The sequence below is a fragment of the Microtus pennsylvanicus genome, chromosome 1 (genome assembly GCF_037038515.1).
Source record: "Microtus pennsylvanicus isolate mMicPen1 chromosome 1, mMicPen1.hap1, whole genome shotgun sequence".
NCBI lineage: Eukaryota > Metazoa > Chordata > Mammalia > Rodentia > Cricetidae > Microtus > Microtus pennsylvanicus.
Window position 1 is genome coordinate 190,582,560 of NC_134579.1, and position 144,179 is coordinate 190,726,738.

General features: G+C 43.7%; 1 protein-coding gene across 4 annotated transcripts; it reads right to left on the reverse strand.

The window, feature by feature from the left end:
- Positions 1-217: 217 nt before the first annotated feature.
- Positions 218-115,085, reverse strand: Sgk1 (serum/glucocorticoid regulated kinase 1). 4 transcript variants are annotated; one of them, XM_075947785.1, is made up of 14 exons: positions 114,408-115,085; positions 70,369-70,581; positions 28,959-29,034; positions 4,995-5,070; positions 4,507-4,582; positions 4,145-4,249; positions 3,957-4,040; positions 3,722-3,853; positions 3,450-3,562; positions 3,046-3,169; positions 2,564-2,659; positions 1,935-2,090; positions 1,740-1,829; positions 218-1,396 (listed from the first exon to the last, which is right to left on the reverse strand). In XM_075947785.1, exons 1-14 carry the CDS (start codon positions 114,474-114,476, stop codon positions 1,229-1,231), a joined length of 1,578 nt encoding a protein of 525 aa, XP_075803900.1. In that variant the 5' UTR covers positions 114,477-115,085; the 3' UTR covers positions 218-1,228. The 4 variants fall into 4 exon arrangements, with proteins under 4 accessions (XP_075803900.1, XP_075803924.1, XP_075803909.1 ...); XM_075947809.1 differs by lacking the exons at positions 28,959-29,034; positions 70,369-70,581; positions 114,408-115,085 and adding an exon at positions 7,588-7,707; XM_075947794.1 differs by lacking the exons at positions 28,959-29,034; positions 70,369-70,581; positions 114,408-115,085 and adding an exon at positions 5,866-6,791.
- Positions 115,086-144,179: the final 29,094 nt, after the last annotated feature.

Genomic DNA, 144,179 nt, shown 5'->3' on the forward strand with positions numbered 1-144,179 from the left:
CCTTACCCTCCTTCACTAAGAAGCTGATGCTTTTGGAAGCAAACTGTCTTGCTCTTTTTTTTTTTTTTTTTTGCTTGTCAAGTGCTAGAGACTGGGGTGTGTTACTACCCTGATCCAAGTATTTTCAAATCTTCAAATCGACCCATTATTTGTCCCCCTTCTACCAAGCCCAGCTTATCAAAATATACAAAGCAACAAGTGACCCAATTTATGCAAATATTTTTCAAGATTTTATTGCAAACCAAAATTGGTTTATTGCACACAAAAAAAAGTTGTGTGGCAGGGAGGAATTGTACATATTATAACCATGTTAATTACAGTACATTAAGATGAGGGTTTACAAATAAGTCTGTAAGTTTAAATATACTAGTGTTATAACCCAATGTACAGACTTTCTTTACACCATACATACAATAATCAGGAATGCAAAAAAAACCATAAATAATGCCCATTTTACAGGTGACATTTTAAAGAATGAAAACACCAACGCTGGGCTTTGACTGACAACTGGGGCATTGGTCCATAAAAACCCTTTCTAAAAATAGAAATGTCTGTGGCAGCAATGCTTGCGTTGAAGCATCTGGGCGCTCACATCGTTGCAAGACCGTTTCAATAGATTTTAGTTATTAACTATATCGTACGAAAACAGTCTACACATAAATTTATCTTCCAAATATGGAAGAAACAAACAATGTCCCACGTTGTAGTGTCCTGCAAGTGTCACATTGATGCTAACGACAAACCGTCCGATCAGGCATAGCACACTCACACCACCGTTTTCACACAGAAAATCCACGAGGTTTTAAAAAACAACAACAACAACTGAACACTCTGCGATAGGAAAAGCTTTGGAGCTAACAAGATCTCAAGAAAAGGCACATTGCAGAATATTCGTAATCACAGCTCAGACAGACCTGCGGGAGATCCCTCTCAGACCTGCAACTTCCTTCGGACGAGACCAAGGTGTCTGTCTAAGGCGGCACTCTAATGCTCCCTTGGAGCTAGCACCACGTCGGAAGGAAGGATAAAAATGAAGACCTCACAAGCTCACTGAGAGGAGGGTGTGCTCTTCAAAAAGCTTCCATCAAGCAGTGTGCGAGGGGAGTGCCTAGCTTCCAGGTGTGCAAATTCTCTTTTAAGATGTTCGTTCTGTCAGCTGGCAACTCCAAAGGCTTAACTAAAACACTTGGAAAACACGCAGGAAGTCCTTCCCAACCATCCCGAGTGTTCAGAGGAAAGAGTCCATGGGAGGTGCGTAGGAGAAGCCAAGGAAGGCTTCTGCAGCTTCCTTGACGCTGGCCGTGATGAGAATGCTGTCGGGGGACCTGCCGATGGAGTTGGGGACTGGCTCTTCAGTAAACTCGGGATCAAAGTGCCGAAGGTCACTGGGTCCACTCTGTCACAGGAAGGAGAAAGAAACATGCTCAGCATCAAAAAGAACACACGGGGCAAAGGATGGGGAATCCCAAATCCTATAATCCTCCACGTTAAGTATCACATGACCTAGGCTGGCCACAAACGTGACCCTGCTTCAGTCTTTTGAGATAAAGGCATTACAGGTATGTGTCACCAGGCTGGATAATGTCCTTAATTAATAAATGTATACATATTTAGTGATCTTTTCTGGGATTAAAACAAAACAAAAAACCCTCCCCCGCCCCGGGACAATGAGTCTACTGATACTATGCTCTTTACTTCTGGGTCTCACAAATCTTAGATCAAAAAAAATAGATACTCACTACGTTTGGGTTAAATGGGGGTGTAATCTTCTTATTAATGAGATCATCCCAGTTAATTAGGGAGAAGAAAATATGATTCTTAATCTCCAGCTGTTGGAAAGAAACAGAGATTCATTTAGATGGCAGGACTCAATAAAGGGCATGAGGTCAGTGTCCCTCTCCAAGGTCCCATGACTGCAGGACAGCAATACTTACAAAGTCTTCCTTGGCACCCAGCCTCTTTGTCCGGTCCTTCTGCAGGAGGCCTTCCAGGAGGTGCCTTGCTGAGTTGGTAATATTTGGTTTCAACTGGAGAGGCTTGTTCAGAATGTTATCATACATCTCAGCTGTATTCCGGCTATAAAATGGAGGCTGGAAAAAGAAGGGAATTCCTTCAGATTCAACTGAAGTTTTGTCTAACAGATATCATGAGAATGCCAGACTTAGTGTATGAAGCTGGACCCTGAGATTATCCCTTCCCTGGGTGTTGAAATGTCCATAATTTTTTTTTTGGTGTCTATTTTACAACCCCAATTGGAGCGTGTGTTTGAAGGGGCACGGGCTGCTTGCTACTGCACAGGTTAGGTGTGGTCCTCTGTAGTAAACTGTGTAGAAGAAAACCACTAGAGATTTGGGGATGTTGCTCAGTGCCTGCCCTAAGATTCAAACAAGACTACCGAAGAGAATCCAGAAGACATGGTTTATAGAATGGACTTAAAAAATAGCCAACGTCTCCTTTATTAGCTTTTGATAAGATTACGGATAAGGACAAGCCATGGCAGCTAAACCTGAACTCAAGTAAACCCACACAGGTTGTCATGGGGATGATTCGGCGTGTTACTCACCAGGCCATAGAGCATCTCATACAAGACAGCCCCGAGGCACCACCAGTCCACTGTCCTGTCGTACGGCTGCTTGTGGAGCACCTCTGGTGCGAGATACTGGAAAGACAAAGCAGGAAGAGGTTAGGTGGCCCTCCAAACCAGCCAGTCCTGGCAGCAAGCAGACCCCGGAAAAGGCTTTCTGGTTAAAACCTCTATACTCTTTGAGGTTACCTGCCCCCCCCCCCCCCCGTGCATATACTGGTGTATTTAGGGACCAACTTAAGACCTAGTGGTACTAGGAGGATCTCTTAGGACACGGATCTTACATAGAAGGCCTTGGAGATCCTCAGGCTAAAACGATAAATGTATTTTGCTTGTACTGAATTGTACTAAGGAAATGCTTAGGAATTTACTCTTTTCATATTTAAAAGCATTACTGCGCATGTCTGTCTTGGAAAGGGGAGGCAGACGAGGCACCGAGGCACCGAGTCAAGAGCACCTACCTCAGGCGTGCCACAGAAGGTGGAAGTTGTGCCGTTGTGTTCAATGTTCTCCTTGCAGAGCCCAAAGTCAGTAAGGACAATGTGTCCCTGTGAGTCCAGGAGAATATTCTCTGGTTTTAGGTCTCTGTGGGAACACGAAAGTGGTTGCATAGGTTAATTTCACATCCTGACAAATCCTCTGGAAAGACTGCTAAGGGTATTAGGATTTAATCCGTTGCTGCTCCACAGCCAATCAGAGAAAGGAGTTTGCTCTGCAGGTCTGGATTAGACACCACCCTCTTGGTTGGCTCACAGGCCGGGGAAGTTTTACAAGTGGCCAAACTGCACAGAATCGCATATTTTAGGACTCCAAAGGCTCAGCCAGGCCTCCCTATTGCCCAGCAAGGTAGCTTTGCCTCGCTTACCTATAAACGATGTTCAGGGAGTGCAGATAGCCCAAGGCACTTGCTATTTCAGCAGCGTAGAAGCGAGCTCGTGGTTCTAGGAAGCAGCGTTCCCTCTGGAGATGATAGAACAGCTGCAAGAGACAGGACAAGGAAGCTTTAATAATTGATAAGTTTGAGGAAATACTAATTCTGGTAATTGCCCATCCCTAAGTATCTTAAACCTCATCTCAAACCAAAAGTAAGCAAGCTAAGCAGAGAAACCCCACAAGGGGTCATCTCCCTCAGCTCACCTCTCCACCATTGATGTAGTCCAGGACAAAGTAGAGTTTGTCAGCAGTCTGGAAAGAGAAGTGGAGGCCCACCAGGAAGGGGTGTTTCACGTTCTTCAGTAGGACATTCCGCTCTGACATAATATGCTTCTCCTACGAAAAAGACGAGATTCAGAGGCCAATTCAGATATCAGCTTGGCACCAAACCACAGGGTAAATAAAGGGTATTCACTAGGCCGTCGGGTGCCACTCGTACCTCCTTCTTTTTCAGGATCGCTTTCTTCTGTAAAACTTTGACTGCATAGAAGGCTTCTTCTGCCTTGTGTCTCGCTAGAAGAACCTGAAATGCCAATCAAACCGTCAGTTCTTTATCCATCCTTGTCCAGGGAGAATGTGAAAATACACGAAAGAACGTAACTTTAAAGTTCTCAGGTTTGAACTTACCTTCCCAAAACTGCCCTTTCCGATCACTTTCAGGAAATGAAAGTCAGAGGGTTTAGCGTGAGGATTGGAGGACGGACCAAGGTTGATTTGTTGAGAAGGACTTGGCTAGAAAACAAAGAAAAATCACCCTTTAATATCCGTGAGTACATAAGCTGCGCACACAGCCTACTGCTAACAGGTAAGTTTACGAAATATGCCTTTCAAAACATTCCAATGACTCAATACTTAAACACTCATGACACTTTGTTATGTTGTGAAGACATTCCTACCCTCATAATAATTTTTACAAATGTTGTCTTAACTGACCACTACAGAAATACTGATTCAATTACAGTTTTCCTCGGCAGACAGAAGAGACTTACCGGAGGGGAGGGATTGGCGTTCATAAGCTCGGGCTCCTGAGGTTGGGAGATTTTCAAAATGGACTGAACTTCGGGGCTGTGGAGAGATTTAAGAGTAAATCTCTTAAATTGCCACCAGAGGGCACACCGACATAAGCTCAACCGTTCAGTATTTAAACCGAAAACATCCAAATGAATTCCTTACAAAAACGTAGGTAAAAGAAAATAACCCGGCTAAATATACAATTTAAGGTTTGCTCATCGAGAAAGGACGTGGGTTTGATAAACACGCAAGAGAATTAATCTTGCATCTCCAAGGGAAGCTCGACCCATAAACTAATATTAATGTTTAAAATGTTTCAAGTAAGCCAAAAACCCCAAAGAGATCTCTACCCCGGAGAAAAGACTTCGACTTCTCCCGATGAACAAAGTGGTTAAGAATTAATAAGTCTTGCCCGCTGGTAAATTTAAACGATCTTTTTTATTTTCTTCAATTACCCCAAACTTACTGTTTGCATGCATAGGAGTTGTTGGCGATCTTCTGAATAAAATCGTTCAGGCCCATCCTTCTCTGTTTCATGAAAGCTGTGAATTAAAAAGAAGGGGGGAAAAAAAGGTTTAGGCGGCTCCGTAACGTCCAACGCCACACGCTAATCTGATCCTGAACCTTCAAAACCCTCCAACATTTCCACGCCGTCTCCTACACAAGTCCGGTGCTCTTCCAGCACTCACCGATGAGAATCGCTACCATTCCCCTCATCTTGGAGTAGGTGAGGGTGCCTCGAGCAGCCTCGGTTTTCACAGTCATCGCCCCAAGAGTCAAGACACAACACGGAGCGGTGAGACCGGCTCAGCCAACCGTGCGCTCGGAGCTGCGGCCGCCTTTATATACCCTGCGCCGCCGCGGGGGCGGGGCCGGAGGAACAATGAGGAAGCGGCGCTCTGGGCCCCTCCCATCACTAGGCTCCGCCCCCGGCCGCCGCTCAGGCTGCTGACCGAGACCCGGGCGGATGCGGGTGGCTGGCCGCCTGATCCTGGGTGGGCTGTGCTGGCCGCCCTGGCAGGGGTGAGGGTTCCACCGGCTGTGCGAGCAGGACCCCGGCGTAGGGCGGCACTCGGCCTCCCTCCGCCCGGGCAGACGGAGGGGATTGGAGGGGTGGGGAGTCCCGGTGATTTTCCATTTCCTCTCGAGTACTCTCGAGCGGAGCACCACTGTGCACGCCTCGGCACCGACCTCTCCCTCTCCTCGGTCTCCCGATCCGGTGCCCTACTCGCACCCGCCGGTTTCTGTCCGGCGCCTTCCTCCCGTCTCCATCCGACCTCCACCCAACAATACCCCTCCATAGCTGAGTTCCCCGCGGGCCGGACGGCAGTGCTTACCCAGTCCGCTCAGCAAGACCGACTCGCTCCTTTTCTGCGCCTCCGCCCGCTTTTTGTGGCGGGGCCGGAGCAGCGACTCGAGCCGAGCCCGAGCTAGCGCACCCTGCATCTCCCCCATGGCCGCGGACTGAGGGGCGCTCAGCGGGCGACAGCGACCGGCGAACACTGACGTTTCCTTGAAGGAGCCGCCGTGACTCAGGCCGGCAAGATTTCCTGCCCCAGTCCCAAAACAAACAAATGTCCCTTGTGCATGGCCGAGTCGCTTCCGAAAACGCCTTTTTTGTGCTTTTGGCCAAAACCAAGCAAGGCTGAAAAATCCCAGAACTTGGAAGAGGAGGAAGGAAGGAAGGAAAGAGCGGGGGGAGGGGGGTCAGGAATGTGTAGGGGAGGGGGCGGAAATAAGTCTCTGCACTACAAGAAAAAAGTACAATCTTCATTTCACTTTTTTTCAACTAATCTCCGAGAACATTCTGTCCGTTCTGCATATAATTTTTGTGCCTTGCAAATTTTAATCCTAGCCATGCCAAGAACACGTGAGGAGGTGGCAAGTTAGGGGGAGCAGGGGCTTCGCTCCGGGGGCCAACCTGGAGTGACCCTTGGGGCGTCGATTCCCCTGCCGGGGGGACCTGCTCCTCTTTCAAGAAAACTGCAAAATCGCGTTGCATTGCCTTAAACTCCGTTATTTCGCATCTTTCTTACCCTCCGAGTTACCTCACGGCGGATCCATGGAGTCTTAATTCTATAACCTTGCTTTTTCTTGCAAGTTCATACATAATTGAAACCCCTTAACTCTTTAAAGATTATTAAGAGGTTTGTCTCGGAAAGCAGAGAACAGAAAGAAGCTGCAGGAGGTAGCCTGAACTGGCCGAAGGAGTGATGTACCTTGCAGTAACCCTGCCGCTGGGGGATGCCTGGCGCTGTAGCCTGACCGCCAACGCGGGGACAGGCGCCAGCGCTGGCTAGGAAGCCAGGAGCACCGGGTCTGGGCCAGGGGCGGGAAGGCGGCTGGCTGCAAGTAAGCAAGACTCTCAGAGCCAGTACCTGGCGCTGGCTGGTGCTGTCTGCGGCCACTGCCCTGCCATGACCCCTTGCTGAGACGAGCCTAGCATTTTAGAGCTGACACACTCCAAAATACCAGTTGTCAAAGCCAGAAAAAGCATGAGAAGCTCCTTTCCCTCCGTCTTGGGCAGGAGTTTGTTTTACAACCACAGCCACCTCACACGCCCTAATGCTTGCTAGATTTGCTCACTTCAGACAGCCAGAGACCCTGAGAAGGGGGCGCCCATCCTCTCTCTGCAGACAAGATTTTGCTTAGCAGACGTCCTTCAAAACGTACCTAGGGTGCCTGAAATTGGCACTCCAGCCTAAAACAAGGTGCAGGCGGTTCCAAATCCCAGCAACTAGCCCTAGCTGCTTTGTCCGTGCTCGAATATTATTGCCAGTGAGTGCCTCTACAAACCACGTGGCACCGGTCATTTATTTAGCCTAGTCCCGCCGTACCCCCCCCCTCCCCCCCGGCCCCAGCCTGGTTCCTTCCCCTCCAAAAAAACAGCATTTGGTCTGAAATATCGTTCTCAGCAATGATTGCTTTTTTGTTTTAAAATCTGAAATCAAGATGTGTTCCCTCAGAGATCCTCCCTAGAAAATCACCCAACATTCAGCGCTTCCCCACGCTTCTCCCAGGTATCATCGCATCCAAACTGCGCTACTCAAACCACGAACCTTTCCAGGGGGATCTGAAAGCCTCCTCTTTCATTCTTCACAAAGCTGGGGAAGTGAAGCCGGGGATTACTATGTGGACTTGGCCTCCAGGCTGTGCCCCTCTGAGGAGGCTGGAAGTCGCAGATGACAAGGGAGAAACCAGCCAGAGGCTGCGGTGGCAGTTCTGTTCTGAGCCCTGCTTTATATCTAAAGGGAATTTACATACAGGAAGGGAGCAAGCTGCAAAGTTCAAAACACTGGGCTATTTATCCTGCCGTTGCAACATCATCCAGAAAATTACAGTCATCAGCGTCCTAGGCTTGTTTCACCAGCAAGACACACAAGAAATGTAACTTAACTGATTATCACCACACATCAGTCCAGAAAAAAAATTCAAAACACATGCACAGGGTTTGTTCTCTCAGGGAAGCTCTCTGGCATGCATTCCAGAAGGAACATGGAATTCAAGTTAGAGGCCTCCAAGTGAAATAACGAGAAGACACAACCATATATTTGTGGTTGGAACAGAAAAGGACCTATTTGGATGTGTCTCTTTCTCTCCCTGCCCGGAATGGTCAGCGATTGGAGACGGATGGTCTGCTAACCTTATCATTTAACAAAAAGGGAATCAAGTTGTTGAGACTGGCTTTCCTTCCAACCGGATACCTGAAGGGTGGAGCAGGCGCCCCCAGTTCTGTCCCAGCAACCTACTAGGACTTCCGAACAGGAAGGTGACACACGGCAGCGGAGGGAGGAGGGAGGTTGCTGGGCTGTGTGATGCTTCTGTTAACCATGCACAGACTCGAGGCTGTCCTGTGGCAACTATTCAACCACTTGATCTATTCTTCCTTCCTTGGTTCAGATAGTCCACCTACCAGGAGGTTATCCGGCCCGGTCTGGCCCAGTTCCTCCCTGTGGGCGAAGTAGCCAGACTTGCCTGACACACTCCGCTGATGAATACCACCTAGAGGGCGCTAGAGTTCTCTGGGAGAACTCTAGAAGGTCAGATTGCTTCACTTGCCCTGGCGTTTTGTTCTGTCCAGAGAACATTGCCCTGCAAACCTCCCGCAGCCAGAAAGGACAGAGCTTTGCTGTGAGTGAGAATGGCTAGCTAACTGATCTCCACTCCCCAAGCAAGGGGTCTCACAAGTATGCCTCGGCGTGGGTAAAACGACAACCAACACCCTCGTTGAAATGGTTTGTCAAGACGTAAACGTAAACGGAAGCAAAACCCTTTCCAGTGAGCGTGTCTGTTACTACTATAGAAAATTGCTCTTTGTTTCTGTTGCTGTTGAAAAATGGACTCTGCAAACACGGAGACATGACAGTTTGAAATAACTTACTGTTTAATTCAAAGCCTCACAAATGTCAACTTTTCCATCTGTGAGGGGGAATGGTTTGAAGTGCGTTGTCTAAGAACTCAGCTACAGGGCACTCCTTCCTCTGTTAGTCTTGACTACCTAGATATTTCATTGATAACAAGACAATACCATTTTGTGTTACTCAGGATGCTACAGATTCCAGAAGAGACTTGTGCACAGTTCAGGCTCCCCCAGCCACCCCCCCTTTTTTTAACCCGTTGACTGATGTATGTAGCAATGTTTCCTTGGGGCATCCTCAAAACTCACAGAAACACCGGAAACCACGATTCCTACTATAGTGAGCAAGTGAAGAGATACATTTTTGTGGGAGGCGGTCACCAAGAGCATGTCTTTTCATGAAAACAGTAATCCCCCAAGGGAAAATGATGACACATGAGTTGATTCATGACAGCTATTATGGACAAGTGGTGGCTAAGCATCTATTTATGGAGCAGTTTCTATCATAATTATTATCATCCATATTTGTAGCTGTCAAAAGTGATATGCATAAAGATGAGAGTGATATGGTAGAAGACTAAGAAGTATACATTATCCGTAACAATATAGTTAAGAGTTATTAAAACCCACATTACCCCATGCTTTATTATGAAGCTCCCACCACTGCCCCTCCCTCCCTGAATGATAGCACCAATGTTCTATACACATTCTTTCCAGAAAGAGAAGGTGTTGATGTTAATTAGGAAAGACAATGGAAGAAGCCAGTGGGCACTCTTGGAAGAATGAAAATCTAGGAAACAGCAAGCAGATAGGTTTGTGACAGGCAGAAACTACAGCCTCATTCCATCTTGGGAATGTTGCCAGGGACTGATGTCACACCATACAATGAACAACAAATAAAAAGTTTTTTTAAAAAAAAATCAAAAACCACTGTACCAGCCAGAACACACGCTAGAACCCTACATATTTGTCAGCGTTATGTTTAATTTTTTGGTAGCCCTGGCTGTCCTGGAACTAGCTCTGTAGACCAGGCTGGCCTCAAACTCACAAACATCCTCTTGCCTCTGTCTCCCACATGCTGGGATTAAAGGTGTACACCACTGCCCCGCTGTTTAACTCTTAAGATATCTGGAAAAAGATGTTTGAGGAAGTTCCTATATGATCATAAAAAATGATACAATGGTCCGACTTGAAAAGGAAATTGGGGAACTCTTTAAACTGAAATGCTATGTATGTGTGACCTAACACCAAGAGAACTGTGGTCTCACTAAAGGCCTTATGTATTACTGACATAGCTTTATGGCTAGGCATTTACATTTCAAAAGGCCATTTATCATTTCAGACAAACTAAGTTAAATGAACTGGAGTGTGTGGAGCCCATACTCTCTGCCTCCTCTGGCTTCACTTGCTCCAGGGTGACTGCCCTTGTTCAGGTTCACATCCTCGCAAAGCCTGGTCTTGGGCACCAGGCAGAGCCAGTCCTTGAAACATGCACATGTAAGTTGGAACCAATATAGAGATGGTAATAGGGTTTCTTTTTTCACCTCTCAATTTACAAAGAACCCACGGAAAAGAACACCCCTGGATATCTGACAGACACATCTGCCAAACCAAAGTGAAACCTAAAAGTTTTAATTGGCTCAACATGAGTCTCTCCTCAAATCTTTTCCAACCTGACCCTGTAATTGTTCTAGCAAGAAGCTAGAGCAGTTGAGGCCACCCCTAAGGACAGCATCCTACAAACCCTGCCCACAGATAGAAGAACAAAATAAAGAAATAAAGAAGTTAACATGATATTAGTACTGGAGAAAGCCCTAGCAGGAACCGTTAGAGTATTGGCTGATGTCTTTTCGCGTACACTAACTTCCTTTTCATCTCAACCCTCCACAGTTTTTGTCACTTGCCCAAGCTCAGGAGTGACAGTGAATGCCCACGAGAGTACTTGATCACAGACTGGGCTCTGCATGAGGCCTGCTGTCTGCAAGAATTTACATAAAGTGCTCTCCACACCTTAATCCCGTCATCTGTAGCCTGGGGCTGCTAACAGCTCCATCCCATCAACTGAAACATAATAAAATACAAAGAGTTTTGCACGTGGCTCTTTCAAGGGGGACTTTCAAAAGGAAAATATGCCTATGTTGGCTATACACACCCTCTATACACATTACAGCGTCATATACAAGGCCTCACACAATCAAAATCCAAATAATAAGCCGGGCGGTGGTGGCGCATGCCTTTAATCCCAGCACTCGGGAGGCAGAGGCAGGCAGATCTCTGTGAGGTCGAGACCAGACTGGTCTACAAGAGCTAGTTCCAGGACTGGCTCCAAAACCACAAAGAAACCCTGTCTCGAAAAAAAACAAAAAAAAAAAAAATCCAAATAATACATGGGTGTACTGTGGTTAAACCATTTGCACAGTATGAGCCCCTTCATCTGGGCCCCAGATAGGCCTGGGTGGCAGAAATGCCATGATAACAGGCTGAAAGGAAGATTCTCCAAATTTTGTTCTCCAGTTTCCCCTTTCCCCATTGTCCCACCCACACAATGCTCCCAAAGATGTCATATCAAGGAACTGAATACCATGGTAACCGAGTAAATACAAATTTACCAAGTGTTTGAAGTAAAGGTTGCTCTTGACAGTCGAGATGCAGAGTAAGTGAAACATGAACCATAGGAGGTTTTAATCGGTCCATTGTTGGAATTGAAGTTATCGGTGTTGGAGTAGAATGAACGCCTGCAGGGACCTGTTGATGGGGGGGGATGGGTCCTGGAAGGTCAAGGAAGGCCTGCACATTCCCGATGTTTTCTAGGTCATCCTGGCTGCCCCTGGTCTCACATCTTTCCTCTGTCGGATCTTGGAGGAGCACATCTTTAGCGGCACCCAGTTCATAAGACTGAGGGGTGTGCCATTATTGTGCACGAGGAAGTCATACAGCTGTCGTTTAAGTGGAATAGCACTTATTCAAAAGTTCAGGAGAATTTCCAGACCAAGCTACTTTTTCTAAGGTCTAGCCATGCTCTCATGTCACTGAAATATAACCTGGGACAGGGTCTCATTGTAGCCAATACTGGCCTTGAACTTAGGGTTAGCTAAGGATAACTCTGAATTCCTGATTGTTGTGCTTGTACCTCCTAAATTCCGAGATTATAAGCACGTATCATCATGTCTGGTGCTGGGGACTGACCAAACACAAGTGTTCTGGAGTCCTGACATCTGAAGATGAGAGAGGAAGGATGTACACAGGGTCGGGGATAGAAAAGACAATCATCTTTTCTCTTTTTCTCTTTTTTGTTTTATTCAGGCAGGTAGACACACTCTCCACCCAATCCACCCACTCATATGCCACCTCTGAAAACCCTCTCACAGATACACCCCAATTCTTTACACACCGCTTAATTCAGTGACAGTGATACCTACCATCAGAAATCAATCTGTTGTCAATCTAAAACCTACACCGAACTCTTTAAATCATGCTTAACTTCCAAGTTATAGACAATAACAAGGTAATGGCTGTACCTCATGAGATACACCCATCCTGTGTACAATCAAAAAAATTGTAATAATCCCTTCTCCAAAAGAGATAACCTTTGCTCTTCCTGACAGTCCATGTCTTAAATGAAACACTAAGTCAGTATAGCTTAGATGTATAAAAAGAGAATAAGGAGGAATGGAAACATTTGATCAACATACCTGCCATATAGTCACACAATGGTAGTCTTCATAAAGTGAAGATTACTGTTGGCAGCGACAGCTCTTTCTGTATAGCTAGTGCTTGCAACTGCTTTCGATACAGTGTTCTCTAATCTGCCTTTCCTCAGTAAACTTTAAACTGTGTTCATTGTTTTATTTTGTGAACCAGGAGGGTAAGATAACCTTCATCGCAGAAGGGGTCTGAGCACTTCATATTGCCTCCCGGACTGGGGTCTTGTAATTTCCCATTGACGATCATCTGGGAATAGGACACTGAGAGGCTCCTGGAAGGTGCTCCTGTACTTCAGATGCACGCTTTCTTGCTCTGCTGGAGCACCCTTCCACGTTCCCCTCTGTGGGCCAGATCAGTCACCCCCTTCAGTACGGTAGCCCCCTTCTTACCCTGCTGACTTGAGACATGAGGGGTCCAAATTGGCTACCCAGCTGTTTGAACTCCTAGGTCAATGGAATTTTCATTTTGTCTCCTGGTGGAAACATTTTCCCTCTGGAACTAAAGAGATCCAGGCACCGGAAGTTACAGAAAGAGGAAGTATTTTTGCTAGTGAGGCAGTAGAGGGATAGTGAGCTGGGCTATTTCCATTTTCAACCCTTCTTTCCTGGGGCTGCTGACCATGAACCCTAGCTATGGGAGAAACAGTGCCACACACAGGGTGTCTATCCAGAACACTCACAGTATCTGGCTTACTGTTCCAGTGCTGTGAGCAGACACCATGGCCAAGACCCTGAGCATCAGGTGTGGCACTGAGGCAGAAGCTGAGAGCTTTCCATTCTGACCTGCAGGCAGCAGGTGGAGAGAGAGAAAGATTGAGAGAAGGGGTGGAAAGAAAGGAGAGAGAAGAGAATGTGTGTGTATGTAGCATGAGTTCTAGTAGGTCTTAAAAATAAAAGCCCGGAGACAGAGTCAGATATTGGGGAAAATGCTAACAGATCAGAGAGATGAAGGAGCCAAACCACAGCCACCTTAGCTACTCAACTTCCCAGCTGAAAAGGGACTGAGCTCCTGTCTCTTCCTGCCTTATCACTTCCTCTCCCTGCCCAGCCATATCACTTCCTATCCATCCGTACAGACCTCCAGACCTCAATGGTTAGCTAGTGGCTAGCTCCACCCTCTGATCTTCAGGCAAACTTTATTTGTACAAACAAGATAACACCACAAGAGAGAGAGAGAGAATGAACTTGGGCCTGGTGTGGGTGTTTGAAGCCCACTGCCAGTGACATACCTTCTTCAAACAGTTCCTAACTAGGGACCAAGCCTTCAAACATAAGAGCCTATGGTTTTCAGTTCGCATGTGCATGCAGATGAGCTTTCTAAAGCTTTCACCACTGAGAATATGTCTCTTTACCACTGTCCTTTAGGCTATAGTGCTGTCGGCAATATATCCATATCTGTGGTTATATATGCACACATGAAGGTATTAGTAACATGATGAAGTTGCCCACAACACAAGGCTTCACATCACAAATATGAAATTGCAATATAGTCCCGGTTTCACACGAGGCAATTAAAAACAAGATATTTTATCCTGAGGCTTGGACATCTTTCTTAGCATATGATAGGCATATGCTGTAGTTCAGTGTTTTCAGAACTTTTCCTAGTGGGCTTTGATATTGGGTTTGCTGTTTCCTCCCATCCTTTGTAGCCAAATATTGGCAACACTCTTCACAAACCTAGGCAAGACGGGCACTACAATTTACCAAGCAAGAGTTCAAAAAGAAGAAAAAAAGAAAAGAATTGCTTTGACGTTCTAATGAAACTGTCTACCCGTCCAGTCAAGATGCTTGAAAACATCAGTGACAGTACAAAGGCACATCCTCTCGCACCAGCCTCATGCCCCACACAGCATTGCCATGGTATAGAAAAGTGAAGACTAAAGTTCGCAGGATGCCAGGACACAGTGCTGCTAGCCCCAAGACCAGAAAGCTCTGAAAAGCTGCCGCTTCTTCATCCTTTCTAGGAAATGTTCACCAGTACTTCCAGAATTGGCTGTAGTCGCAGAAGGCACATCAGACTGCCCGTTTCTCAGTTTTGTTTTTCAAAGTTTTGAAACCCATCCTTAACTCTAAGGATTACCAATAAGCCTTGCTCACCTTGCCTCCGAGTGGGTTCAACGGGGAATTTAGGGGAATACACATGTTTACATTTTTCTCGCAATTTGAAGCATGCAAAGAGTAGGATCGTCTTGTCAATCATTTTCTCCCATCTTCATATGCCTTGCACCGAGGGATGCTCAGTAAATACTGGAGGTGTCATGACTAAATCTCTCCTGAGCACACCTCAATTTCTTCTACTTATCTATAGTTCTCAGTTTTAAAATTCCAAGACCAATTTCGATGGGAATTATTCAGTATAGAAGAAGAGTTCATGGGGGTAAATTGTTGTTATCATCTTTACATCAGCATAAGGTTTATTATAATCACCAGAATCTCCGTGGTGAACCTTCATAGCCTAACTTCCTAAGAGCACATCGTCATAACATAAGCGGTTTAAATATCTTGGGTTTTATTTTGCTTGATTCGGCTTTTTAAGATAGGTTGTCAGCACTTGGGAGGCAGAGGCAGGCAGATCCCTGAGTTCAAGGCCAGCCTGGTCTATGAAGTTCCAGGACAGCCAGAACTGGTACACAGAGAAACCCTCAAAAAAAAAAAAAAAACAGGCAGCATAGGCTGAGGTCGCCTTGAGGGCCTCCCATTTCTACAGGCACCACCCAACCACCCAATTCCTGAAAGATAAGCTTAATAACTGAAGCGCAAAACGTGACAAACACAGTTTTTAAGTAACTCCTACTTGACACTCCCCTCCCTCCTTCCTCCATCTCCCACCTCCTATTCTTGGAGATCACAGGTTTCCTGAAGTTGGAAAGGAACCTTATAAATTCCTCTGGACAGTTATTTCTTTGCATCTTTTTTAAAAACAGCATTATAAAATTATAATTAATGTTACAAATGGCCACAGCAGCCTTCTGACAACATAATACTAACGGTATAATGATTTTTAAACCTCCATATTTTTCTTAGAGAAAAATACGATATGCAACAACACTTATTATAATCAGTTCTCTTTTTGTAAGACATGCCTTTATTCCCAGCACTCTGGAGGCAGAGGCAAGAGGATCTCTGTGAGTTTGAGGCTAGTCTGGTCTACGGAGTTCCAGGACAGGTTCCAAACCCCGTCTCGAAAAACCAAAACAACAAAAGATCATTGTTCAATCCCAGAAAACAGGAAGCAGAGGCAGGTGGATCTGGGCCAGCCAAGATAACTTAGTGAGACCCTGTCTCAACTTCTCCCTTCGAAATTCATTGTGTATGTTAATATATTAATTGTATGCAGTCTTGTGTTTCCCCAATCCCTCCTACTGAATGCAACTCTTGTCTTTTTCTCCTTTTTTTTTGTCTCTTTAAACTGTCTGAGAAGAGTGTTTTTCTGTTGTTGTTGTTGTTTTTTGTGGCTTGTATTGAGATTTCCTGTTTTAAGCTTGTTTTGGTTCATTCTCTCAGTCAAGCCTTTTAGGATTACAGGTGTGTACCTCCCCACCTGCTGTCCTGACTCCAAAGCTGCCTCACTCTGCTGGAAGTAAGCTCTTTCTTTAGAAAGCGGTCCTTTCTGATCTCCACAGGCTGCTTCCGTCTCTTTTGTCTCACAGAGAGCCTAGGTGAAGGCCTGTTGCTGGACTCTCACAGAACACTGCAGCTCCTATCAATAATGCAGCAACTTCCCCTGCATGCATTGCCTGCTTTAGCACAGGACGTGCGAGAGGTGAATGCGGCTGATAGCTAGCGCGCTGCATGCTTCTGTTTTCCTGTTGTACATTTCTAAGCTACTAAACGCAGGAAAGTTGGGGGGGGGGGGTTATTTTAACAACAACACCAGTCTCAATTTTCATGGTATTTATAGAATCAGAGACAGATCATATTCGTGTCCAAAGGCCCTTCAGAAAGGAGGGGTTCTCTATAATAATAGTTGCTTGTAGAGGTCTTGTCTAATTTTTCTCCTTTATAAGATTTATTTTTAGTGTGTGAGTGTTTTGCCTGCATGTATGCCTGTAAACCATGTCCATGCCTGGGGCCCAAGGAAGCCAGGTGTCAAATCTCCTAGAACTGGAGTTACAGATGGTTGTGAGCCACCATGTGGGTGCTGGACCTCAATCCCAAATCGTCCAGAAGAGCAGTCAGTTCCCCTAACCACTGAGCCATCTTTTCCAGCCCCCGCTTGTCTGATTTCCCATGGAGTCACCTTCATTCCCAAAGCCTGCCTCTGCTGTAGTCAGCTAGCACCAAAAGCTCTTTCTTAGGCGAGGCGCTAATATCCTTATTTAGGTGTTAGGAGTCGCTCTTCTGCAGGATCTAAAGCCAGGGGCTTCACGGATGCTAAGAACGTATTGAAGTAGAAATGATGTGGTCCCTGCCATAGATTCTGCAGTAGTTTCGCCCATGTTAGCATTTGTTGAATGGCATTTTAACAACCACCAGACGCTATGCAGAACACTCTTTATGTAACTCCTCGCCCAGTCCCCATGACTGTGAAAAACTATTTACTGTTCTCACATCTCCGATTTCTTAAGAGCGGCCACGTCAGAAGGTATCACACTGATGAAACATGGAATGACAGAGTGAGAAGGGAAATCTAGGTGCTTCTGATGTTCAAGGCCCAGTTCTGAACCAGTCAATACTTACAACACACCACAAGTGCAAAACCAATTGGGAAAATAATAGTCAGGTTTGGTGGTGATGCTGGCGGTGTAGGTCTGTAATCCTGGTCCTCATGATGGGACGGGAGGGGTAAGGCAGAGGGACAGGACAGCCCAGGAATGCTAGTGAGACCCTGACTCAACAGAAGGTAAGGAAGCACAAAGCCGTTGAACACATCTAACCTAGGGAACATCCTTGCTGAGTCCATGCTACTTTAAACAGACTCAACATCACCTTGTGCACAGTGAAGCATCATGGTAGCAACTTATAGCCCATTAAATCCCTGCTCGTGAAGACAGAGTACAAAGCAGCATTTCTCCTGCATGTGCTTTTGCTTTTAAGAGTTCCCTCTGTCCTGTTTTAAAGCAGTGACCAAGACATTAGAGGGTTTTATTTGTTGGTTCGTTTGGGTTTTTTTTAGTGGAGTAAAAAAAAAAACTGTTCAATTTAGCCTTTATAAATCAGAGTCTATACCTGGCAGTGGTGGCACATGCCTTTAATCTCAGCAGAGGCAGGCAGATCTCTGTGAGTTCGAGGTCAGCCTGGTCTACAAGAACTAGTTCCAGGACAGCCAGGACTTGTTATATAGAGAAGCTCTGTCTCAATACCCACCCCCCACCCCCATTGAAAAACAGAGACCCTCTGTAATCTGCACCCTTAGCTGACCAAAAGACAGTGTGTAGATAACTATTACTATTTCCCAATCTGTCTGATCTCTCAGGCTGAAAATATGGTTGCCGATTTCTTTTCAGAACTTCGCAGTGATGAGCTTAAAGGGACACCATAGGTTTCATCGTGCATTTTGGTCTTCTGTCCCCAGTTCCTTGGGTTGACCGACTGGCAAGCGTGCGGCTCAGTTTGAGTTGTTTCTTCCCCAAACACCTGTGTGCTCATTCAAGCTACTATGGCCGCACTGGCATTGTTGAAGCAGTCACGGAGAGCAACCAGGCTTTCCTCACAGTTAACGCCTGCTTTGCTAACCTCAAGGGATGATTGGAAACATGGATGAGATTAGGTGTGTGAACAGTTAGAGAACTCGAGTAGGTTACATAATTCGATGCCACAAGGACAATACAACCTAGCTGTGAGGACAAAATGTTCCTCAAAGAAACAAGACCCTCAGCGGTGGAAAGAACTGACGGCCATGCTTCCTCCTCTTCCTCTTCTCCTTCTCCTCCTTCCACTCCTTTTCCTCCTCCTCCTCCTCCTCCTCCTCCTCCTTCTCCTCCTTCCACTCCTTTTCCTCCTCCTCCTCCTCCTTCTTTTTCTTTTTCTTCGTCTTCTTTTCTTTTTAGACAAGGTGTCTCTACAGTCCTGGCTGTCCTGGTACTCACTTTGTAGACCAGGCTGGCCTCAAACTCAGAGATCTATCTGCTCTGCCTCCTGAGTGCTAGAATTAAAGGTGTGAGTCACCACGCCTGACCCCGAATCTCTTTTCTAGTTAGCTTGGTCATTTTGTTTCTTCGAGACCTGGTTTCTCTCACTATGTAGCTCAGAGTGGTCTTGAACCTTTTCCTTTGCCCCCCAAGTACTGAATTTAAAGGCATGCCCACCATTCCTGGTCCTGAGTCTCCTTCAATTCTAAAAGCTGACAGATTTTGTAATCTTTTGCTTGAGTCAACCCTTTGGGGGTCACATATCAGATATCCTGCATATCAAATACTTACATAATTCCTAACAATAGAAAAATCACAGTTATACCTAAAAATTACATATAAAATTACAGTAGCAATGAAGTAATTTTATGGTTGGGCGTCACTACATGAAGAACTATATACCAAAGGGCCACAGCATTAGGAAGGCTGAGAAGCACTGCTCTTGAGTAACAGAATTTATAAGATGAATCAGTCTATATATAGAGAAAGGAAATTTACTAGAATGACTTACAGGCTGTATGTCCAGCTAATCCAACAATGGCTGGCTGTGTGAATGGAAAGTTCAGGAATCCCGTAGTTGCTCGACTCGCCCATGAGTCTGGATGTCTCAGTTGGTCTTCAGTATACACTAGAATCCAGAAGAAGTAGGCTCTAGTGCCAGTGAAAGAATGGACTTGCTGGTTGGGCATGGACCAAGAGAGCAAGCTTCCTTCTGTTTTAGGCTTTCAGCAGGGGGTGGCTCAATTTAAGGACTTCCCATTCAAGGTCTGGATTAAGGTGTATCTTTCTCCAGCTCAAATAATCTTGATTAAAGGTATGTCTTCCTGCCTCAAGATTTGGATTAGAATTGATGTTCCTACCTCAAATTTTGCAAAAATTTCTGGGATTAAAGGTGCATCCTTCCACTTTTAGCTTTGAGTTCTAGATGTAGTCAAGCTGACAACAAAGAATATCCATCTCACACAATTTCCTGACATAATTTTAGCAGTGAGAAAACTTCTTTTAAGACTATGAAAAAAGAAAAAACCTGGGTGGTGGTGGTGCATGCCTGTAATCCCAGCACTTGGGAGGTGAGGCTGGCGGACCTCTGTGAGCTTGAAGCCAGCCTGGTCTACAGAGTGAGTTCCAGGATGGCCAAGGATATGCAGAGAAACTCTGTCTCTAAAAACCAAGAGTCTATGAAAAAGAAGTATTATACTAGCACATCAGAGACAGGAACACAGGCAAAAGGCAGAAGCAGGAAGACCTTCACAAGTTCAGGACAGCCTGGTTTACACAGTGAGTCCCAGGTCAGTCAAATACAGGGTCATTGACATAGCCAGACCCTGTTTCAAGCAGATTTCTAGAGAGACAGAAAAGACTGAAAATCAAAGCTCTTAGGTATGAGATGAGTAATTTGAATAAAATAGGTGCGGGGGGGATAGAGAAGGTCACTGATTTATAATTGTTCAACGTGTACATTTAAAAAAGTAATTCAGTGGTTTTTTTATTAAATTTAATTTGTTTTACATGTGTGTACGGGCACATGGGCATGTCACAGTGTTACTGCGGAGCTCAGAAGACATCTTGAGGAGCTTCATTTTATCCTTCCACCATGAGGGTCCAGGGCCTGGACCTCAGATTGGTGACAGGTACCTTTGATCCACTGAGCCACCTCATAAGTCACGATTAGAAAAGTTTATTATTATTTTTTTTATGTGATTGTGCTAAAGTTGTGTCAAGAATAGACATGACACTTTCTAAAACTTTTAATGTTTTCCTGGTCAGTGATATATGGGAAGATACTTCCTCATGATGATCTAATGTAGCTGACATAACTGTTCCCTTAAGCTGTAAAGTTTGGGAGGCTGTGTTTGCTAAATGCTTCCTGGCTCTGTGTGTTCAATTTGCCGTGAGTTCATTGGGAGGGCTATAACTTCATTGTAAATAGAAGATCATCTGTGCGGGGTGAAAATATTTTCAGAGACTTTTGGGAACTAGAAAAGTCAGCCATTTTAAAAATACTATTAGCTTCTCTTCTACTCAGACAGCAGAAAGAACAAGTCATTTTCTTCGGGACAAAGAGAAAGACACATTTCTGAGCTCCCAGAGGCAGGAACAGATTTTCGCTCCATTTGAAAAGCCACAGAAGGCTGAGCCCTTAGTTTACTCAACCTGAGGGAACGTGAGGGGGCTCCTCTGTGATGAGCTAAATTGGGTCTGTAGTCACACATGCATTTGGCAGGGGGACAGGCAGGAGGCTGGGGAGCTGACAAACTTTAATGCCAAGCTTAGCTCAGATGCTGCGTGAGCATGATGCTCGGCGCCTTCCAGCACAGGAGTCTGAAAGGCCAATCACCATTCCCTGGAATGAATAACCCACCCTCAGCCTGGAACTCTCTAAACTGCCGTGGCCGCCACTGAAACAGAGCAAAATTCTTTCTTGTGTTCCCAGTCCTGCCTTTCAAATTCCACTGGTTTCTCCCCCTCCCTGCCCCCAACACGTTTTTTTGATAGTGTCTCACAGAGCACAGGCGGGTCTCAAACCACAGTAGAGGTTAGGATAGCTTTGATCTTATTGCCTTCACTTCCCCAGTGCTACAAAAATCAGGGATGCACTACAACATCTAGCCCAGAATCCATCACTTTCTGTTAAGGATTCTATAGATGAAAGAAAACTGTGTTCCTGAATTTCTGCGGTAGCAGAGACTAAACAAATGAATGCAAGACAAAGCTTATAAAGAGTAACGCGGAAGAGGCTGGTCCAGCCCGAAGAAAACCCTAAATTCTGAGTTTACAGCCTCACCTTGTCAATGACTCGCTTCACAGCTTAAAGATTAAAAGCAGTTAAAAGCCAAGACAAGAACTAAAGTGAGCTATTTTATCTAAATGAGCAGGCGATGTCTAGCGTTATCTCCAGCTTCAGGACTTTGGGGCCAGTGTGTGTGTATTTCCAGGAAGCTTATCAATCTTGTGTCTGGGGCCCTAGATAATAAGGTCCAATAAATGATGATGCTTTAAATGTCAGGGAAAACAAAAACCACTAAAGGTCCAGTAAGACACAAAATAGTAAAAGTATTAATAAAACAAAACATTCTGTTCTTTTAACCCACAGCAAATGCAAATGTGTAAAAAAATGTCCTATAAAAACAGAATTCTTTCTGCAGAGAGAGCTAACACACACTGCCCACTAACAACATGTTACACCAATAACTTGGTTGCATTATCTCCTTAAACTCCCACGGAGCTCATGATCTATTATTACGGTTCCATTTTTGCTGGTGGAAGAAATGAAATCACCCAGGGGTTGGGGGGTGCGGTGGGGTGGAATAAATCATTTGCAGGAAGCCACACAGGCAAAGTTCCCAGCACCTGTGGCAGACTCAGGAGGCCTTGTTCTCAAGTTCACCACACCAAGCCCAGCAAGCTGTACAGAACTGGGAGCTTCCTGCTCCTCCAGGCATGACCCATGGAAAGAGCCATGACTCGGGAAAGAGAGTGCCTATGGCCACCGGTTTTTAGGTGGAGGTGTTATCTAAACATGGTCGTTCATGCCTAAAACTCCAGCACTTGGAAGGCTGAGGCAGGAAGATTGCCAATAGTTTGGGTCAATCTAAGACCTTGCTTGGGTCACAGTAAAACCGTGTACACCAGACACACACACACGCACACATGCACACATGCACACATACACACACCACACCACACACACATGCACACACGCACACACTCATAGATGCAGGCAATGGATGTTGGGCTCTATTTTGAAAAGTTTGAATATAGAAATAGACAGTGTAGGAGGCAGCATATGTATGGTCAAATGATCCTCCGGACTCCCGATGGGTTTTCTTCAATACAGCCTTCAAAATGGGACACATACCACCTTAGATTTTGGTGAAAGCTAATTATACATGCATTTGTCCAACACATGATTAATTGTGCCTGTGCCCTATGCAAAGGACTTTTAGGAGCGGAGTGTCCTGGGAATTACTCTAAGGGGCAGTGGGAGATGACTAAGGCCTTGGTTATTCTAGCTTAAGAGGTCCGTTTTTCCTCTTCTCTCTTTTCAAGATGATGCTATGTTTTATTGTACTTGTCTTGTGAAAAACTGGGTTTACAAGGAACCTTCCATTTTTCCGGGTAAAAAATTTTGATTGTGACTCATTGGGTTAATCAATCAAGAATATCAGCAGCTATTGTTATAGTAAGGTCACTGGTGGTCAAATTTCAACTTCTGAAAAGCCAAATAGTATGAATCAGTGTTGTTAGCGGAACTGATTGCACGACCGAGCCGCTCCACCTTCTCTGACAGGGTGTTGACAGGTCTCCAGTGTGTGGCGCTTGTACAGGAAGTCACATCTGCTGTGAACTCCAGAGTATCACAGCCAAGTTCTACTTGGAAATCAGTGCTCCACACTGCTACCCCCTACCTTCCTGTAGGTTTTACATCCTCCCCACCCCATCTTCCACAATGTTCCCTGTACTCTGAAGGGGATGGTAGAATTATAGCTGGGCATCCAGCTATAACTTTGACCTGTTAGGAGTTTTCACAGTCTCTGCTAGCCACTGCCAGATAAAGACTCTCTGGTCAGAGCTGGTAGTGGTCACATTCTATGGGCACAAGCGTAAATACTTAGAAGGCAACTAGGTGGGCACATCATGTCCATTTAGAAGAAAAAGAAAAAGACCTGTAGAAACTTTCTCAAATGCCCTCACCAACCACAGGCTTTTGACTGGGTCTACAGCACCAGAGGTGAATTTCCTCTTAGGGATCCGGCACCAAACCCAAATCAGAGAGTGGTTGGTTACCCCCAAACCAAACCTGAAGCATTGCACCAGTAGGCTCACCTTGAACAAGGGGTCCACAGCTGAGTAAGACTTAATGAGACAACTCTGCCTCAGCAGCCTGCATAGCACCTTCTGGAATTCTGAGGGCTGGCCCGCAGGGAGGAAACTTCCAGTCCAGTTCCAGCTTGAACTTTCTCTGTCCTGTGACCAAGGCATGTGGCACTCTCATCAATAGGGTCTTACCATCTAGTTCTGGTGGGCAAATAACATCGTGGACAGTTGCCTGTGTTATTGTGGGCTCTGCATGGTCCTCCATGACTAGCAGCTCCTCAGAGGGAGGCAACCCATAGCCGGCGCTGAGACAGGGACTGAGATTTTCATTTAATAATGAATGATGTTTTATCTACCCATAGTAACTCAATTCACTCTTTTGTAAAAGTTTATCATTTGGTTAGCTTAGCAAGCATATTTCTTTATGGCTTTTTCACATTTTGTGACTGTGGTTGACCCTCTTCATCCCTCCTCATTCCCATCTCACTCCACTTCCCCATGAAACCTTTTCCACCCAAGTATCCCCCCCTCCACTTTCACATCACTTTTATTCTACAACACACACACACACACACAACCACACAAATGCACACACATACATACATACACACCACCACACATATAAGCACACATATATAATCACATTCAGACACAAACAGAAATGCACAGAAAATTTGACTTGACTTCTGGGCAGGGGATGTCTTTAGTTATGATTTTGGGTCTTTATTTCAAAGAAATCTAGTTGTTCCTAATAGTGTATATCTATGATTCCATAGATTGAAAAACTAAAACAGGAGAATTGCTTGGATGTTTGAATCTAGCCTGGATTGCACAGCACAACTCTGTTTCAAAACAAGCCAGGCCTTGGTAGCACACACCTTTCGTTCCAGCATAGGCAGGTGGATCTCTGTGAGGTTAAGGCTAGCCTAGTCTACAGAGTGAGTTCCAGGACAGCCGGACAACCAGGGATAAGCAGAGAAACCCAGTTTTAGAAAAAAAGGAAGGAGGAGAAGAAGAGGAGGATAATGAAGAAGAAGAAGAAGAAGAAGAAGAAGAAGAAGAAGAAGAAGAAGAAGAAGAAGAAGAAGAAGAAGAAGAGAAAGAGAGAAAAAGAAAAAGGTAAACAAACAACAAATGAACCAACAAAACTAAATCTAGACGTTTTGACAAACATGGGTTGAGTAGCATCTTGTGATTAGCAGATGTGAAAAAATCCGGGAAGAGCATCTAGGAGCCGTTCTTCACCTCATCAGCCACGGCTCTTAGCTGAAGAGCTCTACCAGTACTGCCCAGGACAGCGCTAGGAAGAGCACACCGTGAAAGTGCGAGGATGCTCGTTCTGCATGGAATTCCCAACTTAAAGACTATTTCAGCCCAACAACTTCAAACAAAGGTGTACCAAAAAACAAACAGCTCAGGTTTCAGTCTAAAACGATAGCAGGAAGGAGCTTATATTTGTGTGGCCTGCTTGCTTATGTCTATGTGAATGCAGGGAGTGCATGAGGGACTCTCACCCCAGCAAGAAGGGTGACCTTAAAAAGAGGCTGTTTCACTTTCTTCCTTTGTTTTTGGCTTCTCTCCTTCTCCCCTGACTCCTTCCTCTCTTCCTTTCTTCCTTCTTTCTTTCTTCCTGGGATGGTTTGGTCTTACCATGTAGTCAGGCTGGTCTCAAACTTGTAGAGATTGATACTCCTGCCTGTTGGAACCTGCATGACTCCTTCCCCACACCCCATGTTAAAGAAGACTTACAAATCATAAATGTGAAAACAAGACTTTATTGTAAGTTTTGCGTCTCTGTCAACATCTGCACATGGCAGATGAGCATGCCTCTTTTCTTAACGCAAAGGACTCTGGGCGTGGAAATCTTCCTACCAGATTCTCAGAAATTCCTCGTTCTTTGTTGTTTCAGAACAGGACTTCTCTATGTATCCCTGGCTGTCCGGGAACTTGTTCTGTAGACCAAGTTGCCTCGGACACAGAGATCTGCCTACCTCTGCCTCCCAAGAGCTGGAATTAAAGATGTGCACCACCATGCCCTGCAAGAAACAACTTTTAACTAGAATATTTAATGCCCTAGATCTGAGTCTACTTAAAAACCTATATTGCTGGGACGTGGTAGCTCATGCCTTTAATCCCAACACTGGGGAGGTAGAAAGGCAAGCAGATCTCTGTGTTTGAGGCCAGACTGGTCTACAGAGTGAGTTCCAGGACACCCAAGGATACACAGGGGAAACGCTGTCTTGATAAACAAACAAGCAAGATATAACCTACTTAGGCATATTATCCTTGTGATGGCTTATCAACTTGACTACTTCAGGAATGAGCTACAATCCAGAAATGGACGGCAAGCCTGTGAGATAATTTTCGCTTGATGTCCAGTAGATGGATCTACTTCTTCTCTGGACCTTTGAGGTAGGAAGACAGATGCCTTTCATTGGGATCTTGAGGCAAGAAGACACATGCCTTTAATCTGGGCCACGTCTTCTGCTGGGAGCCTTTAGAAGGAAAAAGGAAGCTTTTGTTCTTTGCCTGCCTGCTCTGGCCTTGCTAACAAGTCCATTCCTTGATTGGCATTGGAGCCTGCTTCTTGAGGATTCCAGCAACCACTGAAGACCAGCTGAGGCACCCAGCCTTGTGGACTGAGCAACTTCTCAATTCTTGGACTTCCCATTCATAGCTACGCGTTGTTGGATTAGTTGGGCCATATCCTGTAAGTCATTCTCATCTTTCTATATATAGGGAGAGATTCATTCTATAAGTTCTGTTTCTCTAGAGAACCCTGACTAATATAGTACTCAAATTGGAAAAAAAAATCTAATTAATCTAACTAAAAGAAAGTAGGTGGATAAATAAATGTCACTAGGGATAGGGCTCTGTGTAAGAACACTTGACTAATATACAAAAATTCCTAAATTCAGTCCCTAGTACTGAGAGGGAGGGAGGAAGGGAGAGAAAGGGAGAAAGAGAGAGAGAGAGACAGAGACAGAGAGAGACAGAGACGGGGGGAGGGAGAGAGAGAAAAGAAAATAGAAAGAGATAAAAGTCAATCATGGTATCTCATATCTGTAATCTCAGCATCCTGGAAGCAAAGGCAGGGGGATTTCTACCAACTGGAAGCTGGACTTTATATGGAGTTCAAAGCTGGCCTGGGCTACAGAGTATTTTTATTCTCTCCCTTTTCTTTCCTTCCTTCTTCCTTTCTTTTTTCCTTTCTTTCTTTCTCTATCTATCTCTCAAAATAAATAAATAATCACAAAAATCATAAAAATACATGTGCCTACAGACAGATAGAGGGATTCCTGGGGCTTGCTGGTTACGCAGCCTAGCTTACTCAATGAACTCTAGGCCACAGAGAGATTTTATCTGAAGAAAAGTTGGTTATGTCTGAAAAATGACCCTGAATTTGTCCTCTGACCTCTGAAAACACCAAACACAGAGGCGGGTGGACACACATAAACACAGACGCCTGTACACACAACTTACATGTGCGCATAAATGTGTGTGTGTAGCAAAACTGACTAAATGAAACATTCATTGGACAATTCCACCACCATACATGAAGACTTCAATGCTCCTGTCTCAGTACATACATGAATAAGTACATAAAAAGACACAATCCCGCTAGACATGGCTCCTAGTTGTTAGGAAGGAGGTGCAACAGGGACCCCATAGTCACATACAAGTTTTCAAAGTTAGTAGATATTATAGGCTTCTATTTTTATTTCTCTAAAGTTAATTTTTGCGACAGAATTTTACCCCGTAGACCTCAGGCTGGGCTCTAACTCACAATCCCTCTGCCTCAGCCATACTTTGCATTCGGAGTTCTTATGCTTTAATTTCTCTGCCTCCTAAAAGTGCCCAAGGTCTTCGTGCCTGTCCCAGATTAAGTCCCCTCTCCTTCCATTCCCTTCCCGTCACATCGGGTCATTCACGCTAAGGCTTCCTTCTGCTTTGTTCCTTCGCGCTAGGAGCTGGCGATCTCAGCGGTCTCCGCCAGCAGATGGCTTGTTTATTGCTTTTTTGTTCAGCTAATGGACTGAAATGATGACATAAATAGGCCATGGCACCTTCATGTTTTCTCATCTTTCCTCAAAAGACGCACGTGATACAAAACAGAAAAAAAAAACGATAGATAAAATTGGTTTAGATTGTCAACTTGGTCTTTCAAAGAGAAGAAACCCATCGAGAGAGCTTTTTCACCCCCACCCCCACCCCAAGTCCCTCGCTGCAGCTCATAGACACAGTCTTTGACTGTTTTAGGAAGAAAAGATTAAAGCACGCAGTTAGCCCCGCTACTCCTCAAAGGACAGCTGGCTCTCTCCAGGAAGCGGAGCGTAGGAGCTGGCGCTGGGCTCTGCCCTGCTCCCAGCCTTTGACTGTTCCCACCTTGGGTTGTGGATGGTATCAGACAACCATGCTCGTCTGTTGCCTCCTTTCCAGTATCCTGGGGTTCGATGGCCCCTCCTACTTCACAGGCCTGCTGCAGGCACTAAATTAAATGCTCGTGAACACACTTCATAAATGTGTGAGGCGTAACATAAATATTAAGGATCAGCATGGGTTTTCTGTTTCATTAGACCCTACTTAATTAGAAAAGGAGAGAGCCTTTCCGCTCTCTCAGCTGTTTTAGCCCCGCCCCCTTTCCTTTCTAGCATCTATCTACCCAGTGCGGTTCAGCCTATGGCTCACAGAAAAAAGTCTTTCTGCTCCTTGAACACACTTTACCCTCTGTCTGATTTCTTTTCAGTCCTACACCTGAACCTAGGCCTGATACATGCTAGTTAAGGCCTTTACCATAGAGCTTCAATCCGGGGCCAAATCCAAGGTCTCTTTTGTTTTGCTTAGTTTCTGTTCTATTGGTGGTGGGGGGGAGAAAAGCTAGGCCTTCTGCAGGCTAGGTCCTCGCTCTACCTTTGAGTTCTGTGCCCTGCTGATCTTGTATAAGCTGAGGCATAGTGGCTCATCAAACAGAGCCATGCTCATCTTATTCTTACAGAATTCAGATCATTGAATTATAACAGGCACAGTCATGGCCTGTTATGCCACAATAAATTTGATAATAAAGGATTTAATTTTGGCTCTTTGAATACCTTTTCCTTCCTATATATCCCAAGTTGGCCTTGATCCTCCTGACTCAGCCTCCTGAGTAGTGAGATTAGAAACATTAGCCATCATGTCTACTAAGAAATCTGAGGTAATGTACTTGCCTGTGTCACTCCACCGTCCTCCCCATCACTCTAGGAAACAGACCCATGCTTCAGTTCCCCAGCACGGGGATATATTTTGCAATCCACAAAGCTATACCAGATGGTGTATGTACCTCAGACACCAAAGTAGAGGAACATAATGAAAGGATGCTTATGAGAATAAAATTGATAGCCAACTGTATTTATATGAGAGGCTAGGCACAACCATGCAATTAAACAATACAGAATGCACCTAGCACATCCCGGGATCTGGGTACATGGAGCTAATAATACCTGATTCATCATTAGTCCAGAAGGCTCTTGGATCCGGCTTCGTCAGGATGTTGGTGTGACTGCATGATTCTTTCACCTTGAAAACATGAGAGGAAAAGAACTGATGTGAAAATCCAGTCACCACGTCACTGGTCCCAGGCATATTGTCTGTAGTGGGGATTCCAGAGTTAAGGCTTGTACATGCAAGCGTACTGTGTCCTTACTGGGGTGTTTCGGACTCTGCCGATTGTAGCACCGAAGTACCATATATGGGAAGCCCTTTAGTCCTATGTGAATTGGGATTGTTGGTCACCAGGCCTGGGGTAGTTTTGCCATCAGGCGGATAGCTGGATAAGCACCTGGGGCCGGAGCTGAACTTTCCCTCTCCCTCTGTCAGTACTACGTACAATGCACAGATGATACAGTGCAAAGGACCATAATGATGTCTTGACGGCTGGTTTAGAGCTGCACATAGGAGAAATTATCATTTGAGTAAATACTGCCTGTGAAAATGCATATTAATGAAGAGAACTTCAAAAGGAGTTCTTCTAACCTGGCATGGTGGCACATACCTTTCATGGAAGCATTTAGGAGACAGAGGTAGGAGGATCTCTGTGACTTTAAGAGCAGCCTGGTCTATACACGTATGTAATACTTGCTATTTAATTGAGAGACTCTAGCAAAGATTTGACTAATATAGTCTTAAGTTTTTCAAATTCTCATTTGTGGAGACAAAGACTCATGATATAGCCCAGGCTTGCCTCACCATTGCAGTCATCCTCCTGCCTCTGGCCTACATTGTTTATAATATCATCGAAAGAGTAACACTGATACATTTGGGGAAGCCACTTCATACCATCATGATGCGAAGATTTCAAATGTGCTTTAGTTCAAGAAATATATCTTAAGGGCAAAATGGACTTTCGATTTCTACAAATTTTGTAGTGCGATCACCTCATTACTGTGAAAAGTCTTTATCCTCATGAAGCACTCAGTGGGTAAATTATTTCCAATGTAGTCATAAAGTTCTCAGCAGCGTCTCTAAGGATACCGTTCACTTCTTCTGAATTTCTCGCTCTCAGAAACTTTCCTGGGGGCAGCAATAGGGGTCCATAGGTAGAAGCCCTGGCTGTACGACATGATCCCACAGTGAGAAGGAGAGCTGATTCCTGGAAGCTGCCCTCTGATCTCTAAACACATGCTGTGGCATGTGCACACACACTCACACACATCATCATCATCATAAACAAAAAAACTTAAAAACAGAAAACGTCCGTGACGGAGGAAATGGTGTGTTAATTTATAATGGAGACTGTTCCTTCCTCAAGGAACCGCTGTAAAGAACACACGGGAATCAGGGTGTGGAGGTCTTGGTGCGTTGATATTCATCATTCAGTGCTATTCCCAACAGTCAAGATGACAGAACAAACCCAGCGTCTATGAATGGGTGACTGGATAAAGTCCACGCAGTGTAGACTTACAATGGAATATTATTTGGCCTTTGAAAAGAAGGAAATCCTGTCACATGCAACAACACGAACGAGCCCTTGGGGCTTTATGCTAAGTGAAACAGGACTCAGAAGGGCCAACTGTTCATAATCCCGCTTCTACGAAGGGAACATATTAATAGTTGAATGCCCAGAAGCAGGGAGTAGGATGCTGGTTTCTGGGGCGACTGGGAAATGAGGCATTGTGAAGCTTCGGGCATTTCAAGGTGGCTAGGCTGTGGAAAACTTCTGTGCCATACTATGCCCATAGTTAATATAGCTGTGTTATTGTACACACTACACCTAAATATTGTGAAGAAGACAAAGCTCCGGTTATGTGCTTTGTTGTTATTGTTTGTTTGTTTGTTTGTTGAGACAGAGTATCTCTGTAGCTTTGGTGCCTATCCAGGAAGTAGCTCTGGTAGACCAGGCTGGCCTCGAACTCACAGAGATCTGCCTGCCTTTGCCTTCCAACTGCTGGGATTAAAATTGTGTGCCAAATATATCAGGCAGGTATGAAAACTATTTGATACCTAAGTATGTAATTATTCTAAATAAAGGAATAGAAATTCTGGGTAAAGCGGACAATGAGGATTACGGAGAACTCAAGAACAATGGCAGTGGGTTTTTGATCCTACTGGCTTTGTGGGAGCCTAGGCAGTTTGGATGCTCACCTTACTAGACCTGGATGGAGGTGGGTGGTCCTTGGACTTCCCACTGGGCAGGGAACCCTGATAGCTCTGTTGGCTGACAAGGGAGGGGAACTTGATTGGGGGAGGGGAAGGGAAATGGGAGGAGGTGGCAGGGAAGAGACAGAAATCTTTAATAAATAAATAAACAGAAAAAAAAAACAAAAGAAAAAGAAAAAAAAGAAATTCTGGGTAATTGTAACAAGGGTTTTCACGGGTATGAAACATGATCTTAGATGTGAAAATGTCATTAAAATGTAAGCAGAATGCAGAGTGTAGCTCAGAGGTCCAGTGCTTCATTAAAATGCTGTCTGAGACTTTGAGATCAAGCTTCAACACTGGGGGTTTGGGAGAACAATTTCAAGGGGGAAAAAAGGAAAGAAAAGAAGCACAGACTAGAACCTTCCCATGCCTACATTTTGAGCAGCATCATAAACCACCCTTCGTATAGAGCGAACAGTTCCTTATGGGAGGTTTCCGATCCCATTAGAAAGCTCTTTACAGGATAAATTCTGATCTGGATCTTTGAATCTTTGGCCACTGGTTCCAGTTTGCTTTGTTTGTGAGAGGGTCTTGCTACTTTGCTCAGGCTGGCCTTGAACTACTGCCTCCACCTCTTTAAAGCACCGGGATTACAGGTCCACACTACCCATACCAGAGTCTTGACTTACACAGCTCTCTCTACCTCTCTCTCTCCTGTGTAGCAAACACCTCGAATATTTGAAAATGGTTATTCTGTCTCTTGGCAGCCTATCTTTTCCAGGTTGATAAGCCCTCATCGTTCCCATAGTTCCCACTAAACGAAGTTAACTCTCTTTACTAAGGTCCCTGTCCTAGAAGACACCTTGTCTGCAATGTGAACTAGTACTTGAGAGCTCTTGGGCTCGTGCCAAGTTGTCACTGAAATGAGTTGATTAGTTGACAGCTCCCACGTAGGTCCACCCGCATTCTAGCCTTCTGTGACTAATTAAAATATTCTGACACACGTATTAACTTAGCAACTGCGAAGAATAGTCTGTGATTATTGCCACGTTTTACATTTTCTAATTACAAAAGGTTTCCCCATTGCTTTCAAAGCGAGGTGGTGGTGCCTGCATTTAATGCCAGCCCTTGGAAGGCAGAGGCAGGTGGAGCCCTGTGTTCAAGGCCAGCCTGGTTTGCAGAGGGACTTTCAGGACAGCCAGGGCTACCCAGAGAAACCCTGTCTGGAGAAACACAAAATAAAGAAACAGACAAAACAATAAACACAAAGTCATACCATTATGGAAAATTGCCATATACACACTTTCTTTCTATGCTAAAGCCTGTAGCTACCTCTGGCCTTGTGACCTTTGAAGCTTATTTGCTTATGAATGATTCTGCATCACTATTTGCTTTTGAAATGTCTTTTATGTGGGAGCGGTTCCCGATCACGTCAAAGCCATCAAGAATTCCTTGTTCCCTGTGTTGGCATGGGAGTATAACAGGCCATTCTTCCTGATTCCTATCCAGAGCTGTTCAAGTATGAATCCATGAATCATTATCTCCACTGCTGTGTTAATTGGCTGTATAACTGAATCTGTAGGTACTGCACAGAAGAGAGAAAGAAAATTCATTTCTGTGGATCCTGCTGAGTCTTCGCAGGACACCTGTCTCTGAAGTCAGGTCGAAACCAAAGAAATGTCCAGTGCGATTTGGTTCTTTTGGGTAAATGTTTAAGAAGATTTCTCTAATAGGATTTCCACTCTGAGGGTGTGACCGAGGGTAACAAAGAAGAGAACACAACTGCAATATGGAGCTCTTACATGGCTAACTACGCTACTATGGAAAATTTCAAACATATCCCTGCCTTAGTTCTCTAAACCTGTATTCACCCACCATGCAGTTTGAACAGTTATCAGCATCTAGCCAATCTATTTCATCTCGGCTACCATTTGTTTATCTAGTCAGTTAGTTTTTATATAGCTCAGTTAGTTAGTTTTTACATAGCCCAGGCTGACCTCAAACTCCTGATCCTCTTCTCAAGTGCTATCATTGCAGATGTGGTGCTGGGGACCAAACCAAGGACCTCATGAATGCTAGCATGCTAGGAAGATGCTCTAGCACCTGAGCTACATTCCTGACTTCCCGTCTCCCTTCCGTGCGCTACCACAGCCCCTTTCTAAACCACACGTTTTGTTTTAGGACATATTCTTTCTAAGAGGATTACACTGGCCTTGAACTGGCCCTGTAGTTCAGGCAGGGTAGATTTTCTAATGCTTAATACTACAGTTTTGAGAACTCTATGTGTCAGTTTGGTGTTTATACATTAGAAGATGAAGGGCATCAGAATATAATATTTTACAAGATGTCAGTGTCCAAAATTCTTCAAAAGACTCTATGAAGTAAACCTGGAAATAAATCATTAATAAATCTACTGACAGGAGAGACAGAAGGTCAATTCTGTAAAATGTCTCAAGTCAACAGAAAGTTCCGTGGTGGAGAAAATGCTAGAAAGGAAGCCATATGGTCATTTTTCTCCACTCTTTATCTTTATTTGAAGAACATTGGTCCAAAATGGTGTGTGTGCACACATGTATACATGAGAGAGAGGGAAAGAGAGAGAGAAAGAGAGAGATGTTATAAGTTATTCACGGATTCATGGTGTTGATATAAAAGAAGCTAGGTAAGATTATTTGAATTTAAATAGCTGGGCAGTGGTGGTAAACGCCTTTAATTCCGCACTCAGGAGGCAGGCAGATCTCTGTGAGTTCGAGGTCAGTCTGGTCTACAAAGTGAGTTCCAGAACAGTCAGGGCTGTTACACGAGAAACTCTGTCTCCAAACAAACAAAAAAGATTGTTTGAATTTGTCCCAAATTTATTCATGACTTATTCATAATAATTTTTGCAAAACTTTCCATGATTCATTCAGTCAAGCAGTTTGTGCTAAAAGCATTATTTCTTCTTAATCTATGACAGGATCTCGAAATGCTTCTCTATTTTAGCTAGAGAAGTTGTTTTCCTTCCACTTCAAGGTGCTGTAAAATGTATATAGCTGGGGAGCGAGCAGGCATCTAACAGTGCTGGGCACAGCTTTCAGGAAGGTGTCCTGACTGGTAACAAGTAATCCTGCTTTACAGAAATACTGCAGTTCACTTGGTAGGGTGTATGCCTAGTGTTAGTGACATGCTGGGTTCAATCCCCAGGAACACAATCCAGGTGTGAAAGTGTGTACCTGTGATTCCAGCACTCAGGAGGCAGAGGCAGGAAGCTCAGATGTTAAGTTCAAGGCCAACTTGGGCAACCCTGTCCTATACAAACAAAACAAAGTTCCTAATTGTAGGCCCAGTTCTTTACATCCAGGAGGACATAGGGTCTTGCTCCACTAACTTCCTTTGATGGGATTATTGCATTCAATACATATTTACGCCCAGGATATACTATCTTGCTTTCTGCTTTCTATAAAGGTGATAATGGCACGTGCCTTTAATCCCAGCAGAGGCCGGCAGACTCTGTGAGTTCAAGGCCAGCCTGGTCTACAAGAGTGAGTTCCAGGACAGGTTCCATAGCTACAGAGAAACCCTGTCTCAAAAAACAAACAAAAGGTGCAAAGAAAATTCAAAATTCGTTGACCTAGTTGGTTATGTTCTGACTAAGGAGTAGGCCATAGGCACCCACGGTACAGATAGGGATCCTTTGAAGTTCCCCTAAGAGAGAAATGTGTTACATAGCTTTTAAGTTTCAACAGAGTTTGAAGGTGGAAGTAACCAAATGGGAAAAGCTGCTGGTGAAGAGGTGAAGGAAGAAGTAGACAACAACAGGCTGTCAGACCTCCAGCAGTGTTGGAGCAGAGAGAAGGCAGCCTGTAGTCGCGGTGCCCCAAGTGGGCGGGACCGCACGAACAAAGGTGTGAGAGTCAAGCTGAACCAGGCGTGTCTGGCCAACCGTAGGGAGAAAACCCATCCGGGAACTGAAGACTCATGGGAAAAAGAATTGGAAACTGGGTCGAAGGTTTTAAATATCAGTGTGTTCGGCACACTGTGGGAATTCTGGATCCCTGTCTGTGAAAGACCTGAGGTGGAAAATATAGGAGCTGAGCTGATAGAGTTACTGTAACCCCAGAAAAGACCGGAAGAGACTATGGACCAGAGAGAGGCTGTGAAGACAAAAAGGATAGAACGGCTGTGAAGGCCGACTAGAAGGACTTGTCGGGACCACGAAGGACAGTAAACAGAAGATGGGAATGTCAGATAGCCTGACCTTTGGAAGTTAGTGAGCAGGAGGATGGTCATGGGGGGGGGGGGTCAAAGTAGTTCCCAGTCTATGGCTGCTGGAGGAAACAAGCCATTATGAGCTCACCTTGTGAGGACTCCCTTCTTGTGCCCCGCTGCAGCTATGGTGGGGAAACACTCACCCTAGTTCTGGGCTACCGGGTCTCAACACTTTGGCACTTAGCATTGGGACTTCACTCACGGCTTTCCCAGGCCTCTGCCTTGGGCAATTAAGTTTTCCTGTCAGACACAACAACAGGGTGTGACTGTGCCCACACCGCGTCGCTACAGCAAACATGCACAGAATCTGTGTGTTTGTCGCTACCAACCTCCACCGGAACAGAGATGGCGTTTGGATAGGGACAGCAAGTCTGGGGATTGGTGTAGGGTCAGCAATGGGGCTTCATGGTTTTGCTCTCAGTGAACGAGTGATTTATTTCCCGTTCAGTTGCCTAACACTAATTACACCCATATATTGTGAGACACAAGATTATTCTTGACCCTTGAAGAGACTGTGATACCAAGCAACTAGACAAATCTTCCTCTTTCTGCGGTTGTATTTCGTTTGCATTCTTACTGGTTTCGATATCTTTCAACTTGGCCCCTGTGAATACAAATTGGTAAAAGCAGTTTACCACCCAGACCTCCATTCAGCTCTGGACTAATTAAAGTCAAGACATGCAGTTTGGATTTCTGTTAAGAAAAAAACAAAAAACAAACATCGGGGTGGAGGGGCAGTGCCGAGGATACGACAAAACACAGGGTTTCACACAAGCCAGGTAAGAGCTCTACTCCTGAGTTCCACCCCCAGCCCCAATCAAATGTGTCTGTATTAGACGCTAATAAAGAGAGTTTTAGGATTAGACGTAAGGAGCCAGAATGGGGATTTCCTCACTACCTTCTTACTTTACGGTTAAGGAAACGGGGCTGTATTCAAGCTGTCATCCGAGAATTGACTTTAGTTTCGCAAGACTCAGGTATATACCCAAATTAATTCATTTGTTTAGGAATCCATCACCGTGACTAACTGGTGGGGCATGAGTACAGTGCTTGGCCAAGGGTGGGCAGAGAGACAGTCCTCCCTCTCAGGAATGTCTTCCCTGATTCTGTCAGCTGAAACACAAATCAGGTGGCAGGGTTAGGTGGTAGACTGATGCCCAGTCATTTCTGATTCCCTAAGAAAGCTTAGCTTCTTGCATATCCTTTTCAATCATATCACCGGAATCAATGACTGCGTATCTCATATTCTTACATACCGATTTCAATAGTAATACTGGAATCAATGATTGCATATCTCATATCTGCATTTACAAGTTTCAATCATTGCAGAGACTGGAAGAGAACATTCAAGATATCTAAGATGCCTGGCACCAAGCCAAATCTATACATCCATTCCGTTTCACCTCCTAAATTCCCTGCCCAAACACGCAGGCATTTGCACTTCCGCTTGAGGGTCTACAGCAGACCAAGACGTCTAAACCTCTGTGTATTCGACTCCAAAGCACTTGATTAAATTCTTAAGTAAAATTTCCTTGTGGCAGGGTGTTTGCAGACTGTGTCCGACTCGGAGAGACAGCAATCAATGTGTGTTTATCGACCACATCATTGATTTGGTGGGACTCAAAGTGCATTAAAGTCGCTAAAGTGAATGCTCTCAGAGAATCGCAGTATCTGTGTCTAGAAAGTATCGGGCGGATGATTTGGTTCAATCTTCCTAATCAATAGATGAGGAAAGACCCTGAAGGGAATGAAGTGACTTACCACTGGATATGCTGGTAGGTGGGAGGTTCGTGGTATTGGCCATTGCAGTTCAGTGGGTAAGAGAAACAACTCCGTGTATCTGTCTAAGAGCACGATGGGTAAAAGTACATACAACTGGAACACGGGCTTTAGAATTATACGTACCCAGTTAAAATTAAAACTGGCCTACTGTTAACTATGTATTCGGGTAGGATGTGAATGGGACTTAATCATAGCCTTACTCTCCTCATTGGAAAGGACAGCAAAATCAAGAGTTAGGATTAAGGGTAGGGTCTGATTGCAAATTTCAGTGATTAGCAGTGCTACTATCTCATCCATGTTTAGACCGTCAGATGTGTCTACAGCAGGAGTTCTCGGCCTACTGGTTGTGATCACTCTGAGATCGAATGACCCTTTCATAGGGGTCTCCTAAGACCACCAGAAAACCCTGATATTTACCTTATAATCCATAGCAGTAGCAGAATTACAGTTATGAGGCAACAACAAAAATAATTTTATGGTTGGAGGTCACTACCACGGGAGGAACTGTACTAAAGGGTCACAGCATTAGGAAGGTTGAGAACCACTGTTCTACAGGATTATGACAACAGGGAGATGGCAGGGGTGGAGGAATGGGGATATGAGGAGGTAGAAATTTTTTTAATATTTTTTTATTTATTATGTATACAACACTTTGTCTGCATGTATGCCTGTGGGACAGAAGAAGAAGGCACCAGACTTCACTACAGATGGTTGTGAGCCACCGTGTGGTTGCTGGGAATTGAACTCAGGACCTTTGAAAGAGCAGGCAATGCCCTTAACCGCTGAGCCATTTCTCCAGCCCGAGGTAGAAACCTTTGATCAACGAACTTTGCTATCTATCAAAAGCCAGGCATGGCTCATGTCTACATTCATTTCAGCACTCAGGAGACTGAGGCAAGAGGATTGGCGTGAGTGTTTGGAGGCCAGCACGGGAATATAGCGAGTTCTAGGCTTGCTTGTGCTACAATCTGAGACATTTTTTTTGTTTTTTGGGCGGGTTTGTTTTATTTTTTTCAAGACAAGGTTTCTCTGTAGCTTTGGTGCCTGTCCTGGAACTTGCTCTTGTACACAAGGCTGGCCTCGAACTTACAGAGATACACTTGCCTCTGCCTCCCAAGTGCTGGGATTAAAGGTGTGCACCACCACCGCCAGGTCGAGACACTTTTTTTTTTGAAAGAAAGAATAAACTTTGCTGTTTATAGAATAAACTCAATGCAAATAAGGCAGTAAAAATAAAAAGATTCCTTCATAGGCATTGAACGTGCCAGGTCCTGAGCCCAGAAGTCTGCACTCAGGCATGCGCACAACACTTGAAGTATGGGCTCAAATGTCACCCTTCAGTCCATCTTTCCTCAGTGCCCTGGTGGGAACTCCCTTTCCCTCTCCTGCTTATCTTTTATCCATGGTAGTGACTGTCTCCTGAAACAGTAACTTTCTCATTTGTTTTCTTTGTGGAATCTTATGAACACTGGGTACTTAAAATGGGTACTAGGTACACAGTAGACATCTGTTAAGTATTTGTTGAATGAATGAATGATTAGTCCCAACACCATTAAAAGGGAATCAGAGCCAGGCACCGTGGTGCAACACTTGTAATCTCAGCACTTGGGAGTCTGAGACAGGAGGATTACTCAGAGTTCAAAACCACTCAAGTCTCCAGTGTGTGATCCTGGCTCAAGAGTCAAAGTAAAGATGAATCAACTGAGAACCAAACTCCCATTCAGCTCGAGCTCTCGGAATTGAAGGGCATACCAATTACACCAGGATGGGGTTTAACACATGTGTTTTTGTTTCTTCTGGGGTACCAAGCCTTCTGAATTTATGACATTGAATGTTACAGGGTGCGGTTGATTTGGAGTAGCTGATGGCCTCCATGAATGACAGAAGAGACTCCCCACCTTCGAGGAGGTCAAGCTGAGGCTTGACCTGTTTTTTGTCTCTGACACTACAATTCTGTTTTTTATTTGTTTGTTTGTTTTTCTTCCTCTTCTTTGCAAAAAAAAAAAAACCCAAAACACCCCAAAAACAAACAAAAAACCCAAAACAAAAATTATTAGGCCTTATTCTACTACTAGACCCAATAAAGCATCTGACCAGTGCATCGTCCGTATTGTTTTCTATGACCACAGCATACTATGTGTCTGAAAACACAAGCAACAATAAAATTCTTCAAAATTCTTTGCAGAAGTTCAAATGTAATTCAGTCAATTATTAGCATTTATCTAAAACCAACCAAACAAACAAACAAAAAAACTGCAGTGAGATTTCCTTTGCCCCTGCTAAGGTACCATTCTTTCTAACTGATTGGTTTCTGGCTTCAGCAAGGATGGACAACCATGCCAGGGCTCCATTCAAAAGGAGTGCTGGGTGGAAGGTACTGGCATACTTTTAGGCACCCCACCTGACTTTGGCCCATTTCTGCCAAAAGGAAACGGCACAGCCTGAGCAGTGTGTGCCCATTGGTGTGGACTAGATGCTAGGGGTGATGCCTGAGTCACTGTTACAAAATCATACCGCAAGGAATGAGTCCCAGTCCTGGGTGGGACCAGAAACAAGCGTCCCCTTCTCAGCCTTGGAGAAGAGAACTATTTTAAGTATCTCTCATTGCAAACAATACTGTATTCCTTAGTATTTTTCTCCATGAGCTTTCTTCCAAAAAGACAGCTAATAAAGGGGAGTGAGGGTGTGTGTAAGAGTGGGGGTCTGAGGTTTATGCGAAGCTATCGTAGGTGGGACGGTTTCTGCTCAAGGGGAGTGGTATCAGGTTTAAAACCGATGCAATTCTCCTATTTGTTCTGTGCTTTAATTTGTCACGCTTGATTTTCTTATAGAAAAGAAAAGCCTGATACTCAATCTTCCATTCAGATTTTAGCCATAGGGGCTGGTTTGCCAAATGCAATTGTCAACAAATGGGTGGGGTTTTTTCCTTCCTGTGATAAATGGAACTAAAGATTTGCTGGTTTCTTTTTTCCTGTATTCATCTAACTGTACAGTACTTGATTGTCTGTGGACCTGAAATATTTCTGATATGCCTTAGCTTGCATGGAAAATGCTTCTGCAAAACTGGCTAACAATCTGGCCGTCCCAAGAGTCTAGAATGTTCAGTTCATTTTTCACAGTGACTCCCAGATGTTCGGACAGAGTTGTTCATAGCGGAGCCTGCCAGGTTTTGTTTGTTTGTTTGCCTTTTTTTTTTAAAGATTTCCTTTGACCTTTCTTGTATTTGATAATGAAATACATGCTTAAGGCAACACCTGAAAAACACACAAACAAACCAAAACGCAGAAGGCGCTTTTCTGCTTAAGTAGACATGCCATGCATATGTCTTTTACAAAGTTTTGAGCCACAGAGCTGTGAGTGCTTCATTTTGAAACTGGGTTAGCAGTGAGCCAAGTTAGTCATCAGTCTCCACAAGGGTTCTTTGTCCGACATTCCTTTGGTATTCAGTGGGTAGGTCGTTAAGCCCGTGAAGAAAGGAGTGGGAGAAAGTCGAGGGAAGATTTTCCATCTCTACAACACATGGAGGGGTGGAAGGCATCCCTGAGCCCTGAACTTCAAGTTTAAGCGGCGCAGGTACTGATCCCAGTTGGACCACTTCAATGCGTGCTTCTGGGAAGAAGAACAATATGAGCTTATGAACAGTCCGAAAGGAATCTGCTTCCCCTTGCACGTTGTTTTCCATGACTTTTCCAGGTGTTTTATTCAGGCGTCTGGCATGGGATCACCGGCAGCTTTATCCTGACTTTTTGTCTGCTTTTCTTACGGGACAAGTTAACCTTTAAACCTCACTGAGGAGCCTGATACAGCAATGTGGATAAAGTGCGTGTGCTGCAAGCATGAAGACCTGACTTTGGTCCCTAGGACCCACAGAAGCCAGGCGTGGTGACACACTTTATAATTCCAGGCTGATAGATCCCTGTGACTCAGTGGGCCAGCCAGCCTAGCCTACTTGGTGAGCTCTAGGCCCGTGAGAGGCTTGTCTGAAAACAAACAAAAAACCAAACATAGAAGGTACGGGCTCAAGAGACGGCTCAGTGCTTAAGAGCACATACTGCTCTAGAAGAGCTCAACTCCCAGCACCCATGGCTCATAAATACCTATAATTCTGATCTGGAGATCCTAGGCCTCTGGCCTCCGTGGGCACTGCACTCGTGAGGACATACCCCAACACAGACACGTAAGTAGACTTCTGGCCTACACACACACACACACACACACACACACACACACACCCCTTCTCCCGGGAAGTGGTATGACCAAGATGGCAGAGTAAATGGCTCCAAGTCCCCATCCCTCCCAGGAAACAAGAAAGAGAGGGCTAGGGCAGAACCTGTTGGGACCAAATCTGTTACAGTTCTAGAAAACAGTCAAAGGTTTATAACCACTGCGCAGACAAGCCCTGCCCCAAAGAAGCATCCTAGATATGGTAGGAATGCTCCCCTGCGTTTTCTAACGTGTTCTGTTGGGCCCGCCTCTCCCCAGTTCAATGGCCCCCTTCAGGAGGCTCATTACCCGTCCCACGTCTGGGCTGAGTTTCCCAACCTGCCTGGAAACTATCCGAGGAATGGGTGAAGGCACGTGGTGCTGAGGAAGGCTAGAAAGGTGAAGGGCTCTTCTAGAAAACTTTGAAAGGCAATCTGTGTCTGCAAAACTGTACGGCAAGTCAAGGAGGGAAAGCATGCCCTTCGCTGAGCTTCACATAGGGTCCTTTTATATCAATGCTGTCTCCATGATGGTTAGATTATTCTTGCTGCCCTAGGGAAGCAACTAACGTGCAAGAAGTAAATACATTTATTTCCTCCTTTGCTTTCTTTTCTTTCCTCCTCCCCTCCCCCACAGACTGTGTTTCTCTCTTCTTCCTTCTCTTTCTTCTTTAAGATTCACTACTAGCAGGGGAGATGGTGGCTCACACCATTAATCCTCGAACTGGGGGACAGGAGTTGGGGCAGAGGCAGGTGGATCCCTGTGAGTTCGAGGCCAGCTTGGTCTATATAGTGAGTTCCAGGACAGCCAGGACTGTCTCAAAAAACAAAAACAAAACAAAACAAACAAAGCAAAAAACGAACAAACAAACAACCCCCCCCCAAATCAAAACAAGAAAGATTCACTATTATTTTTATTATTATTACTGTTCTTTTGCAGTTTATGGGGATTGACAAGCCCAGGTTATTTGTCTATTGGACTGTTTTTTATCATTTCTTTCTTTGTGTGTGTGTGTGTGTCTTTGTGTGTGTGTGTTTTAAACACAAAGGTCTCTTGCAGTCCAGGCTGGTAAAGATAGCTTCGATTTTTTGATCTTCCTACCTTTAACTCTTACACACCAAAGTTAAAAATGTGTGCCACCAGGCCTGGCTGGAATTCACTCTTGTTTAAAAAAAGCATTTGTGGGGATTGGAGAGATGGCTCAGCAGTTAAGAGCACTGACTGTTCTTCCAGAGAACCAGGGCTCAGTTCCCAGCACCCACATGGCAGCTGACAACTGTCTATAACTCCAAGATCTAACACCCTCACACAGACACATGCAAGCAAAACACCAATGTACATAAAATAAGAATAAATAAATATATATAAAAAGTATTTGCTTTTTTCCTAAATGGTACAAAATCAATTGTTTGAATGATCAGTTTCTTTTGGGAAAATAATGATGACAAAACAAAATGCACCCCCCTCAAAAAGCTATGTTTGAAGAACAATTAAGGCAAAGTCTTTACTTCTAGGGCATAGAAATAAAAACAGTAGAGGGAGAGAAAGCAAAAAAAAACTGTGCTTCTTGAGTAAAACAAAGCATCGTTATTGCTTATTATTTGTCATTTGGATGTTGCCAGAGAGACTGCTTCTTGCATTATTCAGAAACCAGCCCTAGAGTCTTAGCCCAGCCGCATACAAACACAGAACAGAATGGCCGATTGATGGGTACCTGCTAAGTGGATGAATGGTACACTGGGCGTGGCTGCATCCATCTGTCCACCTGAGCACTCAGGAGGTTGAGAGGGGAAGATTGCAGCTGCCTCAAGAGGATGAGATCAGCGGGGGAGGAGGGGGAGGCAGAGAGAAGCCTTGACTCAAAAAGCCAAAATAAGCAAATAAATAAGGTGTAGCTGAGAAGCATCTGTCTTACTTGTGTGTATATATTATGAGGGGCCTCTGCTCTAAACCAGAAGTCGCTCCTGCGTAGAGAGACACGGAAAATGTTTATACTACCTTATTTCAGCACACCTCAAGGTCACCCCCGCCCCCCAAATTCTGAGTGCCGTTTGCAGTGGGATGAAAAGAAGTCCTTTGCTGGCTGTTGTTACTCATGGTGGGGGACACAGAAGAGAGATAAAAGAGGGATGTGTGGACCCTTGTTTTCCCATCTGCTCTGCTCCAGTCGCCCCCTCTTGTTGGGCAAACCCGCCTTACCCTTCCCGTTGACTCCAGCACAATGATAGCTTTCGAGGGCACAAAGAAAAATAAGTCAGAGCAGACTCCCACTTACACATCTGCTAAAGTCATTCTGTCCCGTTGCCTCCATTGTATAAGCACACAAAAGTCTTGATTCCGTCGAGATGTCTCACAACTGCTGAGTTTCTTACGGGAAATGGACGAATCTCTCTTCGGAACATTCATGAAAGCGATCCGGTTTTAGACTAACATGATTTTGAAAGGTGCTCCCATCAGACAACATGCACAGTCAGGGAAGAGAAGATGTGGCCCCACGCTTACTGACCACGATAGCAAGTTTCTGGCGGGTTCTTTCAGGAAAATGCCCGTGCATGTATACACGCACTTATACGTGGGCAGTTATTCCACGTGGTTTTTATGTATGGGTGTGTGTTAGCACGTACAGTTTGGGGCTTTGTTCGATGTGAAAAATAGCAAGAATGAGATCTCAAGTTCGGGAGGGGGAAATTAGGTTTTAAGAAGAAAAGAAAAGAAAAGAAAAGAAAAGAAAAGAAAAGAAAAGAAAAGAAAAGAAAAGAAAAGAAAAAAACTTCATCAAAATCTTTGGGGCCAAAAAGATGGCTCAACAGGTTAAGGCACTTGCTATCAAGCCTGAAAACCTGAGTTCAAGTCCCCCATATGGTAGAAAGAGAACTTTAAATTCTTTACTGACCTCCACACATGCCCACAGAGATGCACACACAATAGGTAAATAAAAAATGTAGTTTAAACAAATATTTGGAATTTCTTTCTTGAGCTAGGCACTTCACTTTTCAATGCTTGGTTCTCTCAGCTTAAACCACTGAAATATCTTTATGAAAAAAATTTTGTGTTCAAGATATGAGCGTGCTGGCCTCTGGGTGATGATTAATAGGATCTGATCTTGCAATAATTAGATGCTGAGAAAGACTGGAGGACCACAGCTCAGCATGCTGCAATTTATGTAATTCTCCTGCAGATGAGTGAGGCTTTAGCCCCGGATACTGTGGAAAACCTGCCTCCAAGACTGCTGGTGCAGTTCATCAGCACAGCCCCCCAAATCACCAGGAAATACACAGCAAAGCCAGGGGAGGGGAGGGGGGAAACATTTAATCCATAGAGCTCAACTATTGCACAATTGTCTTTCTTTCCCATGTAAAGACATGGGCTATTGATAATGGTATTTAATTAGACTGTCTATATTTAGAAAAGAAAATGGTATCTAGATAATATACAGACCTAATTTTTAAAATAGCAACATTTCAATGCAGGTTTGGTAAAAGCAAACATTCTCACAGACTGTTTAACATTAATTTTTAAAAGTTTTTTGAAAGCCATTATGTTCCGAGAGCTTTAAGATGTTCAATAATCTTACCCCATGTATCTCAATTTGGGTAATGTCTCCTAATAAACAATTCATGAATCTAAAAATGTAATTTATAAACCTGGCTGGGCTAAGTGGCAAACCTATAATCCCAGTGCTCAGAAAGTTGAGGCAGAAGGTTCAAAGGTTCAAGGCCAGCCCCTTACCAAAAATAAATAACAATTAGAACAAAAACAGATTACTTTAAGCAACTTAACCTAGTACTTGACTTAAATTAAAAAATGACTGAGTAAATATGGTATGTAAGAATTAACGTGTTCCCTACAAACTATTTGCTAGTGTTTGTTTTTGTTTTATTTTGAGACAGGGTCTCTGTGTGTATCCCTGGCTGTCCTGTAACTCACTGTAGACCAGGTTGACCTGGAACACACACAGATCCAAATGCCTCTGCCTCCTGAGTGCTGGGATTGAAGGTCAACATTACCGCAGCTCCTGGCCTTTGTGTTTGTTTTGAGACACTGTGTCTCTAATGTAACCCAGCTGGCCTTCCGGAGACTCCATATCCACCTGCCTCAGCCTCTTACACCCTGAAATCACAGTTATGGGACCGTCCACCTGATATGAAAAGGTTTTAATAATATGGAGAAGTATTATCCGTAGCATGTTTAGTAAAAGGAATCTGATATAAAACTGTTTTGAAGATGACTCTAAGAATCAATGCTTACCGAGATCCTTAGAATGTTTTTCTTTTATACCCAAGGTTCTCAAATTATTTTTCTATTAAGATAGAATTCCCTGTAGCCAGCCCTGATCTCAAACTCATTATGAGCCCTTCAACTTTTGATTTCCCTGGTTCCACATCCCAAGTTCTGGAGGTGGCACGCACCTCCAAGCCCTTGCACCACAATTTAAAAACAAACAAACAAATAAGAAATCAGGGGCCTATGAGCTAGATGGCTCTGCACTAAAGGAATCCTGGAAACCCGAGTTTGATCCCCAGAAGCCATGTCAGGGTAGAAAGAGAGAACCGACTGCAAAATTACCCTCTGGCCTCTGTATATATATGCACACACCTGCTCACGTGCACACAATTACAAATATTTAACATGTGCTCTCTTTCTAATTTCAAAATCATCTACTATCTATATTCGTGAGCCAATCTCTCACCCTCTCCCTTACGCCTGACTTGCCTATTTGTCTTTCATATTTTATTGCAAACAGAACAGCTATTTGGACTGGGGAGATATCTGAGTTTGGTCGAGTGCCTGTCTAGCAAACATGAATCCTTGAGCACCAGATTAAATATTCAGAATGGCGTACAGTTCCGGCATTCCTAGAGAAAGGATCAGAACAAATTCCAGGTTAGCTTGAGTTAAATGGGAACCTATCTCAGCAATTTAAACAAACAAAAATAAAGCGAAGGTCGTGTCTGTTGATATTTAGGAGAGGAGAGACAAAAGCCATCTTTGGAAAAAGCTATAATGTAAGGCAGCAATATAAAGAAATAACTGTTGTGTGATGGAAATGATAACATTATATCCTCCCAGCAGCAAGTGTTTGGGGACCTTGCATGCTGGTACATCTCCCTCCCAGTCTTTAATTCCAACTTGGAGCAGTGCTTTCTCTGGACTTGTACAAAAAGAGGGCTGTGTGACACTTATTCCTCAGTTCATTCTGTGTCATCAGGAGAAAGGAGACAGAGAGTGTCAATGTTCCACTATGACGATTTCCTGGAAGTCCCCACGGGCTTTACTCACAACTTTTGTTGGCTAATTTTCCCATGCATTCTTCCCCAAAGTCAACCCACATGCCAGGGAGGCACGTTTTAACACAGCATGCTAGACAAGGTTACTGTTGGCTACTGTTCTAAAGGCCTCAACTCCCAGGGGGATGAATGAACGCCAAATGGCACACTTACTATGTTGCCACCACTTTCAGACAGCTTTCCCCAAAAAAGAAGAGGAAGATGAAGGGGAGAAAACAATAGACATTGGATTTAAATGCCCAAAACATCCCTAAAATTGTTTTATTATAATCCTACTGAATGGCAAGTGAAATTGGCATTGTTGTCTTATCAGTATTATGCAGATAATTTTTTATTTTAAAATAATATTTTGTCCAGGTGGTTGTGGTGCATGCCTTTAATCCCAGCACTCAGGAGTCAGAGGCAGATAGATCTCTGTGAGTACAAGGTCAGCCTGGTCTACAGAGCTAGCTAGTTCCAGGACAGCTAGGGCTGTTATACAGAGAAACCTTGTCTCAAAAAATCAAAACAACAACAACAAAAACAACAAAAAGATTATTTTGACCAGAAATTTTCTGGGAAAACACAAAATTAGAAATTCACCCAATAAGGAGTAAAGGAAAAATGTCAAAAAAAAAAAAAAAGAATAGAGAAACAAAACCCAGGGTTTTCTGACATAGGCATAATTTCTATATAGCTTCCATGCTTTATAAATGCCCTTATCGTTTATACTATCATTTATACTAAAAACAATTCTAAATTTAAACAAATTACTGACTTAGTAAGAACCGTAAAGAATCAAAACCATTTATAAATGTAGTGCTGGGGGGGGGGGGTGTATGTAGCCATGAACCTTGACTGCTTCTGCCTCCCAAGTGCTAGGATTAAAGGTGTTTGCCACCACGCCCTGATTTTAGAGATTTTTTTTTAAAGCAAGAAACGCTTAGTTATCCAAAGAGTCTAACACAAAACAGGCTAGTCCTGAAACAGTGGGTAAACAGAGTCAGACTAGCAAAATGACACAATGAAGTGCAGGTTTGGATTCTGGAATGTTCTCTGGAGCCACGGAAAAACAAGAGAACATCTTCCTCATGAGACTCTTCAAGACTGAGGGATGTGTTGCGTAAACTCTCACGTGCCCTCCAGGGCTAAGGTTAAGGTCCCTGAAGAACTTCCTGAAGTCTAGGCATTAAGAACAGCTCTGGAGCAAATGAACCCAGCATCGCAAAGGAAGGGGCATGAGAAGAGTGAGGGACAAGATGAAAGATCAAAACACTCAGAAAAACCAGGGGATTGCTTTCAAATAATGGAACTCTACATAAAAACCTTCGAGATTTAACTATAAGAAGTATATGTGTATATAAAAACACAAGATCAAGTGTTCCATTTAATGAGTTAGGTTATTTCTTTATTGAAATTTACTATATCATTTTATAGGTGTTTGCCTGCATATATGCCTGAGTACCATGTACGCGCCTGGTGTCTGAGGAAACCAGAAGATGTTAGAGCCTTGGGGACTGGTGTTTCAGTGGTGGGCCGTTATGTGGATTCTGAGAGCCAAACCTGGGTCCTCTGAAAAAACAGCCGTCTCTTCAGCCTTGAATTATTTTTAATCAATTTTTTTTCTCCCCAAACATAGCTACAGAACTTTAAAACATGAGGGTTTGAGCCGGTGATGGTGGCACACGCCTTTAATCCCAGCACTTGGGAGGCAGAGACAGGTGGGTCTCTGTGCGTTCGAGGCCAGCCTGGTCTACAAGAGCTAGTTCTAGGACTGGCTCCAAAGCACCAAAACTACGGAGAAAACTTGTCTAGAAAAAAACAAACAAACAAACAAATTATCAGCTGGGTATAATAGTGTTTATCTATGACATTAGCGTGCAGAGGCAGGAGGATTGCTACAAGTTTCAGGTTAGCCAGGATTGCCATGATGCGTTGTATCTTAAGGGAAAAAAAAGAAACATAATTCTGTTCCAGCACATCTTACATAACAGGAAGTAATTTCTTCTCCCAGAACCACAGCTTCTTCATTTGCTGTTTCCATCAACAGCCTGAGATAAACAATTTTAAAAATTCATTAAGGAATGGCTTGTTGAGGTGTCTTGCCAGCAATTCAGGTATCTAAAAAATCTTTATTCTAAATATTGAAGGTTAAAGAGATTTCTTATTTGAGATAATTACACCAATCATGGTTTTCCGCACGTTGGACTCGGGCTCTTGTCACAACTCAGAAGGCTGCTAATGCCCGTGCTCATGGGGGCAGGTGGAAGCCATCGGGCGGACTTTTGTTAGTGACATTTGGACCACAAGGCTTCCACCATAAACGTTCCAGAGGCTGCCGCTGTATTATTTACGAACGAACTCTTGGTTGAGTGAATGCTTTACAGTTTTGGAATTCAATGTCCCTGGATTCACTTCCATAAATTAAATTCCATTTATACACAGTTTTTAAAGGAAAGTGGCTTCTTATTGTAGCTTTGTTTTCTGAGCCTTGGCGCATTGCTGACCCCATTGAAACAGCTTTCTACCAAAAAATATTCTCTTCTCTCAAGCAATAGGGTATCAGAGGGGGTAAATGAAGTATGTGCTTGTAGCCTCATTTAAATGAGAACAAACTATAAATAAATAAATTAAATAAAAAAAGGGAGGACATGAAAAAAAAAAAGAACAAACTTGCCATGTATAACCCACACACTACAAAAGTTAATAGTAATACCAATGTATCCACATTCTTCCCCAGTATAATCTTCCCTTTTGCTGCCCTGACTGGGTGAGATATTTTTCTGGAAAGTTTTAGCAAAGATTTTTTACCACATCTCTGGGAAAAGATTGCCTTCCAGCTGGGAAGATCATCTTCTTACATTCTGCCCCATTTTACATCAGAAAAGAAAATAGCCCACTTCCTGCCCACACAGACCTGGACTATCCCCCCCCCCCATGAGAACAAAAGATGGGGTTGATTTATGAATTCTGAAAGTGGCCACCGTCTTGGAGAATAGTTTGAACTCTCTGGTAGAGATGAGAAGGAGCAGATACGGAAACATCGTGTGAAACCCTATTGGCAGCTCCATCAAGGTATGTCCCTTTTCAGACACTGTAACAGTCATGCTGTAATAAAGTAGGGACTCTGATGACTCCTTCCTACAAGGCCGTCTCCCAAAACAGACTAGGGACCATAGAGTTTCAGCCTAATTAAACTCACATAAAACACTTTAAAATGAGGCTGATTCCCCAAATCAGTCTTTCTTTCTTTTTTTTTTTAAATTTGATTCCTTCAAAAACTTTAATGCGTGGAATGATGGTCCTGGGATACAAGCACTGGAATAATTAGTATTTTTAATTGGTACAACAGGGAAATAAGGCAGAGCAGCCTTAATAAGCATCTCCAATCTGGAACACATTAAAGCGAATACTTTTTTTTTTCTAATATCAAAGTGGACAAAATGAATTATTTGGCCAAATGGAAAGAGCATAATTGGATTCAGGACAAGTCTGATGAATTAAGAAAGAGACGCTGTGAAGCCAGGGACCCGGGAATAAGATCCTGTCTGGTGTTCATCTCTGCATTATCCTCAGAGCAGGATCTGCTTAGAATCTGAATATTTTAAAATCCCTCACAGTACTTCTTTTGCCGATCAAAATCAGAAATGAGAGGTGACCAGATATATTAGAAGTGCGTCTCCCATAATTTTGAAGAGTCTTAATGGCTGGCTTGGCTCGGAGAGCGCTGCCCTCCCTAACTACAGGAGCCAGCACATCTGGAATCTGAATGATCCCAGGAGCTTTGGGCTTTGGGGGACGGCCATCTGGTACAAAGGAAATCTGGACAGAGAGTCCCACCCAGCAGAAAGCACCGGATTGTGCTGCTATGAAAAGCAGCCCCTACGCTTCCCTCCGATAATACCCCGGCTTCCCAACTGCCAAATGATGCGGAAAAATACATGTGCGAAAATGTTCACTCGCTGACCCGGCTCCAAACCCACCACCGACCCTCAGATAAGAAACATGGAATCAATCTCTTTCCAAAAGAGCCTGGGAATATCCTGCTGCCTTTATTGGCCTTTTTATATATATATAATTCCTGTTGCCTTTTCGCCCCTCCTCAACTCTGGGGTCTGGTTGGTTTTTAATCTAAAATGAAGCTGGATAACTTGAAAAGCTTGGGCCCTTTTTAGTCCTAACAGCTCAACGTTTTGAAAGTTTACAGAAAATATTTTGAGGATTGAGTGACAGCTAAGTCTGAAAGTGCTTGCGAGGACCCTTGATCAGTCCCGCCAGAACCCACATAAAAAGCTAGGTGAGCTAACCGCTGCTTGTAATTGCAGAGATGACAGAGACAGGCAGATCTTCGGGGCTCAATGGCCAGCCTATTGTACTTGTGAATTCTAGGCCAATAAGACACTCTGTCTCAAGAAACAAAATCAAGCAAACAAAATCCCCAAGGTAGCCAGCACCTAAGGAAGGTCAGTCATACTTGTCCATTGGCCTCCAATGCTTGTACACACACATGCACATACATGAACATAAAATGATTTTTATGGTTTTTTTTTCTTTTCTTTCTTTCTCTTTTTTTGATACAAGGTCTCATTGTGCAGCTTAGGCTAGCCTCAAGCACACATTCCCTCTCTGAACCTTGTGAGTGCTAGATTCCTGTGTGTTCAATGACTTCCCACTTTATTCTATAATCTTTTAAATAAAAATGTTTAAGTACAATATATACTTGTATGGAAAAAGTCCTTACATTACACAATCCAATATAGCACGTTTATACAATGAAACTGTAAAAACTAGTATATATGGATATTCTCTCTTTCTGTTACTACTAATATTTATCTTTTAAAAGCTTTTAGTCCTTCTATTTGGATTTGAGGAATATAAAATTGATGGTGAAGGATTAGTAAGAAAATAACTAATATGGAGTAGTGGTGCATACCTTTCATCTCAGCAGGTGGGAAGCAAAGGCAGTTCAAGCCTACACATTGACTTCTAGATTTGCCTGAGCTACATGAGACACAGTCCCATTACCCCCTTTAAAAATATAAAAAATAAAAATATAGCACTTGTCATGCTCCAAAGATTAAGTTTTCTTTTTAACTTATCTGGGCTGAAGGTGTATTTAAAAATGAATGATCAAGTATAGCCGGACCGGTTCATTATGACACTTGGAAACATTTTCATTGTGCCTTACAGCTTCACAGTATGATCCTTGCAGAAATCAAATTATCAGTGATTTTCCCATCTCTACTGTTCATTACTCCTGACCTAATGAAGGATATAGACCACTTGTTCTTGGAAAGCTCATCAAACCGAACCAAGGTGTGGTACAGCTATAATCCTACTGGAAACAGAGAGGCAGGAGGATCAGCATTCAAGGCCGGGTCTCTTTTAAATTAGGAGTTCAAGGTCAGCCTGGGCTAAATGAAACCCTATTGTAGAACAAAAGACAAAAACAAATCAACAAAAATCCCAAGATATTCTCATTAATCTATAAGTGATAATTATTTTTAAAACGTAGTGCATGTTTGCCTATACATACGCATGTAAGGGAAGTCCATTGCTTTCCTTCGCATGCGTTTGCTTTTGTGAGACAGTCTTTGTCAACTTGACACTCAAGTTGCTGAAAGGAGGCTGTAAGGCATTTTCTTAATCAGTGCTTGTTAGGGGAGGGTCCTGTCCATTTTGGGCGAGGCCATCTATGGGCCAGTGGTCCTGGGTTTGCTAAGAAAACAGACTGAGCAAACCACCAGGGTCAAGCCTGTAAGCGGCCCTCCTCCATGGCCTCTGCATCAGTTCCTGCCTCCAGATTCCTGTTTGAGTTCCTGTTCTGGGCTTCCTTCGATGATGAACAGCAATATGGCAGGAAGTATAAACCAAATAAATCTTCCCACCCCAGCTTGCTTTTTGGTCATGGTTTTTCGTCACAGCAATAGAAACCCTAAGGTGGGAGAGTTAGCTAACTGGCATGCGTGTCTAGAAATAAGACCGTTGACTGGTAAGTCTCTACACTGTGAAAATTGCAGCAACCTCAGCTCTTCAATGATGCGAATGCTTTGCGGTTTCCTTTCTTTTTCTGATTCTGTTTTTGCTGAGCAAAAAGATCCAGAACACAGCCCTTTGACAAACAAAGCTCCTGTCCAATGGAAACACAGGGCAAGGAAGAGACCATGACAGGTGGGGCACTGTGCCCATAGCTCAGATCTGTAGTCTGATTTTCATGATAGGCCTGTAATTTTTTTTCTTTTCTTTTCTTTTTTTTTTTTTTTTGGTTTTTCAAGACAGGGTTTCGAGACAGGTAGCTTTCGAGCCTGTCCTGAACCAGGCTGTAGACCAGGCTGGCCTCGAACTCACAGAGATCCACCTGCCTCTGCCTCCTGAGTGCTGGGATTAAAAGCATGCACCACCACCACCCAGTTGTTTGGTTTCTTTATATGTTTATTTTTATTTATTTATGATGAGGGAGCTGAGGAAGAAGTATGAGAAGAACGGAGGCAGAAAGAAGTTAAGTCGGCATCCAGACATCTCACTTAAACCTTACAGCAACACTGTGAAGACTTTATTATTAAATTTATAAACCGAGAAACCCAAGTCAACCAGTAAGGATGGACTTGACACATACGAGGACCAGTGATTATTTATGTATTTATTTTTGAGACTGTTTATCATCTCAAGTTCTGGAAAAGAATTCATCCATCAATATGCCTGGTTTATATGGTGCTGGGTAGTGAATCCAGGCAACTGTAGATGCTACAAAAAGCCTCTACCAAGCAAGCTACATCCCTAATCTTTAAAAAAAAAAAATTTTGGACTGGAGAGATGGCTCAGCAGTTAAGAGCACTGACTCCTCTTCCAGAGGACCCAGGTTCAATTCCCAGGACCCACATGGCAGTTGAGGGTTGTCTGTAACTCCTGTTCCAGGGGATCTGACAACCTCACACCAACTGCACATAAAATAAAGTTAAATAAATCATAAAAAAATATTTAAAAAATTCTACTGGGTGTAGTAGCATACACCTTTATTCTCAGCACTTAGAGGTAGGCAATCTCATGAGTTCAGGGCCAGCCTGGGCTACAATGTTGTAAGTCAGCCATGGCTACATAGTGAGGCTCAGTCTCAAAAAAAAAGCAATATCTCCACAGCATGATGGGCTGGTCCAAACATTCTTATCTCTCATAGCCTCCTGTTTAACCCTCTGTCAGCACCCTTGCTTAGCCCTTCCCAGCTCCTACAGAGTCACTAGGACAGGGTAACAGTTCTGAGAACACTTTGTTAATGGAAGGCGTAAAAATAAGAAAAATAAAGCCCTCTACAACAGAGGGGACACAGTCTCTTGACAAAACAGCCTGTATGTCAATTGTGAAGCAGAAACTACCACTGCTCATCAACCACATGGCCCCCATTCAAAGTTTACACCTGCCAAGGACTTCTGTAAAGTCTGCCTGCACAAAGTCACAAACAAAGGACTCGAAATGGCATTCAGTACTTCTGAGCTGTTCAATACGGGGAAAACACACATTTATGAATTAAGGGTGTGGTCCATGTCATGAAGAAGGGAGCCCCGTTAGCCTCAACTTGCTCATCTTCTAGGTATGGAGCCGTGGGTGTTTGTGCCTGGGGTTAATAACATGGTTATTTGTGTTTAGATAAGACTGTGTAGCTTGGCTGATTGCAGCAATAGGCACTTCATGGATAGACCATGCAGTAAATTCCTGAGTCATGTCCCTGAGTGATAGCAACCATCCTTACTGTGAGCACGGAAGTCAGAGCCAACTTTGTGCCGTACAATTCACTCCAGGATTGAGGTTGCATATCTTTTCAGCTCATACGCTTGTAAAACAGACCCGGACATTTTTGTTTTTAATACGCTTCTCGTTGGTATTTCTTACTTAATATTGTCATCAGTAATAGCCATGACCCATCCATTACAGGACTTCATGACATACACACAACTCAGACTCAATCTGTGAAACCGGCCAGTGACTTTGCGGGCATCTTTGATAAACAACCGAGTCCTCAGAACTGTTAGGATTTCAACTGTGAGGAAAATGGGAATGCAAATTTTATAAAAGTTGCTGATAAAACAAACAAACAAGCAAACAAACAAAAAAATGAACCACTTCGTCCAGTGCTGCTTTGATTTTTTTCCTTTGTGTGTCTCAGGAACCACGGCTCTGATTAGCACAGTTGCTAAAAGGCAACAATACCCAGCCAAGGGAAGGCTGGTTCTGTTTACCTTCCAAACCTCTGGGAAATCACTCCTGTTCATCTTCAGTAAGAGTAACCAAGAGGGTGCACTCAGATGTGTCCAGGTCCAGTCTTTAATGCTAGTACATGCAAGTATTTGGTTGTTGTTTATATTGTTTTTCTTTACATTGTGTGTGTGTGTGTGTGTGTGTGTGTATAGGAGAACAACTTGAAGTCAATTCTCTCCTGCCAACAGGGATTGAACAAAGGATTGGACTCAGGTTCTTGGATTTGGCATCAGTATCCTTACCACTAAGCCATATTGCCATATTAATGGCTCATTAATGTGCAATTAATGGCTCAGTTTACATTTTTTTAGACAAGTTGTGGCTTTGTAGTCTAGAGTGACCTAGGACTTATACTTGTAGCAATCATCCCCTTTCAGATTCCCAAATGCTAGGATTACAGACATGAACCACGCACTTAGGCATTCTCAAGACTGATAAAGAGTCCATACCATCATTATCAGGACCGAAGACATGGCTCAGTCTATAGGAGTACTTGCCTGACTACCATGAACAAAGATCTGAATTTGATCTAAGCAACACACAAATTTGCCAGTAATTCCAGCACTCCAGAGGCAGAGCTAGAAGGATCAGCACACCCTTGGCTATACAGTAAGTTGGAGGCCAGCCTAAGATATGTGAGACCTTGTCCCCAAAACAAACAGATGTGGGCTGGGGAGGTAGCTGAGCAAATTAAGAGAAAGCACTGCTCTTCGGGAGAACTCAAGTTCAGTTTCCGACCCCCGTACCAGGTGGCCCGCACACAATTATCTGGAATTCCATTTCCAGGGGGATCCAATGCCTCTGGCTTCCACAGGCATGCCTCCCACACCCCCCTTCCCCACACACACTTAAAAATGAAATCTTAAATAGTAACTACAATTAAACATAGAAGCATCTTAGGAACATCTATTGTCCTTTGCTTCTGTATATCTTCTTGTTCACGTGTAGATGATTAACTTCAGCATAGAGAATTTAGAAGCTCTGGTCAAAGTGGGCCTTGCCTCTCAAAGAGACCAGGGGGAGTTCTGGAGCAGAAGGCAAAGAGGATTGTAGCTGACTCACATCCAAAGGCGTCGCCTGCTCTCTCTGTCTACCTTTCTCTTCACCCACCATTACTTTTGAGGCTTGCAACTCTCCCATCTCTTGATTTTACCTGCTCCTGTGAGTAACTACACAGGAACACTGTTGGTAAGTAAAGTATGTTCCCATTTCACACTCATCTTTGTAATCCCCTGTTCTATTTTAAAACTGAGAACTCTAGTCATTGTTAAAAGTGCCAACCATGCCAGACAGTGGTGGCGCACTCCTTTAATCCCAGCACTCGGGAGGCAGAGGCAGGCGGATCTCTGTGAGTTCGAGACCAGCCTGGTCTACAAGAGCTAGTTCCAGGACAGGCTCCAAAGCTACAGAGAAACCCTGTCTCAAAAAACCAAAAAAATAAAAAATAAAAAAAAATAAAAAACAAAAAGGGGGGGCAACCCTGAAAACTTAAGTCAACAAAGATAACAGACTCCCAAAAAAGTGTCCTCTGGCTTCCATACAAAGGCCCTGGCACAGACAGACCCTACCCCTCACACAGAAAAATGAATGCAATTTAAAAATCAAAGACCATTTAAATATGTCTGTACAAACAAACGAACAAAATCTCCTCTCTTAAGGCTGTAATCTTTGTCTCTCTTTGCAAAGCAAGAAGCCAGCTTACTGTAATAAATCTCCAACATTTTTTATCCTTATGGTTAGAGCCATAAACCTCAATCCAAAGTCATCAATCTCCATTGGAAGAATTTCAGGAATTCAATTCTTCTTGTCTATTCCTTATTCCTATAAGACACGTAGGAATAAATAGGAATAAATAGACAATGGCTCCTGTGATTGATTCACTAAAAGGATCTGCATTTCCTGAGGAAGGAAGAGTTAAAGATACCTTCTGAAAACCCTAGTGATCAGAATACCAAGCTACACCTTGCTTACTCTCCAGTTCCTACATGGGTCCATATCCCCAGGCCCTGGTGTAAGTGCTCTATAAGTGTTCTTATGGGGTGTTTTTCCTCACCCTTTTTTAGCTTACTAACCCCTCCCCCCAACTTCTTAGTTTAGATTCCTGTTTTTCTGGGAAGGCTCCGTGGAATAATTTTTTTTTTTTGAGACAGGGTTTCTCTGTGGCTTTGGAGCCTGTCCTGGAACTAGCTCTTGTAGACCAGGCTGGTCTCGAACTCACAGAGATCCGCCTGCCTCTGCCTCCCGAGTGCTGGGATTAAAGGCATGTGCCACCACCGCCCGGCTGGAATAAAATTTTTTAAAAAAATTTAAAAAGAATAAACTGTGGGGTGCTCTTTTGTGTTGCCTGCACCTTCCCCTAGGAGCACTGTCACCAAGAATGTGGCTGTGTGGTCACTTGGTTACTTGTCAGTATACCCCTTCCGTCTAGGGAGCCCTGCTCAGAGGTACTGTGTTGCCAAACCCACAACAAAAACTGTGAACTATTAAGAACTATCAAGGCTCTTTGAAGGGCTAGGGGAGACTCAGTGTCCTGGTCACAATGTGTATATGTGTGTAAAGGGGATCTCTACCTGAAAGCTTTGGTTTCATACTGGGATCAGATTCGCTTGTTTTAAGAATAACTCAGGGCTGCTGATTCTTGCAGTTCTAAGCCAAGAAGCAAACCAACAAGCCAACCGTCATCAGTTTCTTTCCTGCTTTTTTTGACTCTGGTCCTCCCGAGCTAATACATTGAGCAGTTTCTAATCTGCAAAGACCTGTAACCTGTATTACTCAAGCAGAGGGCCACCTAGTCACTGCTTATCTATCCCTGCCAAAGGTGCTGAGTTCTTGCATTCTTCCGCAGGCAGAAATCTACGTGTACCTCATGAGACAGTTGCTTGAACATCAACCTGGAGGAAAACAACAGGAAATACCCATTGGGGAAAAAAAGGGTCCATGTTTATTGAGACTAACTTGAGTATTTATAGCTATCAGGGTCGATGGGCATTGGAAAAGTAAACTAAAATTATAGATAACAGGTCATGGGATTTGGCTGGACTTCAAAGAGCATTGTCATAGACTCTTACACGGATGGCTGAAAGTCTAGTTTAATGAAGAAACTGGATCTTCTCATTGAAGAGAGCCTAGACCCTTCTATGGGATCAGTGCCTTTCAGTGGGTCCCGATGCTTCTTCTAGGAGGAGTCACACCAGTGGGGACTTCCTAGAATCTTGCCTAGACACATTTCAATTCATCTACCGGCTCACAAAGACAAAGCCATCTGATACTGGTGACAAATGAAAACTGGGTGACTGATTTACTCTTGACACCATTGGCCAATATGTGCTTCAGAAAATTCAGGGGTTATCCAAGACTTTCTGTAGAAGCACAATGACTGAAGAGCAACTGACTTCTCGTGACTTAGATGTGGCCAGGCATTGCCGGTACTTAATGTTTGACTTGCTTTTCTTTTAAAAAATCTGAGGAAGAATCTCTCCAGGTCCCGAAAAATGAATTGCAGAATTAATGATTTGACAAAAATATTAATTTAATAAATTACTGCAGCTGGGTGTGGCAGCTCACACCTGTAGTTCTAGCACCAAGGAAGCTGAGGCAAGACAGCCTGGGATATAATGTGAGTTTCAGGCTCCCAGCTAGAGCTATATAAGCTATATAAGCTATATCTCTTCCCAAACTCTTCCGTTTTTCTTGTTCTCTATAGAATGATTTCTACAGATGCTAGCTGACAAATTAAATTCTGTCACCTTGGTAAACAGTCCAAGCAAAAGCTATAAGCGTTGGGGCAAATGAGAAACAATACCAAAAAAAAAAAAAGCATAAAAAGTCAATTACACTCAGCTCTATCCCTTAAATTCTTGTACATTTCTTTTTGTCATTTGTAAAATGTCTTCTTTTACAATTTTAATGATCTCAAAATTACTTAAAAGCATATTATTATAATGAAGAAAAGCCATGTAGCTCCGGGGAAGGACTTTCCTAAGATGAATAAATGCAATTACAAGTAGGAAAAACTTGGTTGGACATGACCAAAGGCAGCGCAATCTCAGCCCAAGGTTAATGGCTGTCTGATGGTGTGCAGGAAGGGTGAGGAGCAGCTAGAGTGTCTAATGGGCTGAGCAGCCTAGATGCAGGCTCTTAGCCATCTCCAGACTCATTGCTGAGAGCAGCCATGGATCAGATAGTTGCCTAGAACTCATAGGAGAGTTTTTGTACAAAGCTGAAGAGATCCAATGGGACAAGCCTGAATATTTTACCCCAATGTCCTGAACTTCTAACATTTATTTTTTATTTTTATTTTTTTTAAAGATTTATTTATTTATTATGTATACAACATTCTGCCTCCATGTATGCCCACATGCCAGAGTAGGGCACCAGATCTCACTACAGATGGTTGTGAGCCACCATGTGGTTGCTGGAATTGAACTCAGGACCCCTGGAAGAGCAGCCAGTGCTCTTAACCTCTGAGCCATCTCTCCAGCCCTCTAACATTTATTTTTAAAACTTCACTCACCCCTCCAGGACAGTGGTTCTCCACCTTCCTAATGCTGTGACCTTTTAATACAGTTCCTCATGTTATGATGACCTCCAACGGTAAAATTATTTTCTTTGCTACTTCATAACTGTAATTGCTACTGTTATGAATTGTAATGTGAATATCTGATATTTCTGATGATCTTGGGTGACATCTGTGAAAAGGTCATTGAACTACCCCAAAGGTAGACTGGAATGCTTTTACACACATCTCTTGTGTTGGGAGCAGGGCATTGCTTGGTATATCTATGTAAGAAGCATGTTTTGCTTAATCTAGCTTCTCACTAATAGATGTTTCTTCTCTGTTAGAAAGCGAAAAGAAAACAGACATGGTTCGTCTTGTGAGGTGAATAACCAAGGAAAGAAATTGCCATTAAAAAGATTGAAAGAGCATTTATATCTATGCGAAAATAATTTTAAGCTATTGAACATGAACACAAAGTTCAAATGAATGAAGAGAGTTAGAAAAAAATATCTACAACAAATCACGACAAATTTAAAATGTAAAACTTGTTTAGCATTTTTGATAATCAAAAAATGCAAGGTCATTAATGTGGTTCACACCTGTAATTCCAACACACTTAAGAGGCTGAGGCAGGAGGATTGCCATGAGAAGGCCAGTTTAGGCTATGCCAGACTGGCGATTGAATAATATTCTGTGTTTTAAAAAGATCAAATCGGGCTGGAGAGATGGCTCAGAGGTTAAGAGCACCAGCTCCTCTTTCAGAGGATCTGGGTTCAATTCCCAGCACCCACATGGCAGTTCACAACTGTCTGTAACTCCAGTCCCGGGGAATCTGAGACCATCACACCAACGCACATAAAATAAAGCTTAATAAATCATAAAAAAAGATCAAATCAAATCAGTGGTGTATCATTGAACACAACTGACAAAAAAAAATGAGTAAATAAAACATGCCCTTCAAGAAAGAGGTGAAGCATTTGTAGGATAGGTTTATTTCTATAGTGTGGGTAGTTTTGTTTGGCTTTTTTTTTTTTTTTTTTTGGTTTTTCGAGACAGGGTTTCTCTTGGCTTTTTTTTTTTTTATTCAATTCTTTCTAAATTGGTCTGGAAAGGGTTTTGACACCACCGTTATTATCTTCAAACCACTAGATTCCTGGGAATTTATACAAAGGTTCAATTTATCCTAAGATTATTCCAAGGGAGAAACACCCCATAATTTTCAGCCTTATTCAAAAAAGAAAAAAAAAGAGAGTGCTAATCCTAGGTCTACGGTTAGATAACATCACAGTCGGGTGCATTATTACCCATAATGTTAGTCATCAAATTTATATTGCACTGTAGGAATGTACCAAATGTTAAGTGAAGAAAGGGATAAGTTTACCATTATCTGCACATAACAGCAACAGTCATGATCAAAATGAATATTCACGTGAGATATGGAGCAAATACACACACACACAGAGTAATTTATATACAAAGAAAATTCTTTGCTTTTAAAGTTTTCAATAATAGAGATGTAAAAAATCTTAGACAATTTTTTAATCATGGGAAAGGTCAAGAAGGACGGGTTTTAATATAAATCAGGTGGAATTACAGCGAATGAAAGATGAAATCTGACAGTGGAGACTGTAGCCCCCACCAGCTCCTAGTAGGAGCTCCAGATGCAAGGTAATCTTTTTCTGGTTCTTATCCAGAAAGAAATGCTTGAGTTGAAGGGTACTCAGGACATTTCAGGTTACTGTAAACCAAAAGAGGAAAATACCCAAGGCCTCAGAAAGAATTTCCTATTTTCACATACCTCTTATTAAATAAATGTTTTCAAAATGCTATTTTTTTTTAGAGAAAGGAATTGTAAGTAATTTAGGGCCAAATTTTGTTTCTTCCATTTTGTTTACAATAATTATGCACAAATAAACATTTTCAAGAATAAGCACGTAGATTTTCATGTTCTAAGAGGACAAGCCACTTTTTAATATTTATCACGACTTTTCCAAAAACTATTTCTTATGATAGTGTTAGGATTTTTAGTTAGAGAGCCGGGGGGTGGTGTGCCGTAGACAGCAGGCTGCCTGGCCAGCATTCACGAAGCCCTGGGTTCGGTTTTCAGCACCGTACAAACTTGGTTTGGTGGCCATGACTGTTGATCCCAGAATTAAGAAGGCGGAGCGAGGAGGACTGGCAGATGAAAGTCAGCCTCAGCTACATCTGGGAGTTCAAGACCTGAATGACTGAGCTACACGAGCGCTGCCTCAAAGTGAACAAACAAGCAAATGAACACAAGAAACAAAAGCTGGGTGTTGTGAACACACACGGGCGACGCCCACCTCGGCAGCCCTGGGAGACGGAAATCGATGCTCATTCTTCTCAACTTCCAAGGAACCCTTAGTAGGCCAGGCACCATGCGCTAGGTCGTATGGCCTGCCAGTGACTGAGTCTGGTATAAAAACTAGGATTTCTGGAGCTGTCTCTCTGGAATGGTATTATTTGTTCGTCCACAGACTAACTATAAAGAACAAAGAAATTCTGCTCGTTCTTCCAGTAGTAGTCAAATACTGTGTTTTCTGTGGTAAGGGCTTTCTCAAGAAAGCTAAGTGCCAGAAATTTGTGACAACTGTAGATGACAAACATAGAATCCCCTGAACCCCATTTTCTGGGAGACTATATTATGTCAGCTCAAGTAAACTAGGGAAGGGGGAAATTTGAAATGAGTTTGTTTTAAATCCATATAAACCTTCATAAAAACATGATTTAGATTAAGGGAAACCAAAAACATTTAAAGCAATCTGGCTGACTTTAGTGTATTTTTTATAGTTTTTTTTTTTTTGAAGAAAGATCGGAAAAACTCACAATGTTTTAAAAGTAACTGAGGGTGGATGGAAATTTCCCCAACAGTTCTTCTTCTCTTCCTGGGCTCCAAAGCTCAGTCATTCAGGGACAAAGTCTAAGGGACACCAGACATCCTTGTGAGCACAGGTATCCTGGAGGATGGAGAGGAAACTGAGCAAAAAGTGGTCCTTAGACTCCAGCCCGGAACCGGGTGAAGTCTGATTGATTCATTAGTTGACTAATTAAAGAGGGGCTTCTATAAGTATCTCTCATAAACCGTTGAGGCAGAAGAGACCCGATACTTAATCAAGTCTAAACCTCAATGTTCTATTTCTGGAGACAGGTCACAGCTCCTTCCAGTGGACTTTGAATTCACTAGGCCTTAAGAAAAAAAAAAAATGAAAGAAAGAAAGAAAATAGTGCATACAACACTTGCCTGCTGACTCAGCACTTTCTAAGCCGACTCAGTGGAAAGACAGACAGAGGACTCAGAGTCTGAGGAAATCCTCACTCAGCCAAATCTATCCCATATGAGAGGAGAGACTTAATGAGAATCAGCCCAGAGCCTTTGGCAGGCAGCTGCAGGAATGTACGGGATTTATAGCCAGCCTGGGCTGCTGAGGTCCCCCTCCCCAGCCCCATCTTAGCCTCTTCATTCTGTATTACAAAAGTCTGCATGAACAAAATTTCAGCTTCAGCTAATAAAAGCAAAGAAAAAAAGGAGCTTACCAACTACTTTACTGCAAGTTTGCAATGCCCTGGGGGAGACAAGGGCATAAGAAAACGAATACTTTGGGTTTCATGATTTCTAGGACCTTAGGGACACCCAAATAAGCTTCACCCAGGACCGGGACAAACTGATAAACTGAGAACAAAGAGGGGCCAAGGTGCCCTGCTTTTGATCCCCCCCCCCCTTTCTTTCTTTACAGCGATAGACTGGCCTCATGGTGGGAGGCCATCTTTGTCAAGGTGATGCCTGGCTCCTTAGCCAGATAGAGTCCAAAGTGTTTTCTCCTACATGTTGGCTTCCCTGTAGCTATGATGTTTAAGACAAACTCACAAGTAACTTATTGATCTGATCTTGAAACCAGATACCAGACAATGGCAGATATCTTGAAACCAGATACAGATAAAGTCAAATTCCTTCTTCACTCATCTCTTGATGCATTTTCACCCCAAGGAGGCTTTTACCGCTGTAGCAGTCTGATGGGTGTTTGCATTTCCTGTTCTGCTATCTGTAAACACCACAGTAGCCTGCGTGCTGACTTTAATCTCAGCACTGGGGAGGTAGAGACTAGAGGACGAGGACTTAAGGCCACCCTTAGCTACATATTCAGTTCAAAGCCCATCTGGTCCAGACGTGACCATGTCCCCAAAACCATTAACTTACAGAGAGTTAAAATGTGACAAGCCAAAGCCACAGTGAGGGATTGTCCCTCGTTTGCTTGCCTGTTACCATGGTAAACACCATGACCAACAACAGCTTCGGGAAGGAAAGGATTTACTTCAGTTTACATTTCCAGTTAAAAGTCCTGACCGAGGTCAGGGTAGGAAACCCGAGCAGAACCCATGGAGGACCACTGTTTATTGACTTGGGATTCTGGTTTCTGTTTATACATATTTTTGCTTCTTTATTTTGCTTTATCTTCTACCCGGCGTTTCCTTATATAACAGCCCTGGCTGTTCTGGAACTTGCTTTGTAGACCAGACTGGCTTCGAACTCACACTAAGCCATTCACCTCTGCCTCCCCAGTACTAGGATTAAAGGTGTGAGCCACCACACCTGGCATTTTCTTTCTTTCTTTTTTTGTTTTTTTCGGGGGGGGGGGTGGTTAGAGACAGGGTTTTTCTGTGGTTTTGGAGCCTGTCCTGGAACTAGCTCTTGTAGACCAGTCTGGTCTCGACCTCACAGAGATCTGCCTGCCTCTGCCTCCCGAGTGCTGGGATTAAGGGCGTGCGCCACCACCGCCCGGCTTCACACCTGGCATTTTCTAACACTTCTTAAACCCTCTTACCTAGGGGTAGTGCTACACAGCAGGCTATGTCCTCCCATATCAATCAATCAATCAATCAATCAATCAATCAACCAAGACAATCTCTCATAGGCTAATCTGACTGAGGCAATTCTTCATCCGACATTCCCTCTTCCCACTTGACCATAGGTTACAACAATTTGACAAAACTAACCAAGATGTCTATTTTAGCCAGTTAAACAGCCACATCTCTTACTTTCCTCTGCATGTGGTGTAACATCATTCTTGCTTCCAAAACTAAAAACTACTCTGTAAGAGGAATAACTTCAAGGAGGTCTACAGCAACCCTGTCAAGGCTACCTTTCCTGTTTACCTTCCCTACAATCCTTTCTGGGGTAGTTTTTATCATTAGCTCTCCTATTCACCTCCACCCTGTCTCTCAGTAATTCCAGTTCAAAATGATGTCACAACTCTTCATGAACTTTCTGACACATTTGTGATGATTATTATTTAATAACTGTTTTGATTTTAGGTTCACAGGTAGGCTTGCTAACCACTTGTATTTCCATTTTTTTCATCATTTCCACTATTGTGTCTGACACCACTGTCTCACAAGCAAATATTTAGGGTTAGTGGGGAGACACAGTTTGTTAAATCAAAACGTTACCATTTTAAACAGAAGAACACAAGCACAAGCTCTTCCACTCTCAAATGTTTATTTCTTCTAAAAATACGTTTCCCAACACAGTGTTGTCATTGAACTTTTGACCATATGGTGGGTTACAGTAAAATGGGGCTACAGCTCAGTGACAGAGCACTTAACCTGGCCAGCTTGACAGCATAGGCCCAATCCCTAATACTGCCAAAAATAATTTATTTTTAAAGAAAGAAATGGGAGGTTTCAATGCATATTTTCTTGGTGGTGTTATAACTGCTTAAAATAGTTTTGCATTAGTTTCCCTTGCTTCCTATACTCTAGAGCTAATAGGAAGCGTGATTGTGAACTGCAGGTGGGTGAGCTGGCTGGAGGAGGTGCCTGGCTTTCATATTGTTCCCAGTTTCTAATTTTATCAAATTGCAGGGCTTGTGTTTGGGGGACTTGATGAGCTATGCTTCATGATGTAATGTTTGGCCTGATTTTGTAAGTGTTCCACACATGCCTCCAATGATTTATACTATTTGTTTTTATTACATGCAAACATCTACAAAGTCAAAGTTAATTGTTTTATTATATATTTATTTTTAAACAGGTATTGCACTATGACGCAAGATGGCTTTGAACTCATGATCCTCCTGTAACCTCCTAGGTGCTAGGTAATAAGAGGTCTGCACTGCCACCACCCCAAATTTGTTTTACTAACATTTTCTATACATATTTTCAGTATTTATATTTTGGGGGGGTTGAACCCAAGGCCTTAAACATGCTAGGCAAGCACTCTATCGCCGAGTGGCCCTCCCCAGCCATCTCCTTGAAGCAGGTGTCACCTACGTAACCTGACTTTGCCAGCTACTTGTTTGTCCTTTGCATTTCTACCAGTTGTTGTTCTAAATAGTTCCATGTTCATAAACATCATATTTCCTTCAAAGCGTTCTTTTCTCCCTCTTCAGTGACAATGCCATGGACATTGAAGGTGACCTGAGAGACACAGTGTAAAGCAGAGGTAACGAATATGTCTAGTAGCATGCCTTCATTGAAAGGAAAAAACACGTGGATGTCGGCTGTGACCTTTGATGCCTGTTCTGGCGATGCAGAGGCAGGTGAATCTCTGCAAACGAGCCTATTCTACATAGTGAGATCTAGGACGAGCCTATTCTACATAGTGAGATCTAGGACAGTCAGGGCTACATAGAAAGACCCTGTTTCAACACACACACACACACACACACAGAGAGAGAGAGAGAGAGAGAGAGAGAGAGAGAGAGAGAGAGAGAGAGAGAACATGAGCAAGCCATGGCTACATAGAGAGACCCTGTTTCAACACACACAAACACAGAGTCAGGGCTACATAGAGAGATAGAGAGACCCTGTCTCAACACACACACACACACACACCTCTACAACAGCACCACACAAACCCACTTGGGTCTCCATTGTTTTCGTGGCTGTAGATAGCCGTAAGGCTGATGCTATAGCCTTGTTCGGCCAGTGTCCATTAATTAGTCAGGCCAGCTTCCCCAGCACCGTTATCGTCTTTCCGGATTCATCTCCAGAAAGGTCTGTTTAATTTATAAACAGTCCCCTTTAGGTATCGTTTCCAGTGACCTCACATTATGGCTGTTCTCAGGTGATTTACTAGCAATGCAATACTTCAGTTTCTTCCATGGGAAAATACATGCAAAGGCCACCAACTAGGCTGTGGGAAGACTTGGCACAAAGTACGTTACGACTCTTCGTGACTGGCCGTTAAAACAAGTGTTCAGAATGTATTCTTTCTTTTTAAGCTCAGGAAAAAAAACACACCCAAATCATTATTCATAAAGAAATTTAAAATATTTTTTTTGCTTTCTTACTTTATTTAAAACATTCTCACTTCCTTTTCCATCTTTTAGCACATCAAAGGGAGTTTATTTTCATTTGTAGGCCATTAAATTACCACTCTGGGATTTGAGACTTTAAAGGGCTTATCTTAGGCCTGTCACATGACATTTGCATGACTGTCATCAGACTGAGTTGACCAACTGACCTAGGTCAGAGCAGGCGCCAGAATACAGATCTCTACAAAGTATGCACAGATAAATTTATATTTACAAAAGATTAAAACACTAAAATCCTACCCCCGCTGGGTGTGGGGAAGCACGCCTTTACTTCAGCAGGCAGAGGTAGGCAGACGCGTGAGCACCAGACTGGCTCAGGAAAGAAGTTCAAGGACAAGCATGCATTATCTTAATTCTTACCGATGCGTGGTGCGCAGGTAAATTAGCACTTCAGTTAAAACAGTCTGTTCAGGAGACGCGAGGAGAATGACTTGCCCACTTTTCTACCAAGCGACACCTCCTCCATTGTAATCCTCAAAGTCTCTGTCTTCCTACCACACAGCTTCACTTCCCTTACTTAGTTTTGTTTTTCGAGACAATGGTTCTTTGTGTAGTACTGGCTGAACTAACTGGGTAGACCAGGCTGGCCTCAAACTCAAAGAGATTCGCTTGCCTCAGCCTCCCAAACTACAACTTCATCTGAAAAAGAACAGAGTTGGGCAGGCGAGATAGCTGTCAGCTGAAGGTGCTCACCACAAAGCCTGATGATCTGCGCCTGATCCCTAGGGCCCATTGGTGGAAGTAGCAGGTTGACCTCTGACCTCCACATATGCCTGGTGGCGTATGCACACACAGAGACATGCACACATCTATACATCCAGTGAAGGAGTAAAAGTATAACAAGAAACTTAAAGAACAGAGTTGCTTCTTCAAGAAACTATTTCACCATTTTATCTCGGAAGGGATTCAAAGCATAACTTGGTATTTTAATTTTTACAAGTATCTTCCTGATTGCCAGTGACCTTAAGAAAAAGTCAACAGGGTCTGAGAACCAGACAATGTATTGCAGATTAAAAAAACTGATCTACTTTCCTACGAAAGAGAATAAAGGAATGGAGCATAACATTGACTTAAATTCCTTACAGTCCTTTGTTTATAGTCTCTTGTGGAAGACCACAAATTGGTCAATGTCTCTCTAGCTCTATCAGTTCCATGGGGAGAGAGCAGGTTCTAAAGGAAATACTTAGAAGCCTTTATGTTCTCAGTAGGATATGGAGAGCCACCTCTTTAGATGCCAGGGAATTGCTAAGCTGTTTCGGACTCTCGGAACCTGCAAACTCTGGCCAGTGGGCTGGCTCTGAGATTTGTCAGAACAGAGCCAGGCCCATTGATTGTTTCTTGTGCCACCAATGACTGTGTGCCCTACGGACAAAAGATCCTCCCACCTAAAACACTCAGCATCAGAAAAAAAAAATCTGCCAAACTTTGCATTTACCATTTACTGACTGCCCTTCATGGCCAACTTGGAGCTGAGCCGGGTCTGAGCCCCGTGATCAGCAACCCTGTGAGCCAGCTGAGAACAGTACTAATAGAGTCGTCTGCAGGGACTTTACATCATTACAGGTTGCAGCATGGCTCATCTATGCTCCATCCTCCCATCCCTTCCCGTATGGCCTTTTTGTGTAGAAAAACATTGCATGATGTCTCAGGGTTAAGAATTAAAAGTCTGTGTTTTCAATCTTTTAACATCTAGAACAAACCCCTTATCTCTGGAGAATGCTTAATCTTCACGGAGGGCAATGGTGGCTGCTGACATTAACCGTCGGGTGGTGCACTGTCTGGAAACAACCTACCAGAAGATCCACAATTAATTGTTCTTTATAATAACATGTTGGATTTTCTAGAAGCTGTATTTCTTTTTTCCAAGACAGGGTTTCTCTGTATAGTTTTGGAGCCTATCCTGGAACTTACTTTGTAGACCAGGCTGGCCTCGAACTCACTGAAATCCTCCTGCCTCTGCCTCTGGAGTGCTGAGATTAAAGGTTTGTGCCACCACTGCCTGGCTTAGAAGCTGTATTTTAATGTCAATATAATGATAAATATAATGATAAGAAAATAACATATAAATTTTATTTTTAAAAATAAAAATAATTACAATCTTAATTAAATTATAAGTTAAAAATATAACCTTAGTTGGGCGGTGGTGTTATATGCCTTTAATCCCAACACTTGAGAGGCAGAAGCAGGTGGATCTCTGTGAGTTTGAGGCAAGCCTGATCTACAATAGCTAGTTCCAGGACAGCTAGGACTGTTGCACAGAGAAACCTTGTTTCAAAAACTAAACCAAAACAAAACTTACCTTAATCCTCCGTGTTTAAATAAAACACCTTAATTTTTTAAATTTTAAAAATTATGTGATAAATTTGTTATCTGGTTTTTCTTAAAATAACAAAAATAGGGAACAAACAAACCACACACAGCCACAAAAGAACCCTCCTCCTAAATTCTTTAAGAGTAGCGGGGGAATGCTGAAGTAGTTCTCTGTGAGTGGGTCAGATTGTGCTGGACTGATCATCAGGAGAAGCAAATCCATCACTGATGACGATAGCCTGGTTTGTGCATCATTTAAAAATTGATCCTCTATGTGACTAAACAACAGACGTATTTCTAGATGATGAATCTTTGATGGACCAGTAGTTGAGCATCACAAACCGGAAGATTCAACTCCCTAGCACTCAGGGAAGGGCAGAGCCCCGGAGACAGGAGAAAGATGAGCAGCTTCCAGGCAGAGGAGTGGGGAAGATGATTACCAAGTGGTGAACAAAGGATTTTTACTATAGTGACGCTATTCCACAGGATGACACATGGCTGACTGGGCATCATTGCATACTTGCCAAAGCACCAAGAATGAATTGAAGCCGGGTATGGTGACACATGCATATGATCCCAACACTCGAGGCTGAGGACGGAGGATGGTGACCCTGTCTCTGACCAACAACAATGACAATAAACTAAATCCATCCCAATATAAACTACAAAGCTGAGTTATGATGATAAATCTGTTGGGGGTGTTGATAATGCAGGAGACTACATAAGGGCAGGGAAATGCATAGTATAGGAAATCCAGACAACACTAAAAGTTGATTTATTATTATGATTATTATTACTATTATTATTCTATAACTAAACATGGGGCTGGTGAGATGGCTCTATGCATAAAGGTTCTTCCAGTCAAGCCCAATGACCTGAATTCAATCTTTCCTCATGAAGGAAGGAGAGGATGAAATGTCTATAAGCCACCCTCTCACTTCCACATGTGTGCCATGGTGCCTTTGCATGCGTACACACACATACACATGGACAAACACACACAAACACACATGTGCATGGGCACACACACAATAAGTAAGGGTACATTGTAAAGGAGAACACACAGCAGGTGGAAGGTGCAGGCCTGCAATCCTAGCACTCAGGAGGCAGAGGAAGGAGAACGTGGACATTTGTGGCCAACAATTTCCAGACCAGCCAGGGTTACATATTGGGAACTAAATTCAAGAAAAGGAAGGAGGAAATGAAGACAGGAAGGAGAGAGAGAAAGAGAACCGCCTAACAAAAGCTACCATTCTAGTTCCCCCTCACACATATTATGAATATACATTTTTTTTTTTAAATGGCACCTCTGGAACAAGAAGAAGGAAAAAGTTTCCAGTCTTTTCAGAAGAACAGGCCCTCAGCAAGATAGAGAACTTACTTCACAGCCAGGCTGTATTTCCCAGGAACAGGTTTCCTCGGGAGGAAGCAGCCCCCTTTGGAAAGCATGGTCACCGAGGCATGATTGACACAGGGCAGGCTCAAAGTCTGGGTCCGCGGGAGGGAGGTGCAGCCCAGAAGGGCCAGAGTACTTCAAACTGGGGCTCTGGTGTTTGTCCACACTGACCATGGGGCTCTTGATCCATCTTCGTACCTGAGGAGCACGGAAGGAAAGAGAAGAGAGTCACATTCGCGGCGGTTGTCATTTACAGTGCGAGGATGGGGATTTGGTGAGGTAGAGACTTGTGGAAGGAAAGTCTCTATCTCCAGCGGGCACTCGTTCTAAACCGGCCAATGCTGGACAGCGGCTTGCCAGCAGTGGGAAGGTTGGAGCCGTTCATTTCATCTCCTCAAGTATCTCCTCAATTATATAATTAAGATAATGATATTTTCTCTCATGCTGTAGCATTTACATTTTCATCGTACTCTGTTATTATTATTATTTGCAGCACTGGGAATTGAATGCAAGACCTTGTACAGGCTAAGAAAACGCGATACCATCTTAGGACAAGAATGCTTTCATTTAATTAACATTTTGAAGGGGAAGTGCTTATTAGGCTTACAGTGTAAGCAGATCCCGGCCAGCATGGCAGGAGGGCATCCTGACAAGGGGCTTCATGGTACCTATGCCGCTAGCTCTCTATGCCTCCCTAGGGATCGACAGAACAAGAAGCGGAGAACAGATGGGAAAGGGGACTGGGTCCGAGTTGGTGGTACAACCCTGTTTTCCTTGTTACTTGGGAAACTGAGACAGAAAGATCAAAAGTTCAAAGGCAGCCTATGCTACAGAGAATGTTCCAGTCCAGGATGGGCAGGTTAGTGAGACCTTGTTTCCAAATAAGCATTTCAGCTGGGTGCGCAGTCCCAGTTCGGGAGGCTGAGCCATGAGCAGCACCGAGTTCAAGGCTGGCCTGAGCTACGAAGTAAAATTCTGTCTCAAAAGCTGGGAGGGTGATGAAGCCCAGCAGGAGTTTGTGTGTGCAGTTCTAACACGTGGGAAGACACAGACCAGGGAACAAGTTCAAGGCCTGTCTCGGATTTATAGGCAGTTCAAGGCCAGCCTGGGCTGCTTGAGAGCCCACCTTGTTTCCCCATCAAAGGGCTATAACAGTGAAATTCTATCAGTAAAATGTTTAGACTAAAATAAACACAGTTGTATTCACTTTTAGAATCATGAGTGTTTTCTTCCTTCCTTCCTATCTTTTTTTTTTCCTGAGATAGAATTTCTCTGTAGCTTTGGATCCTATCCTGGAACTAGGTCTTGTAGACCAGGCTGGCCTCGAACTCACAGAGATCTGCCTGCCTCTGCCTGTCGAGTGTTGGGATTAAAGGTGTGCGCCACCACTGCCCAGCTAAGAGTGTTTTCTTTTTCCCTTTTCACAACGTGCAGCCCTGTACATTCCCCCCCGTAAGTGTTAGACTGCATCATAATTGCTGCTCTGGGCTGTACTCTCAAGGCTTAGGGAACAATTTCATTTACTATTTACAAAGATCTTAAGCAATTAAAACCATATTTCTTTATTTGGTTACATAATTGTGTTTACATTTTCTTTATTTGCCTTATTTGTGTGTCTCTTCTCGCTTCTCTTCCTCGCCCCATTGCTTTTCCCTGCCCCTCTCTCTGATAAAGACCTTACTGTATAACCCAAGCTGGTCTCAAACTTGTGACTCTCCTGCTTTAGTTGTCCATGTACTGGGATTGTAGCATGTCTGAAATCACCACATATGGCTAAAAGAAGTAGTATCTTTCTCCTTTTTTTCTCCCTTTGTCCCTGTTTTTCTCATCCCCATTTTCCTCTCCCCCTCCTGTCCTACCCCTTGTCTCTCTCATGCCCCTCCCCAAATACCCACGTCCTCACTCTGCTCCTTGTGCTGGGGGACAAAGCCCATCACCTTGCATAAGCTAGTACTCCAGCACTGAGCTATATCCGCAGCCCCTGTATTTTCAGTATCTGTTTAAAATAACTTTTTTGGAGTCTTAGTAGTATGTCCATATCTATAATCTCAATATCAGGAGGTGGAGGTCGGAGGATCAGGGTTCAATAAGGCCACTCTTGACTGCATAAGATCATTTCTCAAACGGGTTTAAAAACATAAAAATAAATATTTTGAATTTACTATCATAATGTTAAAAAAATGGATTTTTCCATTGGTATTTCTTAACTTCAGGGCACTATAAGCTTATAAGTAGGTGTATTCAAAACATTCACTATGTGTTCAGAAAGAGGCTCAGTGGGCAATGCTCACTTTGAAGGCACAAAGAATTTGATTGCCCAGATCCCGTGTAAACCTGGGTGGGTGGTATGTGTCAGTGCTCCCAGGGAAGCCAGCTGGATGAGAAGTCAAAACACGAGAATCCCCAGAAGCAACAGCAAACAACAAAAAGAGCCCATGTCTCAATCAAGGTGGAAGGAGAGCACCCTACATCTGAAGATGTCCTCTACCAGGGTGCTTTGCTACACACATGCCCACACTCACAGGCATATGAGTATACAGGCACACTCAGACACGCACACCCACACAGGCCGAGTCACACACATCATACATGCACACACACACACACACACACACACACACACACACAGAGGGAGAGAAAGCAGAAGTGTTTACTTAAGGTTTATGGGTGCTGATTAGTGGTGGAATCCTGCTTACCTTGTGTGAGGTTTAGTCTCCAGAATTACAAAAGGAAAATGTTTCTGGGTCATGAACGGCAGTTTAAATTAATCTGAGATTCCAAGGCTAGAACAGAATCTCTCTTTTTGATGCTAAACTAAAGTTTGTTCATTTGTTTGTTTGCATTTGGAGTTTTAGGCAGTGGTGGAGATTAGATTGTAGATTGAACCTATGGCCCCTTGAATGCCAGGCAAATGCTCTGTCACTCAGCTACATCCCCAGCCCTCCAAATGTGTTTCTGATCAACCTAGAAAGAGCTAAGCTTTATTTCAGATGGAAAATTTTTTTTATTATTATTCTTATTCAGAGAGTTTGGAGCTTGAAGCTGGGAATGGTTGCTGCTTTATTTCCAAACTTCAATTTAAAATTAATCTTTTTACTCTGGCTTTCTTTCCATCTCCTCTGCCAAGTCGATTTAACTTGGGAGTGACTAGGGGCAGGATGTGAGCAAACCTAGCTTCCATTTTATCCACAAGTTGTGAGGCCTGACCAAGATCAATCTTGGTATCTGAAAGCGTAAATCATCCTTCTAGCCCCTGTGGACACCGGAATGTAACTTGAGGCAGACATTTATTTGCTAGAGGACATGCTACTTCTCATATAAAATAAGTGAAGTCTGCTATAGAAGGCGGAATGCGAAGCAGGAAGATGCGAGCGGGCTCTTTGAGGACTGAAGGCCTCTATTTCCCCCAACCAAAGGAAAACACTGAGCTGTGAGGGCCAAACTGTGGCTAAAAGATGTCCTGAGAATGGGCGCATCCCCCGGTTTGCATTTCAGGGAGGAAATCCAGGCAGCAAACACAGACTTGAGATGAAAAACCAATCACAGAACTTTCCTGAAGGCTTTCCGGGAGCAAAGGCTTTTTGTGGATTTTTGTGGATTGGGGAGTGCATGCCGAGATGTGAACCCTGCATTTCTGCACATTGGCTCTTTGAATCCCGTGCACATCTTTCTCAGAGGCTCGGATACATCTAAGTTTTGCACATGTGACAAGAGGGGATGTGTCTGGTGTTTCGAATCACTCTGCTGGGGGCACGGTGAGGATGCGGGTGCGAGTTACTTTTCAAAAGGACACTCTTGACAGACTAACCCATTCTGAACGTTAATGAAAATACGGTGGTCAACTCTGTGCAGAGAATGTAGCTAGGGAGGGAAGCAATCCATTCCCTCAGAACAATCAGAGGAAAAAACATCACAAAAGAGGACATAGCAGGACGTTTTCTTACAGGACTGGGGATGACCACATGCTTTGTCCTGTTTTGTCGTCACCCTGGCTTCGGGATGTCCCTTCCCTGTTACTTGCCGACAAAGTTCACAGCTTTGTGGCTTCACGAGCCGTTTTTAGAGGGCCTTAATTAAGGACAGGGTTTATGGTATTTGCTGGAGCCTCAGAAATCCCGGGAGAGCGGATGGGTGTGAGTTGCAAAGATTCCCTCTCCAGCCTGGGCAAGGTGCCCTCTAAAACTGCTGAGTAGAGAGAGAGCATCCCTCAGGCCTTAGGGAACTCAAGCTACAGCCCGCCACTGGTGCTCCTTCAGGTCGGGAGCTGAATTGCTTGGGCAGAGGGAGGCCTGTGAGTGGCTTTGGGAACCCTCTAAGACCAGCCCCCAAGGCCCTGAGCTCCAGGCAGCAGCGTGTGTGAGAGACGTGAATGCCGGGGGTACAGAAGCAGCCCTGGCTGTGCGGCTCCACACCCGTCGTGAAGAGCATTGTAAACAAACATAGACTGGGGGTGGGGGGAGGCAGAGAGATACCCCTCCTCCCAGTCTCAAACAAAGCTAGAGTTTTCTCACTAGGGGCTTGGAGGAGTCTATCTCCTAACTGAACCAGACTGGGAGCAGTTATCTCGGAGCCTGGAGTTAAAGAGGAAGACTGTATTTCTAACTAGGTATTCTGGGCTGCCTAGGTGAAACGCTAAGCGGAATTCTTTGCTAAATCTAGACTGCCTTGGTTTTATTAATTTATCTGGAAAACAGAATCTATCCAGAAGCCATAATCCCCTGGACTAGATGACTGCCAGGTGTGATTAATGAGACTGGCCAGCTTTTAGGGATTTTCCACTTTGTGGTTCCTTTTCCTATTATGTAATAGTAAACAGATATTACTCTTCATATAAAATGGCTTAGCTGATAATGATATTAACTGATTCGGAAAAAAACGATAGCTCCTTGGCCCTTCTGGTGAACCCAGCTGGCAGACCCAGCAGGAAACCTGTCTCAGGGTTTCCTTTGATTTCTGGAGGGAGAGCTGCCTCTTTCTCAAGAGCCATGAGACCCAGAGGTAGAAATAACCACGATTCAGAAAGGCATCGTGTTATCCCGGAAAATCTATCGTTTATATAACACCATAGTAATTCTTAATTCTTTTTTTTTTTTTTTTTTTTTTTTTTTTTTTTTTTTTGGTTTTTCGAGACAGGGTTTCTCTGTGGCTTTGGAGCCTGTCCTGGAACTAGCTCTGTAGACCAGGCTGGTCTCGAACTCACAGAGATCCACCTGCCTCTGCCTCCCGAGTGCTGGGATTAAAGGCGTGCGCCACCGTCGTCCGGCCAGTAATTCTTAATTCTCCCAGGTTGGGTTGTACCTGGTGTCCCAACACTTGGGAGGTAAAGGCTGGAGGATTGCAAGGATTGAGTAAAGCCACCCTGGGATAGTGCCAGCCCAGGACTACAGGGAGAGAGTCTGCACCAACAAACAAAACCTAATCACACCCAACAACAAACAAAACAAAGCAAATAAATAAATAAAATAAAAATGAATAAAGCCTTTTAATCCTGACACAAGCCAGTTTTCTAGTGGAAATATTCAGGCAGTTATAAAAAGGGGATACCCTGCCCCCCAATATCTACTCCTTGCTGACTGGGTACCTGATGGCGGATAGGTTATGGCAAAACTATCGTCTCCTACCTCGACGCCCAGAGTTACTCCAGTCTTCCAGACTCCGATGATACAGTGACATCAACTTGATTTCCTTACCTCAGCTACAGCTGCCGGTAACACAACTTTGTATTTTTCTCTTCTGCATTGCTTATTGTTTATATGAAACCACAGAGTTTGATTTTTCTATTTTTCCTGTGTCTGTGAACTGTAAGGATAAAATTAAGTCCACAGAGTTTGATTTTTCTATTTCTCCCGTGTCCGTGAACTGTAAGGATAAAATTAAGTGCTTAGGGTCTTCCAAAGCACAAGCAATAAAGACTTATAAATAAGACAGTAGTTACTCTGCTGATTTTTAATGAAAATTATGTTTATTTGTGGATTTCCACAAGCTTTGCTAAGACTGCTGAGCAAGGGAAATCTGCCACATTCCATTCCTCCCTTCTACAGCCATACCTGCCCTGAGCAGGCCCGTCGAGGAGACTGAATGGCCTCTGGAATTCCCCCGCTTCCCATGCCTTTGGGATTTTCCAGTCCTTTTCACACACCCTGTTCTGATTCTCAAGGTCTAACCTTGTATTTCACCAGGCCTGGTCTGGCGGATGGGTGGGAATGAAGGAGGGACTGGGGGTGGGAGGTTTAAAGGGAGGGACACATCTCTGTACCCTCCTGCGGGTAGCAGACACTACCCACCCTCCCCGTCACCACAGCTTGTCGGATTTTTAGACACCAAACAAAGCCTTAGCCTTGAATTTAAAGTTCCTTCCTCCTCCACTAAAATATCACCTCCCTAAGCAGAGGTAGGCAGAGCTCAGGGCCTCACCAATGAGTCTTTTGAATTGGAGATAGTTTTTCTTGTTTCTTAAAAAGGTAGGGATGACCCTTTTCTTTGAGGTAGACTGTTTTGGTCAGGAAATGTGGAAGAAGAGGAAGAGGAGGAGAAGGTAGAGGAGGAAGGGAAGAGAAAGAAAAGAAAGTGATTTTGAGTACCGTCTTTAAGGATCTGTGTGGAATTGGAAAGCCAATGTTCAAGAAGGAAGAGACACTAGATAATCCCAGGGTAACAACCTGGGATTCTGGTCTCTAATAATCTAGACACGAACTTTTGAAACTTGCTCTCCTGTTACCTCCAGAAACATCCTTCTCCCAGTGTTTTTAACCTCTTTCCCTCTAGGCTATTGCCTCTTAACATAGTAAACATGCTGTCCTTGCAATGTCTCTAAAGGCAAACAAACTGAAAACAGCCCCTGTACACCCACAGACTCTACCATGTTCCAGCATCCCTGTCCCTCACCACCAGGACCTTTTCTCTTTCTAGCCAAGTTTTAGGGAAAAACAATCTCCATTTCCTAATCTCATATGCTCTTATGCCAGTGCATCTTCTCCCTCCCTCCCTCCCTCCCTCCCTCCCTTCCTTCCTTCCTTCCTCCCTCTCTCCCTCCTTCCCCTCCTCCTTCCCTCTCTCCCTCCTTCCCTCTCTCCCTCCCTTCCTCCCTCCTTCTCTGCCTCCTTCCCTCTCTTCCTCCTTCCCTCCCTCCCTCCCTCCCTTCCTCCTTCCCTCCCTCCCTCCCTCCCTCCCTTCCTCCTTCCCTCTCTCCCTCCCTCCCTTTCTTCCCCCCTCCCTCTCTCCCTCCTTCCCTTCCTTCTTCCCTCCCTCTCTCCCTCCTTCCCTTCCTCCCTTCCTTCCTCCCTTCCTTCCCTTCCTCCCTCTCTCCCTCCTTCCCTTCCTCCCTCCCTCCCTTCCATCCGTTCTTTCTTAGACAAAGTCTCTTGAATTTTCTATATAGCTGAGGATGATCTTGAACTTCTCAAAATCTTGTTTCTACCACCCTAGTAATAGTTTTACCAAAAAAAAAAAAATAGTTTTACAAACACGTGCTGCCACCCCTGGTCTTATGCAGAAGTGGGGGTGTAGGCAAGCCCTCTGCCAACTTAGCTATATCTCTAGTCCCGTTGCAATGTATTCATTAAGTAATATTGATGAATCACTTAACCACTTAAGCTGGGACTAAGGTGAAAAGCATGACAAAAAAAAGCTCCAGTCTATGAAACAATCTTTCAGCAAAATACTAACAGTTCCCATTGCCAAGTCTAATGGGCACATCTCTGTGCTTGCCTCATTCGTACACACAGACATGTCTCAACTCCCAAAGAGTCGCCTTCCACAGCCATGTCTCAGGTTGAGAAAAATCTTCAAAGACAATGCACTTAAAACACCCAGGGCTCAGTGATGGAGGTCGCTGTCTTGCATTGGTCACTCCCTTTGTGATTACGGGAAAGAGTTGTGGCTTCAGCCCTTCGGCATCATCAGAGAATGACTTATGATGTGTGCGGGCCCAGGAAGAGGCCGAAACGGTAACTTAGACATATCCTGCCAGGAGCGCTTCATTTCTTTAAGGCCAAAACTTGGGAGGCTGAGGCCTATTGATTATGAGTGTACATAGCAAGTTCTAGGCCAGCCGAGCTTCACAGTGAGATGCTGTCTCCCAAATCAAAGGCAACAGCAAAGCCCAAAAGACATAAAACTTAAAGTGCCCAAGTTTCTACCAAATGTACATAAACTTTGCATCACAGTAAGCAGGAAAATCTGCTCTAACTGTCCTGAATCAGGACAGTCTATCCCCTGTGGAGTGCAAAGATTTTAGTGGAGCTGGGCGGGTGCAGTGGCTTGGGCCTGTGACCTTAGCTTTTGGGAAGTAGAGGCAAGGTTAGAAGTCAACCTGAAAAACAACCAAGGGCCGGCCTCTCTCTCTCTCTCTCTCTCTCTCTCTCTCTCTCTCTCTCTCTCTCTCTCTCTCTCTCTCATACACACACACACACACACACACATGCTCACGCACATGCACAAACACACAGAGACACACAAAACAAATCAAACCAAAGACATAAAAACCAAAAACAAAGCTTAAAGCATCTAAGTTTGTCTGGACTGCACATTGGTTCTGTAGCATGGTAAATTTGCAAATCCAAAGTCTAGCCACTTTTGATTGGGGCCGCCTTTCTTTTGCAGCCCTTCAAGAGCTCAACAGTTGGTGTCCTTGCTCCTTTGTTATGCCAACACTAAGGAGGCTGAAGCAGAAGTGTGAGGAGTTCAAACCTGTCGCCATTAACACAAAAACAGAAAAGGAAAAGCTCAGAGGACTTTTTTTTAAAGGGGTGGGGCTTTTCAACAAAAGTCAGTGAAGGCTTTCCTGGTGTTACAGGACTTGACCGAGTTGACGAAACACGTGCTGACCTTTAAAAAAGGTTGCTTTGCTGCGTGTCAGAGAAGACTGAGTGTGAGTCTGTGTGTTCTCACAGCAGCAAACATTTAAAAACACAAACTCCAGAAGAGTCTATCGGTCTAAAAGCCGAATGCCATCACTAGAACTCAGTTTCCACCTTTGAAAGACTAAGAAAATGAACTGCACTCATCTCATAGGGCTTTATAAGGGTTAATGATAAGACCTGGTCAGCCTGGCACTTTGCCCTGATGAACATGGTATGTGGTTGATACTCTCATTATGGTTATAGCTTTATTCCATGAGAGAGTTTTATATGGTATCATAAGAGAAACGCTGGTAGGTAACTCGTCCCGGTTCGCAGAAATCAGGGAAGGCCTCTTAAAAGAAGTGATGATTAAACTAGATCTTTAAGTAAAACAAAGTGAAAAAAAAGGAATGGAAAAGTATTTCTGGTACAGGGGTCAGCAGAGGCAGGGATCCGTATGGGGTGTTTGAAAAACGAGTCCAAAAAGGATGATCAAAACAAATGAATCTTCTTGTTTTCTTTATTTTTCTTGTTTTATGTATTACATCTATTTATTTTGTGTATGTGTGGGTGTGCTCATGTCATGGCTTGTTCTATGGAGGTTGGAGGAGTTGGTTGCCTCCTTCTACCGTGTGGGTTCTGCGGACTGAATTCAGGCTGTCAGGCTTCGGTTGCAAATGCCTTTACCTGCCCAGCCTCTGTCTGATGTTGTTTTGTTCTTTTAAAGGAGAGATAGGAACTGAAGGTAGATAGGAAGCATGAGTCACGGGGCAGCTGGGTGCCTCTGAAGTGTCTGCAGCTGGAGGACAGGATTATTCGACGACTTTTGATGTGGTAGGAAAAACAGGCTTAGGGAGAATGCGGGCAGCTGAGTCAGAAAAGCTAGAAAAGAGATAAGGTCCAAACAAGGGTCCAAGAGTCCAAGGGTCCAAGACAGGAATGCAACGCAGAGTGAGTCAACATTTGCTTCTCAAGTCTCTGCCCCCTCCCAGCCAGGCACCACTGTGGTACTGTCTGTCCGTCTTCTGGGTTCCTAATGCTATCCTGACATGGTAGCTTGACTCTGTTCTGCTCGTTGTAACCATGGCATCTATCCAAATGCAAAAGGTTATCTTGCCACTAGCCAGTGTTGGCAGTATTAGCTTTTACACTGTGTTTTGTTTTGTTTCAAATCTGAGTGTGCACATGCACAATGTGCGTGTGTAGAGGTCAAAGGACAGTCTCACCTGTTGCTTGCTCACCTTTCACCTCACTACTGCCTACACAAGACTGGTTGGCCTGCCAGCTTCCGGGAAGGCGAGTCTCCTGTCTCAGACTCCTACCTCTCGGTTGGAGTGCTGGGATTACAGATGTACAGGGCTGTGTTCAGGGCTAAGTGAGTTCCGAGGATCTGAATTCAGGTCCTTGTGTGGCAAGCGCTTTCCCCACCGCTCAGCCTCTCAGTCCGTTGCACCTAAGAAATGATGCACCTAAGAAAGCTCATGCAGTTGTAACTGAAACAGTTGCTGTCTACCAAGCCAAATACCTGTTTTTTTTTTCAGTATGAAATGCGTTGCCATTCCCTGCTCAAGCCACTCTTGTAAAATACCGATTACAGTCAGCTAAATTCATATCATGACTCACTAACAGATGTCACACAAATAGAAACACCCATGCCAATGGTAAAACCTGGATATATGATGGTTTGGGATACCGATCCCACTAGGGTCTAGACTCTAGTCTAGTGCACCCTCCCCATGGCCGGTGATTTTTAGCTCTGTGTCCTCCTTCCCACCCTCCTGTCTGCCTGGGAACTCTGCTCAGGTATACACGTAGGACAGCCATCCACTGTCCAGCTTCACCATCATTGTCCCCACTTGAGTGTTTATTTGTTGAGATGAAACAAACAAACCATTCCTACCGCTTTACTTGTCTATCTGCCCTTCGAGTGGGTGGGTTCTGTGAGGATGGTGACACTGCTGCCCCTCAAGTGGTCACTGGCAGGACATTTACAAAGTTCCTCTCGCCCTCTTTCGAGCCTTCTTCCTGTTTACCTTCAGGTACTGTAGATACTCCCAAGGAGAGAGTCACCGGAAGCTGAAGAGGGGAGGAGTGGGTGTGGCTTGTCTCTTAAAAAGACAGAGCGGATCTTTACAGTCACCATCGGACCCAGAGCTTAATTGAGATTCTAGCTTGGGTAGACTGTTTTGTGGATAAAGTCCTGCTAGCCAGGACTGACCTTGGAAGGGGGCACTTGGGAGAAAACAGAGGTAGGATGGTCAAGTTGGCAACGAGGCTTGAGCACTGACATGCTTAGCTGCTAACCTCAGCTGGTTTTATACTATGTTCTGGAGGAATTAGAGTGCCTCCTATCTAGACCTGGGAATGAGCATTTTTATAGAGAGAGTTTTAGTCTTCTCTTTAGGCAACTCCAAACCTGGGCATTCTAAGGTATGCCTTGAAAACTTCAGGTATATTTGGGTTGGGGGATATAATGCGGTTGGCAGAGCATTTGCCTGGCATACATAATGCCCCAGGTTGGACTCCCAGTACAACAGAAACCAGCCCTGGTGATGAATACCTATAATCCTGGCACTAGGAAGGCAGCAACGGGAGGAATAGAAGTTCAAGGCTTGCCCGAACAGTTGAGATAAGGCTGGAATAAGGCGTTGTCTCCAAATAACAAAGAAACCTTGAGCTGGGTGTGGTGGTGCACACCTTTAATCACAGAAGTAAGGAAGCAGAGACAGGCAGATCTCTGAATTCAGAACTATCCTGGTCTACAGAACAAGTTCCAGGGCAACCAGGGCTACACAGAGAAACTCTGTCAGAAAAACAAGCAAACAAACACCCCCCCCCCCAAGTAAAACAAAATCAAACACAACAAAAACAACGAAACAGCCACTGGAAAGAAAAGAAACAAACAAGATTATCTACAGCGATAGACTGAATTGAATTCTATGGGCTGGAGATACCACCTTGTGGTTCAGAGCACTCGCTGCCCTTCCACATAGAGGACCCAAGTTCAAGTCCCAGAACCCACATAGCAGTTCACAACCATCTGCAACCCTCCCTCTTCTAGCCTTTTTGGATTCTTAGGCACGCACAGGAACATACTTCCCGGTTAAGCAACATATATGTAAAATAAGAATTAAAAGAGGATCGATTCTAGTTCTACCTTTGCAATGGCCTTGAGCCAGACACCTGCTGCTTCTGAAATGGTTTCAGTGCAAATTACCTGTAACACTGTGGTCACAGAGCAGGGAAGCCCTTGTAGGTCCTCCTGGCCTTGTCACAGATTCCAGACTGTTCACTGAAGTGATGCTCATACGATTTGGATCTCCCTGTGTCTAGGGTACAGGACACTCAGCCCAAATTTGTTGAGTGAATGCGTGATCAAAGGCCATTTGCCTGTCCAGGACATTTTCTCCCCACCTGTCTTTCCCATCAACTTCTTCCACAGCTCCAATTTTCTCCATTAAGCTTACTTAAAAAAAAAAAAATCCAAAAGGTTTTACAAATCATCTCATGATCTTAAGGGAAGTTGTTAGAAATGCCATTTCAATTGCCAAGATAAAGACCAAATAAAAGTCTCATTATTAGAAATGTGTACACTGCTTAATTAAATTGAAAGTGGTAACTCGGAGGAAAGAAGATTAGCATCCAGAGGCCCCGCCGCCCTGCCAGCTCTGCTCATTTACGGCGTCCTCTTAGACAAACGGCATGCGCACTGCACTCAGTTTCGCTTCTACACAAAAACAGCTTTCTCCAAATTATCCCCGCGCTGTCTTGGTAATGGTTTCTATTTCTGTATTCTATTTTTTCCCCCTCGCTTCTTGTTTTATAAATGAAGAAATGGTGAGATTTAATTGTTCCCTGAAAGCAAGAAGAGAGTCAAAACTGGAAAAATAGACAGCGACCGAACACTTACTATGTCCAAGAGCTGTGCTCGGTAGTGGAGGCAGAAGATAGGAGTCTGCGTTCCAAACGGCACGTCTACTCAAAGGTACTATGGAAATGCCTGAAATTGGAAAATTCACTATGCTTAATGGCTGCATGGGCCTGTTATGCCCATCAACACAGTGGGTAGAAGTTCAAGGCCAGGGTCAGGGTTATAACTTGCTGAGTAGAATGCTTGTCCAGCATCCACAAGGTTCTGGGTTCAATACTCCAGTACCACAAACGTCAGACACAGAAATGAGGAGTTTGAAGATCAGAAAGAGTTAAAAGTCCTCCTCTAGAACCCACAGTGTGGTTTAACTCAGGGATACTAAAACTGGTTTTTGTTTTTTGGAGACAGGGTTTCTCAGTAGCTATGGAGTCAGTCTTAGAACTCGCTCTGTAGACCAGGCTGGTCTCGAACTCACAGAGATCCACCTGCCTCCGTCTCCTCAATTCTGGCATTAAAGGCATGCGCCACCACCACCCACCTAAAACTGGTTTTAAGGCAGTAACTGTGGCCACAGTAACATTTCTTATACAGTCCAGACTCACATGCCCAGGGATAACACTACCCATAGTGGGCTGAGTCTTCCTATATCAGTTACCAATCAAGAATATGTTCCATGGACATGCTCACAGGCCAATCTGATGGATACAATCCCCTAACTGAGACTACCTCAGATTACTTTGGGCTATGTTAGATTGACAGCTGAAACTGGCTAGGAGAAAAAAAACAACAGTGAAATAAAATGTCATTGTCTGGTATGTAGTGACTTTGAGGTTAGCCTGCGATACATGATTAAAACAACACAGTACAACATAAAACAAAACAAAAACAAACAAAGTTCTACAACAAAATTTTTTAAAAAGGAAAGCCCACTGTGCTCTCAGGACAATGGAAACAGAAGGATGTGTATTTTAACACAGATCTGCGAGAATGGAAAGGGAAAGAGAAAAAAGGGAAGGATTTTTCAAGTCAGAGGCATCTAAATAATTGTAATAATTGTAGAGTCAAGGGTCCAGAATCAAAGGTCCGATTTCCCAGGATAGCCCACCTTTCAAGATCTGGCTTATTCTGTTAGTGGATATTCATTCTGGGCAGCAGAGCCCGACTTATAGAAGAAGAAAAAAAGAAGGAGAGGAAGAAGAGGAGGAGGAGGAGATGGAGATGAAGAAGAAGAGGAGGAGGAGGAGGAGGAAGAGGAGAAGGAGAAGAAGAAGTAGTAGTAGAAGAAGAAGAAGAAGAAGAAGAAGAAGAAGAAGAAGAAGAAGAAGAAGAAGAAGAAGAAGAAGAAGAAGAAGAAGAAGAAGAAGAAGGAAAGAAAGAAAGAAAGAAAGAAAGAAAGAAAGAAAGAAAGAAAGAAAGAGAGGCCCTATATCCCTGATCACATATTTAACACGTTACTTTTACACAACTCTATTAAACCCAAGAAGGAAACAGTGAGACTCCCAATAGGTCAGAAGTTGATAGAAAATGTGGCAGGGAAAAGGGATTTGTGTCTGCTTCTGACCGTTAACGCTCATTGCCCATCTTCCTCTGTAAAATGAAATAAATCCACTACGAGGCTACACACAAATGTGTATTAGCAGATGCTGTCATCACTGTATGGCAGTCTGGCAAGGGAAATGTAAACACTCGCTTAGCTTTGTTGGGGAAACCTAGCATGGGAAAATTCATTATTTTGCTTTTTAGCCTCCTGGTACCTCCTCCAGTCCCCCCACTCACTTTCACACACACACACACACACACACACACACACACACGTACTTGCATAGTTATATATTTCTTTCTTAATAAAAACAAGGTCTCATTCTGAAGCTCAGGGTATCCTCCCTCAGCATCCCCAGTGCCGAGATTACAGGCACGCTCTACCACACTCAGCTTGATAAGAACAAGCCCACCCCTATTTCTCCCTTTCTTACTTGGGACCTGCTCTTCCTAATATGATAACTTGGTCAAGGTCAGGACTTAGGATACCTGACCATTGGGATGACTATGTGAATCAAATAAAAGCATTCATGAAACTCTACTCTGGGGCACTGGTCAGGTTGGTCAGTTCTAGTACCGGTATGTAGACCAAACAGAACCAGACAAGTCCTCTGTGATATATGTGTGTGTGTGTGTGTGTGAGTGTGTGTGTATATATATATATATGTATATGAACACGCATGTGTATATATGTACACACGTATGTATGAATATACATACACATATGTATTCGTATATATGTATTCATACACACACTGAAGTTAGATTGTGAGATGAGTAAGTAATGAATTCTCTCTCTCTTTCTCTCTGTCTCTGTTTTCTTGGAGACAGACTTTCCCTGTGTCCCAGGCTACCACTGAACTTAGCATATTCACTATACAGTGTTGGTTGGCCTGGAATTCACAGCAAGTCTCCATCTTTTCCACCCCTCACATTGCACATGTTTACCACTTAGAGTAAGAAGAAGTGCCCTACCCTGAGGGTACGGTAGCAGCCATATCCTTGGGCAAGTGGAAAGGCTTCAGATAAAGGCATAACTAATGAGAAGCAATGAGAGACGGAATCCCACTGTGCCCAGATCTAGGGTGTGCATTTTAAAACCCCAACTTCGGTGTGGCTAGGAACGGGAATGAAATCTCACGGGAAGAAAGGTGCTTTTCCAAAGACTTCACTAGGTCAGTGGCAGGAAGCCTGAACACAGATGCCAGCTACATGACCCAGGCATGGCTCCTTGTTTTTTTTTTTGTGTGTGTGGGGGGGTATTGTTTTAGGGTTCCTGATGTGCCATGCTTCATCCCTTTGGATGCTGAAGTGTGGAGAGTTAGTGAGGTGTGCTCTGGGACAGGCAGGATCAGCTGGGTCTGTTGCAGGCAGGCACTTGGAGGCACATGGTAGTGGCAACTTGTTAACCAGTATGGAAGTATTTCAATATTCTGAAACCAGCGTGATATCCCAGTGAACACCAACCATGCATCGGCCGAGGAAAGAGATAGAATTGAGACTGTCCTCTGTGGAAATGACAGTGTCCACTGTGTCACTTGCATTGTTGTTGAACTCATTGCACGATTCAGTCCTTGTGGTCTTGAGTGTATCCTCAGTCACACTCTGAGGCTTAATTTCTCTTCCATAGTGTTGTTGCCCAGATGTGTGCTGCTATGTACCAAAAGATAACTAAAGGTTTGTTTATTTGTGAATTGGCTTTATTATTATTATTATTATTATTATTATTATTATTATTATTATTATTAACAGAAACTCCTATTACCCAGGCTGGCCTCAAGCTCTATAAGTAGTGGAAGATGACATTGAACTTCTGGCCCTTCTGCTTCTACCTCCCCTCTTAAGGGCTGAGATTATAGGCTATGTGACTTTGCATGGACAAAGGACAAAGGGTTGTTTTGTTTTAAATCATTTGCCAATATCCAGTGTTCACAAAATAGGCATGTGTGGGAACCAAAGCTTTGTCAACGAGCTAATGATCTGAGTACAGAGAAAGTTAGTATTAACTAGTGGAAAGATAAGGAAGGATACTTTGGAAATGTGAAATCAAAGTTCTTGGGTGGAGTAGATTTTTACCTGTAAACACTTTGTCTAGGAAAGTAGCTAATCAGTAATAGAATAAAAATTAAAATATTAATGAAAGTCAGAGACTGGAAATGCCGGCATGCTTAAAGAAACTCTGCTACTGCTAGTCGGGCTGCAGGGTACCTATCTGCAATCCTGGGACTTGAGAAAATAGAAGCAGCAGGATTGGGAATTTAGGGTTAACCTCAGCTATATGGTGAGTTTGAAGCCAGCCTGGGAAACATGAGACCTTGTCTCACAATGGAACAAACAAGTCTATTGGTCAGCAATGATATGCCTAGGAGTGCCTCTCTCAGTCCCATGGAGATGTGCCTTTGGGAGCTCAAGGGCATCACCCAAAGTGATGGCTGAACACTTTGACAGCAACCTTCATGATCACTTTTTCTTTTGTCCCTTTTCAATCTGCAATCTATGTTACTCCCAGATCTTCCTTCCCGAGACACAGTTTTGATCCTGTTACTCCTTCCTTGCTTCTTACTTTAAAGACTTTTTACCTTCAAAGACTGCCTAGTCTACTAAATAATCCATGGTTAGCATTTCATTTTGTCATGGTCTATATTCCATGTTCCTTGAATGTAGATCAGATCCATTGTATTTATGTATGTATTTGGTCATTTTGGTAGTGTTGGCATTGGGGAGGTGGAACTCGGGGCACTTATAAGAAAAGTATTTTAGGGCTGGAGAGATGGCTCAGAGGTTAAGAGCACTGACTGCTCTTCCAAAGGTCCTGAGTTCAATTCCCAGCAACCACATGGTGGCTCACAACCATCTGTAGTGGGGTCTGGTGCCCTCTTCTGACCTTTAGGCATACACACAGACAGAATGTTGTATACATAATAAATAAATATTTAAAAAAGAAAAGAAAAGTATTTTATCAGTGAGCTATATCCCCTTGTCCTTGACATTTTTGAGGGGATATATCTGAGTGCTAAGTCCAGGTTAGTCTCCAACTCTCTATATAACCCAAGTTGGACTCAAACTTATGATCCTCCTGCCTTCACCTTTTGAATGATGGGATCATGGGTGTGTACCACTATGCTCAGCTTAAAGAAAGATTATGATGGATAGTAACTTCCCAAGATCATGGATTGCTGGGAAGGTGTAGTAGTTTGAATGAGAATGGCTCCATAGACTCCTAATTTTGCAGTTAGTAAACTGTTTGGGAAGGATTAGGGGGTGTGGCCCTAGTGGAGAAGGTGTGGCTTTGTTGGAGAAGGTGTGTCACTGGCGGTGGGCTTTGAAAGTTTAAAAGCCAGCACCAGCCCAGTCTCTGTCTCTCTCTGCAGCTGCATATGGATCAGGATGCAGCTCTCAGTTACTGTTCTAGTGCCCACCTGCCCGCCATTGTGCTTCCCTACAATGATGTTAATGGTCTAACCCCCTGCAACTGTAAGCAATCCCTAGTTAAATGTTTTCTTTTGTAAGAGTTGTATTTGTCACAGTGTTGCTTCATAGCATTCAAACAATAACTAAGATAGAAGGGCTCTGTGGTGTAGTTAATATCTATAATCAGTTGATGTTAGACACACTTATCTTTAATTGTCAGGGTGGGGTTCATTTTATCATTTGAAAGACCTGAAAATTAACACTGGAATATCCTTGAGAAAGAATTCTTCCTCAATATCAGAGCATCAATATCCAACCTGCCCTGTAGATACCAGATTTGATGTTCTGCCAGTGGCATGACCAGATTCCCTCTTTACATCTACCTCCTAAGAGTTACATTTCTCTAGAGAACCCCTAGGGACACAGAGATCAAACAAGGGCAAAGGTAAGAAGGAAGTCAGAATGACTAGGGCCACAGTTTTCCAGTATTAATCAGTTATGTTCTGAAAATGATGTGGAGGATGGAGAGCACCAGGGAGGATGTGGAGGATGGAGGACACAGGGGGAGGATGTGGAGGATGGAGGGCATAGGGGAAGGATGTGGAAGATGGAGGGTACAGGGGAGGATGTGGAGGGAGGACACAGGAGGAAGATGTGGAGGATGGAGGGCACCAGGGAGGATGTGGAGGATGGAGGGCATAGGGGGAGGATGTGGAGGATGGAGGGCATAGAGGGAGGATGTGGAGGATGGAGGACACAGGGGAGGATGTGGAGGATGGAGGGCACAGGGGGAGGATGTGGAAGATGGAGGGTACAGGGGAGGATGTGGAGGATGGAGGGCACGGGGAGACATATGTCATCTTTTCATATATCTAAGCTAAAGGGAGCCGTCTTGTAAAGAAGGCAGTTGCCTTGCAGAACCCACATCAAAGAGGACTGCTGACGATCCTCAGCTCTCTGAAGTGTCAAAGTCATGCAGTTTTGATTCCAGGCATTAACTGAATCCCTTCCTTATCGTCCTTTTATAGCTCTTTCGATTTTATTTGCTCTTATAACCCTTTCCCCAGAACTTTGTTGTGGCCTATATAAAGATAAAATATAATAACGCAATATGGTCTGTGGAAGTTCTTAGACACATGTGCAGCCAGTACAGCTGCTACAGGGCTCTCATCCTATAAACTATAAAGCTGAGGCTTTTCTGTATGAGTCTGACCACTCCATAGCAGACCAGGACATTGATAGGGTTAGAAGTTTGTAAACTTTCTGCTAGTGTTTTTCTTTCTTAAAATTAAAAAAAAAAAAAACCTTATGTGTATTAATGTTTGCTTGCGTGCATGTCTGTGTACCACATGCGTGCCGGGTGCCTGTAGAGGACAGAAGAGGACATCAACTCCTCTATTACAGATGGTTGTGGACTGATGCTGTGGGGGGTGGGGATAGAACCTGGGTCCTCTGGGAGAGCATCATATGCTCTCAACTACTGAGCTATCTCTCTAGTCCTCTGTCAATGTTTTTCCAAACCGGACACAGTCTTACGCAGGAAAATGCCTTTAGTCCTGAACCAGTTTCACAATTTTCCCTATGGATTGATACTCAGAAAAACAGAGTCTTATCACACGTGTATACAATCAAGATCTCCCCTGCTCTCTACCCCAGAGATTCTGGTATCAAAAACTGGAGTTGGACTTGATGTATAGCAGAGAAAGACCCTCCTTCTCCCACCTCCCTAGTGCTGAGACTACGGGTCTGGCCAATCAAGGTTAGTATGAAATCTTATCTGAGATGGGATCTTATTCCACACTGGCCTTGAGTATGTCATCCTTTGCCTCAGCCTTCTGAGTGCTGGCTGATGTGTTTGTAGGAATGGGCCATCAGCCCTATCTTGAAAAATAGATTTTATTTAACCATCTGTGAAATCTAAAAAGAGTATTAACTATCTTTTTCTCTTAGGAAACCATTGAGTGAATTTTAGGAAAAAATAACTTCAAAGCTGAGAGATGAATTCCTGTAAAATTCATATTGTGTACACCCCAGCCTATACCCCAGCTTGGTTGCGGGAGGAGTTTTTTTTCTCCTCTAAGCTTTGTGTTCTGGAGTGACAGTTTCATAGGACTACTCGCTGCAGTTTTCTTTCCTCCTCTCCAGCAACTGTGAGTGAAATATGGAGCCAATATAAAACATAATTACAACATAATAATAATCCCTTGCCACTGGAGATGAAAATAATGGATTTCCTTATTTGAAATGAGACACCTTTTAACTCGAATCATTAAAGCTTAGATGGAAATTAGGCCTATTTTAACTCCCTAGGTCTAGTCACCTTGAAGGATATTGTGTGTGTTCTGGTGCTAGTTAACATAATTTTGTTCTACTTTCTTTTATTTCATTAAATTATATACAATTATATTAACTCAGTGAGGTGCAGACTTTTAAATGTTTTTAAAATGGATTTCTAAAAAGGGAAAGGTGCTATTTGGCATCCCTCTGAAGAGAGCTAATAAAGCTTGGGTTTGAATACATTTTCTTCATTTCTCAGCTCTTAAAAATCTTCATAATGTTCTTAGCTATCTTCTCTTTCCCACCTGCCTGGAGATAAAGGCATTCTTAACAAACTTATTTAGTATTTTCTGGAGCTCTGGTGTTGTATAAATATTTTTAGCTGCTGATTAGAGGGTAAGCTTATTGGTTTGGAAGTTGGGTTTATTCTAAAATACAAGCGCACTGGCATTAATCTAGTTAACATGGGTTTTCAGGCCTTGTTCCATAATCTTCTATGGAATAGCCTACAAAATGATTCCTATCTTAAGATTCTTGACTAAAACAAAAGAATTCATGTCTTAAGATTCTTCCCTAAAATGATCAACCTATGTTAGAACATACAAATAGGCAAGCAGGGAAATACAAGTTGTTCTTTCTACAGAGTAGCGGTGTCAATTTTCATAGAATTTGTTCTTGAGACAGGGTCTTGATAGGTAGCCTAGATTAGTCTCTAACTCATATCCTCCTGCTTCCACCTCTAGAGCGTTAAGATTACATACATGCATGGGCCACAGAGCCAGACTCAAGGACTAGGAGACATCAGAAAAAAAATGTACTTCTTCCTTGACAAATCAGAAGCTATTGGAAGTGGGAGCCTAACTTGCCCATGATATTGCAGGTAAATTCAAGAGTACCAATAGAGACCCCAAATGGCCACACAGCTCCAACCTATTGCCAAAGGCCCAATCTATCTCACCAGCTCTCCCCCAAAATGGCATCCATGGTTAGCATGATAGCCTTGGGAACTGGCTTGTGGCAGTGGCAATGGGAAATCCCAAGGGACACTGGGAGCATGGCCTTTGGGGAGACATGGTCTACTGGGGACATGGCTGGGGTGGCATGGTCTTGGCTCCTCATATAAGATTTATAAGACTGGCAGATGCTGTCATACACGGATAAGGTGGAAAGAGAAGGGGGCATTATATAAAGGAGTCTAGAGAGACACTGGTGGCCCTGGTCCTATGGACAGAGTCCTACAGACTTTTTACCACTTCCTAGACCATCTTTAGTGCTCTCAATATTTACAAGGTCACTCTTTCTCAAAATTTAGCCTTCTCTAGAAATACAGTGGTTAGTAGAAAATGAAACAGCTAAGCCTGCATCAGAATTGCAAGGCAAGCATGTTGAATTGGGGCTGGACCCATCACCAGAATCTCCAGTTCGGTAGATGGGGTCAGAGTTCAGAAATTTATTTCTGTGATACTTCCTGGGGGAAGGGACCACACCTTTGAAAGCCAACAAGTAGTCTTTCCTTGGTTCCTGTGGCGGTCTGTGTCTCGGCCCTTCCGGGCTCAAATGAAACCCAGTTTTGTTTTGTTTTGTTTTGTTTTTCAGTTCTGATAATCCTTTTCTCCAGCTGAACTCCTTTTCTTTCTTTCCCACAGGGCTAACTTGTCAGATGACTATGTGCTAATCTGATTAACTCCTCTGACTGTGTCCCAGACCTAAGATGCCACCTGGTGAAAGGTGAGTTCAAATCCTGCCTGCCTGTTGTCCCCATAGATCCCGGATGGGTGTGTATGCATACGCGGCACCAGTTAACCCCTTCTGGGTCTCTCACATCACCCCTGTTGTCTTGCTGTGCACAACCAACCTTTCTGATGACTGCTTGATATTCTTGGATATGCTAGGTAGGTGGTTCTCAACCTGTGGGTCACGACCGCTCGGCCTGCACACAGGATATTTACATCAGGATACAAAACAGTAGCAAAATGACAGTCGTGAAGTAGCAAGGAAATAGTTTTATGGTTGGGGTCACCACAACACGAGGGGCTGTATTAAAGAATCACAGAATTAGGGAGGTTGAGGGCCACCTGTCTAGCTGTTCTCAAAGGTGCAATCTCCAAGTCTGTTGATTATCAGGGAATGCAGAGATTGTTCCAACACGGGAATTTGGGCCCGCTCTCTGAGGACCCTTTGGGAGGAGTTTGGCTAACAGACATTCAGCTGGTCCCTCTGCTGGTAGTTAGCCCAGAGGCTGACAGGGACAAGCAGGACTGGGGAAAGCAGAGGTTGCCATGTGAGAAAGGAATGGAAAATGGGCCTGGAGAGAAAAGTCATCTAAAACCAGACCCCAACTCTTTCCAGAGGAAAACTTATGAACCTTGAAATTAGGTTCTGCAAGTGGCAAAGAGATGCAGGTGACATTTGTGGTAAGAACTTTGGAAGTTCATCTTCAAAGTCCCTTACGAAAAAGGGTGGGAGGAAGTAGCGGAATGGACCACGAGGGCGGTCACCAGACTCAAAGGGAAGGAACCCATAAAAAGACAGAGGTACTGTTGGGGGACACTAGGCATCTTTTTTTCTCTCCTACCATAAAATCTTGGTGTACTGGGCACTGTCCACAGGACCTAATTTTGTTTTCTAAGCTATGATTTCTGTATTCTTTTTTAATTTTTTTTTTATTTTTATTGAGCTCTACATTTTTCTCTGCTCCCCTCCCCTTCAACCCTCTCCCAAGGTCCCCATGCTTCTAATTTACTCAGGAGATCTTGTCTTTTTCTGTATTCTTGATTTTTTCATTTATTTATTTTATGTACATGTATGCATGTATGCATGTGTGCATGTACACACACACACACACAGTGTGCATGTGGAGGTCAGAAGACAGCTCATAGGGGTTGATTCTCTCCTTTCCCATCTGGGACTGAGAGACTGAGCTATGGTCATCAAATGTGACAAGTGCTTTTTCCATTCAGCCATCTTTCTGGCCCTGTTTTCTGTAATATATATGTGTGTGTGTATGTATACAAATATTACTTATTTTATGTGCATTGATGTTTTGTCTGCATGTATGTCTGTGTGAGGGTTTAGGTCTTGGAGTGACAGGCAGTTATTAGTTGCCATGTGGGGTGCTGGGAAGTGAACCCAGATCTTCCTGAAGAGAAGTTAGTGTTCTTAACCTCTGGGCCACCTCTCCAGCATGTTTTCTGTACTCTTAATCATTGTTCTTGGTGTCTCATCATGAAAGCAGACCGAGCCAACACTATGAAGTTTCAATTAGTCAGAAAACCACCTTTTACTTCCTCACGCATAGACCCTGCTGTCAGTGTTAGCTTAGCTAAAGAAGCAGAACCCACAGTGACTACAAAGGCCCTTTGAATGTCAGTTTCATTTCAACTTTAACCTCTGAATCTTCCCACAGACCCCATGGGAAGCCACAAAGATCCTCTTGTCCTGGGGTTGCTTTAAGACACTGCAGTAAGAGCTCTTGTTTTAAAAACAAACACCCTGCCTGTCGTCTGTCCCACCACTCCACATGTCCCGGTCCCTCAGCCTTCCCAGGCCTGGGGAGGAGTCCACTAGTCTCTGTGTCTTATTTTCAGTGTTTGAGGGGGAAAGAGGGCAGCGTATTAAAATTGCAAAGGTCATTCAGAAAATGTCAATGAATTCAAATAGCACTCAGTCTTTACCACAGACAGAGGAGGAGTCAGTCTGGAGGGCCGCGTGGACGGTAGTGGAACATACACACCTCGGCCACTGGAAAGCTCACAGTCTAGCTAGAAGCATGCTTCTCAGGGAGATAACATGCGAAGCTCAGAAGTCATCTTAGACATTCCTCCCTCTATAAAGCCAAAGGGAAAAGCAAAATAATTAATTAAAAATCGGTGGCCTGGAATTTGATATGTAGACCAGGCTGGCCTCAGATTCACAGAGATCTACTGGCCCCTGCCTCCTGAGCACTGGGATAAAGGTGTGGGCTACCAGGGTCAACAGGAAATGTATTTTAATAAAAGAATTTACTCAATCCAATATACCCCCCAAATTAACATTCTAAAATATACCCCAGATAAAATTATTAGCAGATATTTTATGTTAATTTATTTTTTTTACTAGTTTAGAGTGTAGTACTAAATAAATTATTCACTTTATTTGTACTGCATCTTTGAAGCCTGATTTCCATATTAGGATTAAAGCACACCCCAGGTCAGACTAGCTACTCTTTAGGGGCTCAGTGGCCACACATGGCTAGAGGCTGTCACCCTGGAGTTTATGGGTCTAGTATGCAGACGAGAAAAATGACATGACGTAATAGACTCAAAAACCAGCTCCACATGCTTTAGGGAGAGGAAGGCATTTTCCACGGAAGAAACAGAACCGGAAATAGACATAGCTCAGTGGTAGAGCACCCGTGCACCATGAGCAAGCCACTGCCCAACCCCCAGCACTACAAATCAATCGAGGAATGTGAGAGTCAAGCAGCCAGCTGGGCAGAATGCAGAGTGATAGATCAGCCCAGCGATGAAGTGTCCCGTCACGCTAGAGCCGTGCTAGAGATACGGAGTCTCGTACAGAAGCCCACAAGATCACATCCGGTTTACATTCTGCTTCGCTTTCCAAATGTAGCCTCTACTTTTGGTCTCTCTGCTTCTGCTACATAGATCTCTAGATCATAGGTCACCTTCCGGACATTGTTCATGCCATCCCAACTGGAGGCTGAACACAGCATACCCTGCTAAGAACCCTAACGTCTAGCAGATGATGAATGTGTAGTTCTCCACACATATAGTATGTCTGAATGGATGAATGAATGAATGAAGAGGAGAAAGCTGACAGTGAGCCCATTGCCAAGGATCCTGGGCATCTGATAAGGATCTCCAATGAGTCCTGAGCCAAGTCTATATTTAAATATTGGCCTGCAGCTTACACACGAGCGTCACTGAAGCAGGCAGCGGAATTCTTCTATAAGTCCCGTGAGGAAGTCCAGGTGAGAATAAATCAGGCATCAGTTAGAATTATGTGGAAATTATGCAGTCTTGGGGGCTCTGTTGCTAGACACGTACCTAGTGTGCATGAAATCCTGGGCCTGATCTGCAGTGCCACCTAAAACAGAGGGTTGAAGCCCAGCCCGCAGTCCCAGGGAGTGGATCAGGTCATGTTACAGAGTGGGTTCCAGGCCAGCCTGAGATACAGGAGATACAGGAGACCTGTATCAGAAAATTAAGAAAATAAATAAATAAAATAAAATGAAAAAAAAAGTATACAATCTTAGTGGTGACTTTTTGCCACTTTGTAGACAGAGAGCCAGAAAAGTTGCTTTTAATAATTATAATAATGGTGATAATAATAATAATAACAATAAAACCTTAAAGAGTTTGTGAGTTTGTTACTCAGCACAAATGGATGTCACCACGAAAATTAAGCCCCCTCGGGGGAGGGGGTGGTAATTACATGTTCTAGAAGAAAGACTGACTTCACAAATGTCAAATTAAGTAAATGTAAAAAAGTGAGAGGAAGATTTAAAAAAAAAATTTTTTTTTAAAAGATTGTATTTGAATTTTTTTAATGGTTGTAAAGGGCTATTGAGATGGCTCCGTGGGTAAAAGGGGCTTGCTGCCAAGGCTGAAGACCTGAGTGTGAGCTCTGAGACACACACAGTGGAAGGAGAAGACAGGCTCCTGTAAGTGATTATCTAACTTCTCTCTCTCTCTCACACACACTAAAAAATCAATAAATCTAAAAATAATTATCTTAAAATGACTGTAAAACGTTTGGACACTGGATATGACCAACATTAAAATTTAGAAGATGGTTACTTATGCATTCAAGTGTTGCGCGTTAAGCATTCATTTAAATATTTGCATTATAATTAAAATTTAATTTTATTTTTGATTAGAAGTGCTAATAACTGCAAGTTCTGGCTACATGTGATTCCCGGATCCACTCTTTCCCCCTAAAAAAAAAGAAAGAAGGAGGGGGTGGGGAGAAGTGCTACCAATACCTCTTGACAAAGGTAAGATGTCAAAGGGTTCTCACCTGACAGGAGAGCTGGGCACCAGGGATGGGGTAGGAGGACGTGAGGGGGGACTGTGGGGGGTGGGGAGAGTATGGTCTCCAAGTCACACTTCATCCTCAGTGCTGGGTCATTCTCTCGTTTCTCAGCTGTGGTTTTATCCAAGCTCCATGTTTTTGTCTGGGTGCCTCAGAAGAATTTAAGCAGAAGAAGAGAGTGTGTTTAATTCGGAAAAATTAGACTGGTAATCTATATTTAGCACTGTAGACGTGGAAGATGGCTCAGAATTTGGCAGCTTCAAGTGAGCTATAGAAGTCTTACTATTACACTGAAGAGGAGTTAAGCATCCAAACCCCCTTCCATGTAACAATTGAGACGACACAGCAGAAGGCCTTTAGACTGGATGGATGCTCTGTGTGGTTTTGCTGAAGGCCAGTATCTCAGCATGGTGAAACCTTCGAGCTAGAGCCAAACAGGAGGACCATAAGATCTCTACCTATTGGGCAAAGTATTGAAAACCAAATTCAGCTGGGTTACATGTGTGGCTGACCTTGTCAAGCCAAGTCAGCCATTTTGCTGCTGTGCATATCCAACCTTAAAATCCGTGGACACGAGAATGTTCACTTTAATCAAAAATTCCTACTCAACTTGCGAAAGAGAACAGGAGCCAGATCGCTTATGAAACAACGCCGTTGGTCTTGGAATCGACATAAGTTATCTCTCGTGAATGAATAGAAACTAAATAAAGCCAAGCTTGAGGAAACATAGATATTAAAGTGATTCTTGGAGATACTGAAAATAGAAATTAGTTATCGTTGTCTGATATCTGATAAAATCTGGCCATTGTACCTCCTCACACAGCCTCATAATTCCCGGATGACAGAAAAATGCTTCAACCAAATGTGGCCATGGAAAGATAAAACCAGGCCTGGGTATGAGTTTGAAGAACCCCATTGTTTCTCTTGAGTTTTTCCCCTGTGTGTCTAGGAGGACTAGGGATATGAACAGCAACGGGGTCCCAGCAGTTGAACACTACATGTTAGAAGAGCTGTGCTGTCTACTGATGAACCCATGACGATCCATGGCATGCCGATTCTTTGGAGGATGTGGTTGTATTTACTGTAGCTCCGCCCCCGAGCAATGGGAGTGCTGAGAAACCTGATAACAGCAATGTCTACTCTGGCTTCTAAGATTTCCATCTTCCTTCCTCCTCCTCCTCCCAGCTTTTATTTTCCTCCAGCACAAGTCTCCCACTGTAACACACTATATTTAATTTTTTTTTTGTTTTAGATAGGATATAACACAGGCAAGGATGATTTTGAATCCTTGATTTTCCTAACTCCACCTCCCAAGTGCTGGGATTATAAATGTAAACCAGCACTCCTGTCCAAAACTCAATATTTTAGGCATTTTTTGTTTGTTTGTTTGTTTGTTTTTCAAGACAGGGTTGCTCTGTGTAACAGTTCTGGCTGTCCTGGAACTCACTTTGTAGACCAGGCTGACCTTGCACTCACAGAGATCCACAAGCCTCTGTGCTGTGATTAAAGGCGTGTGCCACCCCCTCCCCCAGCCACCATTTTAAACATTTTAAAAGTGTGCTGTTGAGTGGCACTAAGTACCTGCATATCATCCTGTGAACATTATTACTGCCCACTCCTTCCCATACTGAAACTGTATCTGTCAAATAGCACCTCCTCGGCTCTATCTTTACCCAGACCTGTATCCCCCTCTCTGTCTTTCCCTTTTCTTTCTTCTTAATTATTTTTAGATTATTTTTGTTATTTTATGTGTATGAGTGTTTTTACCTGTGTGTACATTTATGTACCACATGCGTGCTGGTACTTGGGGAGGTTGTGAGCCTCCGTGTGCAGCTGGGAATTGAACCCGGGTCCTTTGCAATGATAATTACTCTTAACCACTGAGCCAACTCACCAGTCTCTGCTTTTTCTTTCTTCTTGACAGAAAGTCCTGCGTAGCCAAGAATGACCTTGAATCATTGATCTTCCTGATACTCCCTTCCAAGCTCTGGTATCACAGGCATGTACCACCACACAAGGCTGGCCACCTAACTTTCGATTTTTGAATCTGAATATTTTTTTAAAAATTCATATAAGTGGCGGGAGGAGAGACCCAATTTCCAAAAGTTATCCACTGACCTCCCTCCATGCCCCCTCCCATAGGTGAACAGATAAAACAAAGACAAACCATATGAGAACGTCACAGAAGAGGGTACAGAAGGAATGTGAGCGCTATAGGGTGGGGAGCAGCGCTGTGAAATGCCCTGTTCTAGACATTTGGATATGAGCTCATGAACTCACGGTAGCTATAGTTACTTCCACAAGATCAAGTCCGTCGGCATCCAGTAGGGATGGAAGCCGGTTTCATGGAACTCAACCTCTAGCTGAACTGTTAGACAATGATGACTACTGGGGAGTATTATCAGGAGGTTGGGGAAGGATTTATGTTAGAGATAACCAAGATTTGCTGTATACATGTATGAATTTGTCAAGGAACAAATAAAAATATTCTGTAAAAAGCATCATGTAAGTAGAACCAGGCAAACATGCTTTTGTAACTTTATTGTTCTGCAGTTTTATGTATTGTCTAAGTCATGTCTTGAGAATGTTAGCATCCAGGAAGGCTGGTTCTGTCTCCATTCTTCTCTGCTGTCCTCCATGTATAAGACAGTCCCGGAGACCCATAGGCTCCTAGTAAAGATTTAAATGAATGAATGGTTCAGAATGGGGCACATGGCTGTCACGGGCTGAAGTGACTCAAGACTGAGCAGAGGACTCCCTGGCCCCCGTCATGTGTGGAACAATGTGACTGACTTTAAAGTGATAAGGTCACGGACTGCCTTCAAGCATATGTCTGTGCTAGAGTCAATAGAAGGAGGGTAGTGGTGCCATAGTGAAGTTAGTGTCACCTGAGAGAGTCTGTTGCTAAGGAAACAGGAATAGCATCTGGGTTTGAAGGGCTAGTGACAGGATGTTGAAAGGCACACTTTTAAACAAGACCCAAGAGACAAATGGGGTTGGCTATGTCAAGGGATTAGAGCTCAAAGTCAGGCGAAGTTTCTTGAGGCCAGGGCTGCTTTTCACACTTCAACCTTTCTAACAGTCCGGTGAAGGTTAAGGGTCCCCTCCTAGAATAAGAGTTTAACAAATTCATTAAGTGAATCCATTAGGATTGCAAAAGCCATCTATTAGATCAAACTACAGTTGGCAAATTTCATTTTTCCCCTTCTTGCTTTGTTTTAGTTCTTTGATATATGTTATTCATGAAGCCTTGAATTCCGCATCCCACCACTTGAGACACAGCCCTGTTGCTGTCCCCAGTGGTGGGATTATAGACCTTGGGTAAAGTGCTAAATCTACCTTCAGTAATTGTCACGTGATATGAAAGTATGTATAATTTCCCCAAGTGACAAAGCTGCAGGTCCTGGCAGTACTACTGTGAATTATTGGCTATGTTCATGACAGAGATGATGCTAGCTTCTAAGTAGCAGGCAATGAAAATAAACAACTTTTCTTTTCTTTCTTTCTTTTTTTTTTTTTTTTAGATAAGTCCTGAATTCCACCCATAGACATCTCCTTGCCTCCAAATGGTCCCCTAGACTCTGGGACCATGGGGAAAATGGCAGGAAGACTCAGTTGGAGAAGAGTAAACCATTCAGTATGGATGGAGAATGGAGCTCAGTTAGTGAAGAGATACCAAAGAGATGGTGGGCTAGAGGTATAAGCAAAGGCCCATTGCAGTCTGCCCTCTGTAGTGCCAAAAGAGGGACTTTAAGATGCACAGTGGACCTTTGGATTCTTTAAATTTAAATTCCTTTTATTTATTTGAGTATTATGTGCAGGAAGGCAGGGGCATCGTGGTGTGCTTGTGGAGGTCAGAGAATGACTCCCAGAGATCTGCTCTCTTTCCACCATGTGGGGTCGGGGGATTAGACTCACACCATCAAGCTTATCAGTGGTGCCTTTACCTCCTGAGCCACCTCACTGGCCTCACTGGCCCACAGCTGTGGGTTACCATTGTCCTGGAGATTGAACCCAGGGCCTCACACATGTTGATGGAGATATTTTAAGCACAGCGACGCCAAGTTCTGACCTGCGTTTCTAGAACATAGTTAGCTAGATCCCATGGGAGGAGGTCAGTTAGAAGGTGATGGCCCTTTTCCAGGGAAGGATCGTGATGTCACAATCCAGGGAAATGGCCATACAGGCTGTCAAGAAGTGACAGGGGGGACCAGATGCTGCTTAGAAGGGAGGACTGATGGAAGTGGTTGTACTTCTGCTCCTAGATAGAAGAATCTAATGATACAGACAAGAGAATAAAGACTTCAATTTCAATTTTCTCAGGTTCCTAAGGTAAAAGATGTCCAAGCAAGGCAGATGGCCCATGCCTCCAATCTCTCAGTCAGGAGGCTGAGTCAGGAAAATCGCTTCAAGTTTGAGGCCAGCCTACATCACACGGTGAGTTCAAGGCTAGTCTGCACTACAAGGTGATACTCTTCCTTAAAAACAAAGCCAACAACAGCTTTGTTGATGTATGAAACATCTCCGGTTGTCAGTTGACTTGAGTCTAATGACAAATCTAGTGACCGTGGGGAAGTGACCGAGTGTTCTGATGCTCACTCTCTGCCGCTGGAGCGAAGCTAAAGGAGCCTGTGCTCTGGGTTGTGAAACACAAGGAAGGAGAAGCATTGAAGACTTCAAGAATTAAACGCTAAAGAAAAATGCTCCCTGTGCCAATAGGTCACGGTCAATCAGCAGAGGGTAGTTGTTGCTATGATGAGTGATGAGTGCTTAGAGTTAAGGAGGAATTAGACGGCTGTCTATACCACTCACACTTGGGGGAATGGATCACAGCTGGCTCTGGAAAATGGGGAGAATGTAGCTAAGTGAAGGGTGAGGAGAAGTGACAGAGGCAAGACAATAGCTTTTAGGTTAAAAAAAAAAAGAACTGAGAACATGGAGGAAGGAGCTGGAGGCCAATGTGTACCCCAGTGATGGCACAGATGCGGTCACACTGGAGTGAAGGGAAGGACTTTGAAAACATTTTACAGGGTATGTTCGCACATTTCCCTAATTCTAGCACTCAGGAGGCTGAGGCGAAGAGTTTAATGTCTGGAGTTCTTGGTAGCCATTCCCCTTAAATATTTGGGTATTTCTTCAACTTTTTGAAAGGAGATAAAATATTTGGATTTAAAAACATAGATACATTCAGTAGTGTTGGATAGCAATGTGGAGAATGCTGTTGTCTTTCGTGGACCAACTAGAAAGTTTTGTCTACTTTTCCTGTGCCGCTGTTCATACTGAGATATGGATTTCCCCCCACTTTCAACTCTGGGCTAGCCCTTTTTTGCTTATTATAATTTGATAAAAGTATTATATATAATAGTCTTCCAACACCTGCAGAGTATCTATCTTACAATCTCCAAATGATGCTCAGTGTCACGAATCGTAGTGAATCCTAGACACACTGTTTTTACCTATACACTCACCCCCACCATAAAGTTTAACCCATTCATTAGGCATAGTAAAAGATGGACAACACGCCCAGTAATGAAATAGAACAACAGAAAAAAACAGAACAATAAAATAGAGAACAGCATCTCTGAGCTGGGACTTTCTCCTTTCTCTCCTCCCAGGTCAACCAAGATGTGAGCAAGCAGTTTCACGGCCATAGCCAGGACCTAGTTCATAAACCTTCCCAGCCAAGGCCAACTCCACTCCCTGACTCAGTGGAACCAAACAGCCTTCATCAGAGACAAGATCAAGGTCAAGTAAAAATGGAAAAGGGAAAAAATATTAAAGTTTCACCTGTGCGTGCCAGTTGTCAGTTATCATTATGGTGATGGGTGAGGAGAAATAAGGTAGATAATTGCTTTTGTGTTTTTATCCAATGTGCCCTCCTTTACTTGCAGTAGCCCCTGAGGAAGTTCTACAGTGAGAGACTGTAACCGGAGAATGAAAATTTAAAATTGAGGTTCGATCAAATCAGCAACTGTAAAGTTATTTGGAAAGATTCATCGAATTTGTTCACTGAGATTTAACCTTTACAGGCAGGTTTGAGTTTCCTGGCAACTGGGGCACGTCTAAGGGATGATCCCATGCTAAATGGGCTTCTCTTCAAAAGAAGAAAGCCCTCTATGCTACTGCTGAATTCTGGGAGCACGATCACCTCCCAGGGCACAGTAAATGACAAAAGAGGGCCTGGCTTCCCAAGAGATGCTATTTAGGATGCAAACGTGCCACAAACAGAATTTAGCACAAGCCAGTTTTATGTATTGGTTTTAGATCTACTCTCTTCTTTCTTAGTGATAGAATTTCATCATTTCTTATTCTTTTTGTTTCAACAAATGTTTATTGATAAATCTTCTTGAGCTATATAACACGAAGGTATATTGATCATTGAAAGAGAAACAAGATCCCTGTTCTGATCCACTTACAGTCTGGGGGAGGGGGGTGTTAATTCTTGATGAGATCACCAGTTAAAAAGCTAAGGTAGGGACAGGAGACAGGGAGGGCTTGGTGGCTAAGAGCACTTGCTTGTTTCTGCAGAGGTAGATGCAGGTTTGGTTCTCAGCACTCCCAGAGTGGCTCACAGTCCTCTGAGATTCCAGTTCCATGGGCACCAGACACACGTGTGATGCATTTATATAGATTCAGGCCAAACACAAAAAAGGTAAATATTTTTAAATTGTTTTAAATGAAATGTTCAATAACAGTAATTATAAAATGCAGGTGCCATAAAAAAATACACAGAGCTCTAAGGAACATACAACAGGAGGAGACAGTCTGCGTTGCACGAGGACTAGGGGGAGGAACGGGAAGGACACTTAGGAATTCCTTATATCTTTACCCCTATTAGAATGCTTGACAAATTCAGAATTCATGTTGGCTGCTGCTGAGAATGTCAGAAAAAAGAAAAGTCAAATTTAAGAATATTTTTTTAAAGGAGAGGAAATTTGAAGTTTACTTCCTGAGTAAATTCTGGATCTTGGGAGACACCAGCCGAGGAAGGAATGCAGGTAGAAATAAATGTATTACTAGGCCAGAGATACAGCTTAGCAATCTGCTAGCATGTGGAGGTCTGGGTCTGATCCTTAGGACTGTAGATGAAAGAAAGAAGAAATTTCCATTCCTCTCATTTGTGGAATGAGTAAAATATATATTATCAGAGGTAATTGCAAGGGTATAGCATGAAAAAAAATTACAGCCCCAAATTATACCTCTTTGAAATTAGTTCTGAACTTCAAGTGACTGATTTAACGCAGTCGTTTTGTGCCTGACCCCTGATTATTGGGCATGGTTTCCTCATCAGTGGAGAGAGGGGGTGGGCCCTTTTGCACCAACGCTGACTGAACAGACAATTAGATATGGCCACTTGTCGGAGCTGATAACTACAGCCCTGGGTACAATGAGTGCCAGGCCGAAGTTGTTACCGCCTAATATTTAATCTCTGAGGTCAAGTGCTTGCGAGGGAAAACAATCATATTGTTTCATTTACCATTTCGCCTAATAAATTTAACTATAAGCTTTCAACCGCCAAAGTGTTAGGCACCCTCTGAGGCATCCACCCAGATGAGCTTTATTGTGTCACACTTAACCCCTCCCCTCCCAGTTATCACTCAGTTATTTAGGAGGTCTGTGGGAGAAGCAGGATCTCACTGTGTAGCCCTGGGCTGGCCTGGAATTCTCTATGTAGAGCAGTCTGGTCTCTGCCTCTGCCTTCCTGGTGCTGACATTAAAGGAATGCACCACCACCACCACACCCAGCTAAATTTCGCCTAAGCCCCACCTCCCACCCGGTCCCCAGTCACTTTCAAATTTCTGTCCTGTCTAGACACTAGATTCTAGGCATATTTTAATTGATTTGGTGATCTTGCTGTTTCCAGAATCGAAAGTCTCCTGGTTATCAAGGTCATCCATGCTTGCTGACCTCGCTCAGAAATTCTTGTTTTCTGTTTCTCTGGAGCCCCGGTTTAGGAGCATCGCTCCTGTGATTTCTCTCCCTTTCCTTGCTGTAAGCTAATCCTATTGGGGTGGGAGAGAGAGCTGGGGGAGAGGCGATGGGGGGAGGGAGACTGAGAAGAAGGAGGGGGGAAGGAGAGTGGGAGGAGAGAGAAAGGGAGACAGACGGAGAGGGAGAGAAAGAGAGAGACAGAGAACAATCAGTTTTTTAAACACGTTTGTGAATGTCCTGACCTAGGTAGGGAAAAAAGACCAAGGTGACCTCAGAAGTGGGCTCTTCCCAGGAACAATGTCCCCGGAGGCTCCAGACAGAGGTTAGAATAATATTTGGCAGCTTGCAATATGAAACGGAAGACTCTCCTACTGCTCTCTGCATTGAGTTCATTCATCCTCTAAACACTTCTGAAGTCATTTTAGGATGTTGCAAAGAAATAGGTGTGAGTAAGCAAACTCCATGGCAATCAGCTCTCTAACTGTACGATCCAGCCACGGGAGACCCAGATGCAGCCCTTCCTGCCTGCTGCTTCTGTGTTCTTCCTCCTTTCCTTTCTCCATTCCTCCCTCCTCTTTTCTCTCTCCTCCTCCTGCCACAAGTAATGTTTTAGGAACTTGCCGGCATCACTGAGTGCGTGCAATCTGCCGCCAGCCCTGACTGCTTATTGACTACACCTGCTCCCAGGCCCCCAAACAAGGTAGGTCACCATGTCCTTATTTCTAGACTGACGGGGGGGTGGGGGGGGCGCACTGGGCCTGAGGGCTGAGCAGGCTGCTTCCCGCACTGGAGGGAACTGGATCTCTAGAGGCACAGAACCTGTGGCTTCACTGCCAGAAAACTGATTATCTCATGAGACCCCATGGAACAGGCCACTGTCATCCTCACAAGCAATCCAGGACTCCACACCTAGGGATGTTGACAAGTGAGGGATTCTGACTTTTGCCAGCAGGCAGGAAATAGCATCCCACTCAAATTCAGGAGAATCTTTTGCTGGTGTTATGAGTGTTATCTACAGCCTAGTTTTGAGCATTTAACTCATATGTGTTTTAAAATACCATACCGAAATATGCTCTAATGAGCTATTTCGTTAGTAATTAAGAATTTGATTTATCCTAAGTTGTTAATTAAGCTTGTCTTAAAACAGGGGCTCAGGTAGACCAGGCTGGCCTCCTCCTTGTTAGACAGCTGAAGATAAGTCTTGAGTTTCTGCTCTGAGTACTGGAATTATATATCCAGCTTAAAAACAGAAACAAACAAAAATTTACTTACTTGTGTGTGTGTGTGTAAGTATGTGCACACGAGCACAGTTTCTCAAGGAGGCAAAAACTATTCCCTGGTGCTGGACTTCCAGGTGGTTGTTAGGAAATGTACCTGGGCCCTCTGCAAAAGCCCTGCATGCGCTTAGCTGCTGAGCCATATCTCCAGACTCCTTTTTGTTGTTTTAAATTATACGGGTGATAGGAAAATAATCCTTCAAGTATAAAGACGGGACAGAGTGGACTGGAGCGAAGGCTCATTGACCCCCAGCGCCCGTGTCAGGCAGCTCACACACAACTGTAACTCCAACTCCAGGGGATTTGACATCTCAGGACTCTGTGGCCACATAGTGGGGCCTGTGCACACAAAGACAATTAAAATAATAAAAACAGATCTTAAAAAAAATAAATGATACAGGACAAAGGTTTAGCCTAGCTAGCGTCTCCCCAGATCGTCTGACTAAAGGAATAATAGTCCGTGATCAAGACTGCTGCCATTTGATATTTTTTTCACTCTCTCTGAATCCTGGGACACTTTGATCATTGTGCAAAGGAATTGGTAGTAATCACTCCTCTTTTTTTTCCAGATAGACTTTCATCTGTGCCAATCTCACTACTAGCCAGGATGACCTTGAACTTTTAATTTTCACAACCTGCCTCCACCCTTCCTCTTCCCACTATCTGACCTTGCAAAGCACTTAGAGAGGGGGTGAGCTCAGGTCCCCCACCCCCCCGTGTGAAACACAGTTACACGGTAGTAGAGTCCCACAGAGCTCAGCTGCCTGCCGCTCAGCATTCCTAAAGCACCCCAGCATAGGACAAAGCCTGTCTCGGGACTTTCTTGAGAGTTAGTGGGGAGAGAGAACCGCCAGTTCATCAACACAACTCACCGTCCACATTCTGCTTGAGTACTGGGGGCTAATTCCTTAGCATAGCCAAACCCGTAGGTTCTGCTCTGCCTATTTCCAGGCCCAAACTACAAGCCTTAGTGGTCGCTGTGAAAAATGCACTTTGAGTTCAATCGTTTCTAAACAGCGAGGCTCCCGATACATTAAAACATCAGAGGAATAGGTCTCGAAGAGTCACTGACAGGTAGAACAGGGCATTAAGCATGTACCTGAGGACTCGAGTTCTATCCCCAGCTTGAAAATAATTCCCCCATAACAATCGGAAAACTATTTTTGTGTTTTAGGTGGAAGACTGCATAGCGTCCATACTGTGTAGCGCTGAAGGCAATGATTTATATTAATGTAAAATAGAAGAGGGAAGGACTACAGTGTCTGATTTTGTTTTTCTGTCAAGCCGGAGGTCACATCCAGAGATAGATTCACGCTAGGCAAGCGCTTTTTTACTGAGCGGCAGTTTTGACTGCCTTTGTCTTAGTGACGGGAAACAGCACAGAATAGAAGTTGTAGTCGGCAGATGGGGTCGGCCAGGAGACTGATGTCAGATTTCCCCAACGGACTTCTAAGGGGAAGCACTAATTTGCTCTGGGGCCGGTTTAAGTTATTTTTCAGTTCCACTGCATCTAATCTATAGCCAAGCATGAAACTAAGGTGTATTAGGATCCCAAGTCACTCACTTCTTTACAGAAGAAAAAGAGCCAGTGTCAGGGACCAGCAATTCACTCATTCACTTCAGCCGTTCACTCGATGCGTGTGCTTAAATCAATGCACGCAGCGGGATAGCACACCCTGTAAAATGCCTTCTTGCTGCATAGCATCTTCAGACGCTAAGCAGGTGGCCTGGCCAAGGACTTGTATGGGGCTGTGGGAGGGTCCCAGATGGGAATGAAGGTTTTCTAGCAGCTCAGGATTTAGATACACGGGTTTGGGGGTTAGGATGGGGTGAGACAATCTCACTAAGTAGTATGAACTGTCTCATCAGTGTAGAGTTCTGCCTGCCTCTGCAGGAGATCTGTCAGTGTTGCGATTAAGGGCAAGTGTCCCCATGCCCGACTTCAGCTACTTTAGAAGAGGCTCAGTGGAATCCATTAGGGTCTCCAAGATCAGATACCTAAGGCAGATTTGAGACAGGCTGAAACACGCTCATGCTTTCCCACCATGGAAAACATACCTCTCCGAAGCTAGGGGGTGGAAATCATTGGGTCTTAGTTGCAAGCCCGGTGCCCCAATGAGACAGATGTAAGGGCAGTGCCAGCTTCTAACCTATGCCCTGCAGGATCTTTGCAGGGGTTAAAGCTGACAGCTCAATGTCAATTCCAGCCACACCTCTTCCCAGCTCCGGGTGCATCTCAATTCTTTCCTGGGCAGCAAAATGGGTCTGAAGTGTTCTGCATATGCTCCGGCCCACAGTAAGGGCTCTGCAGAGCTTATCTCTTTAAGGGAACTTTGAGAGTTCCCGTTAGGGGAGCACCTTTGTTGTCTTGATTTGGAAGATTCAAGCCTCCAAACAGACTAGAGAAATAGAGTAGAGAAAGGAAATCACACGTAAGAAGGTGCCATTTATGGGACCATTGTAAAACATTTCCATTTCAGAGGAGCTGAATTTCACTTCTTAACAGCTCAGCTCCAGTTAGCGAGGCCTTTCCTTTGTTCCTGTTCCCAGCAGGAGCCTGGAGGAAAGAGGAAGTCAGGGGCCACACCTTTTCACTTCTCCACACTCCGGAGTTTGAAGTTTTAAGGGAAGGACCTGGACTCTGGAAAGTGGAACTTGGTCTCAAATCTTGATGTTGTCATTAAGTAGCCATGAATGTCTTAGGGTAAAGGAACAACCTTCTCAACCTGAGAAACTGAGATAATAATAAGCCTCCTCGGGGTTTTTATATGTAAGAATTATAAATGTAGTATGGTCGGAACTCTTGGAACAGTGCCCGGCAAGACTTAGGCGGAATAGGACAAGAAAAATTGACCTGGCATGGAGGCTTAGAGCGACAGTATTATTGTCTGTTGGGCTCTGTTTGTCATCGCCAGTGAACTGCAGAAAGCATCTCATAAACGGCCTCATGATTTCATTCCCTAAAGAAATGTTTTCCAGAAAAAAAAAATAAGTAACCCCAACATTTTTACTTAATTCTTTAACCCCTTTGAGTAACTTCAGAAGTCCCCAAAATTGTTTCTAGAGCTGTTGCTGGTCCACTTAAAAGGGACCCCTGGAGAGGTCCATATCCCGTCTCACGTGTGTACAATAGGGAATCTCTTAAGCTCTTTTTCCTCCTTTAACATTCGTGTTTCAATCTACATTAAATTAATTTCTTTTCCTTTGTTTGTGTTTCTGAGAGATGGTCTCGTGCAGCCCAAGCTGCCTTTGATTTCCAGATCTTCCCACTGCCACCCACCATGCCCCACAAACTCTCTCTCTCTCTCTCTCTCTCTCTCTCTCTCTCTCTCTCTCTCTCTCTCTCTCCCTCTTCTTTCTGGAGACAGTCTACTTTGTAGCTTTGGCTGGCCTGGAGATCTCAACGGTATCTACCACTTCGCTCTGCTGATGGACCTTTTTAAGAAACTTCAGACTACGGCCATACCACGCTGAATGTGCCCAGTCTAATAGGATGATAAAAAGGGTTGAACCTGGTTAGTACCTTGACAGCAGAAACTAAAAGTTTTTTTCAGCCATGGTAACATCACCTCTTTGCTCTCAGTGTTTAGGAGGCTGTGGTAAGTGGGTTGAGCCAGTCTGGGCTTCACAGTGAGTTCCAGCTTATCTTGGGGCTACAGAGTGAGATCGTATCTCAACAAGGCAAAGAAACAAACAACCCTCCCCCCTCCCCCCAAAAAACAAATAAACTAACAAAAATAAGCTTTTAACTTCACTTCATACTGATTTATCACAAAATTACATTTTGTTGTGTTGTCAAGTTAGTTCCTGTCGGAGTGACACACCTCCACCCCCCAAAAAAGTACCATCCACCAGTCTCCTCTTGCTCTCTTGCTCTTCTTGCTCCTGTTCTCTCTGTCTGTCTGCCTCTCTCATGTCCCCACTCCGAGATGGCCTTTTACTCATTTTCCCTCTCTGCCCAAATAACCTCTCACATTAACTCTGTTGCGTGTGGCATGTTCTCTTGGGGGCAGACCTTGGCAGGACTTGTTGAAGGTACCCCCTTTCCACGCTTTTATCATTTTAGTCAGGAATCTGGGGCTCACCCTTGTAGACAGGCCTCAGCCCAGAGCTCCTCAGGCTGCTTCCTGAGGAGGCACCATCCAGCCTCTTCCACGGCTTCTGACCAGTGTCACCTAAGAGGCAGCTTTTACAGAAGCTATTGTTACTACAAAACAATAGAAGGAATTGCTCAAACCTACATAATCATAAAACACCTAGTCAGGACTTAAGCATCTTGTCAAAGTTGATAAGCAGCCTGCAACCAACTCCTTGAAGACAAAAACAGCGGAGCAACAACCATGTTCGTCCCTACTCTGTCGCAGAAGGGATGAATGAAACACGACTAGTTTTGTATCATAATGAAGAAGAAGAAAGCCTTCTAGGTCTGCGAGTGAAAGCTTTGAATGTGAAGCTAGTGTAACCCCATTCTAGTCTGAGTAGTTAGTTAATGTCCTCACAGCTGCTTTTCTCGTCTTTAAAACAGGAATTTTTGTGAAAGGATGCCTGAGGCCCATGCTTTGCTTGGTGTGTGTGTGTGTGTGTGTGTGTGTGTGCGTGTATGTGCGTGCGTGTGTGTGTGTGTGTGCGTGCGTGCATGCGTGCGTGCGTGTGTGTGTGTGTGTGTGTGTGTGTATGTGTGTGTGTGTAATTTCTTTGAATCAGGGTCTTACTCTGATAGCTGGGGTTGACTTTTAACCCAAGGCAATTGTACCACTTCAGCCTCGCACATACTAGGTGTATAGCTACCGTCCCTGTGGCTCCTGGCTCCTAGCTGCAAATTTGAAATTCTATCTGTCTGCCTTTGAAATATGACAAAAGGCAATGACAGCCTGGTTGATATCAGTTTTTTTTTCCACATACCTGGTGTTTTTCCACTAAGGATTATCAAATTCAAGGCAATATCATTTATTTGTGTTTTTTGGGTCATTTCTGCAGGAATCCATGTCAGAGAGGAATCTTTAAGCTAGAGGGAAAGGATTACCTTTATCAGAATTGATATCTCCTAGAGCACTTGGATTTTCTCATGAAAACTGAGAAGGGTATTTTTCCATTCATCTTAACTGAAATTTCGGAGGCTCTCGGAATAAAATATAACCTGCCCACATCCAGTCCTAACTTGTCATTAACACATACAATGAAGGCCTTACCTAGTTTGGCTTGGCAATTGTCAGTCAAGTGAAATGGAACTGATTTAGTCAAGTTTTTTAAGCTCCAGAGTGAAAAGCATGGGGCCTGACTTAGCTCAGATGCTCCTCCTTCTCTCGGCTGAGCTGTCTCTAGTGACTGTTGCTACTGCCGGGAGACAGGGGAGCTATGAGAAGCATCTCCTGAGGCTGGGCTTTGGACAATGGGTACTGACAAACTTATTTCACCAGGTGGAGGGAGTCTGATATGAAACGAAAAAAAGAAAGATGAGAGAAAGGATGGTATGAGATTAAAAATGTATCAGACTTGGAACCAGGCATGGAGGTACCCCCTCCCTCCATCATCTCAGTACTTGAGAGGAAGAGTCTAGACCTCAGGCGTTTCAGGCCAGCCTTGGCCTCGTGGTGAGGGGAGGCCAGCCTCTGTTTCAGCCTCATGGTGTGTAGAGGCCAGCCTCAGCCTTGTGGTGAGGGGAGCCCAGCCTAAATTTGACCCTGTCTCAGCAGCAGCAGCAACAAGGAACACCAGACTTGATCATTGCACATACAAGGCATATGTTTTAGCTCTACTGTTTATAGCATGTGCGACCTTGGGCAACTGCTCAATCTGAGTCATACTGTACGGTTAATAATTTTTCTTCTATTGGGTCGCTATGAGGATTAATGATCTAATTGATGGGAGACACTTGTCCCACGGAATTCAGAGCGCAGTCAGAACTGATCCAGGGCCACTGGAAGGCAAGCACGGGGGGTACAGTATCTATATTCCCTGCTAGGAGCTCCCTGGATTCCGTCTGGATGGCTGAGTGGTGCAAGAAGCAGCCTTTTAGCCTTTTGCAATCAAAGAACTGGGTTCGAGACTCAGTTGTTCTTTTTTAACGAGTGCACGAGCCTCCCACCCCCATCCCCAAGAACCCAGTTCTGTTCACAGTTCAGTGTGGGCACCAGACAAAGGTTTACTTTGTAGGACTGTCTAGTTGGACTAAAACTAAAATATGCAGAAATGTGTGGAACTTCAACAATAGAGCATAAGGAAATGGATTCCTCCTGGCAGAAAACAAAGACTTTATAGACTATGAATTTGTAAGTACAGAACAGAGAAAAGCTCAGCCAAGCATCAACACCAATATGGTAGCAGTTATTCCTGAGGAGGGAAAGAAGGATTCCTGAAAAGGTGAGATAATCCTCTTTACTGTTTTCAAATTTTGCATATTTATTTTCTTATTACCCATGTGATGGTAATAAGAATAATTATAAGGACATTAATAATAAACTAGGTATGATGAGTCATGATTATGATCTCAACACACAGGTATCAGAGGCAGGAGGACCAGGATTTCTAGGTCCTCCTCAGCTATGTAATGAGTTGTTAGAGGCCAAACTGGGTTAGAAGAGAGAGACCCTGTCGCCAATCAATCAAACAAAAACACGAAGTAAAGAAAGGCAAGAGAGATCACAGTATAAGCAGTGGGCCTTTAGAATGCAGAATAAATCAGATGTGTAATAAAACAAAGTAGACAGGAATCAAGGGATTTCTTCTCCAGGCAGCCAATGACTTGGTGCAAAGTCACCTTCTACTTAGCTAGCTGTCCTTGAGAAGTGGGAAGACCAGAGGTGGCAGGAGGAATCTCTGACCGGATCTCTGACAAGATTTCGGATGAGCCCAGGGAAACTGCCTGCTGGATCTTGTGGTATAATTTTCTTTCTCTCTGCAAGTACTTGAGAAGACATCTGTACTTTGTCTCACTCTTTCCAAAATCCAAGGTCTGCCGAAGCTCTCGCTGAAGCACATTGGTGGATTATGCTTTTAAGCAGAATGCAACCAGATGGCAAACTAGTACTTCTCGTAGTATATTTTGATGGCAAAGAAAATAAGAAACCATTACAAAATAAAAGTTAAAATAAAAAAAAAGGTATGCCATAGACAGTTGGCTGATTAAGAATACCTGATTAAAAGTGTTCTGAACTACGCAGGGCTGGGAGTCTATATAGTACATCGGGACATTTGCATGCTTGAGACCCAGGATTGTAAAATATATAAGTAAAACAAGATGCCTTTGATACCACCAAATAAATTAAGATAGACGTGATGGCGTATGCCTATAGTTCCAATAGTCAGGAGGAAGGAGGATCATTTCAACCCAGGCTTCAGAGACAATGTAGCTAAGGTTATACAAACAAACAAACAAGCAAGCAAGCAAACAAACAAACAACAAACTTTGTCTAGTTAGTTAGAAGGGAGTGGAGAATTTAAGTACTGAATAGAAGAGCTCTTCCATTGGAAAACATCTTTTATTTGTAGGGGATACCTAAGTAGCACTTTGAGGCACATGAAGCCTTACTGACTTGCTTTCTTCTGTTGCGGCCTTTACTAGGGAAGGACCTCTTCTGGCTCTCCAGGAGTTTCGCTTTACTGCGCTTTCAATGCATACCCTTTAGCCACGGACTTTGGGAGCTATTTGCTCCACTGATGGAGATCTAAGCCAGGATGAGTGGGAGCTTCTGCTGGTACCGTTGGCTGGCCTTACAGACTGCTTGCTTGTAGACCTGGCTTTCCGTCCTGACCCTTCAGGGCAATGAGGCAATACAGCCCAGCCTGCAATTCATTACGTTCTGTTGCCATTGCAAGCAAGGCACACAAAAAAGGCCTGAATGAAGGGGAGGATGGATGAATGGAGAGAAGCATTTTGATAGAACTTCCCTAGGGTATTAAATAGCATGGGACCATTGGGGGCTGGAGAAGCCTTCCATTGCTTAAGAAATACCCTCCGTAAGAATGTCAGTCATCAGTCTTCCAACAACCCGTTCATTCCTTACCCCCCACTCACGTACACAATTGCAGACCCACAGACCTCCAGTGTGGCCACTGCAATGAATTGCGTTTATCTTGCGAAGCATAGCGAAAGGTCTATTCATTCACAGTCCCGTGACATTACTAATACTGTGAATGGGAGAACAAGGAATTTAAACAAATGTGTACAGCGGCATAACCCAGAATTATAACCCAGGCTATAAGACAGGCTAGTTCCTGTTCTTTACGGTGGGGGCACATGTGTTAAGCACGAACTTGAAATCCAGGGTTTGAAACGTTGGAATCCGTCATTTCTGCAAAAAAAGGTCACACTGGTCCTTTGCTGTTTATACCAGCGATAAAAGCACAGTAAATGATTGGCGGAATGAATTTGAGGAGCCGAGGCTGCTTTGAACGATTGAAAATGATAAAGCAGCAGCCCTTCAGAGGAAAGGTGTGGAAAAGTTGAACCCTTCAGAGATAAGAGAGAGGGAGCTACTTAATTAGACCAGACTAAATTGCTTGCCATTAACTCAGGCCAGATTTCTTTGAAACTGCCTTGTAATCTTGGGCATGGCTTTGATTGAGAAATCTCAGTTCCCATCTGACCCATTTGAGATATCTCAGCCCAACCCCCTCCTCCCAATGCAACTCCTCTGAGCCCCTTCCTTTCCATCAGCACCCCTCTCCCCGAAATAAATCTGAGGCAAGGCAGGGTCAGGGTTCACCTTGACCACTGATAACCAGTAACTCTGCTTTCACAGAGGACTGAGTAACAAAACCCAAGGCTTACCCTAGGCAAACATGCAAAAGCATTTCAGAGAGACGCGTAGAAAACAAAAGCAGCAAACAGAACCTGTCCTTACCCGCTTCTTAAAAAATTGGAAGGCTGAGCATTTCTTGACTGGGAATCCATTCATGTCTTTGTTTACCATCTTCCACAGTAGGGACTTCACAGCTATAGATCCGGGGTGGCACCCGCCTGGTTACTGCATCTGTTCCCGGTTCACCTCCCCGGAGATGGTGAATGAAGAAGAGCGGGATGGAGAGGCTAACGGGGCTCAGTTCTTCACTCGCTCATTCTGCTGCAGCAGCTACTGCAGTAACTCGCCCCACTTTCAGATGTCACCGGCAGTGGCTTTTCTCTTTCCATCATTGCTCCGAAACACAAGCATCACCGCAACAGGACCCCGGGGACCGGATGGCGGATACGGCAAATCTCTGGGGAGCTGTTCTGGCGGCCACTTAGGCGGGATCAGGGTACCGTCCCCGCCCCCAAGCTACCTAGTGCGCGTCCGGTGCCGGGAGCGAGACGCTCTGCTCCAGGTGATGCGCTTCTGGAGGCTGCTGGAGCAGAGCTGTTTTTGATTGTGTAGGTTCCAGTGGGAGCTGTGTAGTTAAGCAGCTGGGGGAAAGGAGTAAGAAAGAGCAGAAGCCAGAGGGAGGGAGAGCCTCGCAGAAAGGCAAATGGAAAGAGAAAGCAAGGCTGGAAGAAACAAGGATTCAGGCATCTGTGAGCGGAACAGGGAAGGGACCGTAGACACAAAAAGCACAGGAGAGCTGCTGACTCCCTTGGAAGAGCCACTCAAGTAGGTTTTTCCTTGCAAAGACCGTGGCAAGCAGACTTTCCTGTAAAACGCAGGCCCAAGAACGTAATGCTCAATGAAGTTCTTGGGATTCTCATCAAACGCGTTTCCGACCGATGCAAACCTTGAAAAATAAAATCGTTAAGAGCTTGCACAGGTGTAACAATGGACCGTCTCCTAGTCTGTAGGGTCTTTTCTGACATCTTTCCTTTCACTGTGACATTATAGGGAACGACAGGGAAGGCATTTGTGCCCTTCTCACCAAAGACACCGGGCAATAAAAGAAAATCAATGAACAGGAACAAAGTAAGCACCACAAACAAGCAGAACCTCACAAAGACCTTTAGCAAACATTCTTACTGAATCTATTAATGCAAAGGAAGTTGGGGTAAGCAAGAAGACCTATTTTCTTAAAAATCATTTATCCTCTGCGTAGTAAATTCATTTAACAAAACATCTAATTATGTGTAGCTCATTTCCACTTATACTTTTTGATGTTGATAGTTTATGAGGTTTATGAGATATAATAGTGTTTATAGCAGAAGGGATAGGTTTGGGGCTGGCCCTGCTTCCCTGTCAGTGTGTGGTATTGCCTCAGTCACCGCCCCCCCCCATGCCTTCCAGATGTTGCTTGGTCTATGAGATGGACATAAACCATTCATTTCCTCAGTCACTTGTTTTCTGTCTCATCCCATTAATTTCAAAGGTCAAATCCAAACACAGCATTGTGCTCACCAGTAGGAAATACAGTGGAAATATCATTGATAAAAAGAGAAAAGCACTGTGCCAATTTGATGCACCTAATGGACACCGCCTTAGTAAAATGCTTTTAATGGTTAAGGGTATAGTACTGTTGATAGACCGCTAGCCTAGCATGCACGAGACTCTAGGTTTGATCGTCAGCACCACATAAATCAGACATGGTGGCAACATGGGATTAGAATCCCAGCAGTTGGAAAGAAGAGGTAGGAAGATCAGAACTTCAAGGTCATCCTCAGATAGTTTGAGGTCAGCCTGGAATTCACGAGATAATACCAAAACAGAGCAACAATAACAGCAACAAAACCCCACATTGTTAGACCGTTTACATGGCGGTCTCTAAAGGGAAGGGAAACATGAAAGTTCGTTGACAGAGAGGTGCCCGGATTTCTTTGGAATATAAATCTATGAGATATGAGATATGTATTAAGTTGCCAAGACCCAAGGATCCATTATGTAATCTACAGCATCAACAGGCTGTGGTTTTCCTTAAGGGGTCTTCTAAAAACATGAGAGTTCAAAGGGAATTATTTTGAGATGATAGAAACATTCTGCACCATGATTATGGTAATGATTACCATACCATACCATACCATACCATACCACATACCATACCATACCATGAACTAAAATACATTATGAAAAGAAAAATAATTGCTTTCATAGTAAATTCTATTTCAATGAATCTCAGTGGTGGTCACACAACTTCTGTCATGGTCCTTTCATTGCCTTTCCTCGAAAAGTGTTTTCACAGACATAAGTTTGGGTGATATATAGGAAGGACTTTCTAAGCAACCTAGGGAAAAGGAGGTTCTGGGACCCTCACTTTGCTTTCCTATTGTTCTACCACATGGGCTTGTCTTTGGTAGACTCTCTAATGACGTGGGGTGAAGAGGAATGTTTCATAGAGACTGCAGGGAGGAGGTGAAGACTAACCTACCCTTCCTGTCCTCCAGAAGTCACCTTTAGACGCTGTCACTGTGAGCTCACCTACTCTAGGCCCTATGCAAGGTCCTACTAATGCAATGACGCGTGCTTTGCATCACAGGAGAAGTGCACATGTAGTGGTTTGAGTGAGAATCGTCTTCATAGGCTCCTGCAGTTGCATGCTTATTCCCTGGGAGTTGGTGAACTGCTTGGAGAGGATTAAAAGGTGCAGCCTCATTGGAGTAGGAGTAGTTACGACCTTGTTGGAGAAGGTGTGCCACTGGGAGTGGCCTTGGGGTTTCGAAAGTCCAGGTTCTCTCTTTCCCTCTTCCCCTCCCTTGCTTCTTCCCCCCCTCCCCATCCACAGCTTGCGGATTAAGATGGAAAGCTCTCAGCTACTTTTGCAGAGCCATACGTGCCCACCTCCCACCACATTTCCTGCCATGATGACCGTGGACTCACCCTCTGAAACTGTGAGCAAGCCCCCAATTAAATGTCTCTTTTATAAGATTTACCTTGGCCGTGGTGTCTTCTCACAGTAATAGGACAGTAGCTATGAGAGTTTGCATATATGGACATAAGCATTAGATCCATTTTGATCTGCAGGTGAGCAAGGTGGGGAAGAGGTAAGTAAGGACTAGAGAAGTTTTCCTCAAAGGAATGATGTTGGTGGTTGCCCTTGGCACAGGCCAGTTGGGCCATTGCTTGTCCTGAGGGTGGGACAACTTATATTTAATTTTTCTTTTTTTCTCTCTGTGCTCTCTTTCTCTCTCCTCCTCCCCCCATAAAGCTGGAACAACATGTGATTGTGAGCCACACAATGCAGGAAGTGAACTTGAGTCTTCTAGAAGTGCTCATAACCACTGAGCCATCATTCCAGATACTCTGTCTCTCTCTGTTTCTCTGTCTCTCCCTTTCTCTCTCTTCCCCTTCCTTTTTCCTTCCTTCCTACCTTTTTGTTTCTCTCAAAACAGAATATAGATTTATTAAAAAAGAGTAAAAAAGAGAGAAGAGGTTCCAGGAAGGAAATATCCCTGAATATTTCTTATAGCAAAATAACCCTTGGTTTTGCTGAATTAATAAACCCACTTCCCTTTATTTATCACAAAATCTCACTTGTTCATTCTCGTTACCTCAGCACCCAGTGGAGGTAGCTGAGTGTGGCAGGCAATGGATTTTCATAAATCCAATAAGAAGACAGCTAAAGCAGACATCTGTGACCCTGGCTCTGGGCTATTGCTGGGATCGTGAAATTCCTCTAAGCACGTGAAAGCACTGTAGCAACTCCAATCACACCCTATGCTCTGAGATCTGATAAGAGATGCTGGCCCTCCTTTCTCATCACATCTTCAAGCCTCGAAGACACTGCTTTTCCTCCTTTCAAGTGGACTGTCCCAGCACTACAGAGAACACCAGAAATTCTGTCTGCTCCCTCTCCCCCATTCCCTCTGTAGAGTATGCCTGTACACACAGGGATGGCGGGCCTCCCACGTATCTTCTTCTGTCATTGTCTACCTTATTTCTTAAATATTGATGTTGAAATACTTTGTTAGGCAATTTCATATATATCTACAGTGTGTTTTGATCATTATTTACCCCAACTCCCTCTCTCACTACCCCAGAGTACCCCAACATGTTCCTCTCCCATCTTTGTTTCTGTCCATATCATCATTGTCAGTTTTGTTTTATTGTTATTATTTTGTGGTAGGCTCTTACTATGTAACCCTGGCTGCCTGGAACTTGCCGTAGAGACAAAAGATCTCCCAAGGGCTGGGATTAAATGTGTGTTCCACCAGCTGGCTTCTCCACCTTACTTTTTGAGGCAGGGTCTCTTACTGAATCTGAAGCTCACTAATTGGCTAGTCTGGATAGCCAGAGACCCACCTCCCATACTTCTGTTTCTCCCTCTCCAGCCCTGAAATGATCCATAATGACATTGTGCCTGGCTTTTTCTATGGATTCTGGAGATGCAGACTCAGATGGTCGTCTTCTATGGCAGGCACTTAACTCACCTAGTCGTCTCTCTAGTTCCTCATTTGTGTTCTACAGTGTGTCTAGTCTCCTTACGGACATTATTTAAACTATAATACAAATAATAAACAAAGGAGCTGTGCAATACTGATCACCATTATATAGCCAGAGTGTGTGTGACAACCTTCCCTCAGCTGCTGATCTCATTTTCTCATCTATAGAATAATAATAATGCTTTCCTACCTGCCTCGTAAAGAAACTGTCAGTGTTAAATTATGTGTGAAGAGTTTTTCCCGTTTGCAAAACAAAACAAAAAAATGCATGCACGCACGCTCAAGCGCGCGAGCACACACACACACACACACACACACACACACACACACACACACGCCTCTCAATAAATCTATCCTTTTGATCTTAATCAAGCAGGAGATATAAACACTAATGTAATATAGAAACTCCTTATAGACTTAGAGTGTTGGCACGTGGTACATTTAAGTTCCGAATAGAATGTGGATTTCTTATAGCACCTGGAAGACAGACACGATGGTAAGAGAATATCTGTTGAGGGACTGATGTCCCACAGAAGAAGAGAATACAAATAGATATGTCATAGGAAATATTTTACATTCCCCTTCAACGTGAGGTACTCAACTACATGCTCTAGCCCCTGTGGTAAGGATGCCTGCAATCAGGGTTTAGGGATACCTACTAGAGATTGTACGTCTGCTTAAGTACAAGACAAAGATTTCTCTTACTATATTTTGTTTCAAACTTGTAATCCTTTCATTTTATCAGATGTATTTGTCTTGTTTCATTTTCAATTTTACATATTTACGTTGTGTATATTTATGAGTGTGTGTGACACTATCCACTTGTGTATATTTATGAGTGTGTGCCACTATCACTGAGCCATCTCGTTGTGTATATTTATGAGTGTGTGCCACTATCACTGAGCCATCTCGTTGTGTATATTTATGAGTGTGTGCCACTATCCACTGAGCCATCTCGTTGTGTATATTTATGAGTGTGTGCCTCTATCCACTGAGCCATCTCGTTGTGTATATTTATGAGTGTGTGTGCCACTATCACTGAGCCGTCTCGTTGGCACATCTTGTTTGTGCTTGTTTTTGTTCCTTAAGAGAGGGTCAGCTCAGGCTGACCCCAGACTCAAAGCAATCCTCCTGCCTTAGCCTCCTCAGCACTGGGATTACAGGTATGAATCACCACAAGCAGCTCAGCAAATTGGATCTTTTGCAGGAGAAAAAGTTATCAGAAGAAAGGTTACAAAATCAATGCTACTCCTAAAAAATTACCTAAAGTTAAAACTCACCCCATGGTATTTCAGTTTATTTATCTTATATTTTGAAATTGGGAGTCTCATTACGTAACCCTGGCTAACCCAGAACTTACCTGCCTCTGCCTCCCAAGTGCTGGCCCACCGATATGAGCTGCCAAATCCTATCTAATTATGGTAGTTATACCATGAATTGTATGGTATATATAATATATATGTATATACACATATACATACATATGTTCTGTACAGGGATGTGGGTTTTGCTAGATTATTAAATAGATTTGGCTTTCATTTATCCCTATTGCCGACAACATTTTCAGATGGAATTATAAAATGTTCCTTAGTTGAACTGATTCAAGTTGGACCCTCTCCCCAGTCCTATTCCTTGACTTCTTACCTGGCTCACCCTCGCTGGCACCCACATGTGCCTCTCTGCTTGTTGTCTCTCTCTTTGATTTTTTTCTCTCTGATAAAGTGGCGCAGAATATGTTTATGACATTGCTTCTCCTGTCACAAATACATAACATCCTGTCTTTCTTGTGATAATGTGTAGCCCAAGGGACAAATCGGTTTGTTAGAAAGTGCTCATTTGAATATCAGTGATAACTGATCTGATGCTAATGATGAAGTTTACAGCTTTCCAGGATTTCATATTTATGCAGTTATTTTGGCCCCTCTTTTAAAACCACAGAAAGGATTTAGAATCTGGAAAAAAGGTTGTTTATTTGAAAGAAAATTTTTTTTTCGGGGGGGGGGCTCCTTCTGGATCCGACCCTCCTTGTTATAGCAATTTCTGTCTCCTCACACAGTTACCATAAGACTTTGTCAGTGCGTGACTCTCGTCGGTAGAGACGCAAGACTGCATTCCTTTTCAGAAGCGCTGCCTCCGGACGTATTCAGTGGATATCAGTGAAGTAGGTTAGCAGGGCATCCTGAGAAGGTCATTATCATTTATGAATGGGATGGCCTTGTGACTTGGAGAAGTGAAATAGGAATTACAAATGGTAATGGATTTTTATAGCCTTTTAATAAGATTTTTCCTCCCTAAATTGGTAATTATGCTTCTCTATTTGTATTCAGCGATCAACCCTTGAGATCTGGTTCAAATGACCTCCTGACAGACCAGACAGGAAGTTGCGTTTTCAAGCTGACTTGTCCAAAGTCGTGCATTAGTTATTCTTCCGTGTTCTCCATAAATGAGCCTTGGCCTGAGAGGGTTGCTGTGTGGGGGGTAGAAGCCTGTTGTGATGTGTACAGATTGGAAGTCAGGAGAGGGGAGCAAAAAGCCCTAGTCTTGGCTTTCCCACTCTGTAGACAGGATCTTTGGCCATGTCTCTGTATGTGCCACAGAACACAGAGCTAATTTCTCAGATAATTGGAATCAGCTGCTGCTTCCAGAGAAGGAAGAGCGAGCTGTACAGCCGGGGCCAGCCACAGAAGCGGGCCCCAGAAGAAAACCACAAAGAACCACCCAGGAGTTTTCATCCTATTATTCTAGAAAACTCTGCCTCAGGATGGATCAATCCCTGAACATGATTGCTTCCAATTTGAAACTCTACCTGGGCTGGTGATGTTTTGTAAATCGTGCTTATTTAAATGGAACACAATTCTATTTCTTCTGGGTCTCTCCACACCCCAGGGAATCATACATATTGATAACAACTCAAAATGATTGTGATGAGAACAAGACAGATGGAGTATCCTTTTAAGTGGCTTAGTAGGAGTCGCCTGCGAGTTGCTGTGAGGGACTTGAATCCTGCCTCTGCTACTTACTAGTTATGTGACCCTGGGCAAGCCAAAATTGCCTAACAGCATGCTTCCTAGCGATTGGTTTGCTGTAAGAATTACAGGGAATTAAAGGCACATTTAATACACACACACACACACAAACGTATGTACATACACATATCTATCTACTTCTGTGTATGACACACACACACACATACGTGTACCATCTACGTATGTGTATGTATTGGAGTGTGCCAATTTTAAAATATTACTCTAAATTCTTCAGTTTTGTTCCCATTGACAGGTGGGAGCATCTTGTTCCATTTCAATGTGTGTGGGTTTAGTAGGATCCACGCCCTTTAGCGTGGTGGAAGTGATGCTATTTAACCTCTGAGGTGAAGGCGGCATTGTGCTTCTGCCTCCTTCACTGAGACTTTTTCAGCTGGAGTCTTGAGCCACTGTGTAAAAGTTTGGCTTCCCAGAGGCTATAATGATATGAGAAAGACCCTGTCACTTGAAGAAGACAGGAGTGGGAGCTACAGTCAATGGTTTTGGCTACACCTGGCTTTTGGGGTACCCCAGCCCGGACATCAAACACGTGGATGGGAAAACGTAGCGATAGTTTTGAAAGGGAATGACCGAGTGCCAGTCATCAGTACATCAGTAACTGGTGAAGTTGAACGATCTTGATGTCTCAGTCTCTCTCTGAGTGTCTTGCTGTCTCTGTGGGCCTTTCTGTCTGCCTCTGTCTCCCCATCCCCTCCTCCTGCAGAGACAGAGTCTCATTATGTAGTCCAGGATGGAACCTCCTGTAACCTTCCTGCCTCAGCTTCCAGAGTGTACCACCACACTCCACTAGCTAGCTCTTTTAGGCAGCATCCTCTTTCAATTTGTTTATCGCTCTCTTAGCCAGTTCAAGATGCTGGAACAAATACTGGACACTAGGATGCTTAAAAGACAGAAATGTGCTTCCTCACTGTTCCGAAGCCTGGAAAGGCAATGTTAAGGTGCTGGTGTGGTTGGTTTGCAGTGAGGATGGCTTTCCAGGCATGCATGTAGATGGCCAACTCCTTGTATCTTTATATAACAAGATGAGAATCTTCTTACAGAGGAACTAATCCCAAGATGACAAACTCCTTATTGAAATATTATCTTTCAAAATTTCTTTTCCACCCACCACAACATCAGCGGTAAGGCTGAACATGTGAATCTGGATGAGACATGGCTGAATTCACAGCAGTCATTTCGTCATAGGCTACCATTTCTGGTAGTGATGCACTCTAAATTTCTTTATCAAAATGAAAATTCATTATATTATTTGCTGACTAATAGGTGGGGAAAACTTTCAAAGTTCATGTCAATCCTTTTGACTAAGCTGATAGAGCTTCTACACAGAAGCACTTTAAACAGTATTAGAACAAAACATAGTCACTTAATAAAGAAAATGTTTGTAACCCAGGCTGTCCTCAGCATTGCTATTTAGCTCTGGCTAGCCTTGAACTCATGATTCTCCTGACTCCTCCTCCTGAATGCTAGAATTATAAAATGCATTGCTTTGCCCAGATGATGGGCAACTTAATAGAAAATACTTAAAGAATTAAAAAAAAATCAAAAGCACAAAAATAATTCAAATAAATATTTTTACCTGGGATGCATTCAAAATAAGCAAGGCTCTGAAGCAATAGTTACTTTTATATAGTTCAGAGGAATATGAATATTTATGAAAATAATTGAGCAATAGTTATGCAAAATGAAAATATGCTTGTCTACTGACTCAGCAAACTTACTTTCTTAGAAATAATCCCAGCACTCAGGTGGCTAATACAGGATTGTCAGGGGTTCCAGGCCAGCCTGAGCTATAGTGTGAGACCCTGTATCAGCAAACAAAAGCAAAGCAAAACAAAGCAAATCAAAGCATCCTAACTTTTAGAATAAACCTTTGAAAAGATAAATGATCATATGTGTGACACGCCGTGTAAGGATACTTGCTGCAAGGTTTGATAAGGAAGACAGGAGGGTGGTGAAAGTAATTATTAAATTATTCTATCTACCTATGTCTATCTATATTTATATATATGAAGAGAGAGAGAGAGAGAGAGAGAGAGAGAGAGAGAGAGAGAGAGAGAGAGAGAGAGCATATCTTGTAACACATATTGATTTCAAACTTGCTGAGGATGGCCTTGAATTCCTGATCCTCCTACCTACATGCTAGAATTACAGGTGTGGACCACTACTCCTAGTTCCATAAGTGCCAATCTTAAAACATATATATATATATATTATTGTATGTATCGTATATATGGCTGCTACGGCTTGAAAATGGCTCCTGGGATTCATGTGTTGCAAAATCAGTCCCTAATGTGGCAGTAGAGTGATATGGGGAGGCCTTCAAAAGATGCTTAGAATTTGACCCCACTGCCATGAACGAATTGGCGCCATCCTCTCAGGGGAGAAGCCAGATCTTGTGACAGAGCTGTTACAGAGTGAGTCTGCCCTTTGGGCTTTTTCCCCCCAACATCTGCTCACTTCTCAGCTTCCACCCTGTGATGATGAGCCGCAAAATTTCCAGAACCATAAGCCAAAATAAACGATTCTGCACAGATCACAGGGATTCTGGTATTTCCTTATAGCAATATGGAAAGTTATATACCCAAAGGTTAACCCAGTTATTTCAAGAGGTAGATGGAAGATTCTTCAATGTCATACTTATTACAAGCATGTTTTATTATAAAAATGTCAAAAATACTGAAAAGTATGAATATATATTTCCTGTTCAGTTTATCTATTTAGGAGATGGGAAATCACACTATAGTTCCAGGCTGGCCTAAACTTATGGCAATCCTCCTGCTCCAGCCTCCTAAATGCACCACCACCTGTGATCTTTAAAACACCCTTGTTTTAAAGCTTCTATTTATTCTCATCCCCCAACCGTGTTTTGTGAATCTTAGGCACAAAGTGTAGTGCCAGGACATTTACACAGAGAGCATAGTGTTTAACAACAGCTGACACCTAGAATTAGCAATGTTAGAACCGAACTTCTGGATCTTCTACCCCACCCTTCACTGTGTAGGGGACAGGGACAGGGACTGGCTATGTAGTAGAGGGTGATCTCAATCCTGCATCTGTCTCCTGAGTGCTAGGGTGACAGCTTCCTGCCACCACACTTCAAGATTTTCAAATTTATGTCCTTATAATATAGCAAACGTGATATTAAATTAATTAGATACTTTATTTGTACATTATATATGCATATACTATGTATTTGTATATTTTATATGCTTATGTTGAAGGAGGACCAGAGCTGTTCGTTCTGGTGAACCAGGAAGCGGCCATTTTTCTAAAAAAGCCATGCAGTTTTTACTGAGCCCCACAGCACCTTACTTGCCACAAGCCCATCTAGAAAAAAAAAATACGTGACTACCAAGAAATTGTGTTAAACTCTCTTCCTTTGTGTCTAGAATTCCTTCCTAAACCCTCTCAGGTTTTAAGTGGATTTTAGCTTGTCCCATGTTGGGTGCCAATTTGTAGTATGAAGAGAGGCCATGAGGCCCTACTGGAGACAGATGCCAGAACCTTGCTGGTAGGCCATGAGCCTCATGGTAAAATATAAAATAATCGAGATGGATTAATTCTAGATAGCAATATGCTTAAGTAATTAGCCAAGCAGTGTTTTAAATAATATAGTTTCTGTGTAATTATTTGGGGGCTAAGCGGCTGGGAACCAACAAGCGGGCTCTCTTCATACTACATGCTTATATATATATAAAACATTATTCCACTCCATATGTGTATTCCAAATAGAATGGCAAAATACATATTTTTATACTTTTTAATTTATGTATACATGTGTGTATACATGTATATACACGCGGACCATGCTCATGCAGGGGCCTGGGGAGATCTGAGGAAACACTGGATGCCCTGGAACTTAAGTTGCTGATGGTTATGAGCCACCATATGACTGCTAGAATCCAACCCAGGTCTTCCTCTGGGGGAAGCAAGGGCTATTCTCTATTAAAAGTATAGTAGCAGGTCTAGGAATAAAGCTCACCAGGAAAGGATTTGCTTAGAATGCACAGGGCTTTGGATTCAATCCTAGCAAAACAATCTATATCTACAGATCTACACTACCATTCTGAAAAGAAGGCAGCTCTGGGGAAATTTTTTATATGATCCAGAACGTCAGCTGCATTGCCAAAGGTCAGGTCTGAAAGTGGTTGATCACTCACTTGTGAGCAGCTGGTAACTTTTCACCCATGACCCGCCCCCATCCCATGCTGTCTTATCATTGGCCAGCATGCTCTTCTCCAATTCTCCTGTTTATCCATTCATGTTTAGAAACACCGACTGTTCATCAGGCCTGCCTTTTTATTTTTAATTTTTAATGTAGAGTCTTACTAGAGAGGAGTTTTGCCTAGAATTTCTTCCCAGATTTAGCTCAACAGAAGAGTTTAAGATACACTTAGGCAAAATACTCTTTTTAGATTTTTATTTGTGTGCATGAGCGCAAGTGCATGATGAATGTACAATGGTGTGTGTGGGGCTCAGTTCTCTCTTTCCACCTTTATGTGGGATCTGGGGGTTGAACTCAGGTTGCCAGGCTTGTGCGGCACGAGCTTGTACCCATTCACACATCTCGCATGCTCTTAAAACTCCTATCCTTACCGAATGCATTCTTCTTTTTAATTAAAGTGCTTCGATTTATTTATATGATATATTTATTTTAAAGTTTACTTAATGCTTTGGGGCACAGGGGAGGCAGGTGTGTGCAGGTACCTACAGGAACCAAAAGAGGGTATTGCGTCTCTCGATAATATAGTTATAGGCAGCTTTGCGCAACCCAAAATAGGTGCTGGGAGCCAAACTTTGGTCCTCCTGAAAAGCAGCAAGCGTTTTTATTCTCTAAGCCATATCTTATGCCTACAGATATGTGCTATTTTTATAATGAAATGGACCACTGAAAGGTTTCCAAAGTTTAATGTGCATTTATATTTTGCTGAAAGCCACTCTGTGTGAACAAACATGAAGTCTTCAGAAAAAAAGAAAATATCTAAAATAAAACTTCCCTTTATTTTTAATGTCACATAAGCCCAGCTGTGTTATTCAGTTTGATAGAAATATACCACTGGGTGAGAAAGGAGAAATAGTCTAAATAAGAGGCAAGAATTTTATTTCTTTTGTTTTTTTTATTGCAGTGATTCAGTATGCATATTTAAACCAGCCCCATATTATCACACAGTGGGTTATCAGACTAGGGGCCGTGCGTATAGCCTAATGGCCGAATGTAATAATCCCGGGGTCTGAGAATTTCTTCACTAGAAGACTTTCAAGTATGCAACACACGATTTAAGCCTTCCAGGTATGTTCTCCCTCTTCAGAGAGGGGATAATGGCTTGCCTGGCGCACATGAAGCACGAGGTTTAATCTCCAATGTCAAATAAACTAGGTATAGAGTCACGTGTCTATAAGCTCAGTTCTTGGAAGGTAGAGGTGTCGAGATTAGAGGTTTGAAGCCAACCTCTGCTACAAGTGATTTTGAGGCCAGACTGGGTAGCATAAAAGTCTATACCAAAGAGTAAGTAAGAAGACAGAATGATGCGGGTCCTGCTACTGTTCCCATTATCTTAAAGCATCTGCAGGAGTTGTTTGTTGTCTCAGGAGTAGGCCTCAAGGCTTAGAAGACAGGAAGGGCTTTGAATAACTCTTGGATACAGGGCAGAACAGTCTTTGGGCTGCTGACCTAGTTTCCACAGGGATCTAAGGATGTTAAATTAAAGTAGCCATCTGTAAGTCGGAATAGCATTTAGTCTTGTTCTGTCTTTTCAAAAGTTAGTGCAAACTTCAAATGTCCACTCACACGTGTTCACATCGGACCACCATGCCTCCTTCATCTTGCACTCCAAAGCATCAAGTTTGGTTTCTGCTCTTGAGAGTTGAGACCTATTCATGATTCCACGGGCTCTGGCACTCTCCCATTGATGCCAGATGGAGCAACACAGGTTGATGGTGAGCAGAGTCATGTGCTTGTGTCTGGAGGGAAGAGTTTAAGTTGGGTCTGGGAGTGCCTTTGTAAGAATGATATTAAATAAAATAACCCAAGCGTCAAAATCGCTCATACTCTATTGTGAGTCCCTTTCAGTGTTGAACACTTCATAATTTTTTTTTCATTAAATTCCTGCATCTTTGAGAGCAGAATGTTATCTGCACTTGAGAGGGGAGCTTGGCTGTAGATAGACAAGTCCAGAGGCAACAAGACCTTTCAATAGGTTGCAATAGTCTCCAGTTTTGACAAGATAACCCTTCAGTCTGAGGATACAGTTAGAAAAGGTCTAAAGCACCTGTTTTATTTTTTATGCAGTAGTCACTTGGTGTGCTCTGTGGCAAATGATATACTTCCTTGCTTCAGAGGTAGACAAGAAGTTCACCTAGAAACTTGGGGACTGTGTGATGAGAATGACGGGGGTAGCCATAAACACAGGGTATTTAGGAGCCCAGAGTCATTGAAACCCTAGCTTTGAGATGCAGAATATTTTTACTGGACATGAATTTCTTTTCTTTTCTTTTTTTTTTTTTTGGCTTTTGGAGACAGGGTTTCTCTGTGTAGCCTAGGAGTCTCACTATATTGCTCCAGTTGGTCTCAAACTCCTAGGCTCAAGCAGTCTTCCCCCTTTATCCTCCTACAGAGCTAGAACTGCAGAGGCATGATACAGTACCCAGAAAACACTGTGGAGGAACAGAAGCACTCCATTGCGCCTGGAAGCCCAACGGTGTTCGACGGCTCGATTCCTGGCCTTGCTGTGCTGTTTACTAGCAATCTTATCTTGGAAAGTATCTGAAAATCTGCTCTGTGGGTTTTCCCATCTGAAAATGGAGCTAGAAATAATTTCTACCCGTTAAGATTTGGATATAAAGTTTCTCTCCTATCAAAAAACAAAACAACAAACAATAATCCTCATATGTTAAAGACCTATTCTTTTGTCATGAGGACTCTAACCTAACCAGTCGGTTGATCTACTGATGATCTGATAACTTCATGGCATTATTGGGTTTGATGGAAGGTTTTGGAGGTAGAGTCTAGCTAGAGGAAGGAAACACCTCTCTGCTGCTTTCCCTGTTTACTCAACACCAGGCAAGCAGCCTCTACCACACGCTCAGGTTTCCACGATAATCTGCATCCCTCCAGGTCCCAGAATGGAGAATGGCTCCAGCTACCATTAGAGTGAAATCTCTTTGATGCCAGCCAAAATAAAACCTCTCTTCGTTGGTAGTTGTTTCTCTCAGGCATAGGCCACCACAATGGAAAGCCACAAAACATACTATCTCCTAACATTGCAATAAAGATGAAAATGAATTATTGGATGAGTATTGAAGTAATGGCCACCTATAGTAAGCCCAATGTACAGTTTATTGCTGTATGGACTAGAAAGAGAACATACTTGTGAGTACAAATACATGAAATTTATAGGAGCCGATGTCAACAACAACCTCAGTGACCAAGTAATTGGTAATTTTTTAAAATTTCTTACTATGGATATGCACGTGTGTGGGGGTATGTGTACAGACGCCCTCAGAGGCCAGAGGCATACATCTCTCTGGAGCTTGAGTTACAGGCGAGTGTGGAAAGCTGACGTGGGTGCTAGGGCTAGACTTGGGTCCTCTGGGAGAGCAACACGCCATACTCCCAGCCACTGAGCCAGCTCTGCAGCCCCAAGTAGTTGGCATTTGGAGGTTCTGCTCACTTGGTAGGTTTATCCTTCTTGCCCTTCATCTCTTTAATGCTTCAGCTGGGCTGTCAAAGGAAAGGAACTGAGGCAAAGGTGGCCGTCTGAAAAGGAACCTGCCGTTCAGCTTCAGCTAGTCACCATACTGGCGTCAGGTCCCTGACGTGCCTAGAGAAGCTGCAAAATGTTTCCAACTTTTAGAACTCCAAAATTAACCAAAGGATGTATTTGTCGGTTCACTTTAGCGTTTGAAGTCATCTTCTAAGCCTTCTCCTAACTCTGGGGTATTGATGAAGTAGCCCCTTCCCCCACCAGCCACACACAATGTTCACAAAAAAGATAAAGAAATAGAGTCCATGGAGCTAATATCAAGTAAGTTACAGGTTTCCTTAAGTCCAGGCCCCTTGAGTGATGAGCTATGGCACCTTTGCTATGTAGCGTAGCCTGGATGGGGCACCCTCAGACCTAGAAACCCATGAGCATGTGTGGGGAACTAAGAGAAAGCCCCACAGATGGTGACATTTACCACATTTCAAATGTCATGGGACAATTCAAAGCTGTTCTCCATGTAAATGACTGTTTTAAGCATCATTCAGAGTCTTATTGTTTCGTATACATATTCCACGATCCAAAAGAGCCAAGTTTAGTTTAAAAGGCATGACAGTTATCAATAACAGCTGCCAAGCATAACACTTCAGACTGTGGTTTCAACAAACATTCACTCGTCAACTGTGTGTTAAGCCGCATGCTGCTCCGTGGCTGACCTTTCATCGGGTCACTGTGGTCACGGGCAGTGGGGCTGTGCGGGTCTGAGGCGCAGCAGTGAAGGCAAGAAGAGGGATTGGCAGGGATCTTTGGGTGTACAACTTTGTCCAAACCTCCACGTCTGTGTTGCATGATCCAGTCACCAAGGCCTCATCTAGAAAATGAAATAACGTAATTAAACATGACGTTGTCACTAGTTCTTAGATACAGAATGGAAAAAGGCATCAGACGCTATTATACTTATTTTATAATAAATTAATCTGAAATGCCTAAAAGTTTAAAACGTTATCATTAACTAAACCATTAAGCTGGGGAAATGGCTTAGAACGGTGGTTCTCAACTTATGGGTTGTGACTCCCGTGGGGTCACATGGCAGATATTTACATTGTGATTCATAAAATTAAAAATTAAAATTAAAGGTATGAAGCAGCAACAAAAGAATTTTATGGTTGGAGTCACCACACCAGAGGAACTGTATTAAAGGACACAGCATGAAGAAGGTTGAGAACCACAGGCTGAGGTTGGGAGCACTTCCTATTCTTGCAGAGCACCAGACTCTGTTTCCTAGCACCCACATGGCAGCTCATAGTCACCTCTAACTGCACAGTCATCTCCTGAACTGATAGAAAATTATTTTTCTTGGTAACAGAGAACTCTGGACCAGCACAAAAATGGAAATGCTTTAATGTCATAAAATATGCTGCTTCCTTGGAGCAAGCCTTAAAAGATTCTTGATGGGGAGCTGGAGAGATGGCTCAACAGTTAGCAGCACTGGCTGCTTTTGAAGAGGACCTGAGTTCAGTTCCCTGCGCCCATGGTAGCTCACAACCACTTGTAACTCCAGTTACAAGGGATCCGATGCCTTTTTCTGATCTTCACGAGTACCAGACATGTGCATGGTGCACAGACAGACACGAAAGCAAAAGTCCATGTACATGAAATAGACTAAAACATACAATTAAGAAATACTTTTAATAGGAAAATGTTACCAACTGAAAAGGTTATTCTCTTCTGATTTTGGTTTCACTTTCATTTTTGTGTATATTATTTGTGTTACATATGAATATTTTTGTATTCATGTGGTTATATAGGCTACATATTGTAAAGACTATATTGTCATTCACGTAAAGGATTTAGAACACAGCTAACAGTTAAATCTCATCATCAATGTAAAATTCTTTCTAGAACTTTCTCTTTGCTTTTTTAAAAGTGTGATTCCTACTTAACTTTTCTTTTTTAAAATTATTTATCTGTTTTGTGTTTGTTCATGAGGGTGCTTGAACAGGAGCACCACTACACACTTGTGGAGGTCAGAGGTCAACCTGCGGGAGTGGTTCTTTCCTTCCGTTTTGAGGGATCCGGGGCCCTCAGATCATCAGATTTGGCAGTAAGTACCCTTACCTGAAGAGTCATCTTGCTGACTCATAAATTCGGAGTTTTCAATGTTAATAAACAAGGTGTGTGTGTGTGTGTGTGTGTGTGTGTGTGTGTGTGTGTGTGTGTGTGTTTGGTGTTTGTCATGAATATTAGCTATTTTTCTGATAAAGCCCCATGATTGAGGCAACCTAAAGAGAGAAGGATTTATTATTTGGGTTTCTGGTTCCATAGGGATAAGGCTTCTCTGGAGAGGTGGCTTTGTGTGAAGGCCTGAAGAGAACAATGGAAAAAGTTACGTGGATAGTGGGGAGGAGTAGGGGAGGAGGGGACACAGGCTAGTGATTTGACCTATAGGAGGTAAAAGCTGGTAGCCTTAGGACAGGCGATGACGTAAGATGAGGCTGCATCCATTCTGTGTTTCAGGATGTATTAACTGCATCCATTCTGTGTTTCGGATTATGTACTGAACTCACATTTGCCACCCCAGAATTTAGGAGGCTGAATCAGGACTATCGTGATTTCCTGGTCAGCCATGACAACATAGCAAGGTTCTGGGGTCAGGGGGTAGGGGGAGGAAGGAATAAACAAGCAAAAACTAAAACAGACAGCAAGCCTTCGTTTGGGGCCATATTCCTGGTATTATTAGGAAACTGAGTCTGAATGCTGTTTTTCCAAGTTAAAACTATCATCGTCATTGGTACTTGGAGCAAAATGAAGAAAACCAAGGGAAAAACGGTCATCCTTATAAAATCCAATTTCATTTTATAACCCCCATTTTATAACTGCCCCCCCTTCGCAAACTAATTTTTTAGCTTTCAGGTAAAATAGCAATCATGTTGTCCAGTACATTTATTAAAAAAAAAACCTGGGTAAATCATATAGCGGCCTCCCCGGGAGTCCTTTTCTTACCTGCAACCTCTTTCCCCAGGCACCTTGTCTGTGTGTGTCTGTGTGTCCTGAACAGACCCAACAGTAGGACAGGAAAAGGCATCCTGATCCTGCCCTCCACATCCCAAATTTCTCATCAGTGAGAGGAGGGTAGATTTCTCTTTACAAGTCCTTGGAGGGGATGAAGGAGGTGGCCCATGTGCAAGCTGTAAAAGCTATCATTACCATGGTTTTCTTTATTTATTTAGAGACATCATCTGGTAGTGTGTATTAGACTCAAACTTGGTCTGTAGCCAAGGATGACCTTGAACTTCTGATCCTTCTCGTTCTTCCTCCTGAGTGCTGGGATTATAGGTGCGTATTACCACTCCTCGTTTTATGAGGTGCTAAGGACTGAACCCATGGTCTTATGCATGCCAAGAAAGCTTTCGACCAACGAAGTTAAATGCCAAACTCTTATCATGGTTTATGAAGCACTCAAATTTTGAGTCAATGGTATTTATCCAACACAGTTTGTCTTGTGATATTTTTTTTTTTCCTGGAAAACTCCAACAAGCAGGATACTGAGAGACCAAGGAATGATTTCATACAAGACCCTCTTGGTAAACCAATAAAACTATTGGGGTTACTTGCAGGAACATGGGTAGCTCAGGGCAGCTACACCCCCCACAGCATGGACGTGTGAAAAGCTACTCTATTGAAGTCTCCCTTGAGAAATCTATAAACAACCACACCCCTAAAGAGTCCCAGTCAATCAATTATTTACCTCATGTAAAACCAGGGGCCACAGAGAGGTTTCCTGTGGAGCCTCTAAAGGCTGGGATCCCTGTCAGCTTCTCTCTTCCCTCCGTGATGAACAAGGGAAAAGTCAGTGGGCCTGATCTGAGAGCTTCCTGTCAATGAGGCCTGCTCCAGTTAAGACAGCAGCAGCCACTCAGAAGAAACAGCCACACAGCTGAGCTACATACCCAATGAGAGGCATTGGTTCAAACAGGTTACAGGTACTCCGCACAGATAAAAGACGTAGATGCTTGGTTGCTGTGCAGCATGTTCCAGAACAATCGCTAGAGCTATTATAGTGCATAGGGGTATGGGCAGTATGCCAGGTTTATGCAAGGCTACATCCAGAACCAACTTCTCGAGCTCTCAAGCTGAGCCAAAGGCCTGGAACAAGCACAAAGCTGTCACTGCCTCTGGTCCCTAGGGGCTGCGGCAGGGCCTGGACAGGGCTGAGCATCCTGCTGCTGTCCCAAGTTGGTGCTAGCTGCCTTGCCCTTTCCTGGCTGGGTGCAGACGTGCTGGCTGGCCTCTGTGCCTAGGGCAGGCGCCAGGGTGGAGCAGGAGAAGGACTTCTTGGATGACTCCTCCCTCAAACAAATTCCAGTGTCCAAGTGCAGATTTCATTCATCTCAACAAAGGACTGCTCCTATTCAGCCTGATTCAAATAGAAGAAAAAGGCCGTCATGAAGCACGTAGAAGGGCAAGTGACCTTCTTAAGAACGGCTTATCTACTGTTCGCCATTTTTGTCTCTTAGCCCCACAGGTGAGAACTCTAAGAGCAACAAGGTTTTCACGCAAGGCCTGCAGTGCTTTCCTTTTCACTATGGGTCAGCTACCCAGGTATTGAGACCAGGATGCCTGTTGTGGTAATAGCCCTGAGAAGGACACCCTGGGGCACTTATCCTCCCCCCAACCATGCAAATGTATTGGCTACTCTTAAAGGCCACATGGTAAAACATTTTTTAAAAGTCAGAATTTGGTAGCTACCCAGTCATCAGCAGGTTGTTTCAATGTGCCTTCTAGTATTCAAGCGGGAATTGAAAGCGGGAAGGTTGCACAAAAGATGATTACAGTCTTTAGTGTCTTTGAGCAAGGATTTGTTGACCAGTGAAAGTACCACGCTCATCATGAAGAGGGACAGAAAAGTGAGTGAAACAGAGCTTGTCCTCAGGCTGTTCCTGAAGTGATTCCTACTAATGGAGGGCAGCCAACATGTTCTTTCAAGGAATAAATGTTAGCCAGCCATCATGGCTCCCACATGCAACCCCAAGGCCAGCTTGGGCTATATAGTGAGAAGCATCTCAAACAACAACAAGACCAAACCATAAATGTGTCGGAGGGAACAGCAGGAACAGGGAGAACAGAGCCGGATTGAGGTTGGGCATCGAAAGGAGCCTGTGCTGGGGAGGGGCTAAGCCACAGAGAAGGAATGAGAGTTGGCCAGCCAGATTGAGGGCAGGGTGGGGGCATTCTGGGATCAGGAGAGGAGGAGCATCTGTTGGCAGAAATGTGAAAGGGTATTGTGCACGTGAGCAAATAGACAGGCAAAATGCGAGGGGCAATGGATGGGTCTCAGCTGGGAGAGATACTGGTGTGTGCATGCTCTTGGGGTTGGGTACCAGTATATAAGCCAGGTGTGGCGGCACAGCCTGCAATCAGCCATGGAGAAGTGGAGGTAGGAAGATTGGGCACTCAAGGCCAGCCTTGGCTACCTGGCCAGTCTGTGACTGGTATGGACGGCATGAGATCCTGTTGGAGAAACAGATAAAGCAAAAGCAAAGGAAGAGGTGAAGTATGGAGGAAAGAGAGCAGAGAGAGAAAGGTAGGCCAATGTGCCCTCAAGAGATGACTACACCATGCCAAGAAATTTGGTTTGCCTTCTAAAACTGGTGAAAGTTGGTTCTTCTAACACAGCGCCATGTCCCAGGGTTTATGGTAAAGGAATATGGAGAGAAGTGCCACCCAGGAAGGTTACTGCTGACAGTCTCTCTGTGGCTGCCATGCACACACCTTGCACTTGAGCAATGTGGGCCACTTACTTTTCCACGTCCCTTCCTTTCTCCTTGCTTTCCCAGAACCCCCTTTCTCACCACATTTCTTGGTACTAAGGAACAAACCTGGACCCTAAAAAAAAAGCCAAGCCGAGCTATATTCTCATTCCTCTTCTTCAAAACCATTAGCATTTGGTGACTATTTATCTTTTTGTTCTTTTCCCCATTTCAACCTTACATAGTTTAAGTACTGAGCAGGAATATTTTAGCATAGTAATGTCCAGCTTCAGTATTTTTCAGGTTAATAGTGATGTCACCCACGTGGGTAAGAAAATATAAATCTCTCTTCAGCTGCAGGAAGGCCAAACCTCATCTCCGACAGATTCCCTTCTCCCCAGGTTTCAAGCAGAAGTACTGGGTTGTGGGGGAAGGGATATCTTTATTTTGTTACAGTACAAGCAGAACCTGTGTAGGGGAAACTGTTTTAAATTTATTTCAAGATTCTCTTATTCACCAAATTTGATGTTCAGTAACCAAGTATATGTTTCAATGATCATTTATTAACTACCCATGATGACAGGCCCTATCCTTGATCTTGGGCTTATAGTAGAGAGGAAGATGGATTGAAGTCCTGCCCTCAGTAAAGACTAGGGACAGTGATGGCTCTTCAATCCTCGGACTCCAGAGGCAGAGGCAGGAGGATCTCTGTGAGTATGAGGCCAGCCTGGTCTACAGAGGGACTTCCAGGACAGCCAGGGTTACACAAACAAGCCCAGCCTCAAAAATATCAAAATAAGGATGTAAAGCCTAGCGACCATGGCTGGGGACTGAAAGCGGGGTGGGCTTACGTACTCGAAAGGGAGTTATAACAAGAGGCGCCGCACGTCATCGCCGACATATTCGCAACAGCAAATAATAGGATCCTAATCCTCAGCCGGGAGTCAGATAAGGCGTCTCTACAGGAAGTGATATTTAAACTGAAAGTGGGAGGACTCTACCAGGGAGCCAAACCAACAGAAGGAAGGAGAACGTTCCAGGCAGAGGGACAGCATGAGTAAGAATCCCAAGGCAAGTGAGAACATGGTTTGTTGCAAGAATTCAAAAACCATGCTTGGAGAGCAGCATTGTGGGGGAGGAGCAAGCTGAGAGGTGAGGGTTGGGAGTAAGGAGATAGAGGCTGGGGCACGGGAGGCTTGGTGGATACACGAAACAGCCCTAGGCGGGTGCTTCTGACCACACGAGATTCTAAAATCCTTATTCTACTTTTGAGACAGCCCCAGCAGAAGGGAGATATGGAGATGCTGGCATGTGAAGCTGGTCATGTACCAAATGGCTAGGGTAAGGGGGCACTGTTAAGCACAGATATATCTGTTGCACAGTTTTGGGTCCAACTACAAACTCTTGTACCATACTATACTGGCTGGATTTGCCAAAGCAGAAGGAATCAGATTTAAAGCTAGCCTGTGGAGCATAGTGACAGTGGTTTGTGACAAACCAAAACCAGCCAACAGAACAGACAAACAGAGGGGGCCGGTGGCTGGATTCTACGGCCTAGAAGGGCAACATGCAGATCAAATTACTAAGGCACTGTAGGGCTCCAGAATGATCCGTCAGCATCTTGGGGTCTCAGTGCCACCTGGACGGGTCTTGGTGGGCAAGATTGGAGGTTGTCCTTCTTGGTGGCTCACAGGAGTTTTAGAACAATGCCAGTACTGTTGCTGGCCCTGCTGAACCAGAAAAACTTCTTGAAAAGGTCTTATAGAGATTCTCAGGGATAATCCAAGCCCAAGTTGGAAGCCACGGAGTAATAACCTTCAAGTTTTGCTGCCTCTAGAAAATTACTGTTTTGTGTTTTTTTCCCCCTCCCCCTTTGCAGGATGCTTGATATCTGTTGAACCCAGCAGAAGGCAGGAGGGTGGCTGGACCATTCTTGCTCTGTTACTGGCATAGGCATGCCCAGAGAGTACTAGAGAGTTCTGAGCTGCAGGGCACAGGGCCGGCAAACACTTGGACTCTGAGCAGATGGCTTACCTCAATACTATGCAGAGAACACTACTCATTCTAGAAATAACAGGTGCCCGTATTTTTCTTTTCTCTTCACTCAGGAGATACACCGGGAGTGCCAACAACTAATTAGCATACCAAGAAAACAAAAGCTGTGAGCTGGAGCAGGGGTGGGCTGCCAACACCACGGAATTGTACAAACGGTGACTCACTCCCGCTAGAGCCTGCCACATGTTTGTAGCCGCTCTCTGAGACGCGTCCAGAACTCTTTTGCAAAAGAAGGCAGTCGGCACACCTTTCCGTGGACCTGAGACCTCTTCTGGAAGAGGCCTCTTCTCCAACCACTTGCGTTCTTTGAGAGGCTTCAGGTCCCACTGCCCAGGGAACTTTCATAGGAACTCTTGGCTTCCAAGTTGCTGTTCTGGCTTGTCTATTACGCAGACATTTTTTTCTATTACGTACAAGGCAATTAAGGGATAAGCTCAGAGGCTGGCACCGTCCTTTTAAAGCAAAAGGCAGGAGCATATGTTTGGCTAGAGACCGTCTCCTGTAAAAATAGCTCTTATTAGTGATGATATAAGAGCCACTGAGACCATATTAGTTCACCGCTCATGTGGAGTCTGTCCCAGGTCCCTCTGATGCCCTTTCTTTGATATGCAGTGGACAAGCCTGTTTCTTAAGCGCCAGCATGATGACCTCAGCGCGGAAGAGTCTGTAATTCTCTGAAGGGTTGCTGATTTTTCAGGGCACACTGAGGGGACACATTGAAAACATGTTTAAATCACATGTTCTTTTCCTTGCTGGCTGTAAAACCAGTATTCCTCCATCAATTCAAATGGCCATCAAAGTTCCAAGGGACTCCGCTTTTAATCATTTAGTCTTCTAGACTAATAAATTTCCTATTTCATCTTGTTTGAAATGATTCTCTTTTTTGAATATGCAGTAACCGCTGAGATCACAGATTTTAATTAGCCAGTTGATTTTGAAGAAAGAGCCTCAGAAGACAAGCCCCTGGGGAGATGGCTCAGTCAGTAAATAGTCAGTTGTGCAAGCATGAGGATCTGAGGGGAGCGGCCCGGCTCCATGTAGACGCCAGGCATGTGTCGCAGGTCTATAGCCCTCACGTGAGGAGGAAAGCAAGGATGTAGAAACAGCCATATCTCCAGAGCTCACTAACCACGAAGCCTTGCCCCAGTGCTGAGCTCCAGACTGAGTGAGAAAGTCTATCTCAAAGTGAGGAAGTCTGTCGTCTCAAGAAATAAGGCAGAAGAGTCATCAAAGATGCCAATGTTGGACCTCCACACACAAGTGCTTATAGGAATACCTACACATGGGCTGGAGAGATGGCTCAGAGGTTAGGAGCATTGCCTGTTCTTCCAAAGGTCCTGAGTTCAATTCCCAGCAACCACATGGTGGCTCACAACCATCTGTAATGAGATCTGTGCCCTCTTCTGGCCTGCGGGCATATACACTGACAGAATATTGTATACATAATAAATAAATATTTTTAAAAAAAGGAATACCTACACATACTAGGCTCACATACACATGCACAGATGAAAAGAAGTAAATTAATAGCCAAGATCATATCTGCCCAGGCAACATCCAGGTAGGTAAAACTTGGAATGATGATGTCACTCCTCTAAGTTCACTTCATAATGTATGCTGTGGGAAGGTGCCATGGGCATTAAAATGGTAAGTTTCTTCAATCAGATAAGTTTTCTAATTTAAATGCATTACTGTCTTATTTGAGAAACAATGTATACTTCTATGGAATACGTTGAAAACACAGGGAGAAGACAGGAAATTACTACGTTCTTATGAAAAGTGATGAGTGCTCTAGCTTCTGCGGTGTCCTAGTCTCTTGCTACCACCATGATGGGTGTGGTCGACCGGAAGTTAGAATTAACCAGCCCAGCTCAAAAACAAAGAATATAATTTAATAATTGGAAATGGAGAAACTCACACAACTGGGGTCCAGCGAGTACCATGTACAACCAAGAGGGAGAGAGAGAGAAAGAGAGAGAGAACAAGGGGTGGGCACTTGGATTCCCAGGTCCTTCTTCCCTGGCCCCAGGGGGCCACACTCTAGCCAAATGTGATTGGCTGAGCTTCCCCATCACCACCATGGTGTTTTGTGATAATACATTATGTAGATTCATAAATATACAATATCTAATAGACACAGAGACCCTTTGGAAGCTGTGAGTTTTCATGTTTCTGTCTGTGGTAGTTTGAATGAGAATGACATCTGTCTTACGTTTTCTATTGCTGTGAAGAGACATCATGACCACGGCAACTCTTATAAAGGGAAACACTTAATTGAGGTGGTTGCTTACAATTAAAGGTTCAGCCCATTATCGTCATGCAGGAGCAAGACAGCCTGCAGGCAGACATGGTGCTGGCTACATCTTAATCAGAAGGCAACAGGAAGTGGTCTGTGACATTGAGTGAAGCTTAAACAATAGAGAGCTCCAAACCTGACCCCATGGTGACATACTTCCTTCAACATGGCCAAAACTACTTCAGCAAAGCCATATCTCCCAATAGCGTCACTCCCTGTAAACTTATCAGGATCAATTATATTCAAACTACCACAGTCCCCATAGGCTCATGTACTTGAATGTCTGGTCACCTGGAATGAAACTGTTTGACAGGATTATAAGGATTAGGAGGTGTAGCCTTGTCAGAGGAAATGTGTCACTGGGAATGGGCTTTGAGACTTCAAAAGTTCAAGCCAGGCTCAGTGTCCCGTGGATCACGATGTAGCTAGCTCTCAGCTAGTGTTCCAGTGCTGTGTGTGCTGTCGTGTTCCCTGCCATGATGACATTGGACTAAACCTCTGAAAGTGTAAGCGAGCCCCCTGTTAAATGCTTTCCGCTCTAAGAGTTGCCTTGGTCATGGTGTCTCTTCACAGCAGTAGAACACTGGCTAAGAAAATACTAGAAAAATAATAGGATAACTTTGTAACCGGAGACCGTTCTTTCATTCCCGGCCACCCAGGCCCAAATAATCACACTACATTAATTATAACACTCCTTGGCCAATAGCTTAGGCATATTCCTGGCTAACTCTTATATCTTAAATTAACCCATTTCTATTAATCTATGTATCTTCATGAGGCTGTGGCCGACCAGTAAGGTTTTCTGGCGTCTTTTTCCTTCAGCAGCTACATGGTTTCCTTGATTTTGCCTATTCTCTCTATATATCCCTTCCAGCCTGGCTATATTCTGTCTGGTCAGAGGCCAAATCAGCTTTATTCATTAACCAATAAAAGAAACACACATACAGAAGGACATTCCACATCATCGTTGTCTTTGAAAGTTTAAGCACTAGGAACAGTCATATCATATTTGTTACATAGCTCCCATTCCATAAAGGTCAGCTATCACCGTGAATCTTTCATATTTGTTGAATATATGTGCATTTTTCTGCGTGAAGAAATATTTCAGAGCTCTCTCTTGCTACTGAGTCATACTGATTTTTTCCGACAAAGTGGTAGTCTTTTATTTATTATTTGTTTATATATTACTTGTCTCATTTGAGACAAGGTATCCTGCAACCAAACTGGACTTCATATGTGAATGAAAAAAATAAATAAAAAGGGAAAGAAAGGATACAATTGCTCCCAGGTATGCTGGAGAATTACGATATTATATTATTATAGACATGTGGGGGAACATAGCCAGAGGCAGGGACATCTGGAAGAGTCCAGAGTGGGCCCTGAGTTGTGAGGAGAGGGGGAGAGCGGAAGGAGATATTAGAGGGGAGAGAGGGGGACCAGGTACAGTAGCCAGGAGGCCCAAAGGGGAGCAGAGGAAAAGAACCTCGGGTAACCAAAATGGTGGAATTATGGAGGGAAGGGCAGCTGGGGGATGTTACAGGATAGCTGGTCACACTGTGTAAAGATGTGTCACTGCCCAACCTCACCTGCCTAAGGCACCTTCTAGATGGTTTAATAAGGAGCTGAATGGTCAACAGTTAGGCAGAAGATAGGTAGAGCTTCTGGGGAGAGAGAGGAACTCTGGGAAGGAATCTGAGAGGAAGTCGATGTGCGGTAGGGAGGAGAGGTAACGAGCCATGCAGCAGAACGTAGAATAACCGAAATGGGTTAATCTAAGTTCTAAGAGCTAGTTGGTAACAAGCCCAAGCGCAGGTCAAGCTTTTATACTTAATAAGAAGTCCCTGGCATTGTTTGGGGGCTGGCAGTTGAAAGAAAATCCAACTTCAAGGGGAAGGGCAGCCTGGTTCCTAGACTGGAGAAGTTTAGGGTATGGGGCAGCCAGCCAGGAGGGCCCTGTGACAGGTAGGGACTGAGGGATGAAAGGAGAGGTTCTGTTGAGTCAGCCTGCCCTCCTGAGTCCTGACTTAGGAAAGTAAAGCTTCCCCCTTTTCTGTTGGATTCTGGTCAGGTCCTAATTATGCTTCCACTGGCACTTGGGCCTTTTCATCTCTCTCTAGTTTCCCTTCCTACCATGTGGCTGCTTGTCCACCATGGGGTTGACCTCCATGCTGGTGTAATTCAAATGGCAAGATCTTTTCTTTCTTTTCTCCATTTTACCCCTCTAGAGAGCTGGCAACTGCCAAGAGTTATAGCTTACCTACTCTGTGTTTTTTTCCTTTAAACACTAACAAAATTGTCTTTGGGTTTTCTTCTGAGTTTGTTCTTAGGTTCTTTTATTAATGAAACTAAGACTCCCAAGTAGAGACCTTGGTTTTCCTGGTAACATGTGCCAACCTGGTGGGGCTCCCCCAAATTTTTGGTAGCACAAGAGTCAGTTCAGGAGGGGTTCCAGCCCTGTGTTCTAGAAGGCGTAATCTGCCTGTTTTATAGAGACAGTGGCTGTTGACTAGGATTGACAGACTGCCATGACCACACTGAAGCTTGTCACAGGGGTCTCACCGCCTCACAGCAGTCAGCATAGAACCACCCGCCCAGTTCCCAGTGTTGCAAACGGTCATGCTCCCTTTAGAGAACATGGCGGCGGGGGCGGGGGGGGGGGACCTGAAGGTCCCGGATTCCCGTTGTTGTTCCACCTCTCTACGCACTCAGACACAGCTCAGAATTTATCTGGGAGGGTCCAGCTGACATCTGGAAGTTGAGTGCCAATGTCATGTTGGGATCCCCAACTGAAAGGAGTCACCAGCCAAGTCTGAGAGTGAAGCCCAGGTGTGGGTTTCAGTTGTCTCCACCATGTTGGATTTCCATAGCCCTTCTGTTAAATTAAAAAAAGCCTTAGCCTGGGTGATCCCAGCACTCTAGAAGCTGAGGTAGCGGGGTTTGCTGAGAGTTTAATGCTAACCTAGACAATAGGATCAGATTCTGTCTCAATGAAATTCAACACCAAATAAACAAAATGTTTGTGCCTGACTTCTAGACTCTCTCTCTTTTTATGACAGTCTCACTTTGTAGTCCAGGCTGGTTTTGAACCCATGAGAATTCTCTTGTCTCAGTCTCTCAAGTACTGAGACTAGACTTGCTAGTCCCAAATCCAGTTATATTTCATTTGATAAAACTGCATGGAAGTCTGTTTTTGTTTTTAAAGCCCAATACCCTAACCAAAGTACCATGAAACAAAATTATGGCCTTTTATTTTTTTATTTTTTTGATGGAGTTGTCAAATAAGTATAGATTTCTTAGTTAGATTAGCTTCAGACAAGTTTTTATACAAACATGCATGAAATACTGCATGGGCCGTATTTATAATAAAATATTATGTCATTTATTTATGGTTCACAGTGAACAGGCATGTTCTCTTTGGAGTACAGCCCACTCTGTAAGTGAGTAATTGGGATGAGAAAAGGGGAAGAAAGCTCATGCTTGCTAATTTTCTTTCTCTTTCTTTCTTTTAAAAACTTCTTTTTTTCTTTTTCTTTGAGACAGTTTCTCTGTGTAATAGTCTTGCTGTCCTGGAATTCACTCTGTAGACCAGACTGGCCTCAAACTCACAGAAATCTGCTTGCCTAGTGTTGGGATTGAAGGCATGCACCACCATGCCCAGCTTAAGTTTTATCTTCTTAATAACAATCTACTAGTTGGTAACAGGTAGACAGGAACTCATAGAGGGGAAAAAATGTAAGGAGAGAAAAGGGAGGCAGACCCAAGGCATTTAGAATCTTCAACAAGGAGAATGAAGGAATCACATTATATGTCAAAGTTACTTCAAATGCATTAAACTGGGGACACTTTTTACAAACAGCTATTCATTTTACTGCATGAAAGTCCTGCAGGAAATTTACCCTGAATTTACAGGTGATGACCAGGAGCTTTATGGGGCTCTTTTAAACTTTCAGCCTCCAGACAGGAGGTGCTTATATGACACTCCCTGCCTGAAAGTCTCTTGGGAAAGTTGCTGAGGGTTCAGCCAGTGGCCAAACCTTCTGCTGGCGGAGGAATGGAGATTTACCAGTAAGGACACCTGCAGAGGCCTCTCCCAAACATCATAAACCAGTGAGAGCTAATAAGAGGTTATCCATGAAGCCTTAATGTAGGCAGAGTTTTCCTGTCCTCCAGTTGCTCTCAAATAAACAGACTGAGGCTTATATTAATTACAAATCCTCCGCTGATAGCTCAGGCTTATTACTAACTAGCGCTTACAACTTAAATGAGCCCATTTCTATTAATCTACATTCTGCCATGTGGTTTTTACCACTATCCCATTTTTTTTTTGTGTGTGTATGTGTGTGTGTCTGATGCATTCTCTGGCTGGCTGGCGGCTTCTCTGACTCTGCCCTTCTTCATCTCAGCATTCTCTTAGTCTGGTTTTCCTGCCTAACCTCCTCCTGCCCAGCTGTAGGCCTGTTAGCTGTTTATTAGCCAATGAGAGTAATTCATATTAAT

Excerpts from the sequence above, each read along its gene's own strand:
- Sgk1 (XM_075947785.1), bottom strand. The coding sequence starts at position 114,476 with ATGGTAAACAAAGACATGAATGGATTCCCAGTCAAGAAATGCTCAGCC. Across the intron at positions 3,170-3,449 it reads TCCCTGAACATCGTTTATAG|AGACCTAAAACCAGAGAATA; the intron begins GTAAGCGAGGCA and ends GTGTTCCCACAG. Across the intron at positions 2,091-2,563 it reads ATGAGATGCTCTATGGCCTG|CCTCCATTTTATAGCCGGAA; the intron begins GTGAGTAACACG and ends TTCTTTTTCCAG.